Consider the following 144179-nt stretch of genomic DNA (forward strand, 5'->3'; position numbering starts at 1 on the left):
CTGCTTGCTTCCGCTTCTTATGGGCTTTTTTTACTAGTTTGTTTAGTTAAGTTCGTGACTTAGAATGGATGTGTATATTTATTTGTTGTGTTAGTGAGATGCATTTTATTTTTTGGGCAAATGAGCTGCATTGTTCTTTATAAGTGGGCTGCATTGATGTAGACAAGTGGACTCCATTGCTGTAGACAAGAGGACTGCATTGATGTAGACTAGTGGACTACATTGATGTAGACTAGTGGGCTGCATTCTATTCTTTAGTAAACTACATTTTTTATATTAATGAGATGTATTACATGTTTTTTGGTTTTGTATTTTGTGATGAGTGTTTCCATGTTTTTCCTACACATATTTAGGTTTTGATGGGGGGCTTCATGAAGGTTGTACGTCACTGTTTGAGTCCCAGGGTTCTGAGGTGGTTATGGAGGATTGTGTCATTGAAATCTCTCCAGATAATTCTGGTTCTTTGGATGGATATGGTTTGAACACAGATGTGGCATCTGGATCTGGTGGTGGAAGTGTCTCTCGACCTAGCTCTCCACATGATGTATTTGATGTTGATGATGATGATTTTGTTACGCCGTGTCCACGCATCACTAGGACTAGGAGTGCTCCAATTAGTCGTCCTCCTTTGGATGAGGTTGAAGTATTTTCGAGCAAGAGGGCAGGTGAGAGGGCTTTTAAGTTGAAATGCTCTATATAGAAATTGAAGCCTCCGAGGTTGAAATATATCGATGAGGCGAGGAAAATAAAGGATCTTGTTCTCAGCAAAGATTTTGTAACCAAATACCACGAGTAAGTTTTATGTGTGTGCCCTTCATCCTTTTTGTGTGTTTTTAATTTTAATTTTATTGATCCCATCTGTGTATGTTTACTGAAGTAACGCGTTATTTATGGTGAATAGTCCTTTTCGTGATGTTGATACTTACACTATTGACTATATCTATAATACATTTGGCAAAGGAGCTTTAATGGATTCGTATCTCATGGATTTTGCAATCAAGTACTGGAAGCAAGAACCTGAATTGGGTTTAGTTCATTATTCCGGTGAACGTGTGCTAGTTTCACCTTTATTTATCACGGTAAATGTATGCTGTCATTTTTTCCTATTGTACTGGTTTTTTCATGTCCATGCCTGGATGCATTGTTTATCCTTTTTTCATATCTTTTTTGTTCTTTTTTCTGTGCAGTACGTTCTTCAAATGGAAACCTTTGTGATGAGAGATGATGATTTAAACCCTTTGTTGCCAGTTGTGCATGGCCTGTTTGTTTTAGAAGATGCAGTTAAGCAGTTCATGGTTTTTGTGAGCGACAACCTAAACCTGTTGGATGCAAAACTGGTAAGTTCATTGTTTTCCGTCATTTATTTTTCTGGTTTGTTGCATTTCTTTTTATAGTTATTTTTGGAACAGTGGTCCTGGTGCTACGTGTCGAAAGAACTTTTCATTTTCATTTTTGTTTTTTTAATGTGAACAGATTATGATGCCGCGCTCCAAGGATTGTCATTATTCCTTATACACGATGAACCAGCATCGCCAGACGTTTGATATCCATGACACTAGGAAGTACACTGGCCATCCTGATGTCACGACAAAGTGGCGCGGGACTGACTACCACTTAGATTGCACTGAAGTGGTACGTCATTTTTTTCTTGCCAAGTGACAAGCTTTTTTGTGTTTCTCCTACTGCATTTTTTTTATAAACTGCACATGCAATGTTAGCACACATTGAACCACACTTGTTTATGTAGTGCACATCAACATATGCGTGACAGAACTGCATTTTCTCACACCCCCCATAATCTCTGTAAAAAGGGTTAAAAGGAAATGACCTCACGTGCATTTAAAAGAGGGACTGTCTAGACATTGAGAACAACTTTGGTATTTTTTGGTTTGTCTGAATAGTAACTTGATCTGTGATGTGTGTTATTTTTACCTTGGGCTTCCTTTTTTTGCCAGATGAGGAGGATGACTCAGCTGCTTAAGGTGATTTATGGTGAAAAAATGTATAAACCGAAGAACCACCCTGACTAGGTTAAATTGGTAGAGAAGCCTTCTTTCCCGGTCGTGCCAGCGCAGGGAGCAAACGAGTGCGGAATCTATGTTCTGAGGTTGACGCACTTGTATGACGGCCAATGTCTAGTTGAGAGAATTATGAAATCCGACGTAACACCTTCTCTGTTTTCTTATTTTTCTTGCTACTTTTTTTTATTTTTACTTTTCACTTTTTGTTCTTTATGACAACCTTTTTTTAAACACTATTCTGCATTTTTTTAATTTTCTTTTTTGCAGCCTGTTGTTGAAGATTGGAAGGCAGAATACATGTTCCAGCTGCTGTTCAATCCTTCGAACATGTTGTGTTATGAAGACATGTCACTTGAGCTACGAGATCTGATTGCGGACCTCGGGCTTACTTCCCTGTCGCAATCGCAGACGCAGTCGCAGACGCAGTAACAGTCATCTTGGCATTGTTTTCTACTTGGTAAAAGCCTATACATGGACAAGAACTAGGGTTCATGTTGTGAACTGTGTATGGCCTAAGGTAGATAATGTATGAAAATACTTTTGTTTTCTTCTTGTTGTGCACAAACCGGACACATTCCCTCTCGATACCCATAGACTATCTCGAAGAACGGGCCTAGACTTGGTATGTCATCTCGCGATGACATGCACTAACACGAAGAATCAGTTATTCACCGTGGACTACACCCTCTCGGTGCCAATCAATCATGTCTACTACACAACCTTCTTCTTGTAGACGTTGTTGGGCCTCCAAGTGCAGAGGTTTGTAGGACAGTAGCAAATTTCCCTCAAGTGGATGACCTAAGGTTTATCAATCCGTAGGAGGCGTAGGATGAAGATGGTCTCTCTCAAGCAACCCTGCAACCAAATAACAAAGAGTCTCTTGTGTCCCCAACACACCCAATACAATGGTAAATTGTATAGGTGCACTAGTTCGGCGAAGAGATGGTGAAACAAGTGGTATATGGATAGTAGATAAAGGTATTTGTAATCTGAAATTATAAAAACAGCAAGGTAGCAAGTGATAAAAGTGAGCGTAAACGGTATTGCAATGCTAGTAAACAAGGCCTAGGGTTCATACTTTTGCTAGTGCAAGTCCTCTCAACAATAATAATATAATTGGATCACATAACTTTCCCTCAACATGCAACAAAGAGTCACTCCAAAGCCACTAATAGCGGAGAACGAACGAAGAGATTATGGTAGGGTATGAAACCACCTCAAAGTTATTCTTTCCAATCAATCCGTTCGGCTATTCCTATAAGTGTCACAAACAGCCCTAGAGTTCGTACTAGAATAACACCTTAAGACACAAATCAACCAAAACCCTAATGTCACCTAGATACTCCAATGTCACCTTAGGTATCCGTGGGTATGATTATACGATATGCATCACACAATCTCAGATTCATGTATTCAACCAACACATAGAACCTCAAAGAGTGCCCCAAAGTTTCTACCGGAGAATCACGATGAAAACGTGTGCCAACCCCTATGCATAGGTTCATGGGCGGAACCCGCAAGTTGGTCACCAAAACATACATCAAATGAATCACGTGGTATCCCATTGTCACCACAGATATCCACGGCAAGACATACATCAAGTGTTCTCAAATCTTTAAAGACTCAATCCGATAAGATAACTTCAAAGGGGAAACTCAATCCATTACAAGAGAGTAGAGGGGGGAAGAAACATCATAGGATCCAAATATAATAGCAAAGCTCGCGATACATCAAGATCATATCACCTCAAGAACAGGAGAGAGAGAGAGAGATCAAACATATAGCTACTGGTACATAGCCTTAGCCCCGAGGGAGAACTACTCCCTCCTCATCATGGAGAGCACCGGGATGATGAAGATGGCCACCGAAGAGGGATTGCCCCCTCCGGCAGGGTGCAGGAACGGGTCTAGATTGGTTTTCGGTGGCTACGGAGGCTTCTGGTGGTGGAACTCCCGATCTATTGTGCTCTTGGATGTTTTTAGGGTATATGGAGATATATAGGCGGAAGAAATACGTCAGGGGGGCCACGAGGGTGGAGGGAACGCCCCCTGCCTCGTGACCTCCTCGCAGATCCCACGACATGCACTCCAAGTCTTCTGGGCTTCTTTCCTTCCAAAAATGAGTTCCGTGAAGTTTCAGATCAATTGGACTCCGTTTGATTTTCCTTTTCTTCGAACCCCTAAAACAGGGTAAAAACAGAAACTGGCACTGGGCTCTGGGTTAATAGGTTAGTCCCAAAAATGATATAAAAGTGTATAATAAAGCCCTTAAACATTCAAAACAGTAAATAATATAGCATGGAGCAATCAAAAATTATAGATACGTTGGAGACGTATCAGCATCCCCAAGCTTAATTCCTGCTCGTCCTCGAGTAGGTAAATGATAAAAACAGAATTTTTGATCCAGAGTGCTACTTGGCATAATTTCAATGTGATTCTTCTTAATTGTGGTATGAATATACCGATCCGAAAGATTCAAGACAAAAGTTCTTATTGACATAAAAATGATAATACTTCAAGCATACTAACTAAGCAATTATGTCCTCTCGAGATAACATGGCCAAAGAAAGTTCATCCCTACAAAATCATATAGTTTAGTCATGCTCCATTTTCGTCACACAAAAATGCTCTCATCATGCACAACCCCGATGACAAGCCAAGCAATTGTTTCATACTTTAGTAATCTCAAACCTATAAACTTTCATGCAATATATGAGCGCGAGCCATGGGTATAGCACTATAGGTGGAATAGAATAATGAGGGGGTTATGTGGAGAAGATAAAAAGGGAGAAAGTCTCACATCAACGAGGCTAATCAATGGGCTATGGAGATGCCCACCGATTGATGTTAATGCAAGGAGTAGGGATTGCCATGCAACGGATGCACTAGAGCTATAAATGTATGAAAGCTCAACAAAAGAAACTAGAGGGTGTGCATCCAACTTGCTTGCTCACGAAGATCTAGGGCACTTGAGGAGGCCCATTGTTGGAATATACAAGCCAAGTTCTATAATGAAAAATTCCCACTAGTATATGAAAGTGATAACATGAGAGACTATCTACTATGAAGATCATGGTGCTACTTTGAAGCACAAGTGTGGTAAGGAATAGTAGCATTGTCCCTTCTCTCTTTTTCTCTCATTTTTTTATTTGGCCTTCTCTTTTTTTATGGCATTTCTCTTTTTTTGGGCCTTCCCTTTTTTGGCCTTTCTCTTTTTTTATTCCTCACTTGGGACAATGCTCTAATAATGATGATCATCACACTTCTATTTATTTACAACTCAATGATTACAACTCGATACTAGAACAAAGATGACTCTATATGAATGCCTTCGGTGGTGTACCGGGATATGCAATGAACCAAGAGTGACATGTATGAAAGAATTATGAACGGTGGGTTTGCCACAAATACGATGTCAACTACATGATCATGCAAAGAAATATGACAATGATGATGCGTGTCATAATAAACGGAACGGTGGAGAGTTGCATGGCAATATATCTCGGAATGGCTATGGAAATGCCATAATAGGTAGGTATGGTGGCTGTATTGAGGAAGATATAAGGAGGTTTATGTGTGAAAGAGCGTATCATATCACGGGGTTTGGATGCACCAGCGAAGTTTGCGCCAACTCTCAATGTGAGAAAGGGCAATGCACGGTACTGAAGAGGCTAGCAAGGATGGAAGGGTGAGAGTGCGTATAATCCATGGACTCAGCATTAGTCATAAAGAACTCACATACTTATTGCAAAAATCTACAAGTTATCACAAACCTCGGCACTACGCACATGCTCCTAGGGGGATAGATTGGTAGGAAAAGACCATCGCTCGTCCCCGACCGCCACTCATAAGGAAGACAATCAAATAACACCTCATGTTTCAAATTTGTTACACAATGTTTACCATACGTGCATGCTACGGGACTTGCAAACTTCAACACAAGCATTTCTCAAATTCAAAACTACTCAACTAGCACGACTTTGATATTATTACCTCCATATCTCAAAATAATCATCAAGCATCAAACTTCTCTTAGTATTCAATATCTATATGAATGTTTTTTACTATTCTTGGATGCCTAGCATATTAGGATTTTAAGCAAATTACCATGCTATTTAAGACTCTCAAAATAACCTAAGTGAAGCATGATAGTTCATCTATTTCTTCAAAATAAAACTACCACCATGCTCTAAAAGATATAAGTGAAGCACTAGAGCAAATGACAAACTACTCCGAAAGATATAAGTGAAGATCAATGAGTAGTCGAATAATTATGCAACTATGTGAAGACTATCTAAAATTTAATAATTTCAGATCTTGGTATTTTATTCAAACAGCAAGCAAAACTAAATAAAATGAAATGATGCTCCAAGCAAAACACATATCATGTGGTGAATAAAAATATAGCTCCAAGTAAAGTTACCGATGAACGAAGACGAAAGTGGGGATGCCTTCCGGGGCATCCCCAAGCTTAGGCTCTTGGTTATCCTTTAATATTACCTTGGGGTGCCTTGTGCATCCACAAGCTTAGGCTCTTGCCCCTCCTTATTCCATAGTCTATCGAATCCTTACCCAAAACATGAAAACTTCACAACACAAAACTTAACAGAAAACTCGTAAGCTCCGTTAGTATAAGAAAGTAAATAACCACTTCAAGATACTGTAATGAACTCATTATTTATTTATATTGGTGTTAAACCTACTGTATTCCAACTTATACATGGTTTATAAACTATTTTTCTAGCCATAGATTCATCAAAATAAGTAAACAACACATGAAAAACAGAATCTGTCAAAAACAGAACAGTCTGTAGTAATCTGGATCAAACGTATACTTATGGAACTCATAAAATTCTAAAATAAATTTCTGGACCTGAATAATTTATCTATTAATCATATACAAAAAGAATTAACTAAATATCACTCTCCAAATAAAAATGGCAGCAATTCTCGTGAGCGCTAAAGTTTCTGTTTTTTACAGCATGATCAACAAGACTTTCCCCAAGTCTTCCCAAAGGTTCTACTTGGCACAAAAACTAATTAAAAGCATAAAAGCACATCTAAACAGAGGCTAGATGAATTATTTATTACTAAACAGGAGCAAAAAGCAAGGAACAAAAATAAAATTGGGTTGCCTCCCAACAAGCGCTATCGTTTAACGCCCCTAGCTAGGCATGATGATTTCAATGATGCTCACATAAAGGATAAGAATTGTAACATAAAGAGAGCGTCATGACGAATATGACTAGCACATTTAAGTCTAACCCACTTCCTATGCATAGGGATTTTGTGAGCAAACAACTTGTGGGAACAAGAATCAACTTGCATAGGAAGGCAAAACAAGCATAACTTTGAAACTTTAAGCACATAGAGAGGAAACTTGATATTATTGCGATTCCTACAAGTATATATTCCTCCCTCGTAATAATTTTCAGTAGCATCATGAATTAATTCAACAATATAAACATCACACAAAGCATTCTTTCCATGATCTACAAGCATAGAATTTTTATTACTCTCCACATAAGCAAATTTCTTCTCATGAATAATAGTGGGAGCAAACTCAAAAAAATAACTATCATGTGAGGCATAATCCAATTGAAAACTAAAATAATGATGACAAGTTTCATGGATATCATTATTATTTATATCATACAAGTCATCACAATAATCATCATAGATAGCAACTTTGTTCTCATAATCAATTGGAACCTCTTCCGGAATAGTGGAATCATTACTAAATAAAGTCATGACCTCTCCGAAACCACTTTCATCAACATAATCATCATAAATAGGAGGCATGCTTTCATCATAATAAATTTGCTCATCAAAACTTGGGGGACAAAAAATATCATCTTCATCAAACATAGCTTCCCCAAGCTTGTGGCTTTGCATATCATTAGCATCATAGATATTCAAGGAATTCATACTAACAACATCGCCATCATGCTCATCATTCAAATATTTAGTGCCAAACATTTTATAGATTTCTTCTTCTATCACTTGAGCACAATTATCCTTTCCATCATACTCACGAAAGATATTAAAAAGGTGAAGCGTATGAGACAAACTCAATTCCATTTTTTATAGTTTTCTTTTATAAACTAAACTAGTGATAAAACAAGAAACTAAAAGACTCGATTGCAAGATCTAAAGATATACTTCAAGCACTAACCTCCCCGGCAACGGCGCAAGAAAAGAGCTTGATGTCTACTACACAACCTTCTTCTTGTAGACATTGTTGGGCCTCCAAGTGCAGAGGTTTTTAGGACAGTAGCAAATTTCGCTCAAGTGGATGACCTAAGGTTTATGAATCCGTAGGAGGCGTAGGATGAAGATGGTCTCTCTCAAGCAACCATGCAACCAAATAACAAAGAGTCTCTTGTGTCCCCAACACACCCAATACAATGGTAAATTGTATAGGTGCACTAGTTCGGTGAAGAGATGGTGAAACAAGTGGTATATGGATAGTAGATAAAGGTATTTGTAATCTGAAATTATAAAAACAACAAGGTAGCAAGTGATAAAAGTGAACGTAAATGGTACTGCAATGCTAGTAAACAAGGCCTAGGGTTCATACTTTCGCTAGTGCAAGTCCTCTCAACAATAATAATATAATTGGATCACATAACTTTCCCTCAACATGCAACAAAGAGTCACTCCAAAGCCACTAATAGCGGAGAACGAACGAAGAGATTATGGTAGGGTATGAAACCACCTCAAAGTTATTCTTTCCAATCAATCCATTCGGCTATTCCTATAAGTGTCACAAACAGCCCTAGAGTTCGTACTAGAATAACACCTTAAGACACAACTCAACCAAAACCCTAATGTCACCTAGATACTCCAATGTCACCTCAGGTATCCATGGGTATGATTATACGATATGCATCACACAATCTCAGATTCATCTATTCAACCAACACATAGAACCTCAAAGAGTGCCCCAAAGTTTCTACCGGAGAATCACGATGAAAACGTGTGCCAACCCCTATGCATAGGTTCATGGGCGGAACCCGCAAGTTGGTCACCAAAACATACATCAAATGAATCACGTGATATCCCATTGTCACCACAGATATCCACGGCAAGACATACATCAAGTGTTCTCAAATCTTTAAAGACTCAATCCGATAAGATAACTTCAAAGGGGAAACTCAATCCATTACAAGAGAGTAGAGGGGGGAAGAAACATCATAGGATCCAAATATAATAGCAAAGCTCGCGATACATCAAGATCATATCACCTCAAGAACAGAAGAGAGAGAGAGATCAAACATATAGCTACTGGTACATAGCCTTAGCCTCCTCATCATGGAGAGCACCGGGATGATGAAGATGGCCACCGAAGAGGGATTGTCCCCTCCGGCAGGGTGCAGGAACGGGTCTAGATTGGTTTTTGGTGGCTACGGAGGCTTCTGGTGGCGGAACTCCCGATCTATTGTGCTCTTGGATGTTTTTAGGGTATATGGAGATATATAGGCGGAATAAATACGTCAGGGGGGCCACAAGGGTGGAGGGAACGCCCCCTGCCTCGTGACCTCCTCGCAGATCCCACGACATGCACTCCAAGTCTTCTGGCCTTCTTTCCTTCCAAAAATGAGTTCCGTGAAGTTTCAGGTCAATTGGACTCCGTTTGATTTTCCTTTTCTTCGAACCTCTAAAACAGGGTAAAAACAGAAACTGGCACTGGGCTCTGGGTTAATAGGTTAGTCCCAAAAATGATATAAAAGTGTATAATAAAGCCCTTAAACATTCAAAACAGTAAATAATATAGCATGGAGCAATCAAAAATTATAGATACGTTGGAGACGTATCAGCATCCCCAAGCTTAATTCCTGCTCGTCCTCGAGTAGGTAAATGATAAAAACAGAATTTTTGATCCGGAGTGCTACTTGGCATAATTTCAATGTGATTCTTCTTAATTGTGGTATGAATATACCGATCCAAAAGATTCAAGACAAAAGTTCTTATTGACATAAAAATGATAATACTTCAAGCATACTAACTAAGCAATTATGTCCTCTCGAGATAACATGGCCAAAGAAAGTTCATCCCTACAAAATCATATAGTTTAGTCATGCTCCATTTTCGTCACACAAAAATGCTCTCATCATGCACAACCCCGATGACAAGCCAAGCAATTGTTTCATACTTTAGTAATATCAAACCTATAAACTTTCATGCAATATATGAGCGCGAGCCATGGGTATAGCACTATAGGTGGAATAGAATAATGAGGGGGTTATGTGGAGAAGACAAAAAGGGAGAAAGTCTCACATCAACGAGGCTAATCAATGGGCTATGGAGATGCCCACCGATTGATGTTAATGCAAGGAGTAGGGATTGCCATGCAACGGATGCACTAGAGCTATAAATGTATGAAAGCTCAACAAAAGAAACTAGTGGGTGTGCATCCAACTTGCTTGCTCACGAAGACCTAGGGCACTTGAGGAGGCCCATTGTTGGAATATACAAGCCAAGTTCTATAATGAAAAATTCCCACTAGTATATGAAAGTGATAACATGAGAGACTCTCTACTATGAGCTCACGAGGGTGGAGGGCGCGCCCAGGGGAGTGGGCGCACCCCCCTGCCTCGTGACCTCCTCGCAGATCCCCTGACGTGCACTCCAAGTCTTCTGGGCTTCTTTCCTTCCAAAAATGAGTTCCGTGAAGTTTCAGATCAATTGGACTCCGTTTGATTTTCCTTTTCTCCGAACCCCTAAAACAGGGTAAAAACAAAAACTGGCACTGGGCTCTGGGTTAATAGGTTAGTCCCAAAAATGATATAAAAGTGTATAATAAAGCCCATAAACATTCAAAACAGTAAATAATATAGCTATGTTCTTCTGTGAGACAGAGTCTTCGGTGGGTGATCCCGTGATAGAACGGGCCTAGACTTGGTCTGTCATCTCGCGATGACGTGCACTAACACGAAGAAGCAGTTATTCACCGTGGCCTACACCCTCTCGGTGCCGAACAACGCCCTAGCTCGACCGCCGGGGCCACCAGATGGGTGCTCGATCTAGAGACCGCCCGAGGGGGGGAGGGCACCCCTACATGTGTGTGGCCCATGCATATGCATGCAGGAGTGGTGTGCTATTTGAATAAGCAACACACCTCTTTGACATGGCACGTGCCTCACAAACCACACGGATGGGCAGGAACGTCGAGGACCGGTTGTGTTCGTCCGCGAGATAGAGTCTTCGGTGGGTGATACCGTGACAGAACGGACCTAGACTTGGTCTGTCATCTCGCGATGACATGCACTAACATGAAGAAGCAGTAATTCCCCGTGGCCTAGCCCCTCTAGGTGCCGAACAACGCCCTAGACATCGGGGCTACCGAAGGGGTGCTGGTCTCTAGAACCGGGCGAGGCCCATCTGAAAAAGAAAACATAAGACGGTAATTATGATGTGCTAAGGTTGTTTGCCAAGCATGGAAGAAAACAAACAAAAAAAGTATAATACATATTATCAAGAATGCACAAGAAGGAAAAAGATATAGGTTAGATGCTTTACCGAGATGGTCTCTCGGAAAAAGTGGCCATTACCGAGGGCTGGTGGCCGACCCTCGGTAACCACTATCGGTGCGGCGCTCGGAAAAGCCCCTGGGATCTAGGTTAAGACTTTTATCGAGTGTCGCTAAAAGTTGGCTCTCGGAAATGTTTCCCGCGAGGACTTATGCAAAATTTCCCCCTCGCGCACGCTCACTCCTCTCTTCTCTTTGTTTCTCTCGCCCCCTCTGTCCGCCGCCGCCCCTTAGCGCCGCCGCTGCCACCGGGAGTGCCTCCCCCGACCCCTCCACCTCCACCTAGCCCCCCATCACCACCTCCACCGAGCTCGTCCACCGCCACCATCTCGGCCAAGCTTCACCGAGCACCGCCGGCGCGGCATCCCCTCCACCGAGCTCTACCACGTCCGGCATCCACCTCCCCCGCCGTCCCCCTGCCCTGTTGGTGAGCCCCTACTCAATCTCATTTTTTTTAAAAATAAAAGGGGTTTTCCCCCTCTCCATTACAACAAAAGTTGTATATATATGCATAGTGAATAATGTGTGTGAGTGTGTGCTTTGTATGTGTGTGTGTCAGTGAGTGATGTTGGTGTATGTGTGGGTGGATGTGCTATTGATGTGTGTGTGTGTGAGTGATGTTGGTGTGTGTGTGTGTGGGTGGATGTGCTATTGATGTGTGTGTGTGTGTGTGAGTGATGTTGGTGTGTGGGGTAGTGAGTGCTATTGGTGTGTGGGTGTGGGTGTTGTGGGTGAGATTTGATTGACATATGATTGACACTACTCTTTCTTTCATGCAGGACATGCATCTATTTTGACAATAGAGAGAGTGAATTCCGTTGCATGCTTCAAGGGTAATCTCTTCCCGTTCATGTGTAGGTTCTCATTATTTGTAGTCACCTAAATAGTCGCGTAACCTAGGTGTCTCCTGTTCGGAAGGGTTGTATCTATAAATATGCAAGTCTTTGCATTTATAACCTCAACTCTTTCGAATTGTCCACGTTTTCCATGGACAACCCGAGGATGTGTAGGCGGGTCGTTTTCATGATGTACTTCGATCGAGACAAAATTTCGAAAGTGTCTCCTTGTTGTTCTCTAGATACACATCCTCTTGGCTTATTGCTGAGACGTGCATTTGGAGAACAACGGGGAGGTGCTGCCAAAATTTTGTCTCGGGTCGGAGTACGGCATGGAAGCGGACCCAGCCTACACATTCTCGGGTGGGATTGGGACCTATCTTTACCTATTACATAGCTCAGTGCATGTCGTAAAACTTGATGGAACCACTTGTTACATAAAAAATTATGTGTCTGTTTCACTTTATATCAGAGGATGGAAGAACGTGAGTGGATGTACAACGGACATCCCAGCATGGAGGGTATGACCCTTGAGTGGAGGTTGAAGACCAATGATTTCCTGGAATTAGTATTTGTTGGAGAAACACCAATTCGTGGAATTTTGTGCCCATGCACGGAGTGTGATAACCAGACCGAAAGAGATAAGATTACTATGAGTAAACACTTAGGCAAATATGGGTTTACACCAGGCTATTACTGGTGGATCTTTCACAGTGAGACAAAACAGTCCAGGGCGGAGGTGGTGCGACAACGCACCAGCGAATATGATACTCGGATTGAAAACCTGTTAGATGACATCCGCCCTGCGGATCCGCGGGAGGGCCCGAACTCCGAGGAGCCGCCGGAAAGCCCTAAAGAGTATCATGCAGCTTTGTTTGCGGCACAGAAACCCCTTCACACCCATACAGAGGTTACTCAACTAGATGGCATTGCACGCCTAATGGCCCTGAAGGCAAACCATAACATGAGCATAATTTGCTTCTATGAGTTATTGTCTATTATTGCTAGCCTGTTGCCTAAAGAAAATATAATGCCAAAGAACATGTACGAGTCAAACAAAATCCTCGGTTCCCTAAAGATGCCGTATGAACAAATACATGCTTGTCCAAACAGATGCATGTTATTTAGAAATGAACATAAAGATACGAATTATTGTGTCAAGTGCAAATCCTCTAGGTATATTGAGGTAATAGATGATGATGGTAGCAAGAGGCAACTCACAAATGCTGTCAATATCCTTCGATATCTTTCATTCACAGAAAGGATCCAGAGGCTTTATATGAGCGAGGAAACTGCCCAATATATGAGATGGGCCGCCGAAGGGAAGATTTAAAATACAAAAAAGATGCAACATTCATGGGATGGTGAAGCATGGAAGAAATTTGTTGAAATTCATAAGAAAACAGATGACTGGAAGAGTGTAGCTGTTGGGATAACAACCGACGGGTTCAATCCATATGGTTTGATGATTGCCATATACAGTTGTTGGCCAGTATATGTTATTCCATTGAATCTGCCCCCTGGAGTTTGCATGCAACGACATCACATGTTCCTGACGTTGATAATTCCAGGTCCTAACTATCCCGGGAAGCATATGAGTGTGTACATGGAGCCATTGGTGGACGACTTACTTGTTGCTTGGAACAATGGGGTCCGGACATACGATGCCGTTTCAAAGAAGCACTTCAATATGCATATCTGGTACCACACATCGCTACATGACCTACCGACACGTGCGATATTTTTTGGTTGGTGTGTAAAGGGGAAGTGGCCTTGCCCGGTGTGTCGACAACGTGTGATTTTCATTTGGCTGGCTAAGGGTCACAAGTATGCATGCTTTGACCAACATCGGTAGTTCCTTCGTCTTGATCACCCATACAAACAAGACACTGTGCACATCCAAAACGGTGTTATTGTTGATGACCCGCCACCACCTATTATGACCGGTGCCCAGCTTAAGGATGAGTTAGATGCTCTTGAGGAAAATCTTGATGGGAAAGGTTTTGTGGGATATGAAGAGACACACCATTGGACTCACATCCCAAGCTTATGGAGGCTCCCTTACTTTAAAGATCTTCTACTTCCACACAACATTGATGTAATGCACACTAAAAGGAATATTACGGAGGCCTTACTCGGCACGCTCCTCGACACCGTGAAATCAAAGGATAACATTCAGGCTAGGATTAATCAAGCCCAACTATGCAACATGCCAAAATTAAATTTGGTGCCTCGTACAAAAGGTAATTCTTGGAAGAAGCCACAATCCCCTTTCACCCCTTCAATGCCCCAAAGGAAGGAAATTCTCCAATGCATTGTGAACAACTTGTATTTCCCTGATTGATATGCAGCTAATATCATGAGGGGAGTGAATATGGCTACAAAGCGAATAGGAGGCCTCAAGAGTCATGACTGCCATGTATGGCTTGAGGGATAATGCCTATGATGATTCGAGGGTATGTCAGAGAGGATATTTGGCGAGTGCTGGCGGAGTTGAGCTACTTCTTCCGTCAGCTTTGTGCCAAAGAACTAGATTATGAAATGGTTGCAAAGTTGGAGGAACAAGCGCCTGAGTTGCTATGCAAGTTAGAGAGGATATTTCTGCCAGGTTTCTTTAATCCGATGCAAGATATGATCTTACATCTGGCGTATGAGGCTAGAATGGGAGGACCTGTGTAGTTCCGATGGCAGTATGCACTTGAACGGAAGTTCAATCATCTCTGTAGCAAATGTAATAATAAAGCCCGCATTGAAGCCTCCATATCTGAGGCCTACCTGAACGAGGAGGTGGCCACGAGCACGAGAAAGTACTATCATGACAGTATTCAGACTAGGTTAAATCTAGCTCCTCGTTACAATGAAGAACCCACCAGTAATGTTTCGACCTTAGCCTTTTCGAAGGCCAAGGTGGCAAAGCAAGTGGATCGAAGCGCTAGAACTTTTCACCGACTAAGTGGTCTACTATTATGATCTATGTCTTGACCAACATGGAAGAAGTGCAACCATACATAAAGTAAGTGTAGAACACCTTTATTGACAACTACTCACTAGTCTTGAGTTCTAACTCGAATTCTTCCCACTGCTAGGGAATTCCAAAACGAATTTTGGAAGCTACCACAGCCCCCTAGCGACAAAGAATCAGCAAACCTTCTTGAAGATACCAATGCTGATGGCGGTTTCATTTCTTGGTTCTCAAGAAAAGTAAGTTTTCCAACTTTATGTTACTTCAAGTTGATATTACTTGCCGGTAATTCTTCCACTAATGAACCAGCCAATCTCATATTAATCTTGTAGGCATATCAAGAGGTTGATATGGACGCCAAAGTGAGAGAAGTAGCCAAAGGTTTTGAATACGACGCCAAGTCATTTAAGGCTTACAACATGAATGGGTATCGCTTCCACAGTGATAAACACACATGTGAGAGGCCCAACCAAAGGTCAATAAATAGTGCGGTCTATTGTCTAGGGACAGATAGACGTCACTACTATGGAACCATTGAAGAAATTTATGAGCTGCAGTATTGTGGTTTACAAGGAGTGAAGCCCATCGTATTCAGATGTAGCTGGCTCAATCCTGAGAAAGTGAGATGAACCCCTAGTATTGGCTTGGTCGAACTTCAACGAGAATTGAAATATGCAGGAAATGATGTCTATATTATGGCTCAACGGGCTACACAAGTTTTTTTTTCTCCCATACGTGTGCACATCTACAGAATATATCGATCTCTTGAAATGGGATGTCGTGTACAAGGTACCCCTCCGTATAAAGGTACCTACCCCAAACAAGGACGATTACCATATAAACCCTAACACATATGAGGGAGAGCTCTTTCAAGAAGCAGACACTCACGAAGACAAAGATGATGCAGAGGAAGATGATGACGTGCATCACGAAGATGATGCTATGGAACATGAGGCCATTGATGACATGGAAGTAGATAATGCAGAGGACGAATACGAGGATGTTTCTAACCCTCGACATTTGGCATTACTTATGTGATGGCACATGGGGCTAGATGAGGATGAGGGCCCCCCTGAAGACTTCAAGGATGAATGTATGAACGGGCGTGATAGCGATGATGAAAGCCCTGATCCAAATGTTGCACCTAATATTGACCCTTATTTCTAACAACTCCATGTAATCGTGCGAGAACTCTATGTATGTGTGTCACAACACTATGTATTCATGTGTGTAACAACTCTATGTATTCGTGTGTGCAACAACTCTATGTATTCGTGTGTGCAACAACTCTATGTATTTTTGTGTGTAACAACAATATGTATTATTGTGAAAATTCCATTTATTCTTCATATGTGATATATTTATTGTATTTACATCAAGCTGTATCATCTGTACTAACGGGTTCGTTATTCTTCATATCAGGTGATTGAAACATGACAGGTAGCAACAAGAATCCAAAGGAAAGTTTGAAAAACGTGACAGCTCTGTACAATGATCAACTTGCTCGATCGGTTAAAGCGATGGCCGCTCCTTCATTGGTTGCCACAACAGCCAAGAAGGCCAAAGGATTGGCGGATCTAGACACCCGTCCAAAAAAACATGCGAAAAAAGGCCGAGTACCACGCAGGGGAGGAGTAGGAGGCGAACGAGGTGGAGGCGGACGCGGAGGGGGAGTAGGTGAGGCAGGAGGAGGCAGACGAGGAGGGGGGCGAGGAGTGGGAGTAGGTGAGGCAGGAGGAGGATGTGGACAAGGAGGTGGATGAGGAGGGGGAGTATGTGAGGCAGGAGGAGGAGGCCGGCGAGGAGTGGGAGTAGGGGGACGATGAGTGGGGTAGGAGGGGAGTAGGGGGACGAGGAGGGGGAGTAGGTGAGGAAGGAGGAGGCGGCGGATGAGGAGTACGTAAAGGAGCCCGGAGTAGAGCACCTCTTTCTTCTCCTGGACCCTCTGATGTAGTGCTTCGCCGTTCTCAGGAGGAGGAAACAGAGGATGGGGATGAGGCGAGTGAGGAGGAGGACGAGGAGCTGGTGGAGGATGAGGAGGAGGAGGACGCCAGCAAGAGGAGTCTGGTTGTTCGTCAGGTTTTTGAGGGTGGGGAAGGACCCTCAGGGGTGACAGAGCACCACAAGGTGAGAGGCTCGCAACCGAGCGGTTCGACTATGAGCACTACTTCCAGAGGGAAAGTGTGGCTGCGTGGTCCTTCAAAGCTTCCAAGACGTCCATATGTGCATAGAGACGTGTTGATTAAACCAATGGGAGAGAAGTGGTTATCTCGACTCATCCCATATAAATTGTACCTTTTGTCATTTCCTCACATATAATATGACTTGACTCTTCGTAATGCAGAAGCTTAGTAAAAGGTGGTGAGTGGCGTCTGCCACGGTCGTCGAGTGGCATCATTGTGGGTCTTTGTAGGTTAAATTATCCTAGACTGGTCACTTTGACGAGCGGTATCATTGAGCTAGCTTGGTCATGGGATCACTATACAAACTCGCACCGGATTTCCTGGATATGCGTCAGAGGGTTTATGATAACAGAGCCTTGTGAGTGGTCAACGATTTATGGGTAAATCCTTTCAAACACCTAAATGTCAATACCAAAAGGTTTAAATTTTCCATAGTCGTGATTTTACCCTTCTCACATGTATGCATGTTTGTAGGATTAGAAGGATCGTGCGTTGAGGGTTAGAAGGATCGTGCAAATGTGGTGGTTGAGAATATTGCCAAGAAACTAGTCCACGACATGCACTATGAGGAGCACGTCCAGTTAGTGGTCAAGTATCATGCGGACTATCTCAACCAGAAGATTTCCAAACAGGAGGCTCGAGGGAAGCATCTTTCACGGGACAATTACTTCAAGGCAAGTGACGATGGAAGCTTGCTATTCCCTACATTACCGCAAAATTAGAATTCTTACTAAGATGTATTTGTTTAATTTACAGGTGATTCCTCGATGGTGCGCTGATAAACGCCCGTTCTGGGAGAAGATCGTCAAACCGTGGACAAATCCAGGGTGGCAGGATGAACACAAAGTATTATCTGAACGTCATAAGTAGATGGGTTGTCCAGGACACCGTCAAGGCAACCTCACCATCCCAGGTGTCATCTCAAAACATGTAGGCAACCACATCCTTTTCTTTTCATCATGTTCTCTTTCATTTGTGAGCATTCCCTTGATTTTTTGGATCGCTTTCTTTTGCAGAAAGAAGACAATGGCAAGGATATCACTTACTTCGAGGCATGGACCATCAAACGTACCAAAGACGACAAGGACAAGGACCCTCTCCACCCGGAGAGGGACTCGATCAGCTCTAAAGCCTGCTCAGATGGAGAGAACTACACCAAAAAATTGAAGGAGACGTACGGGCAAGACGCTGACCCTCTTGTGGCCATTGCCATGGCAGGCGGTAGACCGAATGGCCGGATGGCGGTTCACCTTGATTCTGTCATAACCTCCTCCCTTCCAAGAGTCAACACGCTCTGTGCTATGAGTACTGGCTCTACTCCTACTGTAGAGCGTCACGTACCACATTCCATGAGCATTATTGAGGATATTCAGGTCAGTGCTTCTTCATTGATCCTTCATAGTCCTGCATATTTACATTTCAACATGAATGACATTTGCATTGCCATATTGTAGAATTGATTCATTGACACCGAGAAAGAACGAGACGAAACCGGGCCAAGCTGAAGGCACAAGATGATCTAGTGAAGTCTTTACAACATATGGTGGCCAATCTTTATTCCGTGCAAGGCCAACCAGTGCCAGAGATGCCACCGACGCCAGAGTGGAACATTGTGAGTTTCGTTCAAACTATTTCCATCACCATTTTCGGCATCACCATATGCATTCATCTCACTATTGGGTCAATCCATCATAGCTCAACCTAACACAACACAAGGGTCGAACAATGTTCCGATAGTTCCACCTCAAGTTGGTGTAGTTGGGGCAGCAAACGGAATGACGCCTTCTAATGTTAATGTTATCACTCCAATCTCCAAAATCGCGTGAATTTCATGTTATCTTCTGTTTGAAACCGTTCCTTGTATGTGCTTGAGAACTCTTGCATCTTGAGACTTGTAAACTTGTGGTAGTCGAGTGTCTTGACTACTATTTCACCTTTTATGCACTGTTGCTTTTATGTGGAATGTTTTTCAGAATCATTGCTTTTTTTTGTTCAATGATGCCTATATGTGACATGTTCTATGTGGGATGAACTATATGTTGCTTCTGTATATGTTTCGCTGCAGGAAAGAAACAAAAATGAAAAAGGCTTCTGGCACACCATTACCGAGGGTGCCTCTCGGTAACGACTATGAAACTGGACCAGCATGCACCCTTTACCAAGAGGAATCTCGATAAAAGTGTACCAACCAGTAGAACCTGGCACTTTTACCGAGAGGATAATAACCTGTAGTGCTCCTAACAACTTTACCGAGAGGACTCTCGATAAAGATAAAAGGATTGCCCATGGTGGCCCTCGGCGAAGTATGGGCACAGCTTTTAGGACAAGTGATGTGGCCCTCCCCTATGGGCTCAGTTTGTCCAGAGGAGCACTCGGCACAGATGGAGTTTGCCGACGGTGGCTCTCGACAAAGTCGGCCCTCGGCTTGTTCTCGTGGACCCACATGTCAAGGGATGACACGTGTCAGCCTCCTATTCGGTCTATTTGCCGAGAGACCCTCTCGTTAAAATTGTCCCTCGGCCTGTTCTCCTGGGCCCACATGTCGGGGGATGACATGTGTCAGCCACCTACTAGTTCTCTTTGCCGAGAGCCCCTCTCGGGAAAGTTGGCCCTCAGCCTGTTCTCATGGTCCCACATGTCAAGAGATGACACATGTCAGCCTCCTATTCAGTCTGTTTGCCGAGAGCCCCTCTCGGCAAAGTTGGCCCTTGGCCTGTTCTCCTGGGCCCACATGTCGGGAGCTGACACGCGTCGACCTGCTAATGGCTCTCTTTGCCGAGAGGGGCTCTCGGCAAAGTTGGCCCTCGGCCTGTTCTCCTGGTCCCACATGTCTGCTTTCATGAGTGTAAGGGAATCATCAGCGATGGTGCATTCTTGTAACCTCTAATCACCATAATCCAATTCATGGCATCAACTTCCCCAAAACAACAGTAAACTTGATAAAGCTTCTGCACACAAATGTGACAAGGCGAGAGGAGGTCTACTTGCCTAATATCAGGTGTTGGGTGTGAATCTGTAAGTTGTTGAGAGTTAGGATGGGAGAGAGTTGCCTGATTTGTTCTTTTTTTCCTGCAGAACATTAAAAGTCCGCCCCGTCTTCCGCCACTAGGGTCCACAATTTTAACATCCATCTTCAACAGCTTGCGTAAAATAAAAATAAAAAAGTAATTATGTTTCGGAACCAGGAAAAACCAGATTGATGTGCGTGTTCATTTTCAAAATTACAGTAGCACTAAAGAGTCGTCTGGTAATCATCGTGTGTGTGTGTGTGTGTGTGTGTGTGTGTGTGTGTGTGTGTGTGTGTGTGTGTGACAAAAACAACACCTTGGAAATTGCTGGTTTATTACCCAGACCCCGGGCCGATGGTGGAAGAAGTGAAAGGTCTGCTCCGAACCAGTAAGGAGTTTAGGGTAGTTTGCGTGCATCGTTCGGCTAATAACATGGACCTGGCTAGCGAGCGGCTGGGCGCTCGTTCGCAAGATCGAGTACACCTGCTGTTTTGGGAAAGAGAGGAAAAGAATCTGGAGATACGCCAGAAAAAGGAAAGAACCGAGGGCACATGGTCCCCTCGCGTCGCGCACGCACAAACCAGCGCACGCCCACCCGAACCATGCGCCTCACCTGGTCCCCCTCTCCGCTCCAACGCCAAGTCCCCAGTCCTCCAGCCCGTCGCCCTTCCTCTCCTTCTCCCACCTAACCCTCTCATGAATCCTCTGTCCTTAAGATTTTACTACTAGTAAAAAGCTTGGCAACCATAGCGCCTTGAACAAAGCTTCTTTCCCTCCTCCCCAAAATGCGCCGATCAAATTGCAGCAAAAATCAGGTGACAAAACACACCCCTCTCCATCCCTTCCCCATCCTCCCCTTTTCACCCTTTTAATTACTGGGAATACTTGAACAACAAAAAAGAATAGGTTGATGATCAGTAAAAACTTGATTTGGCTCTTTTCACACATATAGATAAGCAATTGGACAAAAACATAATTCCCTGCAAGAACTTGAAAAGACACCTATCAAAAATCTAGGCAACTATGTACCAAAAGTAGAGAGCCTATAAAAATAGTTCATGCATGTATGCGCCATGGATCACGCTGTTTTCAAAGGCTTAAAACCACACAAGGCAACTTTACCTGTGATTTCGCACAACCCGTATTAAAAATTTGAAGCAGCTATTATCAGGCATGTAAAAAGGACCGCTGCCCCATATAAATTCCTTGTTGTAAAAATACCATGCATCCATGTGCAGAAGTAGAACAAATGCAGCAACTTTGTGATTTCAGGCAACTCATGCTAAAATTTGAAGCAACTAAAAAGGATGGCTGCTGCCCCTATAAGCTCCTTGCAATAATACCAGGCAACCCTTGTACAAAAAAAACCCACAAAACAACAAGTAGAGGACAACATATATAGGTGGCAGTAACACAAATATATAGGTGCATTATATACACAAGTATAAAAAATAAAAAACACGATCGCATATACCAAAGTGTACTAGCCATAGGTTTGCAATGGCTACTATTTTCTTCCCTGACATGGAACCTAAAACACAATATGGACTGAAAAAAGACTTCACATACCACTAGGTCTGCACTACACCTCCAAGAATTCATCGCACTATAACCTCTATGGAAAAGAGAAGAAATAAAAATTCATTGATGTTGGCGGTAAAAAATGTTGATGAAAAAAAGAACACTTGTATAGAAAATGCACAAAAAACAGGCAATCATTAAATAATCTAGAAAACAGGGAACACACAATTTCCCCCCTATTGTTCACCCCCCCCCCCCCCCTCTACCTTTGTTTTCTGCCCCCTTTCAAATTCCCCCTTGCCTTTGTTTTTGAAATAATCATGTGGGCAATGAAAGAACATGGATAAAACTCTCTTAAAAAAGGTTAGGAACCATGGTTGCAACTGTAGTAAAGCAAGTAATTGTAGTTCCTCATGGACATTAGATCATACCCCTTTTCACATAATCACATGGGTAGTAGGAACAAAATTGAAGCAACTCTAATTGTAATTGCGGGTAACTCATGCTAAAAACTGGAGAAACTAGTTGCAAACAGTTCCTGACAGTAAGAATTAATTGGGGAGTGACACAAAAATAAGAGATGATAGACTAAAGATAACTGGGAAGAATCCCCTATAAATTTAGTAAAATGAAACCAACTTTTCTTGCAATTCCAGGCAACTCATGTTAAAAATTGGAGCAACTAATTGCAGTAGTTCCATGAAAGTAGGAACCGGTTTGTAGAGTAACAAATCAAAAAGGTCGGCTCAAGATCACTGAATATAAAGCCCCCATGTATTCAACAAAAACTGAAGCAACTTTAGTTGAAATTTGCACTCATTTTATGGAGTAACAAGAAATAGAAAAGGCAGACTGAAGATCAATGAATATAAAGCCCCTATGTATTCAGTAAAAACTGAAGCAACTTTAGTTGAAATTTGCACTCATTTTGTGGAGTAACATGAAATAGAAAAGGTAGACCGAAGATCACTGAATATAAAGCCGCCATGTATTCAGTAAAAATTAAAGCAACTTTAGTTGAAATTTGCAGACAAACGCGTGCTTGTAACTAAAACAACAAATTCCGAAACAGTGAGTTTACGACAGTAAAATCAGTTGTATCTCAGGCAAAACAAACACCAAAACCCCCTGAGTTGCATGGAACACATTCATTTCATTTTATAAAGAAAAATAAAAAGGTGACAGTAGCATGTATATAGGAGCATTATATCACATAAAAAAGCAAACATATGTAGGTGGCATGGGCTGGTTTCCTTCAGGTGGACAAAGGTTACAAAGAAGATAGACTGAAGACACACTTTCAGTTTTTGCATCCTAAAAAAGGAAATAAACTATTTTGTAACGTGAATTTGTTTCCACACCTCTCGATCTCCACTGCCTATGTTTTTTGAGCAACTATTGGTATGGACCGAGAAACTTCCTCTATCGTGTGATGCAACTAATGTTGTATTTTTTAGAATTACTTCCTATGCATTTCTCTTCGCCCGTTTCGGTTGCCTTCCTTCTTCATATTCATCGTCTCATCAAAAGTATATCTGAAAAACCACGGGTACCTCCTGTTAATCGACCATTTCGCCCTGTGAAGCATCATGTTGAGCGTCCCTTTTGCTTGTAACTCAATATAGAAAAACACACAATGCAAAACTGTTCTAGCAAAAGAAAACGAAGCAACTAACCTAGCAAAAACAAGCAATTGTCCTACCAAAACCAAGAAACTCTCCTAGCATCACTACTTAGATTATCTACATTAGGTAGAGAAAAATATATGAGCAAGTTGAATATCCTTTTATGGACAACTATCCAATCTACTCTCCCCTTCTCATCTACCTTCTCGTATGTTGTAGAAAAAAATCAATGCAACTCAATTACAAAAAACACAAAAAGTGGAAAACTGTTCTAGCAGAAACAGGCAGATATCCCTAGCATTACTACTTAGATTGTCTATTTTAAGCAGAAAAAACATATGAGCAACTTGAATAAACTTTGACAACTATCTTACCCCCTCCCCCATGTAACTTCTCATCTGTTCTGGCAAAAATCCAAACAACTCAACTACAAAAGAACACAAAAATGAAACTGTTCTAGGAAAAAAATCCAAGCAACCCTCCTAGCAAAACGAAGCAACTGGATTACAAAAAGACCAAATGCAAAAAAACTGTTCAGAATGAATCCGAGCAAATTCCCCAGCAAATCTAAGCAATTGCGTTACACCCACAAAATGCAACTCTTATAACGAAATCCAAGCAACTACTCTGACCCCTATAGTGAGAAGTCACGTTGTGAATCCAACACTACCCACCCCTAGTGAAATCCAAGCAGAATGTATGATAGACTTACACTTGTACATGTTGTTTTGTTCTGCCCACCAAGTTCCCTGAAACATGATCCTTCTAAACAAACGATAATACATGCTATTTTCTGTACAATTATATTCTAGAAAATAACTTTTTGGAAACTTAGATGGTTTGTTAGAATCAAACTGCCTGATGACCCACGTAGTTGCATTCACATGATGCATGCTTTGACTGATTCTTTTGTTTAGGATCACAAATATGTGATCAGTGTCATTTCAATATACAAAGCTGACTGCATGAAGAACCTTGTGTGTATGCAACATACAGGAGGGAATCAACAAAACAAGAGATGGTGGACAACTATAAATGGTTATCAATTGGATCCGATCTGCGCATGTAGGAAACATCATCCTCAAAGTGCCATCTGATCTTGTGAGTAACTCTATCACTAGCGAAAAGCAACCACTTGGCCTGCCGCCACTCATTAACATCTCCTCTCTCGTCAGCTACAAATTTTTGAGCAACTCTCACAGCCGTATTTAGATACTACATACTACTAGTTCAGTGAATACAACTTCTGTAGAAATTTACCCATCTAGCAGCAAGCCAGCCGTGAACACCAGCCGTGCCCATCTAGTCGAAGAACGCAGAAGGCCCAGAGCTCCGGGTGCGCCCTAGTGGACACGCACATGGACTCGTTCGCCCCGACCAACAACTCGGCGTCGCAGATGTCGCTCCTTCCATTGCGCCCCGTCCAGGAGCCTTACCTTGAAGGACCACGCCAGCCGGCACCCTCCCGTGGTCTCCATGGAATCCTTGAGCACCAACATCAGCGCCCGTCTAGTGGAGGGAGGTAGGACGGGCTGGCGACCACGGCGCAGGGGACCGAGGGAGCAGGCCCTGCCGGGAGTGGCGTGCATCCCCAGGAGGAGGGGGTGGTCGGGCGCGTGCTGGGCGTGGCGCTCGTCGCCTGGAGTAGGTAAGAGGAAGCGGCGGCCGGGGGTTTGCTTGGCGCGACGCGCGTAGAAGGGAGGAGGACCAACCGGCAGCCCCGTAGCCGGGAGGAGGAGCGCGACGGAGGGGCTTGGCCCGGAGGAGCAGCGGGGGCGGTGGTCGTAACTCCATGCCTCCATGGAGGAGGCTTGGGGCAGCAGGTGGTGGGTGAGTGGATAAGGAGTGGGAGGTGGCTGACTTTGTCTATAGCGCGTGCGCTCAAGAGAACGGTAGAGCGCAGCTGCGTTTTCTAAAATTTAGGTAATAAGAGCATCTCCACTCGTTGGCCCTCGAGAGGCAGAAAAATCGCCTTCTGGGGCCGAGCCGGCGATAGAATCGGCATTGGGGGCGATTGGGCGTCCAGTCGTCGGCCCCAGGCGCCGAGATTGGTCCAGTTTTCGGCCCACTTTCGGCGAATAAAAGGCCCCATATGGGCGACAATCGGTCCATATTCAATTATGAACATAATTTTTTTTTAATTACATAGTTCATCATAGAAAATCAAATAGTTCAACAAAATAGTGCAACAACAAATAGTTCAATAAAAATTATATTATTCAACAAATAAAAACTCATATTTCATCACACGTCGAGTCCGGCGTCGCCCTTGAGCCTCCAAAGGTGCTCCACCAGATCCTGCTGCAGTTGATGATGCACCTGTGTGTCTCGGATCTCCTGATGGATACTGAGGTAGGCAGTCCAGGTTCCCGGTAGCTGGTGATCAACTTTGGTTAGAGGACCCTGCATGTAGTATGGTTTAGTGTCAAACACTGGCTCTTCCTGCTCGCTCTCGATGATCATGTTGTGCAAGATGACAAAACAAGTCAAGATCTCCCACATTTGATCTTTCGACCAGGTCTGAGCAGGATAGCGGACAACAGCAAATCGACATTGGAGCACACCAAAAGCCCTCTCGACATCCGTCCTGCAAGCCTCCTGCACCTTGGCAAAGTGAGACTTCTTGCCTCCTGGCACAGCGTTTGAGACAGTCTTCACAAATGTAGACCATTTCGGATAGATGCCATCAGCTAGGTAGTACCCCTTGTTATAGTGCCGCCCATTGACCTCGAAGTTCACCGGAGGAGAATGACCTTCAACGAGCTTGGCAAAGACAGGAGCGCATTGCAGCACGTTGATGTCATTGTGAGTTCCTAGCATACCAAAGAAGGAGTGCCAAATCCAGAGGTCCTGTGCGGCCGCCGCCTCAAGTACCACACTGCAACCGCCTTTGGCGCCTTTGTACATCCCATGCCAAGCAAATGGGCAGTTGTTCCATTTCCAATACATGCAGTCGATGCTTTCAAGAATCCCAGGAAATCTTGTTGCTGCATTCTGTGCTAGGATCTGAGCAGTGTCTTCCGTATTAGGGGTTCGCAAGTATTGCGGTCCAAACACTGCCACCACTACCCGACAGAACTTGTGAAAACACTCAATGCTGGTGGACCTGGCCATGCGCCCATAGTCGTCGAGTGAATCACCGGGAGCTCTGAATGCAAGCATCCTCATCGCCGTCGTGCACTTCTAGATCGAGGTGAATCCAAGTTTGCATGTGCAATCTTTCTTGCACTTGAAGTAGCTGTCGAACTGACGGATGGAATTCACAATCCTGAGGAAAAGCTTTCGGCTCATCCGATAACAGCGCCGAAATGTTTTGTCGCTGTGCAGTGGAGCGTCGGCGAAATAGTCGGAGTAGAGCATGCAGTAGCCTTCGAGACGATGCCGGTTCTTTGCTTTCACCCGCCCCGGCACCGAGCCACCTCGCCGCAACTTTCCATTGCTCGCCAGTAGCTGGGCGAGGGCGGCGAGCACCATGAGATTCTCTTCCTCCTGGACGTCAGCCTCGGCTACCTCCTCCAGTAGCGCGGCGAGCACTTCCTCGTCATCCGAGTCTATCTCGCCGAGGGAGGCAAAATGCCGAACACCTTGCACGCTGGTGGGCGTGTACCCGCCGCTAAACTGCCCCTCCGCGGCAGGAAACGCCCAGCTGCTGGTTGAGGGGCTGCCTCGGTGAACCTCTGCTATTTTTCCGACGGGATTGGCTATCTAGCGGTGAAGGGCGGCGATCGGCGCCGGGATACAGCTAGTGGCGGCCAAGGGAGCAGGGATAGTCGAGACGAAGAAAGACTTGACTTTTCACCTGACGGGGTGGGCCAGCCGCACTTTTCCCTTGCGCTGGAGCCCCCGATCATCCCCGAGTGTGCCGGGTTCGGCCTGCGAGCGCTGGACCCAAAAACGGGCCGAACCGGCGCTTTTTGACGTCCTGGAGGCGCGACTGGGGCTTTTTTTGTTTGCGCCGGCACCGAAAAAGTTGTCTGGGGGGCTGTTGGGGACGCGACCGGAGATGCTCTAACATAGCACATTGTCTAGCTAGAAGGTTGTGCAAATGAACTGTGTAAATCTTGGTTTTCTAGTCCACGGGATTGTATTCGTCCGTGTTTAAACTTAGATCTTGCCACCCTGCAAAAAGAAAACTCAGATCTTGCCGAGATGATTGAAGGCAACATCTTCAAGCTCAATAAAAGAAAAAAAGAGAGAGAAGAACTCGATCTAACAACCAGTACTAGCCTTAAAAAGGTCGGTTATGTAACGTTCCCGGATCCAACTACCGCTCATTATTATAATTGGCTCATCACGTCTGCTCCCGGATCACGCCGCAATGCCTGCAGGAGGTTGGTCTGATCTACCGCCGGATCTGGCCCGCGATATCTCCGGCCGCCTGCAGCACGATACCGTCGACTTAGTCCGCTTCCACGCCGTCTGTAAGCCATGGCGGGACTGCCGGACGACGATGGCGACGGACCAGTTTCTGCCCTACCTCGTCACGGCGGTGAAGGAAGACGCGATGCGCCTCGAGATGAGGTGCGTCCTCTCCGGGTGCAACTACCGCTCGCAGCCGCTGCTGTCTCAGCTGGCCCGGTGGAACTGGGTGACCAGCCGCGGCGGCACCGCCCTCCGGTGCCTGACCATCGAACGCCTCCGCCCTAGCCTCCATGACCCTCTCACAGGGGCCGCCGAACATCTGCCTCTACTCCCTCAATCCCTCGGCCTGCGGGAGGAGATCTTTTCCCACGGCGTCATCTACGGCAATGGCGCGACCCTTCTCTACAGTATCTCCAACATCACCTGCGCCTGTTATAGCATCACCTGCACCTGATATAGCATCACCTCCACGGCTAGGTTCTGGGCGGCTCTACTTCGCCCAAGTGACGCAGACTGGACAATCCTCGAGAGGACCCTCGAGTATGAGCATCGCTTCTGGGGCGGGTCACCTCATCAACCTGTTCTGTTGTGCGTCACATACCATGATGGTAAGATCCTGGTTCTCATTGAGGCTGACAAATGGTGGCACCGCATCACACCAAACAGCAATGTTGCCCGCGATGAGCTTGTCGATAGCCAGGGGACGCTGGTGGCGCAGGTGTGGTTTGGCGAATCCACCAGCGATTATAGCTACGTCCTTGAATCCCATGGCGAAATCCTATGGGTGTCAATTAACACCCGGGAATATGACAGGCATCTCATGGGGACAAACCCCTACCTCCTCAAAGTCAAGGTGTCAGTGCAGGCACTCGAGGAGCCTCTATTGTCAGAATCGTCGGCCCTGGAGAACATGAGATGGGTGAAAAGGGATGGCCGTAGTCTGGCCGACCGCGTGCTGTTCCTTGGTACGCGCCATAGCTTTGTTGTGGATGCGGGGAGGGTGCCCAACGGCCACGGCGGGTGTGCCTACTTCGTCTACCACAATAATAACACCTTTACATATGGGAAGCGTGCTGTCTTCAGGTGCAACCTCATCAATGGAAGGACCGAGCTTGTACAATGGCTGCCTCAATGTTGGGACTACAAAATGTGCATGTGGTTCAACCCCAAGTCGGTCATTACTCCTCCCCAGGTACCTCTATATACACTGCTAAAAAGGGTTCGAATTTCTTAAGTTGGATATCTCTTACAATAAAATCTCCTATAATATGCTATTATTAGTTGCATCAACTGCTCCCTCCCAGGTCATTTCGCTCCTCGTTGCCCCACTATCCGCTACGAAAAATGCAACAAATTAGGTCATATGGCTCAGCTTTGCCAGGTTCAGAGGCCTTGGGAATGCATTCCATTCATGTGTGGTTTTCAGTCGCTCGGTCAGGAATTCTTCTATATACCTGATATGTGTGCTGCTAAGCATTGTGTTGAAAAAACTAATAATGTGGTGATTACTATAGTTGAGGGGGATGCTACCGTGAAAGATATTGAGCAGGAATTCAATGCTATATTTGCCAAGAAACCTGGGAAAAAGAAATGGTGCTATACAGCCCGCTCTATTGGCCCTGCTCAATATGTGATGCGATTCCCTAATGCTAGTGAAGTAGAGAGAGCATGTTGTTATGGGAAACGCTTGCCTTTGAAAGAGGGGACTATTGTGGTCTGTATTACTCCTTGGACTGCTTCGATTGGAGCTAAAGGCATCAGGGAAAAAGCCTGGGTTAGGGTGTGTAACATTCCTATAGAGAAAAGATGCACTGAACATATAGCTTATGCTAGGGCTCTGGTGGGAATTACATTGGAAGTTGATGAGTCTACTGTCCATAAACCTGAATATGCTAGAATCCTTCTTGGTTGTAGAGATGTTGAGAAAATTCCCCCTTCGGCTGAAGGAATGTTGGGAGAACAATATTATGATTTCTTCTATGAGGTTGAAAAAGTTGTGACTATGGGTGCTGAGAAAAGCCAATCTTACACTGTTGTTGATAGCAGTGCATCTCCATCCTTCCCCAAGAAAGCGAGGATGGATTCATATCCTGCTCTTCTATGGGGCAGGGGGAAACGAGTACATCTATGATTGGTAACTTCTCCTCTCAGAATTATGATAAGGGTATGCAGAGGCTACCTGCCGTAGCTGAAAGTGAAGAAGAAGAGGAATGTGATGAAGGTAAGAATACGGAGCTACTACTTGAAACTATGGCAAGAGAACATGCAGCTGAGAAAATGTCTTATTGTGGCTCTCAATCTGGTAAAGTATTGTGTGAGAATGTTTCTGATGAACTGGATGTGGAAGAGATGACTGATTCTCCCAGTAATGAGATCAGTATACATAAAGGTGCTTGGGGGATGATCACTCCTGTTCCACCCTCACCTCTGTTTGTCTGTCATGATGTGAATGCTCATGGGAACACATTTCCTCCCTTGTCAGACTATGTGGTTTGTGTTGGAAATATGCCCTAGAGGCAATAATAAATTGGTTATTATTATATTATATTTCATTGTTCATGATAATTGTTTATTATCCATGCTAGAATTGTATTGATAGGAAACTCAGATACATGTGTGGATACATAGACAACACCATGTCCCTAGTAAGCCTCTAGTTGACTAGCTCGTTGATCAATAGATGGTTACGGTTTCCTGACCATGGACATTGGATGTCGTTGATAACGGGATCACATCATTAGGAGAATGATGTGATGGACAAGACCCAATCCTAAGCCTAGCACAAGATCGTGTAGTTCGTATGCTAAAGCTTTTCTAATGTCAAGTATCATTTTCTTAGACCATGAGATTGTGCAACTCCCGGATATCGTAGGAGTGCTTTGGGTGTAGAAAACGTCACAACGTAACTGGGTGGCTATAAAGGTGCACTACAGGTATCTCCGAAAGTGTCTGTTGGGTTGGTACGAATCGAGACTGGGATTTGTCACTCCGTATGACGGAGAGGTATCTATGGGCCCACTCGGTAATGCATCATCATAATGAGCTCAATGTGACTAAGCAGTTAGTCATGGGAGCATGCGTTACGGAACGAGTAAAGTGACTTGCCGGTAACGAGATTGAACAAGGTATTGGGATACCGACGATCGAATCTCGGGCAAGTAAAATACCGATTGACAAAGGGAATTGAATACGGGATTGATCGAATCCCCGACATTGTGGTTCATCCGATGAGATCATCGTGGAACATGTGGGAGCCAATATGGGTATCCAGATCTCGCTATTGGTTATTGGCCGGAGAGGTGTCTCGGTCATGTCTGCATGGTTCCCGAACCCGTAGGGTCTACACACTTAAGGTTCGGTGACGCTAGAGTTGTTATGGGAAATAGTATGTGGTCACCGAAGATAGTTCGGAGTCCTGGATGAGATCTTGAACATCACGCGGAGTTCCGGAATGGTCCGGCGGTGAAGATTGATATATTGGACGAAGGGTATTGGAGTCCAGAAGTGTTCTGGAGGTACCAGGCTATGGCCAGCATGACCAAAAGGTGTTTCGGGAGCCCCGGCAAGTGTTGGAGGGCCTCATGGGCCAAAGGGGAAGGGGCAAACCAGCCCACTTAGGGGTGGTGCGCCCCCACACCCTTTCCCACGTTACTTGGGGAGGTGGGGCGCCTCCACCAGGCTTGGGAGGCAAGCCTCCACCTGCTTGGCTTGGGGGGCAAGTCTCACTAGGATTTTCCCTAGGGAGATCCAATCTGCTTGGCCGTCGCCCCCTGGGGAAACCCTAGGGCGCCTCCCCCTCTCCCCTTGCCCCTATATATAGTGGAGGGGTGGGAGGGCAGCCACACCTCTTCCCTGGCGCAGCCCTCCCTCCTCCTACACCTCCTCCTCCTCTATAGTGCTTGGCGAAGCCCTGCTGGAGAACCACGAGCTCCATTGCCACCATGCCGTCGTGCTGCTGGAGTTCTCCCTCAACTTCTCCTCTCCCCTTGCTGAATCAAGAAGGAGGAGACGTCCCCGGGCTGTACGTGTGTTGAATGCGGAGGCGCCGTCCGTTCGGCGCTAGATTGGATCTTCCACGATTTGAATCGCTGCGAGTACGACTCCATCAACCGCGTTCTTGTAACGCTTCCGCTTAGCGATCTTCAAGGGTATGAAGATGCACTCCCTCTCTCTCGTTGCTAGCATCTCCTAGATTGATCTTGGTGACACGTAGGAAAATTTTGAATTATTGCTACGTTCCCCAACAGTGGCATCATGAGCTAGGTCTATGCGTAGTTTCTATGCACGAGTAGAACACAAAGCAGTTGTGGGCGTCGATATTGTCAATTTACTTGCTGTTACTAGTCTTATCTTGATTCGGAGGCATCATGGGATGAAGCGGCCCGGACCGACCTTACACGTACGCTTACGTGAGACTGGTTCCACCGACTGACATGCACTAGTTGCATAAGGTGGCTAGCGGGTGTCTGTCTCTCCCACTTTAGTCGGATCGGATTCGATGAAAAGAGTCGTTATGAAGGGTAAATAGAAATTGGCATATCACGTTGTGGTTTTCGCGTAGGTAAGAAACGTTCTTGCTAGAAACCTATAGCAGCCATGTAAAAACTTGCAATAACAATTAGAGGACGTCTAACTTGTTTTTGCAGCATATGCCTTGTGATGTGATATGGCCAAAAGGATGTGATGAATGATATATGTGATGTATGAGATTGATCATGTTCTTGTAATAGGAATCACGACTTGCATGTCGATGAGTATGACAACCGGCAGGAGCCATAGGAGTTGTCTTAATTTATTTATGACCTGCGTGTCAACATAAACGTCATGTAATTACTTTACTTTATTGCTAAAGCGTTAGCCATAGTAGTAGAAGTAATAGATGACGAGACAACTTCAAGAAGACACGATGATGGAGATCATGGTGTCATGCCGGTGACAACGATGATCATGGAGCCCTGAAGATGGAGATCAAAAAACAAAATGATATTGGCCATATCATGTCACTATTTGATTGCATGTGATGTTTATCATGTTTTACATCTTATTTGCTTAGAACGATGGTAGCTTAAATAAGATGATCCCTCACTAAAATTTCAAGAAAAGTGTTCCCCCTAACTGTGCACCATTGCGAAGGTTCGTTGTTTCGAAGCACCACGTGATGATCGGGTGTGATAGATTCTAACGTTCGAATACAACGGGTGTTGACGAGCCTAGCATGTACAGACATGGCCTCGGGACACATGCAAAACACTAAGGTTGCCTTGATGAGCCTAGCATGTACAGACATGGCCTCGGAACACGGAAGACCGAAAGGTCGAACATGAGTCGTATAGAAGATACGATCAACATGGGATGTTCACCGTTGATGACTAGTCCGTCTCACGTGATGATCGGACACGGCCTAGTCGATTTGGATCATGTTTCACTTAGATGACTAGAGGGATGTCTATCTGAGTGGGAGTTCATTAAATAGATGAACTCAATTATCATGAACATAGTATAAATTGTCTTTGCAAATATGTTGTAGATAAATAGCTCACGTTTTAGCTCCCTGTTTCAATACGTTCCTAGAGAAAGATTAAGTTGAAAGATATTGTAAGCAATGATGAGGACTAGGTCCATAGTCCGAGGAGTGTCCTCACTGCTACACAGGAGGCTTACGTCTTTGATGCACCGCTCGATGTGCAAACCCCTACAACGTCGTCTGTGGATGTTGTGAACACCTGACAGACACATCCTGATGACTACCTGATAGTTTAGTGCATCATATTTTACGGCTTAGAATCGGGATTCCAATGATGTTTTGAACGCCATAGAACATATGAGATGTTCCAAGAGCTGAAATTGGGATTTCAGGCTCATGCCCGTGTTGAGAGGTGTGAGACCTCTGACGAGTTCTTTTGCCAACAAGATGGAGGAGAATAGCTCAGCTGGTGAGCATGTGCTCAGAATGTTTGGGTGCTGCAATCACTTAAATCAAGTGGGAGTTAAACTTCCAGATAAGATAGTGATTGATAGAGTTCTCTAGCTACTATCACTAAGCTACTAGATCTTCGTGATGAACTATGACATGCAGGGGATGGAGTTGATCCCGGAGCTGTTCGCGGTGCTTAAGATTGCAAAAGGTAGAAATCAAGAAGGAGCATCAAGTGTTGATGGTTTAACAAGACCACTGGTTTCAATAAGGGCAAGGGCTAGAAGGGAAACTTCATGGATGGCAAACCAGTTGCCGTTCAAGTGAAGGAACCCAAGGTTGAACCCAAACCCGAGACTAAGTGCTTCTATTGTAAGGGGAACGGTCACTGGTAGCGAAATTACCCCAAATGCATGGTAGATAAGAAGGTTGGCAACTTCAACAAAATTTATACGTGTTATTAATGTGTCCCTCACTAGTACTCCTGGTAGCACCTGGGTATTGGATACCGGTTCAGTTACTATTATTGGTGACTTGAAGCAAAAGCTACGGACTAAAAGGAGGCTGGCTAAGGGCGAGGTGACGATGTGTGTGTTTCCAAAGTTGATGAGATCACCATCGCATGCTCCATCTGCCTTCGGGATTAGTATTGAACCTAGATAAATGTTATCAGGTGTCTACGTTGAGCATGAATATGATTAGATCATGTTCATTGCAATACGGTTATTCATTTAAGTTAGAGAATAATGGTTATTCTGTGTACATGAATAATACCTTTCATGGTCATGCACCCTATGTGAATGGTTCATTGAATCTCGGTCGTAGTAATACACATGTTCACGCCAAAAGATGTAGAGTTAATAACGATAGTACCACTTTCTTGTGGCACTGCCGCTTAGGTCATATTGGCGCAAGATGCATGAAGAAACTCCATGTTGATGGATGTTTGGAGTCACTTGATTTTGAATCGCTTGACACATGCGAGCCATGCCTCTTCGACAGGATGACTAAGACCCCGTTTTCAGGTACAATGAAACGGGCAAGTGACTTATTGGAAAACATACATGCTGATGCGTGTGATCCAATGAGAATTGAAGCGTGCGGTGGATATCGCTATTTTCTCATCTTCACTGACGATTTGAGTAGATATAGGTATATTTACTTATTGAAGCACAAGTCTGAAACGTTTGAAAGGTTCAAGTGATTTCAGAGTGAAGTTAAGAACCATCATAACAAGAAGATCAAATTCCTAGGATCTGGTCGATGAGAATTTCTAAGTTATGTGTTTGGCAATCACTTAAGAAATTGTGGAATTGTTTCACAGTTGAAGCCACCTGGAACACCACTGGGTTATGGTGTGTCCGGACGTCGTAATCGAACCTTATGAGATATGGTGCGATCTATGATGTCTCTTATCGATCTGCCGTTTCATTTTGAGGTTATGCGTTAGAGACAGCTGCATTCACTTTAGATAGTACACCATCTAAGTACGTTGAGACGACGTCGTGTGAACATTGGTTTGGCAAGAAACCAAAGTTGTCGTTTCTTAATGTTTCGGGCTGCAATGCTTAAGGCTTCAGCCGGAGAAGCTCGAACCCAAAGCGGACAAACACATCTTCATAGGATACCCAAAAGTGACAGTTGGGTATACCTTCTATCTCAGATCCGTGGGAAAATTGTTTGTCGCTAATAACGGGTCCTTTCTCGAGAAGGAGTTTCTTTGGAAAGAATTGAGTGGGAGGAAGATAGAACTTGATGAGGTTGTCGAACCTTTACTTCAACCAGAGAGTGATGCAACACAGAAAGATGTTTTCTGTGGTGCCTACATCTGTTGAATAGGAAGTTAATGATAGTGATCATGAAGCTTCAGATCAAGTTGCTATCGAACCTCGTAGGTCGACAAGGATATGTACTACTCCTGAGTGGTACGGTAATCCTGTCTTAGATATCATGTTGTTAGACAACAATGAACCTACGAGCTATGGAGAAGCGATGGTGGGCCCGTATTCCGACAAATGGTTAGAAGCCATGAAATCCGAGATAGGATCCATGTATCAGAACAAAGTATGGACTTTGGTGGACTTGCCCAATGATCGGCAAGCCATTGAGATAAATGGATCTTTAAGAAGACGAACGTGGGCGGTAATGTTACCGTCTATGAAGCTCGACTTGTGGGAAAGAGTCTTTTCACAAGTTCAAGGAGTTGACTACGATGAGAATTTCTCACCCATAGCGAAGCTTAAGTCCGTTGGAATCATGTTAGCATTAGCTGTATTTTTCGATTATGAAATCTGACAGATGGATGTCAAAACAAGTTTTCTTACCAGTTTTCGTAAGAAAAAGTTGTATGTGATACAATAAAAGGTTTTATCGATCCTAAGGATGCTAAAAGGTATGCTGGCTCCAGAAATCCTTCTATGGACAAGAGCAAACATCTTGGAGTCGGAATATATGCTTTGATGGAGTGATCAAAGCTTTTAGGTTTATACAATGTTTGCTAGAAACTTGTATTTACAAAAAAGTGAGTGGGAGCACTACAACATTTCTGATAAGTATATGTGGATGACATATCGTTGATTCGAAATAATTTAGAAATTCTGGAAAGCATAAACGGTTGTTTGAAGAGTGATTTTCAAAGGAAGACCTCGATAAAGCTGCTTACATATTGGGCATCAAGATCTATAGAGATAGATCAAAATGCCTAATGATACTTTCAAAGAACGCACACCTTGACATGTTTTTGAAGGAGTTCAAAATAGATCCGTCAAAGAAGGGGTTCTTACCTGAGTTGTAAGGTGTGAAGTTGAGTAAGACTTGAAGATTGACCACGACAGAAGAAAGAGGAAGGACGAAGGTCGTCCCCTATGCTTTTGTCATAGGCTCTATACGGTATGCCATGCTGAGTACTGCACCAGATGTGTGCCTTGCCACATGTCTGGCAAGAGGGTACAAAGGTGATCTAGGAGTAGATCACCAGATAGCGGTCAAAATTATCCTTAGAGGAATAAGGAAATGTTTCTCGGTTATGGAGGTGATGAAGAGTTCGACGTAAAGAGTTACGTCGATGCAAGCTTAACACCTATCCGGATAGCTCTAAGTAGAGATACCGGATACGTATAATGGAGCAACAATTTGGAATAGCTCCAAGTGGAACGTGGTAGCAGCGTCTACGATATGACATAAAGTTCTGCGAAATACATAGGGATCTGAATATGGCAGACCCGTTGCCTACAACCTCTCTCACAAGCATAACATGATCAAACCCAGATTAGTGACTCTAGTAAACTGTTTGGATGTTGGTCACATGGCGATGTGACCTGTGAGTGTTAATCATATGGCGATGTGAACTAGATTATTGACTCTAGTGCAAGTGGGAGACTGTTGGAAATATGCCCTAGAGGCAATAATAAATTGGTTATTATTATATTATATTTCATTGTTCATGATAATCGTTTATTATCCATGCTAGAATTGTATTGATAGGAAACTCAGATACATGTGTGGATACATAGACAACACCATGTCCCTAGTAAGCCTCTAGTTGACTAGCTCGTTGATCAATACATGGTTACGGTTTCCTGACCATGGACATTGGCTGTCGTTGATAACGGGATCACATCATTAGGAGAATGATGTGATGGACAAGACCCAATCCTAAGCCTAGCACAAGATCGTGTAGTTCATATGCTAAAGCTTTTCTAATGTCAAGTATCATTTCCTTAGACCATGAGATTGTGCAACTCCCGGATACCGTAGGAGTGCTTTGGGTGTAGAAAACGTCACAACGTAACTGGGTGGCTATAAAGGTGCACTACAGGTATCTCCGAAAGTGTCTGTTGGGTTGGTACGAATCGAGACTGGGATTTGTCACTCCGTATGACGGAGAGGTATCTCTGGGCCCACTCGGTAATGCATCATCATAATGAGCTCAATGTGACTAAGTAGTTAGTCACAGGATCATGCGTTACGGAACGGGTAAAGTGAATTGCCGGTAACGAGATTGAACAAGGTATTGGGATACCGACGATCGAATCTCGGGCAAGTAAAATACCGATTGACAAAGGGAATTGAATACGGGATTGATCGAATTGCCGACGTCGTGGTTCATCCGATAAGATCATCATGGAGCATGTGGGAGCTAATATGGGTATCCAGATCCCGCTATTGGTTATTGGCCAGAGAGGTGTCTCGGTCATGTCTGCATGGTTCCCGAACCCGTAGGGTCTACACACTTAAGGTTCGGTGACGCTAGAGTTGTTATGGGAAATAGTATGTGGTTACCGAAGGTAGTTCGGAGTCCTGGATGAGATCCCGGACGTCACGAGAAGTTCCAGAATGGTCTGGCGGTGAAGATTGATATATTGGACGAAGGGTATTGGAGTCCAGAAGTGTTCTGGAGGTACCAGGCTATGGCCAGCATGACCGAAAGGTGTTTCAGGAGCCCCGGCAAGTGTTGGAGGGCCTCATGGGCCAAAGGGGAAGGGGCAAACCAGCCCACTAAGTGCTGGTACGCCCCCACACCCTTTCCCACGTTACTTGGGGAGGTGGGGCGCCTCCACCAGGCTTGGGAGGCAAGCCTCCACCTGCTTGGCTTGGGGGGTAAGTCTCACTAGGATTTTCCCTAGGGAGATCCAATCTGCTTGGCCGCCGCCCCCTAGGGGAAACCCTAGGGCGCCTCCCCCTCTCCCCTTGCCCCTATATATAGTGGAGGGGTGGGAGGGAAGCCACACCTCTTCCCTGGCGCAGCCCTCCCTCCTCCTACACCTCCTCCTCCATAGTGCTTGGCGAAGCCCTGCTGGAGAACCACGAGCTCCATTGCCACCATGCCGTCGTGCTGCTGGATTTCTCCCTCAACTTCTCCTCTCCCCTTGCTGGATCAAGAAGGAGGAGACGTCCCCGGGCTGTACGTGTGTTGAACGCGGAGGCGCCGTCCGTTCGGCGCTAGATCGGATCTTCCGCGATTTGAATCGCCGCGAGTACGACTCCATCAACCACGTTCTTGTAATGCTTCCACTTAGCGATCTTCAAGGGTATGAAGATGCACTCCCTCCCTCTCGTTGCTAGCATCTCCTAGATTGATCTTGGTGACATGTAGGAAAATTTTGAATTATTGCTACGTTCCCCAACAGTTTGGCCTTCCCTGCCTCTTGAGGAGGGATCCATGGAAGGAGGAGAGAACTGTAGTGTCTATACAGTTGAATCTCTGTCTGGATCACCAATTCATGACAGCATGATCCACGAAGAGGATGTTCCGCGCAGACAGAAGCAGAAGCTGGAGATTGTGGGAGATGTGGCGGCAAACAGGATGAGGAAGCTTAACTTGGAAGGTATGAATATGCCCAATTCGAAAAATCAGTTCTGTGCTTTGTCTGATTCTGCCATTATATTGTGTGCATCTTTGATGGGAGTGCAAATCCCTGATGATGACTTTGCAACTGTTGATATCTTGCGTGAATTAGAACTTTCTAGAAATCTGTTGCATGACAAAAATATAGATACTAACCTATAGAATATAACCATCAACGATGGGTTGGGTAATGATGTGCCCCTCTCTTTAACATGGGATGATGATAGTAGAGATATTGAGAACCTTTTATCCTGGTTCAGTCTAAAAAAAGAAAAATCAACGCAGGAAATCAGTGGTGGTGTTATCTCCTAATAAGTCCAGTAGACCTGTGACTAGAAGTCAACAGAAAAAAGGGGTGAGTAGGGATGCTATGGACCCTGGCAGACCTACCAGAGTGAGAGATAAACCCGAACGATATAAATGAAAGGGGTTTTTTGGAATTGTAGGGGGGTGGGTAAAAAAGGCATGTCTACCTGCCTCATTGACATGATGAATGCCAATGAACTAGATTTTATTGGGCCTCAGGAGACTATGAAGAAGTTTTATAATCCTGCCTTTTTTAGGCAAATTGACCCGAATCATAAATTTCATTGGGAATGGTCTCCCTCTAGGGGGAAATCTGGTGGCATTCTCTGTGGTCTTAATAAGGAGAAATTTGATATCCTTATGACCAAGTGTGGTAAATACATCCTACAATTGAACTTTTTCGATAAGAACAAAAATTGTAGCTGGGCATTGATGATTGTGTATGGTGCTGCACATGATGAACAGAAACCCAAGTTCATTGCTTAACTGTCATCAATTTGTCATAGTACTAGCATGCCATATCTGGTCGGGGGAGACTTTAACATCATTCGACATAGTGGGGAGAAAAACAAAAAACATCTATGTCCCACTTCTCGGAGGTGTTTAATTCTGTTATACACTTGCTTGGGTTGAGGGAGATTTATATGACTGGTGGTTGTTATACTTGGTCCAATAAGCAAGACAACCCAACTTTGGAAAAATTGGATAGGGTTCTTATGTCTCCTGATTGGGAGGATTTATATCCTCTCGCTTCTGTTCCTAAGCTGGTCAAGGAACTATCAGACCACAATCCTTTGTTGTTAGATGGTGGGAGATCCTCTAGAACACCAGGTAACAGATGATTTAACTTTGATAACGCTTGGCTCAGCAATCCAGATTTCCTTCCTCTGGTTTCTGAGATTTGGTCTAGGCTAGTATACACTATAAACCCTATTGATTCCTGAAATAATAAGCTGAAGAGGATTAAGATATTTGTTAAGGGATGGGGGTCCAATTTGTTTGGGAACAATAAGATCAGAAAGAATGCCCGTGGTCTCCATGGAATCCTTGAGCACCAACATCAGCGCCCGCCTAGTGGAGGGAGGTAGAACGGGCTGGCGACCACGACGCAGGGGACCGAGGGAGCAGGCCCTGCCAGGAGTGGCGTGCATCCCCAGGAGGAGGGGGTGGTCGGGCGCGTGTGGTCGGGCGCGTGATGGGCGTGGCGCTCGTCGCCTGGAGTAGAAAAGAGGAAGCGGCGGCCGGGGGTTTGCTTGGCGCGACGCGCGTAGAAGGGAGGAGGACCAAGCGGCAGGCCCGTAGCCGGGAGGAGGAGCGCGACGGAGGGGCTTGGCCCGGAGGAGCAGCGGGGGCGGCGGTCACAACTCCATACCTCCATGGAGGAGGCTTGGGGCAGCAGGTGGTGGGTGAGTGGATAAGGAGTTGGAGGTGGCTGACTTTGTCTGTAGCGCGTGCGCTCAAGAGAACGGTAGAGCGCAGCTGTGTTTTCTAAAATTTAGGTAATAAGAGCATCTTCAACCGTTGGCCCCCAGAGGCATAAAAATCGCCTTCTGGGGCCGAGCCGGCGATAGAATCGGCACTGGGGGCGATTGGGCGTCCAGTCGTCGGCCCCAGGCGCCGAGATTGGTCCAGTTTTCGGCCCACTTTCGGCGAATAAAGGCCCCATATGGGCGACAATCGGCCCATATTCAATTATGAACATAAATATTTTCTTATTACATAGTTCATCACAGAAAATCAAATAGTTCAAAAAAATAGTGCAACAATAAATAGTTCAAAACAAATTTTATTATTCAACAAATAAAAACTCATATTTCATCACACGTCGAGCCCGGCGTCGCCCTTGAGCCTCCAAAGGTGCTCCACCAGATCCTGCTGCAGTTGATGATGCACCTGTGTGTCTCGGATCTCCTAACGCATACTGAGGTAGGTAGTCCAGGTTCCCGGTAGCTGGTGATCAACTTCGGCTAGAGGACCCTGCCTGTAGTATGGTTTAGTGTCAAACACTGGCTCTTCCTGCTCGCTCTCGATGATCGTGTTGTGCAAGATGACACAACAAGTCATGATCTCCCACATTTGATCTTTCGACCAGGTCTGAGCAGGATAGCGGACAACAGCAAATCGACATTGGAGCACACCAAAAGCCCTCTCGATATCCGTCCTGCAAGCCTCCCGCACCTTGGCAAAGTGGGACTTCTTGCCTCCTGGCACAACGTTTGAGACAGTCTTCACAAATCTAGACCATTTCGGATAGATGCCATCAGCTAGGTAGTACCCCTTGTTATAGTGCCGCCCATTGACCTTGAAGTTCACCGGAGGAGAATGACCTTCAACAAGCTTGGCAAAGACAGGAGCGCATTGCAGCATGTTGATGTCATTGTGAGTTCCTAGCATACCAAAGGAGTGCCAAATCCAGAGGTCCTGTGCGGCCACCGCCTCAAGTACCACACTGCAACCGCCTTTGGCGCCTTTGTACATCCCCTGCCAAGCAAATGGGCAGTTCTTCCATTTCCAATACATGCAGTCGATGCTTCCAAGCATCCCAGGAAATCTTGTTGCTGCATTATGTGCTAGGATCCGAGCAGTGTCTTCCGTATTAGGGGTTCGCAAGTATTGCGGTCCAATCACTGCCACCACTATCCGACAGAACTTGTAAAAACACTCAATGGTGGTGGACTCGGCCATGCGCCCATAGTCGTCGATTGATTCACCGGGAGCTCCGAATGCAAGCATCCTCATCGCCGTCGTGCACTTCTGGATCGAGGTGAATCCAAGTTTGCCTGTGCAATCTTTCTTGCACTTGAAGTAGCTGTCGAACTGCCGGATGGAATTCACAATCCTGAGGAAAAGCTTTCGGCTCATCCGATAACAGCGCCGAAATGTTTTGTCGCTATGCAGTGGAGCGTCGGCGAAGTAGTTGGAGTAGAGCATGCAGTAGCCTTCGAGACGATGCTGGTTCTTTGCTTTCACCCGCCCCGGCACCGAGCCACCTCGCCGCGGCTTTTCATTGCTCGCCAGCAGCTGGGCGAGGGCGGCGAGCACCATGAGATGCTCTTCCTCCTGGACGTCGACCTTGGCTTCCTCCTCCAGCAGCGCGGCGAGCACTTCCTCATCATCCGAGTCCATCTCGCCGAGGGAGGCAAATCACCGAACACCTTGCACGCCGGTGGGCGTGTACCCGCCGCTAAACTGCCCCTCCGCGGCAGGAAATGCCTAGCTGCTGGTGGAGGGGCTGCCTCGGTGAACCTCTGCTATTTTTCCGGGGGGTTGGCTATCTAGCGGTGAAGGGCGGCGATCGGCGCCGGGATACAGCTAGTGGCGGCCGAGGGAGCGGGGGGTGGGAGGCGAGACGGGGAAAAAAGACTTGACTTTTCACCTGACGGGGTGGGCCAGCCGCACTTTTGCCTTGCGCCGGAGCCCCCGATCATCCCCGAGTGCGCCGGGTTCGGCCTACTAGCGCCGGACCCAAAAACGGGCCGAACCGGCGCTTTTTGACGTCCTGGAGGCGCGACTGGGGCTTTTTTTGTTTGCGCCGGCACCGAAAAAGTTGTCTGGGGGCTGTTGGGGACACGACCGGAGATGCTCTAACATAGCACATTGTCTAGCTAGAAGGTTGTGCAAATGAACTGGGTAAATCTTGGTATTCTAGTCCACGGGATTGTATTCATCCGTGTTTAAACTCAGATCTTGCCACCCCGCAAAAAGAAAACTCAGATCTTGCCGAGATGATGGAAGGCAACATCTTCAAGCTCAATAAAAGAAAAAATAGAGAGAAGAACTCGATCGAACAACCAGTACTAGCCTTAAAAAGGTCGGTTATGTAACGTTCCCGGATCCAACTACCGCTCATTATTATAATTGGCTCATCACGTCTGCTCCCGGATCACGCCGCAATGCCTGCAGGATGTTGGTCTGATCTACCGCCAGATCTGGCCCGCTATATCTCCGGCCGCCTGCAGCACGACGTCGTCGACTTAGTCCGCTTCCATGGCGAATCCACCAGCGATTATAGCTACGTCCTTGAATCCCATGGCGAAATCCTATGGCTGTCAATTAACACCCGGGAATATGACAGGCATCTCATGGGGACAAACCCCTACCTCCTCAAAGTCAAGGTGTCAGTGCAGGCACTCGAGGAGCCTCTATTGTCAGAATCGTCGGCACTGGAGAACATGAGATGGGTGAAAAGGGATGGCCGTAGTATGGCCGACCGCGTGCTGTTCCTTGGTACGCGCCATAGCTTTGTTGTGGATGCGGGGCGGGTGCCCAACGGCCACGGCGGGTGTGCCTACTTTGTCTACCACAATAATAACGCCTTTACATATGGGAAGCGTGCTGTCTTCAGGTGCAACCTCATCAATGGCAGGACCGAGCTTGTACAACGGCTGCCTCAATGTTGGGACTACAAAATGTGCGTGTGGTTCGACCCCAAGTCGGTCATTACTCCTCCCCAGGTACCTCTATATACATTGCTAAAAAGGGTTCGAATTTCTTAAGTTGGATATCTCTTACAATAAAATCCCCTATAATATGCTATTATTAGTTGCATCAACTGCTCCCTCCCAGGTCATTTCGCTCCTCATTGGCCCACTATCCGCTGCGAAAAATGCAACAAATTAGGTCATATGGCTCAGCTTTGCCAGGTTCTGAGGCCTTGGGAATGCATTCCATTCATGTGTGTTTTTCAGTCGCCTGGTCAGGGATTCTTCTATATACCTGATATGTGTGCTGCTAAGCATAGTGTTGAAAAAACTAATAATGTGGTGATTACTATAGTTGAGGGGGATGCTACTGTGAAATATATTGACACTACTAGAAAAAGGGCTATAGATGGGATTGACACTAATGGCGCACCAGACAAGCGGTGCGCCATTAGTATATACTAATGGCGCACGACCTTCTGATACGCCATTAGAGTTGAAACTACTAATGGCGCACCTGGCCCAGGGTGCGCCATTAGTATCAAAAATTTTTTAACTAGTGCGCATGTCCAAACATACTAATGGCGCGTCCAGACACAGTGCGCCATTACTAGTTGTAACTAGTAATGACGCACCTGCTGGAAAGTGCGCCACTAATGTTGTTTTTTTATTATATTTTTTATTCCCTTTTTTGCAAAACTACTAATGGCGCACTGTTCCACCATGCGCCATTACTACTTTAAACTAGTAATGGCGCACTGTGGGACAGTGCGCCATTAGTATTTTTTTTTGCAAAACTACTAATGGCGCATGACCAGGAGGTGCGCCATTAGTAACCTGGATTACTAATGGCGCATTTAGAGTTGGTGCGCCATTAGTAAGTGGGCAACAACAAGATATTTTGGACAGCCTCTCCTACGCACACTCACTTTCTCCCCACTTCATTCTCTCCACCTCCTCCTTGTCTCGGGTGCCTCCTCTTTTTCACCTCATTTCCACCATAGATTCATTCAATTTAAGTGGTTAAATTACCCTGTTTTGATAGGTAAATAAGGGGGGAAGCTATATTTATGTTGTTCTCCCTACAACAATGTGCACATGCACTTTTTATGGCCTAGCTAGATCTATGTATGTTCGTGGTGTTGCATATGTTTGTGGTGTTGCATATGTGTTTGTGTTTGGAGATGTACCGGTATTTGAAATGCGATAGTTGCCAATATTTTGCCGGAATGTTGATTCATTTCCGTTTCGGGAAAGTCATGCCAAATTTTTAGGGAAAGTCATGCCAAATTTTTTCTTGGTTCTAAAATATCGTTTTGCTCTACCCCGCAGGCGACCATGGTCCGCATGATGACCGAAGGCATCGTGAATAGGTTTTTGAGGTCCGCGAAGGCCGAGATGCTTCAAAAGAACGAGATGGAGATAAGATGTCCGTGTCGAAGATGCAAGCTGAAGAGCCTTATTGCGGACCCGAAATCCGGGCAGGTGCGGGACCACCTGCTCTTGCGTGGTTTCATGGATGGCTATCGGTGGCAAGGTGATGAAGATGACTACGAAGTCATCCATGGGGGCCGGGCAAGAAATGAGGAAGGGCAGCAAGACAACCACCGCGGCTCGGGCGGGCGAGAAGACGAAGAATCCCCAGGAGATGATCACAACGGTGATGCTGTACACAGTCATCATGTAGAAGATGCAGGACATGATGATGAGGAAGATGCCGGAGCAGACGACGGGCATGATCATGAAGATGATGATGCCGGCGGAGCAGACGACGCTGGACCATCGATGGGCTGGGTGCAGGACCCTCATATTCAAGAGCTGCTTCTCAAGCAGACGGATTACGCAAGAGCTGCCGCCCGAGAGAAAGCCAAGATGGATCAACTTGAGTTAGACGCGGTTACTCCATTGTATGAAGGATGCAGGCCCGAGGATACCCGCCTGAAAGTAACGCTCATGGCTCTGGAGATGAAGGTAAAACACAAAATGACCGACGCATGCTTCGACGAGAACATGTCATTCTGGCACGAACGTCTTCCCAAGGGGAACAAGTGCCCAACCAGTTTGGAGGAGGCGAAGAAAATCGTGTGTCCTCTGGATTTACCACACGTGAAATACCATGTGTGCATGAACAATTGCATCGTTTATCAGGACGAGCACGCGAAGTCTACCATATGTCCGGTGTGCGGCGTCACTCGATACAAGAAGAGGAAGAAAGCTCCTTGAAAAGTGGTGTGGTACTTTCCGATCACTCCTCGTCTGCAGCGGTATTTCGCGGACCCTAAGGTAGCAAAGCTCCTGCGTTGGCACGCGGATAGGGAGGAGAAGAAGCGAGAAGATGACGCAAATGATCCGGAGATAGATAAAAAAGACAAGATGCTGAGTCACCCTAAGGATGCGAGCCAGTGGCAAGCGTTGAACTTCGAAGACCCAGAATTTGGGAACGATCCAAGGAACATCGTGCTGGGCGCGAGCACCGATGGAGTCAATCCGTTTGGCAGCCAGAGAAGCACACATAGCACCTGGCCTGTGTTTGTGTGGATGTACAACCTTCCCCCCTGGTTGTGCATGAAGAGGAAGTACATTCACATGAGTATGCTAATTGAAGGACCGAAACAACCAGGGAACGGCATCAATCTGTATCTGGGGCTGTTGAAAGAGGAGCTTGACACGCTGTGGAAAACGCCAGCCAATACGTGGGACGCCGCAGAGAAAGAATATTTCCCTATGAGAGCCGCGCTGCTCACGACGGTGCACGACTATCTCGGTTACGGATATGTCGCAGGGCAGGTGGTCCACGGATTTTCTGGATGCGTCAGGTGCATGCATGACACAACGTATCGCCAGCTAGATAGAGATCCCGGGTCTTCGAAAACCGTGTTCATGGGACATCGAAGGTGGCTTCGCGACGATGACCCGTGGAGAAAACGCAAGGATCTATTCGATGGTGAAACCGAACCCCGAGGATGCCCGCGTACGAGGAGCGGCGAGGAAATAGACGAGCTGTTGAAAAATTGGAAAGACTGCCCACTGTCGGGAAAGAAGCAAAAGGCGCCAGAGCCGGGAAAGAAGCGAAAGGCGCCAGAGCCGCTGCTGAAGGTATGGAAAACGAGGTCTGTTTTCTGGGACTTGCCGTACTGGAAGATCCACCGTGTGCCTCACAGCCTTGATGTCATGCATATCACGAAGAACGTGTGCGAGAGTCTGCTTGGTACACTGCTCAACATGCCAGAAAGGACCAAGGATGGGCTGAAAGCAAGGGCAGACATGAAATCAATGGGCATCAGGCAGGAGCTTCACGCTATATATGATGATGATGATGATGGTGATGATGAGGTGAAGCAGGACACGGAAAGTCGTCGCAAAGGCAAAAAGGCCAAGAAGACCGGAAATGACTACCCTCCCGCGTGCTTCACTCTAAGTCAGGAGGAGATCGAGCCGTTTTTCACCTGCCTCGTAGGAGTAAAACTTCCTTACGGTTATGCGGGGAAGATAAGAAGATACCTAGACCCAGCGAAGCAGAAGTTCAGCGGGATGAAGTCTCACGACTGTCACGTGCTGATGACGCAGATACTTCCAGTTGCAATCCGTGGGATCATGGACGCGCACGTCCGTGAAACCCTATTTGGCCTATGCAACTTTTTCGACGTCATCTCTCGGAAGTCTGTTGGCGTGAGGCAACTCAGAAGGCTACAGGAAGAGATCGTGGTGATACTATGCGAGCTTGAGATGTACATCCTGCCCGCATTCTTCGACGTTATGGTGCATCTGCTGGTCCATATCGTGGACGATATCATCCAACTCGGGCCGACGTTCCTGCACAACATGATGCCGTTCGAAAGGATGAATGGTGTCATCAAAGGATACGTTCGCAACATGTCACGTCCAGAGGGAAGCATAGCCAGGGGCTTTCTGACCGAAGAGTGCATCTCCTACTGCACGAGTTATCTAGGCATCGAGAACCCCGTTGGTCTGCCCGTCAACAGGCACCTCGGCAGGCTCGCTGGATGGGGTCACCGTGAGGGTCGTCGCGAAATGCATGTCGACTTCGAGGGTCGACTCGCCGACTTTGAAATAGCAAACCTAGTCGCGCTACAACACATATACGTGGTCGATCCTTGGGTGGTAGAGCACAAAACCTTTATTAAGAAGACGTACAATGACCGAGGCCAACAGAGGATGGACGGAGATATACTCAAAGAGCACAACTCATGTTTCACGCGTTGGTTCAAGCAGAAGCTTCTGTCGTACCCTTTACATGAGGATTCTTCCGCGGAAGAACAACTCATATTCGCCTTGTCACAGGGCACCGAGCACAAGCTGATGACCTATGAGGCGTACGATATCAACGGCTACACATTCTACACCGAGGCCAAGGACATGAAGAGCGATGGTTATCAGAACTCCGGGGTAACGATGGAATCCTACACCGGTAACGACAAGGACAGATACTACGGAAGGATCGAGGAGATCTGGGAGCTGAGCTACGCTGGAGAGAAGGTCCCGATGTTCCGTGTCAGATGGGCCAAGAGCGTCCTAAAACAAGACCGGTATTTCACCACCATGGTTATACCCGAAGCCAAATCCAAGACCGCGGGCGCAAACGTCACCGCGAAAAATGAGCCATGGGTACTGGCTTCCCAAGTGGACCAATGCTTCTTCATTACCGACCCGTCAAAGCCCAGTCGTGTTGTCGTGAGGAGAGGCAAAAGGAAGATAATCGGAATGGATGGAGTATCAATGAGCAAGACTTCGACAAGTACGGCGACCCGAGGATCGAACATGACGACGATGATGAAGTAGCAGCATACACCACAAGAAGAAGCAGGACCACCCTACCTAAAGGATGTCCGTTTCACAGAAGAACTCCATTTGCGAAAAAGAAGGGCAAGAAGATTGTGAACAGATAGCTAGCTAAGATCGATTGTATTTAAATCATAGCCTTCATTTCTCGATTGTATTTCATGGGCACTTTTTGAACTATCATGAATATTTTTAAATTTCATGGACAGTCGATCTCGATCCCCCTCCATCTTGATCGCTATCCAACCTCGCCAGATCCGGTCCCCCTGGCCGCCGAGCACCCCCCGGTCCACCGGCCGCCGCCGCCGACCCCCCGCACCCTCGATTCCCCTACTCAACCGCCGCCGCCGACCCCCCGCACCCCTCCCCTACTCAACCGCTGCCGCCGACCCCCCGCACCCCGCGCACCCTCCCCCGCTCCACCGGCATTACTGTTTGATGATATTTTTAAAAAAATTATTACTGTCTTATAAAAAAAATATTACTATTACTGTCTTATAAAAAAAATATTACTGTTATGATTTAAAAAAGTTTACAAAACTATTACTGTCTTATAAAAAAATACTAACGGCGCACCACGGTGAGGTGCGCCATTAGTATGGATGTACTTATGGCGCACCGAGGGGTGGTGCACCATTAGTATTGTGCCATTGCTATAAGAAAAAAACTACTAATGGCGCACCACGGTGTGGTGCGCCATTAGTATGGATGTACTTATGGCGCACTGAAGGGTGGTGTGCCATTAGTATTGTGCCGCCCCCATCCATATTTCCTCCCCGGCCCAAATTAACCTATCCCCTCTCTCTCCCTCGCCCTCGCCCTCGATCCCCTTCCCCTCTCCTCTCCCGACGCCGCTGCCCCGCCGCCTCGACGCTGCCCCGCCACCCCGACGCCGCTGCCCCGCCGCCTCGACGCGACCCCGCCGCCCGGACGCCGCCCCGTCCACACCACCGTCGCCGGAGCACCACCACCACCCGGACCTCGTCCCCGACATCCTCCCCGCGCCCCACTGCCCTATCCCTATGGCCCCCGTGAGCTCCCCCTCCTCCTCTCCCCCTCTCCCCCTCTCCCCCTCTCCCAGTGCGTAGTGCGTAGGTTCGGATCGTAGTGGTGCCCAGTGCGTAGGAGGGTTGTAGCATTGGCCTCCTTTCCAATTGGTGTAGTTATTGAATTTCGTACTCGCATCTGCTCTTGTTGGTGGCAACAGGAGCCCGGGGTTTTGTTGCTAATTTGCTTTCTTTGCGCAAGAAGCGCAGGGTTCCCTGTCATCGGGTTCTCCAAGTCGCGCGTCTGGCTGTCGTTCTTGGTCAAAAGTCTTTCTTTGTGCGTTCTTGGGTCTTGGCTCTAGGAAAAGCTTTTTGCTTGTCCAAGTTCTTGCTGTTCGTAGAGAGATGGGTGGGATCTTCGAATTTGACCAATATTTTGCTCTGATAGTTGTTGTTATAATAGGCTAAATTGGAGGTTCTATTTTCCCCTGCACCATGAAGCCTCATGATCCTCCACCCTCCTCCCCTTGTTTAATTGTTGATAAGTAAAAGATGATCTGAGGGTGTACTAGTATAACGCATACTGCATATAGACTGCATGCAAATGTACCTGCCATTTCCTCTGAAATTTGCCTGCAATTTGATCAACATTTCAGTGCAATAAATTTCAATATTTCCATCTAAGTATCCTTGCTCGGCTTCTGGTGTTTTTATTGCTATAGGATTACTAAATGGGATCTTCTAGGATGTTATTTGTTGTTCAAAAAACTGAAAATGTAGCAGTTGTGACTGAATATCCAATCTAGTGGATAGTAGTGGAATGCTAGTTTAGCTGGTTTGTTGCTGTGTAGGATCTTTATTGAAGCATATGTAGAGTCAGTGTACACGATGGTCTTGTTCGGGAATGAAACTGAGTTACCCTGTTATGTCTATCTTCGGAAGAGGCTCGTTTTTCTTCTGATATGCAGAGATTCATTGGTTTCTACGGTTTCAAAAAAAATTCTAGATGGTGATCCTCCTAGTTTTGTATCCTGATAGGCTTTGGTCATCCTCTTCATGTGAAGAGAACTAAATAATAATGCATTTGATTAAATCTGCGACAAATATGATATGGCTAGTTTGCTATACCTGCAGCAACCCTAGATGGATATGCATCTAGCCTTTTCCCTCATTATTTCGGTCGTGCGTTGTCATGTGGCATGTTGGTCTCCATTTTGTTTTTTTATTTGTTGTGGATAAATTTTAGCTATATATCTGTAGCGCAAACTGAGTCGACAGCTGGCCGCCGGGTTTCTATGCTGCTGCTGCAAGTTTGTAGCCATGCTCAAACTGATGTCTTTTTTGTCTAGTTTGTGAAGAGGGGGGCGTTGTTCGCCGTAAATGATTTGTTTACTAGGTTCATTTTTGTGAATGCAACTATGTTTCTAAAATGTGGTGATAATCTTATCTTAGCTGTATTTCTGAACTGGTAGCTAAGTGTATTACTTGTGATGATGCTGCTGCTGCTGTTGTACTACTTGTGATGATGTTGCTGCTTTACTACTTGTGATGCTGCTGCTAGTTGTGATTTTGTCAAGTGATGCTGCTGCTACTTGTGATCTTCTAAAATGACCCCTTTCTCCTGAAACGTTGATTAATTTCCGTTTCGGTTGAGAAATGGGGCACTCCTAGGTCAAGAAAATTAGCAAAGGTCATGCCCAATTTTCTTGACCTAGAAGGTGCCCGATTCTCAACCGAAATAAAAATTAATTTGCTTTAGTGGTACCACAGCATCATGCAACAGTGCCTTCAAGATCCAAGGCAATATCACAAACATCATAGGCAATTTGACCAAACTCACAACCTTGTATCTTTGCAGCAACCAACTTTCTAGACACACCCCTCAAGAACTAGGTTACCCTGAGAACGTGGACTTGGACCTTAGCAACAACACACTAACAGGTTCTATCCCAAAACACCTAGGCAATATCACAAACATCTCTTAATTGTTCCTTGACAATAACCAACTTTTTGGCGACATTCCTCGAGAATTAGGTTATTTGGTCAACTTAGAGATCTTGTTCCTTGACAATAACCAACTTTTGACCAAACTTTGTTCCTATTTAGAGAGAAACATGGCCAACAACGATGAGGCCGGGGGTTCGGGCGTCAAGGCATTCTGGGTGCGGATTCCGGAGATTGTCCAAGAGTAAGTGCAACAACAACTCGGAGCGACGATAACCGCCATTGTGCCTACCTTGATCCAGGGGATTAGTGCGTGGATTGCGGGCGGCCAACAGGGGCCGCCCCCGATTCCTAGCTTCATGGCCAGCAACTCGCAGAACGCGATGGCGGGGCCATTGGTGTCTCCGGCGGAGGCGGCATTGGTGTCTCCGACGCCGGCACGGGAGCTTAATGCACCCGGGTGTACGTCGGCCGGCACCTCTGCAGCAAGCGGCCCCTCCGTCAACTGCACGCCCGCCGTTGGTGGTGCCTCGACATTAGCCGAGCTCGACGCCATCATCACGGTAACTAATTAAGCCTCTCTCGGCCGAGGACTTCATCTCCTTGCCTTTGACTGGGCATCCCTGACGCCCTACATGTTTTCGCAGGGCGCCGCCGATGTTCCGTGCACCCTCCTGCACTTCGTGAACAACGAGTTGGTCGATGTCGCCAAGGGAAAAATCGTTCAACCGGGCAACCCCTTGTTCCATGGTACCCAGATGCCACCCAACTTGTTTAGGGTTCAACTTGTTCGGGTGCTGCCAGGCTGCGATGAGTTGTTACCTCCGATTCGACCCGTCGGGGCCGACGATGATGACGTGATGACCCTCAGCGCCTGCCTGAGCTGGCCCCTGCTTTGGCCGAAGAGCCAGATTCGTTTGGGGGCGGGGGACACCACCCCAAAGACAACACCGCCAGTCGTGCCGGCGCCAAGTCGGCCCCATGGCAAGACCGCCGCAACGGTGCCGGACATCCCTATGCCACTGGATCCAAACATGCATATGGCACAGGATTAGAACGACGACGACGATACATTTGCCAACGTCGATCAGTACTTTGCCGATCATGGGTACGGTGGCGACTTCATGGGGCCTCCTTCTCAAGAACCCAACCCAACAAAAGACGTGCGCGATCTAGCTGGTACCGCGGAGAAGCCAAGTTGCAACAGGCGTCGTCTGCAGTTCAGCTCTCAGGAGACGCCTCCAGCTGCCGACTTCACCGAGCCTCAGATAGGCGAGGTGCGAAATATGATCAGCCCCAACACACTCAAGAAGGCGGTCTGTGAGCAGAACTCGGTCCCATTACAGGAGAAGAAGAAGGCACGCAAAAGAAAGACTAACAAGGGTGCGGGCCAGCCGGCACCGAGTACGATCCATGCTCAGGACGGGCCACCTTCACCTGAGGGTATCTCGAGGAGGGTGCATGTGGCGGGTAGGCCGATGCTACCGAGAAATATGCTCGATGCTGCAACCGGTGCTATGCGGAGTCTGCATGACAGTGTTCTTTCTTTGGAGAAGCGGCGTCTCGGAGAGAAGGATGTGGCATACCCGGTTTTCGCGGCCAAGGTGCCAGAGGGCAAGGGCTTTGTGGATAACTCCATCGGGGGTACGATCGTCCTGCGGTTTGATGACATCCACGCTATGTTGAACCTTCATCCGCTGCACTACACCTTCGTTCGGCTATTTTCGCTGAGTATGGAGATGCGGATCATTCGCGATAAGACCCCGGACATCGTGATAGTCGACCCCTTCTACATGCGTGCCAAGATCTTGGGCAGCGCTGGGGACCGGCAAGTCGCGAGTTCTTACCTCGAAGGCGTCATTCTGGCAAACCAAGATAAGGATAACTTCCTCGTGCCTTACTTTCCCGAGTAAGTCCTCCCCTCAACCGCCCCGTAACATATGAATTCTTAGATTTCGATCGTTTTTCTTTTAACATTCCGTGTTTTCTGCAGTGACACACATTGCACGCTCATCCTCCTAAGCCCCAAATATTCCATGGCCATGCATTTCGACCCGGACCATCAGTCGAACATAGACTACACAAATGTCAAGAAGGTTCTTGATGATGTTCTCCCCGGCTACGTCAAATCTGGAGGCACCTTCACCAGGCCTATTCGTAAGTATGGCAAGCACGTGTTCTCCCACAATACGACGTTTTGCTGCGTCAAGCAGCCGCCTGGCGGTCAGAAGGGTGCCTACTACGCCATCCATCACATGCGGGCGATCGTACGGGACCATCATCAACTTCTGCTACCGAGTAGACTCAAAGATTGGGCCGTGAGCGTGTCGGCAATCCAGGACGCGGACATCAGACAAGAATTCTTTCGCATCCAGTCGGAGTTTGCAGAAATCATCCATCAAGATGTCCTTGGTACCGCGGGGCAGTTCTACCTCAGAAATCAACCGTCCAACAGTGACATCGACACAATCCTACAAATGCAAGCTGACAACGCCCGTTCTTTCATGACTCCCATGATAGACGGCGGCTTCATCCATGCTCCGGTCCCTTGAGTCGAGTCGAAAGCAGTGATGTTGTGTCTAGTTCTGAAACATCGATTGGCTCATGTTGTAATTAAACTTTAATGAACTTGTAGTATGTCTCTTTTGTTTCGAGGGTTGTTCAACTTAAGATGTAATAGATGCTATTAATGTCTTGCTTTTTCTCTTCCGATCGTTCTGTTGCATACTTATATATTGCTTATGTATTGTCTGTGAATTGTTACTAACGTTTCGTTTGGCTACTGCATAGCGATGCCGTGGTATGTCGTGTACAATGGTAAGGTTCCCGGAGTCTACGACGACTGGGAGGAGTGTTGGAGACAAGTTCACCGATTTAGCGGTAACAGTTACAAAGGGTACACCACTAGGGCCGAGGCCGAATCTAGATACGCCCGCTATCTAGCGGGAGAGGGGAGGGAGCGTTGGAGGAACCGGATGAAGACGAGTTTCATCGTGATGATGCTCATCGTGATGACCACAGCTCTCTTCTATGTGATGGTAGTTTAGATGATCGATATCGACTTGTAATGTGAAGACAAACTCGCGGTCTCGAGACTTGTAATATAATGTTCTATCTTTGTTTGGTCTTTTCAATTCGGAAACTAATATGATGACTTGTATTCGGAGACTAAAATGATGAATTGTATTCAGAGACTAATCTTCTATTGTATTCGATGAATCTGTTGTTGATGTGTGCTGTCTATATTTTGTCCAATTATACATTTTGTAACCTGTGCAAAAAACAGAAAATAAAAAAATAAAAAAACCTAATATTCATACTGATGGCGCATCACATCATAATGCGCCATTAGTATGTCAAAGGATACTAATGGCGCATCACTAAACAGTGCGCCATTAGTATGCCGAAGTTACTAATGGCGCATCTTGCTGTCGTGCGCCATTAGTATGCCAAAGCACCTGGGTATACATGGCCCCCTGGGAGGCATACTAATGGCGCACTGTTGTATATACTAATGGCGCATCTGAGGTGCGCCATTAGTATACCAGATACTAATGGCGCACCAGTGGTGCGCCATTAGTAAAATATACTAATGGCGTGCTACTAATGGCGAACCACTAATGCGCCATTAATGGCCAAATTAGGTGCGCCATTAGTAGGCCTTTTCCTAGTAGTGTGAGCAGGAATTCAATGCTATATTTGCCAAGAAACCTGGGAAAAAGAAATGGCGCTGTACGGCCCGCTCTATTGGCCTTGCTCAATATGTGATGCGCTTCTCTAATGCTAGTGAAGTAGAGAGAGCATGTTGTTATGAGAAAAGCTTGCCTCTGAAAGAGGGGACTATTGTGGTCTGTATTACTCCTTGGACTACTTCGATTGGAGCTAAAGGCATCATGGAAAAAGCCTGGGTTAGGGTGCGTAACAATCCTATAGAGAAAAGATGCACTAAACATATAGCTTATGCTGGGGCTCTAGTGGGAATTACATTGGAAGTTGATGAGTCTACTGTCCATAAACCTGAATATGCTACAATCCTTCTTGGTTGTAGAGATGTTGAGAAAATTCCCCCTTCGGCTGAAGGAATGCTGGGAGAACAATATTATGATTTCTTCTATGAGGTTGAAAAAGTTGTGACTATGGGTGCTGAGAAAAGCCAATCTTACACTGCTGTTGATAGCAGTCCATCTCCATCCTTCCCCAAGAAAGCGAGGATGGATTCATATCCTGCTTCTTCTATGGGGCAGGGGGAAACGAGTACATCTATGATTGGTAACTTCTCCTCTTAGAATTATGATAAGGGTATGCAGAGGCTACCTGCTGTAGCTGAAAGTGAAGAAGAAGAGGAAAGTGATGAAGGTAACAATATGGAGCTACTGATTGAAACTATGGCCAGAGAACATGCAGATGAGAAAATGTCTTATTGTGGCTCTCAATCTGGTACAGTATCGTGTGAGAATGTTTCTGATGAACCGGATGTGGAAGAGATGACTCATTCTCCCAGTAATGAGATCAGTATACATAAAGGTGCTTGGGGGATGATCACTCCTATTCCACCCTCACCTCTGTTTGTCTGTCATGATGTGAATGCTCATGGGAACACATTTCCTCCCTTGTCAGACTATGTGGTTTGGCCTTCCCTTCCTCATATTGTGCCTCTTGAGGAGGGATCCATGGAAGGAGGAGAGAACTGTAGTGTCTATACAGTTGAATCTCTTTCTGGATCACCAATTCATGACAGCATGATCCACGAAGAGGATGTTCCACGTAGACAGAAGCAGAAGCTGGAGATTGTGGGAGATGTGGCGGCAAACAGGATGAGGAAGCGTAACTTGGAAGGTATGAATATGCCCAATTCGAAAAATCAGTTCTGTGCTTTGTCTGATTCTGCCATTATATTGTGTGCGTCTTTGATGGGAGTGCAAATCCCTGATGATGACTTTGCAACTGTTGATATCTTGCGTGAATTAGAACTTTCTAGAAATCTGTTGCATGTCAAAAATATTGATACTAACCTATAGAATATAACCATCAACGATGGGTTGGGTAATGATGTGCCCCTCTCTTTAACATGGGATGATGATAGTAGAGATATTGAGGAACCTTTTATCCTGGTTCAGTCTAAAAAAAAGAAAAATCAACGCAGGAAATCAGTGGTGGTGTTATCTCCTAATAAGTCCAGTAGACCTGTGACTAGAAGTCAACAGAAAAAAGGGGTGAGTAGGGCTGCTATGGACCCTGGCAGACCTACCAGAGTGAGAGATAAACTCGAACGATATAGATGAAAGGGGTTTTTGGAATTGTAGGGGGGTGGGTAAAAAAGGCATGTCTACCTGCCTCATTGACATGATGAATGCCAATGAACTAGATTTTATTGGGCTTCAGGAGACTATGAAGAAGTCTTATAATCCTGCCTTTTTTAGGCAAATTGACCCGAATCATAAATTTCATTGGGAATGGTCTTAATAAGGAGAAATTTGATATCCTTATGACCAAGTGTGGTAAATACATCCTACAATTGAACTTGTTCGATAAGAACAAAAATTGTAGCTGGGCATTGATGATTGTGTATGGTGCTGCACATGATGAACAGAAACCCGAGTTCATTGATGAACTGTCATCAATTTGTCATAGTACTAGCATGCCATATCTGGTCGGGGGAGACTTTAACATCATTCGACATAGTGGGGAGAAAAACAAAAAAAACATCTATGTCCCACTTCTCGGAGGTGTTTAATTCTGTTATACACTTGGCTTGGGTTGAGGGAGATTTATATGACTGGTGGTTGTTATACTTGGTCCAATAAGCAAGACAACCCAACTTTGGAAAAATTGGATAGGGTTCTTATGTCTCCTGATTGGGAGGATTTATATCCTCTCGCTTCTGTTCATAAGCTGGTCAAGGAACTATCAGACCACAATCCTTTGTTGTTAGATGGTGGGAGATCCTCTAGAACACCAGGTAACAGATGCTTTAACTTTCATAACGCTTGGCTCAGCAATCCAGATTTCCTTCCTCTGGTTTCTGAGATTTGGTCTAGGCTAGTATACACTATAAACCCTATTGATTCCTGAAATAATAAGCTGAAGAGGATTAAGAAATTTCTTAAGGGATGGGGGTCCAATTTGTTTGGGAACAATAAGATCAGAAAGAATATCATCAAGCTCGAGCTTCAGGAACTTGAAAAGCTTGAGGAGGTTGATGGTCTATGCGGGGATGCATACACTAGGAAGTTGGAAATTTTAGTAGAGCTTAATAAGATGTATGTTGAGGAAGAGCTTCACTGGCACCAGTTTTCTAATGAGAGGTGGCTTTTGAAAGGAGATAATAACACTGATTTTTTCCATAAAGTAGCTAATGGTCGTCGTAGGAAAAACTCCATGATCTCCCTGGAGTGTGGGTCCACTATTATTGAAGGGACCAAAAACCTACTCGCTCATGCTACTGAATATTATAAAGCCTTATTTGGACCAGCTCCTGGAAATATTTGCCAGATCGATGCAACATTGTTGTCTCAGGAAGAGATGATTACCCCTGATGATAATGAGGACTTGACTCGACCTTTTTCTTTGGAAGAGATCAAAAAAGCTCTATTTGACATGAAATCTAATCCTGCCCCGGCCCAGATGATATTCCTGTTGAGTTTTATCAACATTGTTGGGATGTTGTAGCTCATGATCTCCTATGCCTGTTTGAATAGTTTCATGAAGGCAAGTTGGATGTGCAACGACTTAACTATGGCATCATAACTTTGCTGCCTAAGTCGACTGATGCTAATAGAATCCAGTAGTATAGGCCCATTTGTCTATTACGCTGCCCATACAAACTACTCACCAAAGCCATGGATATTAGAGCTAGCAAATATGCTCATAAGCTGTTTAGTATTCAACAGAATGCTTTCATTAAGGGGAGGCACATAGTTGATGGAATCCTATGACTACATGAGGTTTTGCATTATACCCATATCAAAAAGCAAGTGGGGGTGGTTCTTAAGCTTGATTTTGAGAAAGCCTATGACAAAGTCAATTGGGACTTTTTGCTTGATTGTCATAGGAAACGTGGGTTTAATTCTAAGTGGTGCGGGTGGGTCTCTCAAATCCTAAAAAATGGCACGGTTAGTGTCAAGATCAATGATGAGGTGGGACCATATATTCAAAGTGCTAAGGGAGTGAGACAGGGGGATCCTCACTCCCCTTTCTTGTTTAATCTTGCAGCTGATTGCCTGACTAAAATGGTGCTTACAGCTCAAAAGAATGGTCTCATTAAAGGGTTAGCTGCTAATCTTATTAAGGAAGGTGTTGTCATCCTGCAATACGCGGATGACACGGTGTTTTGTTTCAAACATGATGTTGACAAAGCTGTAAATATCAAACTCTTGCTATATCTCTTTGAACTTATGTCTGGGCGTAAGATCAATTTTGAGAAGAGTGAGATTTTTAGTATCGGGGGGGGGGGGGGGGTGGGGGGGAGGGGATAATGATACTGATTTGGTTTATGCTAACATGTTTGGATGCCAAGTGGGCACACTTCCTATGAAATATCTGGGAGTTCCTGTTACTTACTCTGCTCTCAAGAATGCGGATCTAGATTTCCTTGATGGTAAAATGATCAAAAAGCTTGATGCCTGGGTAGCTTATGCGGCATCTTCTGGAGCCAGGCTGACTCTGTTAGGGTCCAGTTTGGATGGGATTCCTTCTTTCCTTATGTCAATGTTCCTTTTCAATAAATCTTTTATTGAGAAGTTGGATAAACATCGCAGACGTTTCTTTTGGAGGAGAAAAAAATAAGAAACATGGGTACCACATGGTTAAGTGGACGAGAGTATGTCGATCTAAAAAAATTGGGGGACTAGGGATTAAAGATCTTCATAAACAAAATATTGCCCTACTCGCTAAATGGTGGTGGAAATTAGAAACGGGTGATGGGTTATGGCAGCGTATAGTAAGAGCTAGATATTTCAGGAATAAAACAGTGGCTAACATTCGGAGTCGCTTCTCGGACTCCCCCTGCTGGAAAGCCATTATGAAGGTCAAGGAATCATATATGATGGGTAGAAAAATTAAGATCGAAAGTGGAAACCTTACTAGGGTCTGGTATGACCCTTGGGTTGAGAATATTGCGCTGAAAGATCGTTTTCCTGATTTATTTAGTATATGCCATGAACAGGAATGCACTGTTGCATCCTGGGCTGCAAGCAATTATGATCTTGGCTTCAGACGTAGACTGGTTGTGGTGTTGGGCGAGCAGTGGGCTTGGATGGTTATGGAAGCTAAAAAACTGTCGTTGAACGACTCCCCAGATAAGATTCTATGGGCCCTTGGCAGTAAAGGGAAATTTGCTACTAAATCCTTATATGAATGGTTGGAAAGGAACCTATCAGGTCCTAACTATAAGATGGTGTGGAAAGCACCCATTTCCGCTGAAGATTAAGATTTTCCTTTGGCAGCTGTTTCAGAATGCAGTTCTTACTCGTGATAACATGCGTATTAGGAACTGGCCTGGAAATCCCATGTGCTCCTTCTGTACTAATGTTGAAACGGCAAATCATTTGTTCTTTACCTGCCCACTTGCTCGTTCGGTGTGGGGGGTGCTGGGCATGACGGCCGGGGCATCCTGCTACCCTCGTTCTCTTTGGCAAAGCTTTGCTTGGCTTTATAAGTTTTTCCCGGGTGGGAAGCATCTTTATATGATGATCATTGCTGCAATATGTTGGGGGATTTGGACTCTCCGCAATAAAGTTACATTTGATAAACATGTTGTTCGTTCTCCTCTGGAGGCTGTTTTCACTGCCTGCTCGTTTATGTTGTATTGGGCAGGTTTGCTGAAGGAAGAAGAAAAGGTGAGGCTCCAGGCCGGAGTGAAGAGGTTGGCTCACGCGGCTGCTGCGCTGGCGGACAGATCTCTCCCTCGAGGCAGACCTCTCTTAGGAGACAGAGATGGGATCCAGATTGGTTAGGTGTGATCGGCGCTTGGTCCTTTGCTCTCCGTTTCCCACTGGGGTTTGATACCCGCTGGATTTATGTCTCCTGGTAGCGGTTCGCTTAGTCACAGAAGTTTACTAGCGGTTTCTTCCTGGGACCTTTGTTTTGTTGGGCTGTGGCTTGTGAGTGTCATCAGGTTTTCGCCCCATGGCGGATGGTCCGTTCAAGGGTCATCCTGCGGTGGGTTTCCTGATGATGCGCCAACTCGCTCCCCCCTTTTCAGTCTCATTATTACTCAAGGTTTTATCTTCGTCTATTAGGTGTAGTAGCTCGATTCTAAGAACTTGGATACAGACTGATGTATTTCCGTTGATTGCGAAATTAATGGAAAGGGGTTGTGAGCCCGGTTGGAAAATATGCTATTGATGTAATGGTTGCATCAAGCTAATATACCGTGGGAGAGTTTAACCTGGAAGTGTGCATAAGCCTTCTCAAATTCGTTTTTTATAACAAAAATCCTTATGTTGACCTTATCATGAGATAAATACAATTCAACCGTACATCTGCTAATATGCCATTGATTTTTCTCTGCCAGGAAATCAGTGAGGGGTCACCGAAGCAGCAACAACAGATAGCCACAACAAATTCTAATCCTCCAAGACACACCATTCCCATTGAGAGACATCGTGTGCCCTGTTTTAGGGTGATGGTGTGCAATCTACCTCTTACAGTGAAGAGCAGTCAGCTACGACTCTTTTTCAGCGAGCACGGTAAAGTGTACAGTGCTGAGGTGATCTGCTATAAGAAGACCAGGGCCTCACAGGGTATTGGTTATGTGACCATAGAGACGATACATTCCCATCAGGAAGATGCTCTGGCTTCTCTCAGTAAACTGGTTTTGGATGGATGCCGTCTTGAAGTTAGCTTGATTAAAGAGGGGCAGCCACCACAACGTCGGCGTCAGCGCAGATAGATGTAAGAACTTGGATTTTCATTTTGATCATTATTATAAAAGTGAATATACATGGATTGTGCACGTTTGTATGTGTTGCTTCTCCTAGATCGCCTTAGCTTATTAGTATTTTTCAATGTAGTGATAGATCCAGCTAGCTAGGTTAGTAATCCTTTATGTCACAAGTCAAACTTTTAAAATTTGACTACGAAAAATTATTTATATTGGAAAATTGAAAATCATATATACAGATTTGTCGTGAATACTAGGATTATCTTGATTTTATAAATATATTAGTAAGAACAGATTTGCTAATTCTCATCTAGTGTGAATTAGTTAGAGCACATCTAACCCTGAATCATATGATCCTTTTGCTCCAAGATTCACGTTTTGAGAATCAGTGGCCATCGCCTAGTGCACGCGCTCTCGCCCATGTGCATCGTTTCATTGGCCTTTTTTAAGTTTTTGTTTGGGTCGCGTGGGCTGGTGGGTCACACAGGCGTGTCATAAATCTCCTGAGGGTTTTGACTTCCCCCCGCATTCCATTCCCCCAATCCTTCTCCACTCCTCAAGGCATCGGATTTGCGGCCAGGGTCTAGTGCTGTAACGGATCGGAGGGCCGGTGGCGGGTCACCGATGATACTGCATTGGCGAGCGCCGTCGTACCATCCTATCCCCCGCTTGTGCACTTGTGTATTGTATGTTCTCTTAGTTGTATCACATCAGTGAACGACTTATGCTAGCTTTGTGTGTTGTTTGTGTGTGGATAATATACTAGTTCTTGTGAATGTTTCTTTGTGCTATTCAATATTCAAAATTTGTAGGGTTATATCAACCCCTTCTGTTGAAACATTTCTTGTGATGAAATGGTAAAAAATGGCGACCTCTTCTATGTGCTTCCATCAGTTTTTTCCAGTGTTTTTCATTTTCAGATACCATGCATGGGTCAATACTAATAAGTTAATTTTCCGTGCTAGGTTAGAATGATATTTTTGTGGGTGAGATTTTTTTTGTTTGCACAATCATAATATACAACAATGACTATTAGTTATTTTTTCCTGTGCTATTCATCTGTTTTTTGGTCATCTTATCCTGGATTTTTTTACATGCCCAAACAGGTTGTGTGGAATAATTTCCGCAGAACTATTTTCTGAGTTAATTATTTTATTGTATTCGGCGACTAATTATGGTAATTTGGAATAAATAAACAGGGTGACTACAAAAATTATTGATATCAACTATTTTGGCTTGTTTAATGTCCACTCCCTCCAAAATTTGTTCGACCAACCTTAGTTCAAAGCTGCAACACTTATTTTGGATCGGATGGAGTACCTTATATTTTGAAATATGCTTATTCTTTATTTTACTATGAGATATTTATGTACTAGAGTTGTACTTAGGAATTTATTATAACAAAGTACTCCCTGTTTCTTAAAATAAGCGTCTCAACTTTTGGATAACTTTTTATTAGATTTGTATTAAAGTTGAGATACTTATTTTGGGAAGGAGGCCGGGATTAGAAACTAGAAGCACACCACGCGTGTTGCCGCTGGAATTATTATGAATTTGATGAAAATTTGGCTGGTACGTAAATCAAAGTGAGACGGTGAACTCTAAGGAATAGCAGAGGATTTTTTTTGTATGGTGCAAAGGTGTATTCAAACATGCCATATTCTGAATGTATGAGATGAATTGCAAACTAATCTTGAAAAATCTTGAATGTGTAAGGACCTAATAATGCATATTTATATCTATTACCTAATAATAATAAAGGGGCTATTGCTTTTGACAGTATGTCACCGAAATTGTCCCCAAAATTGCAAAATATTAGCCATCGATGCCACCTTTTTTTGAGGGTAAACTAGGGGCTTTTATTCAGAGTTCAAAACAAACGGAATACAAGCAATATCCGGACGAACCCCTAGCCACACATGGCGACCCACCGCCAGAGACACAGCTCCTTTAGCTAGCAAATGGGTCTCAAAATTATTTTCCCTATGCTCAAAACGGAACTCAACAGAAGAAAATAAGTTTTTACTAAACTGAATCTCCCTAAGAATATGAGCATACCCCGGAGACCCTCCTCTCTTTATGTTTGAAATAACTTCTAGGCAATCTGAGGCAATCACCAAGTCTTGTAAATGAAGATCTTGCACAAGGGCCAGTGCTTCACAGCATGCTTTTGCCTCCAGGCTAGATGTATCAGACAAGCCTTCAAAAACTAATGCCGATGACCCGAGATAATTCCCGTCCTTGTCCCTGCAGACCACTGCCGCTGCACCTTTCTCCCCTAGGGTAGACAGAAGCCATCGCAGTTGAATTTTGCAGCAAACTCTGGTGGTGGCAGCCATGTATTTGCCCTGGGTCGAATAGCCCGTCCAAAGTGATTAGTTGGCATGCAATTAGAAGCAATATCCAGCTCCTCCAAATACCTTTTGATGAAACACATGGTTGACAACGGGCTCTGAAACTCCTCATCATGTATCGCTTTACGTCGCGCCCACCAGATAGCCCACATGGTCACCAAAACTCGAGAAAGATTGTCTTGGGTTGTTGATTCAAAAAGCCAAAACAGCCATAACTTAGCATCTTCATTCTGGTTCGATAGCACATGCTCCAGCAAAGACTCGTCTCCCAATGCCCAAATACACCTAGCCATGCGGCAGCTCAGCAGTGAATGTCGCCACGTATCCTCAACCGCACCACATATGGAGCACGCCGGGTTATCTGCCATGTTGCGCTTGTGTCGAACTAGGCCTGTAGGGAGCGAAGCGTGGGCAAGTCTCCAAACGAAAATGCGTATTTTTGACGGGACCTTCACCTTCCACAACTGTGACCATGAATGCTTGTCCGCTGTGATGTTAGAATGGCCTGGCGGATGCTCGAGCCAATCTTCCCTCTGAGTTTTAACTGCACAGATCATCCTATACACTGATCGGACAGAAAACACACCGCATCTGTCATAGTGCCAAGCCCAGAAGTCTTCCTGCATCCTAGAGCTGATTGGTATGTTGAGGATTACCTCTACATTCGCTGCAAATTGATCCTCTAGCATTTGCTTGTCCCAAGTGCGTGTAGCTGGATTGATGAGGTCAGAGACCAGAACCGGAGGGTTAGCTGATCGAGCGCTTATAGGGCGAAGCTTATAGTCCCTCGGCATCCAAATTTCTTCCCAGATGCGGGTGCTAGACCCTGTGCCAATCCTTTTGATCAGTCCCAAAGACAACACATCTCTGCCTTCCAGTAAAGATCGCCAAACTTGGGAGGGAGATGATCCCAAAGTCGCGTCTAGTATACTGGTATTTGGGTAGTAGCGGGCTTTTAGCACACGCGCACTAAGAGTATCTGGCTCTTGTAGCAACCTCCAAACTTGGCGAGCAAGAAGTGCCAAGTTGAAAAGCTCCACATCCCTAAAACCCAAACCGCCCATAAACTTTGGTTTAGACATTGTTGCCCATGATACCCAGGCTGGTTTCCTTTGGCAATTTTTACCCCCCCCCCCCCACCACCACCAAATTTTCCGGATAATTCTGTTTATATGCTCACAAAGCCCACGGGGTAACTTAAAGCAGGCCATCAAATACGTAGGGATGGATTGGACCACTGATTTAATTAAAACTTCTTTACCTCCAGCTGACAGACACTTCTCCATCCACCCTTGAACACGCTTCCAAATTCTGTCCTTTAGATATTTGAAAGACCCCTCTTTTGCTCTCCCCACATCCGAAGGCAAACCAAGATATTTTTCTGACAAGGACTCATTTTGAACCTCGAGAGTATTTTTGATTGTGCCCCTTCTGGGTTCAGGGACACCCTTGCTAAAGAAAATGGAGGATTTGTCCACATTTATCCTCTGGCCCGAAGCATTACAGTATGTGGTAAGGATCTCCTTCACTCGAGTAGCACTAACATCAGTAGCCTCAAAAAAGAGGAGGCTATCATCGGCGAAAAGTAGGTGGTTTACTAGAGGGGCCCCCGGAGCAACAGAAATCCCCCTCACCGCTCCTCCTGCCTATAGCAGACACGATAGACCCTCCGCTGCGAGCAAGAACAGATATGGCGATATAGGGTCCCCCTGTCGCAGGCCACGGGAGGGTTTGAAAGCATCCAAAATTCCACCATTGAACAAGACCGAGAACGAAACCGATGATACACACCTCATATCGGTATCTGTGAATCTTGGGCTAAAGCCCATCTTGAGCATAACTGCTTTCAGATAAGACCACTCCAGGCGGTCATAGGCCTTCATCATATCCAATTTTAACGCGCAAAATCTGTTACCCTTCACCCTCCTGGTTTTCATATAATGCAAACACTCATAAGCTGTGATGAAATTATCTGTAATGAGACGTCCGGGGACAAAAGCTGATTGCTCTTCAGAGAGGACCTCGGGGAGAATAGTTTTCAGCCTGTTTGCTAAGACCTTTGAGGCAATCTTGTAGATTACGTTGCAAAGACTTATGGGTCGAAATTGTCCTACAACTTTTGGACTAGCTATCTTGGGAATCAAAAGAATGAACGTGTTGTTTATCTCCTCCGGTGAATCCACTCCTTCAAGCACTCGAATTATCATCCTCTTGACTTCATCACCACATAAATCCCAATGCTTCTGAAAAAAATGAGCCGGGAAACCGTCCGGTCCAGGGGCCTTCATAGGGAACATTTGAAACAGTGCGTCCTTAACTTCTTCTTTGCTATAAGTGGCGTTGAGACGTGCATTCATGTTACCATCCACACACATAGGGATATGGGACAGAACTTCCTCCATGCCAATGGTGCCCTCAGACGTGTATAGATTAGCATAAAACTCCATAGCCATACCCTCTAACTCATGTCGTTCCGTGCACACAGAACCATTGCTTCGAGACAACTGAGTGATCAAGTTTTTCGAACGGCGGGCACTTGCTTTCTTTTGAAAAAACTTCGTATTGCTGTCCCCCTCAGACAACCAAGTGATGCGACAGCGCTGTCTTGCCATGATCTCCTCTCTGTACGCTAGCTCGACCATGAGATGTTCTACTTTCTTCTCTTCTTGGCTCGGCCCCGTACGTAACGGATCTGCACGCAAAAAGGCTAGTTGCCTTCGGAGTGAACGTAGTTCTTCGCGCACAGAACCAAAGGTATGTCTGCCCCAACGCGATAACGAAACTGCAACTGTGTTGAGCTTGTTAGCCAGGTCAGACACGGACCCAGCCGGTCCCTCTCCGTTCCACGCATCTGCAACTGCGTCCTTAAAGCTGTCGTGTGTCTCCCAAGCACACTCGTATCGGAACGGCATCCTTTTCTCCCATCTAGGATTAACACTCTCGAGCTCACTCATCAACAGAATGGGACTGTGGTCACTTTTTGCCGCTGTCATGTGCTCCACACTAGCAAAAGGAAAGAGGCTCGACCAAGAAGGCGAAGCCAAAACCCTGTCCAGCCTGACCCTGCAAAACTGTCCACCCGTAACTCTTTTTTCAAAGGTCCAATCAAGGTCCTTATACCCTAAATCTGCCAGGCCACACACATCCACTGCTTCCCTAAACCCCGCGATTTGAGAGCTATCGCGAGTGTTTGGTCCCATCTGCTCCTCTTGACAGAGAATTTCATTGAAATCACCAACACAAACCCATGGCAGTGTGCTCTCTCCTCGTAGCCTTTTCATCGTTTCCCACGTTTTATATCTCAGGCTCCTGTTGGCCTCACCATAGAAACATGTAAGGCGCCACTGATCAACACCTGGTTGAGAGATCCAGGAGTCTATATGATACTGTGAAAAATTCTTTATTGTTAACTGAACATCTGCTTTCTAGAAAATACAAAGCCCACCACTTCTTCCGCTGCTAGCTAATGCAAAACTACCTTGAAAACCTAAAGAAACCGCCAAACCCTCCACTCGGTTCTTCGCTATTTGGGTCTCCACAATGCAAAGTACCGACGACGCACTAGCCTCCACTAGGTCGCGGAGCTCGCGTACTGTCGCAGGATCGCCAATCACACGATAGTTCCAGCACAAGGTTCTCATCAGGCCCGGCGGTCCTCCTCAACGGAGGCCGCCTCTTCTATGTTAACAACCACGTTTCCCTCCTCTCCTTCCTGACGCCTCCTCTTAACAATTGGGATCTTCTCCAGGGTGGAGATCACAGCACTTGCACTTGCTGATGATGTCGCTCCTTCTATCATCAGAACAGTACCAACCACTCTTCTAGCTAAGTTATTGAGCTGCTGACCCCTGATGTTAACTGAACCGTCTGCTGCAACCAATCTCTTTCGAGCTCCCTTGTCATCTCCTCCACCATACCCACCATCCACACCGTCTACCTCCATCCGCTGTGCTTCACCAGTGAAACCCCACCCTTCTGGACCTCCTCTCCCTCTTCCTCCCATCGGGCCTCTGCCCCCCTACCTCCTCTATCGCTTCTGCCTGCATCTCTCCCTCCACCTCTCCCTCCTCCATCTCCTCTACCTCGACCCCCTAACCCCTGAGCTGATGGCACCTCTGGCTCCCATAGCAACCACTCACCCCACTCAAAAGTGTTTGGGTCATGCACCCCATCGCCACACTCATCCGCTAGGTGCCCCATATTTCCACATGCAAAACAAAAGTCTGGAAGCTTCTCATAATAAACACTATATCTCTTATATCCCTTTAGTGTTATTGGGACAAAACGGACAAGTGGTGTATTGACATCAACATAAACCCTGACCCGCAGGGTCCTCGCTGGGTTGATTCTTCCCTCATTCATGATCGCCGTGAAGGGTGGATCACCAACCTTGGCTGCCACCTTCTCCGCAAGCTCTCTCCTTCTAGTGAGCCCATCAGGCAAGCCCTTTACTCTAGCCCAGACCGGAATTTTATTTAGTTTATATCCCTTCACCTCTGAAAAACCATCATACTCTTGAATCACCACCGGTGCCCTTCTAAACAACCATGGCCCTCCATCCATAATCTTCCTCCAGTCACCCAAGCAATGACATTGAACCAGAAACAGATTAGGACCTTTGATGTTGAAGGTAACCCCCTGCGTTGCCGACCAAGCATTACGCATCTGTGACAGAAGTGCCGCATGACTAAAAGGTTTCATGGTATGAAAACGAAAAAGGGCCAGCCAGCGCACGTCCTTTATCAAGTCTTCCACTTCATCCGAGAAATCCAGCTCTTCCTCCTCTCTACCATGCAGTTTCATCCCCGCAAATTGATCTTCCAGATCTGGTTCAGGGCCTAAGTAATCATACTCCTCCTCATACTCCTCAAATTGGTTTCGTACATCCTGCGAGCTTTGGTTCTGGCCCCTATTCCTCTCCGTTTCCCCCTCCTCTTCTTCCTTCGACAGACCAGATCCAATCGGCCGGGCCGCCGCTGCCATTGCCGCTTCCTCCGCCATCGCTTCCTTCGCTCCTCCTTTCGCCTGACCTATTGGTTTCGCCATGCACGCAAGCGTACGCGGCAGCAAAGGGTAGTTCTCACCGGAGGCCAGAGAGACCAGCGATCCGGGGAGATATCACGTGGACTCCGGCTGCGAACGCCAGAGGATTGGTGGAACCCTAGAAAACTAGGGGTAAACTGAAAGAAGCATCGGTGCCACCTATGTGATAAAAAAAAGACGTTTCACATAGGGGAATCCCCGCTAGCCTGGCCCATACAGTCGACACAGCGTGCTTGCTCGGGCCGGCCCATGTCCGCGCAGCCTTTTTATATTTTGTCTTCTATTTTTCATTTTCCTTTTTTGTTTTTTCTACTTTAAATAAATTGAGACTTCGAAAAAGTTCCAAAAATGTTTAAAATGAGAATTTTGAAACAAAATGTTTATTAATTCATAAATGTTTGTCCATTCAGACAATGTTCACATATTCAAAAAATGTTCGCAATTTTGAAAACAAATATTTAGGAAATTAAAAAATAATCATGATGTTTTTAAAAAGTTCATGTATTAAAAAAATTTAATGCAATTTAACAAAATTTTGCCAATTCAAAAAAAAATTCATGAACTGAAAATATCATTAAAATTCAAAAAATGCTCTGGACTTACAAAATAGTTTATTGATTCATAAAATACTCGCTGATTCGGAAAATGATCATGCATTTCAAAAAATGTTAGTTAAATAAAAAAATGTTTGCGAATTTAAAAATTGTTCCACCAATTTCCAAAAAATGTCTCGGTCTTCATGGAGGTATACACGCTAGATGGGAGGCGTCAGCAACACCGGAAAAGACATGGTGGACGAAAAAGGATAGTCGTAGCTTGGCCGCCTCCCTGCGATGGACTCCTCCATGCTCGGTGGTCATGGAGGTTGCACCTACTTTGTCTACCTACGGTAAGGCCTTTCAATGTAATGGTTATGCCATGCCAATCGAGAGTATGGCATGTTCAGATACATCAACATCAAAAACAAGGTCAAGCTCATTTAGAGGTTGCCTCGAGGATGGTGTGAAGACAAGTGCACTTGGCTCGTCCCGCAGCCTGCCATGGCTGAGATTTAGGCAAACACTTGCAAAACATCCCAGATTTATTTTGAACATAATAGTTTTGTTAGTTTCATCATGGCATCAAATAAATCTAATAAAGTCAATTCAATGTTTTTGTGACGATTGATTAACATTGATCTTACTCTATCAGGAAATTACTAAGAGGTCTCTCGAGTGTCATGATAAAAAGCAGCAAAAGCAGCAGATTACGAGTCCAACACGCATCATTAACATCGAGATATATTATGAGCCTTGTTTTAAGTTGTCCGTACGCGGTTCGTTCGTACGCAACCTACCTCTCACTGTGAATAGCTCTTAGGTGCAACTCTTCTTCAACAACCACGGTGAAGTGTCCAACGTTGAGGTGATCCGTTACAAGAAGACCAAGCGCTCCCAGGGTATCGGCCAAGTTGCCATGTGTACTTCCCATGCCCATCCCGATGATGCTCTAGATGATCTCAGTGGCTTGGTTTTGGATGGGTGCACTCTAGACGTTAGGTTTGGTAAGGAGGGGCGGCGACAATGGCAGAGGCGACAACAACCATTTTTCAGGGTAGCAGAACAGAGCTGGTTATAGTGAATTTCATTTTGTGGAATTACCGGACGCAAGGTAGGAAAGGGAAACCTGGATCTCTGTTACGTGTGTGTGGTAGCAGTAAAAACACAAGTGCATGTTGAATGTGTAGTGATGGATCAAAGTATTAGCAAGACTTATTAATTAAACCTACTCATGTAAGGATTTTTGATTTTTGGTGAGTTTTTTGGATTTTTGATCCATCACTACACATACAACATGTTTGATGAGTTTTGATGCAGGCTATTGTGATACGAAAGCATGTTTTGATCAGCCTAGCACATCCATTTAGCAAGACTTAGCGTGGCCGATGATGCGGATGTGTACACGTATTTGAATACCCATCCATATGCATACATTTATCCGAATACCCGTGAAGTGGTGATGGAATTGGAGACTAGTAACGGCTGGTATCCATATGCGGATGTGTACTTAGCAACAAACTGTTCGTGCCAGGTATTTTAAGCGCCGAACCAATGCCACGGTGCAACCTCGTTTCAATGAAGCCCCTTGTTGGAAGGCAATTATAAAAGTTAAGGAGGTGTATTTTCTTGGTAGAAAAAATATTATCAATGATGGCAGGCTGACCAGACTCTGGCATGATCCCTGGATGTTGGATCATCCTTCAAAGAATGAATTCCCGGTCATGTTTGACATTTGTCAAAACCAGGACTGTACTCTGGCTTACTTCGTGGCTAAAGGATGTGTGTCCTCCTTTTGTGGTAGACTGTTTGGGGATTTGGCGGATAGCTGGTCTAGTATCGTGTCAAGGCTAATAAAGTGTCGCCGAATGACTATCCCGCAGATAGGGGTGCTCGGGCCCTGATGATTAAAGGAGTATTTACTGTTAAATAGGTATGAATGGTTCGAAAAAGATTTATTAGGCCTGAGTAACAAATGGATAGTACTCAGCTGGGACACTTCTTCAGTGAGCATGGTAAAGTTTCCAGCACCGAGGTGATATACTACAAAGACTAGAAGAACGCCCGTGCGTTGCAACGGGGCCACATTAACTTTAAGAGTTCAATATTAATATTCTCATACATATCAAGTGACATTGGCGTTCTTTTTTACCATCAAATCCTCAGGCCCGTTGACAAGGGAGGCCAAATTAGCCGACCGCACAGGGCCCCTAAATTTTAGAGGCCCTATTCCAGAAAATATTATGTGTATATATGAGAAAAGGGTCCAGTAAACCAACACCCAGGCAGCCCATTCTAACAACCAAATACATGCACGCACGCAGCCTCGCAGCCTGCCTATTGGTTTGCCCTAACTCCCGATCGCATCGCACGCACATGTTCCAGTTTTATCCCTGGTTTAGCGATCCCTAGATCGAGGAGAGGTCTCTAGCAGCACAAGGGGCGGCTGGGCGACAGCAGCGGGCAGGCGAGGGCGGCAGGAGTAGGATACGTGCGTACGCGGCCGCCGGCCGGCTACGCTCCACGGCGCCGTATTAGGTATTACAGCCGCTACGGCTCATCGTCCCTGCCGTTGTAAATCCTTTTAGAAGAAGCCCTATTTTATTTTGCTAGTGTAGACTCGTTTTTGTTAAACAATTTTTCACAATGTTACATCAAGGTGAAGTATGTTTTATGCAAGGTGAAATATTACATAGAATTCAAAATGATTCATATTATTTTTGTCTGTTTTATAAAACAGAAAGAATCATGCATAGAATGATTCTGGTGCTGAAAAGCATAGGAAGAAAACAAAACTATAAGCAGATGCTCGATCCAAAAAGGGTACTCTTGATAAATGTCCTTAAAGAATCTGATCGCAAAAAGAAGAAGATTAATTATGAAGATATGATCGAAGATTGTACTTCTTTTAGTACAAATTATTAGGTCAGTCTATTGCTTCAGTACCATCTTTACTATTTTACAATTAGCATTTGGTATATTCTCTAAATATTATATCAAATAACACATATTTTAAGTTACATAATTAAATAAGAGTATGCTTTACTTACATTACTTCTTTAGGTATATGATTTATAAAAATCCAGGGCCCTACTTTTATTCTCGTCCCGGGCCCCCAAATTTCTGGAGACGGCCCGGCAAATCCTCACACACACACACTCTCCCTCCCTCTTCCTCACTCTCTCTCCCCTCTTCCTCTCTCTCTCTAACACACACATATCCATCTTATTGGGTACGGGACCACAATCCATCTTATGGATTATGTGTATTATATTTGCCACCACAACTGAGGGAATTAATTTCATGTAAATCTGCTAGCCACAGCTCCAAGAATACGCGGAGGAGGTGGCCCGGGTCGGCGTCGGCACCGTCGGGCGCGGGCCACGGGCCCGCTTCCAAGTGCGTCTGCGCGCCGGCCACCCACGCCGGGTCCTTCAAGTGCCGCTTCCACTGCACCAACTCCCAGGGCCAGGGCCAGGGCCAGGGAAGCCACCCTTCTTCGCCCCCTTCACCGGTCGCGGGTAACGCGGTGCCGCGACACCCGGCCTCGCCGTCCTCTTCCTCCGGCACCGCTGTTGGGGGACGTTGCAGAAAACAAAAATTTTCCTATGGTTTCACCAAGATCCATCTATGAGTTCATCTAGCAACGAGTGATCGGATTGCATGTACATACCTTTGTAGATCACGCACGGAAGCGTTCAAAGAACGGGGATGAGGAAGTCGTACTCGACGTGATCCAAATCACCGGAGATCCTAGCGCCGAACGGACGGCACCTCCGTGTTCAACACATGTACGGTCAGCGTGACGTCTCCTCCTTGTTGATCCAGCAAGGGCAAAGGAGAGGTTGATGAAGATCCAGCAGCACGACGGCGTGGTGGTGGATGGAGGGCGTCACCGCAGCAGGGCTTCGCCGTTATACTGCGAGAGGGAGAGGTGTAGCGGGGGAGAGGGAGGCGCCAAGACTCAAGGGTGTTCTGCCCCCTCCCTCCCCCCCCTTTATATAGGCCCCCTAGGGGGGGCGCCGGCCCTAGGAGATGGGATCTCCTAGGGGGGGCGCCGGCCAAGGGGTGGAGTGCCCCCCAAGCAAGGTGGGGCGCGCCCCCACCCTAGGGTTCCCAACCCTAGGCGCATGGGGTGGGCCTAGAGGGGCGCACCAGCCCACTATGGGCTGGTTCCCCTCCCACTTTGGCCCATGGGGCCCTCCGGGATGGGTGGCCCCACCCGGTGGACCCCCGGGACCCTTCCGGTGGTCCCGGTACAATACCGGTGACCCCCGAAACTCTCCCGATGGCCGAAACTGCACTTCCTATATATCTTCACCTCCGGACCATTCCGGAACTCCTCGTGACGTCCAGGATCTCATCCGGGACTCCGAACAACTTTCGGGTTACTGCATATTCATATCTCTACAACCCTAGCGTCACCGAACCTTAAGTGTGTAGACCCTACGGGTTCGGGAGACATGTAGACATGACCGAGACGGCTCTCCGGTCAATAACCAACAGCGGGATCTGGATACCCATGTTGGCTCCCACATGATCCTCGATGATCTCATCGGATGAACCACGATGTCGAGGATTCAAGCAACCCCGTATACAATTCCCTTTGTCAATCGGTACGTTACTTGCCCGAGATTCGATCGTCGGTATCCCAATACCTCGTTCAATCTCGTTACCGGCAAGTCACTTTACTCGTATCATAATGCATGATCCCGTGACCAGACACTTGGTCACTTTGAGCTCATTATGATGATGCATTACCGAGTGGGCCCAGAGATACCTCTCCGTCATATGGAGTGACAAATCCCAGTCTTGATCCGTGTCAACCCAACAGACACTTTCAGAGATACCCGTAGTATACCTTTATAGTCACCCAGTTACGTTGTGACGTTTGGTACACCCAGAGCACTCCTACGGTATCCGGGAGTTACACGATCTCATGGTCTAAGGAAAAGATACTTGACATTGGAAAAACTCTAGCAAACGAACTATACGATCTTGTGCTATGTTTAGGATTGGGTCTTGTCCATCACATCATTCTCCTAATGATGTGATCCCGTTATCAATGACATCTCCATGTCCATAGCCAGGAAACCATGACCATCTATTGATCAATGAGCTAGTCAACTAGAGACTCACTAGGGACACATTGTGGTCTATGTATTCACACATGTATTACGATTTCCGGATAATACAATTAAAGCATGAATAATAGACAATTATCATGAACAAGGAAATATAATAATAATTTTATTATTGCCTCTAGGGCATATTTCCAACAGTCTCCCACTTGCACTAGAGTCAATCATCTAGTTACATTGTGATGTATCGAACACCCATGAAATTCTGGCGTTGATCATGTTTTTCTCTAGGGAGAGGTTTAGTCAACGGATCTGCTACATTCAGGTCCGTATGTACTTTACAAATCTCTATGTCTCCATTTTGAACACTTTCACGAATGGAGTTGAAGCGACGCTTGATATGCCTGGTCTTCCTGTGAAACCTGGGCTCCTTGGCAAGGGCAATAGCTCCAGTGTTGTCACAGAAGAGAGTCATCGGGCCCGACGCATTGGGTATGACTCCTAGGTCGGTAATGAACTCCTTCACCCAGACTGCTTAGTGTGCTGCCTCCGAGGCTACCATGTACTCCGCTTCACATGTAGATCCCGCCACAACGCTTTGCTTGCAACTGCACCAGCTTACGGCCCTACAATTCAAAATATACACGTATCCGGTTTGTGACTTAGAGTCATCCAGATCTGTGTCGAAGCTAGCGTCGACGTAACCCTTTACGACGAGCTCTTCGTCACCTCCATAAATGAGAAACATTTCCTTAGTTCTTTTCAGGTACTTCAGGATATTCTTGACCGCTGTCTAGTGTTCCTTGCCAGGATTACTTTGGTACCTTCCTACCAAACTTACGGTAAGGTTTACATCAGGTCTGGTACACAGCATGGCATACATAATAGAACCTATGGCTGAGGCATAGGGGATGACACTCATCTCTTCTATATCTTCTGCCGTGGTCGGACATTGAGCTGAGCTCAATTTCACACCTTGCAACACAGGCAAGAACCCCTTCTTAGACTGATCCATATTGAACTTCTTCAATATCCTATCAAGGTATGTGCTTTGTGAAAGACCTATGAGGCGTCTTGATCTATCTCTATAGATCTTGATGCCTAATATATAAGCAGCTTCTCCAAGGTCCTTCATTGAAAAACTCTTATTCAAGTAGGCCTTAATGCTGTCCAAAAGCTCTATATCATTTCCCATCAAAAGTATGTCATCTACATATAATATGAGAAATGCTACAGAGCTCCCACTCACTTTCTTGTAAACGCAGGCTTCTCCATAAGTCTGCATAAACCCAAACGCTTTGATCATCTCATCAAAGCGAATGTTCCAACTCCGAGATGCTTGCACCAGCCCATAAATCGAGCGTTGGAGCTTGCACACCTTGTCAGCATTCTTAGGATCGACAAAACCTTCCAGCTGCATCATATACAGTTCTTCCTTAAGATAACCGTTAAGGAATGTCGTTTTGACGTCCATTTGCCATATCTCATAATCATAGTATGCGCCAATTGCTAACATGATTCGGACGGACTTCAGCTTTGCTACGGGAGAGAATGTCTCATCGTAGTCAACCCCTTGAACTTGTCGATAACCCTTAGCGACAAGCCTAGCTTTATAGATGGTCACATTACCATCCACGTCTGTCTTCTTCTTAAAGATCCATTTATTTTTTATGGCTCGCCGATCATCGGGCAAGTCAATCAAAGTCCATACTTCGTTTTCATACATGGATCCTATCTCGGATTTCATGGCTTCCAGCCATTTGTCGGAATCCGGGCCCGCCATCGCTTCTTCATAGTTCGAAGGTTCACCGTTGTCTAACAACATGATTTCCAAGACAGGGTTGCCGTACCACTCTGGTGCAGAACGTGCCCTTGTGGACCTTCGAAGTTTAGTAGGAGCTTGATCAGAAGTATCTTGATCATCATCATTAACTTCCTCTCTAATTGGTGTAGGCACTACAGGAACATTTTCCTGTGTTGCGCTACTTTCCGGTTCAAGAGGTAATACTTCATCAAGTTCCACTTTTCTCCCACTTACTTCTTTCGAGAGAAACTCCTTCTCTAGAAAGGATCCATTCTTGGCAACAAAGATCTTGCCTTCGGATCTAAGGTAGAAGGTATACCCAATAGTTTCTTTAGGGTATCCTATGAAGACGCATTTTTCCGACTTGGGTTCGAGCTTTTCAGGTTGAAGTTTCTTGACATAAGCATCGCATCCCCAAACTTTTAGAAACGACAGCTTAGGCTTCTTCCCAAACCATAATTCATACGGTGTCGTCTCAACGGATTTCAACGGAGCCCTATTTAAAGTGAATGCGGCAGTCTCTAAAGCATAGCCCCAAAATGACAGCGGTAAATCGGTAAGAGACATCATAGATCGCACCATATCCAATAGAGTGCGATTACGACGTTCGGACACACCATTACGCTGAGGTGTTCTAGGCGGCGTGAGTTGTGAAACTATTCCACATTTTCTTAAGTGTGTGCCAAATTCATGACTCAAGTATTCTCCTCCACGATCTGATTGCAAAACTTGATTTTTCTGTCACGTTGATTCTCAACCTCACTCTGAAATTCCTTGATCTTTTCAAAGGTTTCAGACTTGTGTTTCATTAAGTAGATATACCCATATCTACTCAAGTCATCAGTGAGGGTGAGAACATAACGATAGCCACCACGAGCCTCAACACTCATTGGACCGCACACATCAGTATGTATGATTTCCAATAGGTTGGTTGCTCGCTCCATTGTTCCTGAGAACGGAGTCTTGGTCATCTTACCCATGAGGCATGGTTCGCACGTGTCAAATGATTCGTAATCAAGAGACTCTAAAAGTCCATCTGCATGGAGCTTCTTCATGCGTTTGACACCTATGTGACCAAGGCGGCAGTGCCACAAGTATGTGGGACTATCATTATCAACCTTACATCTTTTGGTATTCACACTATGAATATGTGTAGCATTACGCTCGAGATTCATTATGAATAAACCATTCACCATAGGAGCATGACCATAAAACATATCTCTCATATAAATAGAACAACCATTATTCTCGGATTTAAATGAGTAGCCATCTCGTATTAAACGAGATCCTGATACAATGTTCATGCTCAAACTTGGCACTAAATAACAATTATTGAGGTTCAAAACTAATCCCGTAGGTAAATGTAGAGGTAGCGTGCCGACGGCGATCACATCGAGCTTGGAACCATTCCCGACGCGCATCGTCACCTCGTCCTTCGCCAGTCTCCGTTTATTCCGCAGCTCCTGCTTTGAGTTACAAATGTGAGCAACTGCACCGGTATCAAATACCCAGGAGCTACTACGAGTACTGGTAAGGTACACATCAATTACATGTATATCACATATACCTTTTGTTTTGCCGGCCTTCTTGTCCGCTAAGTATTTGGGGTAGTTCCGCTTCCAGTGACCACTTCCCTTACAATAAAAACACTCAGTCTCGGGCTTGGGTCCATTCTTTGGCTTCTTCCCGGCCGCTTGCTTACCGGGCGCGGCAACTCCCTTGCCGTCTTTCTTGAAGTTCTTCTTACCCCTGCCTTTCTTGAACTTAGTGGTTTTATTCACCATCAACACTTGATGGTCCTTTTTGACTTCTACCTCTGCTGATTTTAGCATTGCAAATACTTCAGGAATGGTCTTTTCCATCCCCTGCATATTGAAGTTCATCACAAAGCTCTTGTAGCTCGGTGGAAGCGACTGAAGGATTCTGTCAATGATCGCGTCATCCGGGAGATTAACTCCCAGCTGAGTTAAGCGGTTATGTAATCCAGACATAGTGAGTATGTGCTCACTGACAGAACTATTTTCCTCCATCTTACAGCTGAAGAACTTGTCGGAGACTTCATATCTCTCGACCCGGGCATGAGCTTGGAAAACCATTTTCAGCTCTTCGAACATCTCATATGCTCTGTGTCACTCAAAACGCTTTTGGAGCCCCGGTTCTAAGCTGTAAAGCATGCCGCACTGAACGAGGGATTAATCATCAGCACGTGTCTGCCAAGCGTTCATAACGTCTTGGTTCTGTGGGACGGGTGCGTCACCTAGCGTTCATAACGTCTTGGTTCTGTGGGACGGGTGCGTCTGCCAAGCGTTCATAACGTCTTGGTTCTGTGGGACGGGTGCGTCATCTAGCGGTGCTTGTAGGACATATTCTTTCTTGGCAGCTATGAGGATGATCCTCAGGTTCCGGACCCAGTCCGTATAGTTGCTGCCATCGTCTTTCAGCTTGGTTTTCTCTAGGAACGCGTTGAAGTTGAGGACAACGTTGGCCATTTGATCTACAAGACATATTGTAAAGATTTTAGACTAAGTTCATGATAATTAAGTTCATCTAATCAAATTATATAATGAACTCCCACTTAGATAGACATCCCTCCAGTCATCTAAGTATAACATGATCCGAGTTAACTAGGCCGTGTCCGATCATCACGTGAGACGGACTAGTCAACATCGGTGAACATCTTCATGTTGATCATGTCTTCTATACGACTCATGCTCGACCTTTCGGTCTTCTGTGTTCCGAGGCCATGTCTGTACATGCTAGGCTCGTCAAGTCAACCTAAGTGTTTGCATGTGTAAATCTGTCTTACACCCGTTGTATGTGAACGTTGGAATCTATCACACCCGATCATCACGTGGTGCTCCGAAACAACGAACTGTCGCAACGGTGCACAGTTACGGGGAACACTTTCTTCAAATTATTATGAGGGATCATCTTATTTACTACCGCCGTTCTAAGTAAACAAGATGCAAAAACATGATAAACATCACATGCAATCAAATAATGATAGTGACATGATATGGCCAATATCACATAGCTCATTTGATCTTCATCTTGGGGCTCCATGATCATCTTGTCACCGGCATGACACCATGATCTCCATCATCATGATCTCCATCATCGTGTCTCCATGAAGTTGCTCGCCAACTATTACTTCTACTACTATGGCTAACATGTTTAGCAATAAAGTAAAGTAATTTACATGGCGTTTCTCAATGACACGCAGGTCATACAAAAATAAAGACAACTCCTATGGCTCCTGCCGGTTGTCATACTCATCGACATGCAAGTCATGATTCCTATTACAAGAACATGATCTCATACATCACATATATATATATATATATATATCATTCATCATTCATCACAACTTTGGCCATATCACATCACAAAGCACTTGCTGCAAAAACAAGTTAGACGTCCTCTAATTGTTGTTGCAAGTTTTACGTGGCTGCAAAAGGGTTCTAGCAAGAACGTTTTCTTACCTACGTAAAAGCCACAACGTGATTTGTCAACTTCTATTTACCCTTCACAAGGACCCTTTTCATCGAATTCGCTCCAACTAAAGTGGGAGAGACAGACACCCGCTAGCCACCTTATGCAACTAGTGCATGTCAGTCGGTGGAACCAGTCTCACGTAAGCGTACGTGTAAGGTCGGTCCGGGCCGCTTCATCCCACAATACCGCTGAAGCAAGATAAGACTAGTAGCGGCAAGAAAGTTGACAACATCTACGCCCACAACAAATTGTGTTCTACTCGTGCAAGGAGAACAACGCATAGACCTAGCTCATGATTCCATTGTTGGGGGACGTTGCCGAAAACAAAAAATTTCCTACGGTTTCACCAAGATCCATCTATGAGTTTATCTAGCAACGAGTGATCGGATTGCATCTACATACCTTTGTAGATCACGCGCGGAAGCGTTCAAAGAACGGGGATGAGGAAGTCGTACTCGGCGTGATCCAAATCACCGGAGATCCTAGCGCCGAACGGATGGCACCTCCATGTTCAACACACGTACGGTCAGCGTGACGTCTCCTCCTTCTTGATCCAGCAAGGGCAAATGAGAGGTTGATGAAGATCCAGCAGCACGACGGCGTGGTGGTGGATGCAGGGCGTCACCGCAGCAGGGCTTTGCCGTTATACTTCGAGAGGGAGAGGTGTAGCAGGGGAGAGGAAGGCACCAAGACTCAAGGGTGTTCTGCCCCCTCCCTCCCCCCCCTTTATATAGGCCCCCTAGGGGGGGCGCCAGCCCTAGGAGACGGGATCTCCTAGGGGGGCGACGGCCAAGGGGTGGAGTGCCCCCCAAGCCAGGTGGGGCGCCCCCCCCACCCTAGGGTTCCCAACCCTAGGCACATGGGGTGGGCCTAGAGGGGCGCACCAGCCCACTATGGGCTGGTTCCCCTCCCACTTTAGCCCATGGGGCCCTCCAGGATGGGTGGCCCCACCCGGTGGACCCCCGGGACCCTTCCGGTGGTCCCGGTACAATACCGGTGACCCCTGAAACTCTCCCGATGGCCGAAACTGCACTTCCTATATATAATTCTTCACCTCCAGACCATTCCGGAACTCCTCGTGACGTCCAGGATCTCATCCGGGACTCCGAACAACTTTCGGGTTACTGCATATTCATATCTCTACAACCCTAGCGTCACCGAACCTTAAGTGTGTAGACCCTACGGGTTCGAGAGACATGTAGACATGACCGAGACGGCTCTCCGGTCAATAACCAACAGCGGGATCTGGATACCCATGTTGGCTCCCACATGCTCCTCGATGATCTCATCGGATGAACCACGATGTCGAGGATTCAAGCAACCCCGTATACAATTCCCTTTGTCAATCGGTACGTTACTTGCCCGAGATTCGATCGTCGGTATCCCAATACCTCGTTCAATCTCGTTACCGGCAAGTCACTTTACTCGTACCGTAATGCATGATCCCGTGACCAGACACTTGGTCACTTTGAGCTCATTATGATGATGCATTACCGAGTGGGCCCAGAGATACCTCTCCGTCATATGGAGTGACAAATCCCAGTCTTGATCCGTGTCAACCCAACAGACACTTTCGGAGATACCCGTAGTATACCTTTATAGTCACCCAGTTACGTTGTGACGTTTGGTACACCCAGAGCACTCCTACGGTATCCGGGAGTTACACGATCTCATGGTCTAAGGAAAAGATACTTGACATTGGAAAAACTCTAGCAAACGAACTATACGATCTTGTGCTATGTTTAGGATTGGGTCTTGTCCATCACATCATTCTCCTAATGATGTGATCCCGTTATCAATGACATCTCCATGTCCATAGCTAGGAAACCATGACTATCTATTGATCAACGAGCTAGTCAGCTAGAGGCTCACTAGGGACACATTGTGGTCTATGTATTCACACATGTATTACGATTTCCGGATAATACAATTAAAGCATGAATAATAGACAATTATCATGAACAAGGAAATATAATAATCATTTTATTATTGCCTCTAGGGCATATTTCCAACAACCGCCGCGACCCAGTGACGCAGCCCAAGCATCGGCCTCGAGAATCAAGAACGCTCGACAACGGAGAGGGAAGGGAAGATCATATACATGTCATAAGAAAGAGAGTTTATTTACTGCTCCCTCGATGTATTGTTTCCTTTGTTTGGAGATTGATTACCATCCGTGAGTTAAGGTAAGGTTAATGTGATTGGGCGATTTTTCTGAAGATCAATTATTTGTTTTCTAATTAATGTGATTGAGTGATTTAAGGTAAGGTTAATTAATTTAGATTTGATCTTTAGAGATTGTTCGTGATTGATTCTACATTACTAAATAACTTGCGCCAGTATGGAAGTTTTAATCTGTTCAGATTTCTTTCATTGTGTGAGAGGGTGACGCGAAAATAAACCGATGAAGTGGGGGGAGAGGATGAAAAAAATCTATGAAAAAAACGAGCGAAGGTGGGAGGAGGTACCAAAAAAAACCATGAGAGATGGGACGAAAAAAAACCTGAAAGCAAGACTACCATCTGTCCCATTAGAAGTAGAGATACCAAGAGGTCGCAATGTATGGGCCTCGTCACCATAGTGACAGGGCATTGCCATCAAGACGATGCTCTCGCTGCTCTTGATGGTCTACTTTTTGATGGGTGCCGCCTAAAGGTTAGTTTGGTGAAGGAGAAGCGATACCGGATACGACGACGGCATCAGCTCGGATATAAGAAGCTCGATCTTCCTAGCCGTAGAAGACTGATTTTTTTGTGACCAAACAGAAAGAGGTGAAACAAGGAACGAGAGCGGCTGTATTGTCACATTATATTGCCTCATATCGCTAGGATCAGAAATACGTTTTTTCTCTCCATATTTGATGTTTGAGAATATATCTATTTTACTAGTCTTTGCAAACGTACATATCTCTTATCACAAAGAATTAAAAGAAATACTTCAAACAAAAAAATAACATATAAATCCAACTACCAAAACATTGTGTTATTCAGTGTTCATGTCAGCCAGGACAAAGACTGCGTTTTATAATCCTGGGTGTACTGTACCCCTCCAAACAATAAAGTTGAAAAACAATTACCAAAAATAATACTTAATTTAGATGACAAAATGGTATTCTAGGAGCTTTACACAAGAAAAAACCGTATCAGTACTCAACATTTTTTTAGGACACCTGACGGGCAGGGCGTTCTTGCATTTTATTAAGAAGAAGAGAAATGATCCAGTTTATAAGGAAACCAGACCCAAAAACCTAACATTCCCTGGTTCCTTAAGGAAAACCGAGTGAAAACGAAAAAAAGAAAAAAAAAGACACTAGAGATTGGGGGTAGGTAAAAACATAGATGCAATCCCATGGGACATCGTATGAACCAGACACAAGAGCGCCAAGGCCAAAAACCAGTTCGTGTGGCACCAATGCAACTACCCGCAAAAAAAATGCAACCGAATGATCACCACACACTCAACAAAACTCATTCGTAACGGAACCTCGCCGCCACGCCAAGCTTATCCCTCTTAATAAGGGTAGCTAACATATCAGCCACGATATTAAACAAAATTGGGGAAGCGGGGTCACCTTGGCGAAGCCCCTTCCTAGTCTGAAAGTAAGTGCCCACATCGTCATTTACCTTGATGGCCACACCACCTCCAGACACAAAACTCTCTATCCATCGACACCATGTAATAGAAAACCCTTTCATGCGTAATGTTTGCAATAGAAAAGGCCATTTTACTTTATCATAAACTTTTTCGAAGTCGATTTTAAAAATTACTCTGTCTAGCTTTTTGTGGTGAAGCCCATGTACCGTTTCATGCAGAACAACAACACCATCCAATATATTACGTCCTTGCATAAACGCTGTTTGGGTAGGTTTGACCACATGGTAAGCCACCCCATTCAGCCGGTTAGTGGCTACCTTTGTAAAGATTTTGAAGCTTACATTAAGAAGGCAAATCGGTCTATATTGTTGAATCCGACTGGCATATTTAGTCTTAGGTAGAAGAATGATTTTCCCAAAGTTTAAGCGGAAGATGTCAAGTTGGTGCGCATGCAGTTGATTAAACAACTGAACCAAGTCCAACTTAATCTGTTCCCAAAAGCATTGATAGAACTCCGCCGGAAAACCGCCCGGCCCCGGCGATTTATTGTGTTCCATCTGAAACACTACCGCGCGAATTTCCTCCTCCGAGAATGGACAGGTTAGGAATTCGTTTTCCTTAGCAAAAACTTGATGGATATCTTGAGTAAAAGACTCATCCATCAGAAGAGTTGTATGAGCTGAAGGTCCAAAAAAATCTTTATAATAATTCGTAATAAAGTTTTTAAGTAAAATCCATATATGATGCATTGGTCCATAACGAGGTCCCGATTGATAACAGGAAATTGTGGAAGCTAAAAATCCCTCTAAAAGTGAAGATATTCCTGTGGTTTCTTAACAAAGGGGTGATCTTAACTAGGGATAACTTGGCAAGACGCAACTGGCAAGGTTGCAAAAAATGTGTTTTCTGCCATCATGATGAGTCCATTAAACACTTATTTTTTGAGTGCAAGTTTGCACGGTCGGTTTGGGCCATTGTTCAGATAGCGTCGAATCTTTACCCCCCACGTAGTGCACGGAATATGTTTGACAATTGGTTGTGGGGAATAGATAAATAATTTTCTGCTCACATCCTTGTGGGGGCAGCTGCCTTATGTTGGGCGCTGTTGCTCACCAGGAATGATATAGTTTTTAACCATAAATGCATTCCATCTCCTATGCAGGTTATTTGTATATGTTCGCGATGGCTCCGTACGTGGTCTATCCTGCAGAGGCCGGAGGACAGTGACCTTTTTATGATGGCGTCTACTCAGCTGGAGCGTTCGGCCAGAAAGGTTTTCTACCCCATGGATGGCGGTGTGACCTTTGGTTAGGATTAGCCACATCGTAGGCTGGCTTTGCTTTCTTTTTTAATGTGCTGGCTGTGTCAGCCTATTATGTTTGCTTTTAAGTAGGACTGGACGTGTTGGCTATGTGCATCTACTTATGCAGAGGCTGGGCTTTTTATGAAACGGTTGTATCACCTCGATATTTCAATTCAATGAAATGCTCTTTATCGAAAAATATGAGCTGGCTGCCATTGATTGTATTGTTGTAAATCAATACGTACGACTCCATACTAGTGTCGTCTGCACACACGCCTGGCCATGTTAGACCGTCATGCTAGAGCAGCTACAGCCGGATATAGTAGCAAATTCAGCCCATCATATGTGTACGGATGCATCGGCAGAAAGGGCCTGGTCGCCCCTTATTTTGTGTCTGGTGCAAACGAGCATCTGAAATCCATACTACACATGCAACCCAAAAGCGACGTAGTATATAGATAAACCTAGCCTACTTCCACTCATTGTCGGAGATGTAGACGATGTCCGTGCAGGCAGTGCCATGGTGGACTTTGCCTCCTGCTAGATGACCGCCTCCTGCTGCTCCTCCTCCTCCTTCTCTGGCGAGCCAAGAGGCAGACTGGCTGAAATCCGTCCTTTGCGTGCACCTCAATCAACTCTGGGAGCTCTAACCAACCCTCTGGAGTGAACATTGCATAAGTGGTGATCCAGTGTGCCACACAATTGATATTCTTCTTGACCAAACTAACTTTGAGCCGGCAATCATCAAAAAGAAACTCGTGCACGCTATTGCCACACAATTGATATTCTTCAAGATGTACCATTGACCACTAATTCGTACTAGCATATGTAGGAAATCGAGAAAATTATAGTATTCTAGACATACATTTTGCAAGACCATATACATACTGTTTTCAGTTTTCCAATCTATCTAAATAAATAATCAGAATGATATTCCTAGTCAAAGTTTTAAATATTTGACTTAATAAGTGGTGTAAAAAAACATTATTTATTTGTGATATGTATAAAAGAAGTACTACCTGGCTAACTTGATCTACCACTCCACCCAAAAAAAAAAGCTGGAACTGTAGGGCAAGGCGGTCTAGGAGCAGAAACAGATACAGCATGCACAATCCATATTGACTTTTGTAACACACAAAGTGAAAATCTAGGTTTTTAGACATGTCTGCGATGATGCCGCCGTGGCTGCCCTTCCTTTACCAATCTAACCTCGAGACGACATCCATCCAAAACCAGTCCAGTAAGAGCAGCACGAGCATCTTCCTCATGGGCATGTGTCATCTGTATGGTCACGTGGCCAATACCCTGTGACACTCCGGTCTTCTTATAGCAGATCACCTCGGCACTAGACACTTCGCCATGCTCGCTGAAGAAAATTCGTAGCTGAGTGCTCTTCACGGTGAGAGGCAGACTGCACACCACCAACCTATAACTTGGCACACGATGTCTCTCGATGCGAAGTGTGTGTGTCGGAGGACCAGAAATTGTTCGGCCTATCTGTTGCTGCTGCTCCTGTGACCTCTTGCTGATTTCCTAGCAGAGCAAAATCAACATATATTAGCACCTGTACGGTTTTATTCGCTTGATGTGTGATGATAAGGTCAACAGAATTATTTGTCTTATCAAAACACAAATTTGAGTTAGCTTACGCAGTGATCTGGGGTAAACTCTTTTCGCGGTGTATTAGCTTGATGTGGCAATAGATGAATAATAGTAGGACATTTAATTAAGAGAGATATCCAACTTAGAGAAATTTGAGTTGTTTTAAGTAGTGTATAGGTAGTAAGGTACCTGAGGAGGAGTAATGAGGGACTCAGGGTTGAACCATGTGCACATCTTGTCGTCCCAACATCGAGGCAGCCGCTGTACAAGCTCGGTCTTACCGTCGATGAGGTTGCACTTGAGCACGCCACGATTTCCATATGTAGAGTCCCTATTATTGTGGTAGACAAAGTAGGCGCACCCGCCATGGGCGTTGGGGACCCACCCCGCGTCCACCGCAAAGCTATGGCGCAAACCCAGGAACAACACGCGATCGCCCAGACTACAGCTGTCCCTTCTCACCCATCTCATCTTCTCCTCGGATACCAGCGATGATGACAATAGCGGTTCCTCCAGTGCCTGCACTGACACCATGACGTCAAGAGGACAAGCGTGGGATGTGGGCTGATACGAATTATTTTCTCGGGTCTGAATCGACACCCATAGGATCTCGCCCCTGGACTCAAGGACGTAGTTGCTGGTGGATTCGCCGAAGCAGACCTGCACCACCGGCATCCCCTGACTCCTGACAAGCACGTCATCGGTTTCTGGGGTGATGAGGCGCCATATACCAGCCTTCATGATGAGCAGGATCTTGCCGCCGTGATAAGCGACGCACATACCATGTTGGGGTGACCAAGTGATTCGCTCGAGGGCCCTTTTGATGATTGTCCACTCTGCGTCGCCGGGTCGAAGTAGAGCCGCTCTGAACCTTGCCGTGGTCCTCGGGCCAACCGAGTAGGAGACGCTGTAGAGAAGGGTTGTGCCGTCGCCGTAGATGACGCCGCGGGGTTTGATCTTCTCCCACTGGCGAAGGTCGTGAGGGAGTAGAGGCAGATGTGTGATCGCTCCGGTGAGAAGGTCATGGAGACTAGGACAGAGGTGTTGGATGGTGAGGCAGAGGAGGGCGGTGCCGTTGGGGCTGGTCAACCAATTTCCCGAGGGCTCGGACAGCAGCGGCTGCGAGCGGTAGTTGGAGTTGGAGAGTACGCATCTCATCTCGAAGCGGGTCGAGTCTTGTTTCACCGCCGCAAGGAGCCACGGCAGGAATCGAGTCGTCGTCGTCGCCGTCACCGCCGCCGCCGCCGCCGGGGACCATGAGCCGCGCCATGGCCTGCAAACGGCGTGGAAGCGAACGAGGTCGGTGGCGTCGTGCAGGCGGCCAGAGATCTCACGGGCCAGATCCGGCGGCAGATCAGACCAACGCCTCGCGGGCATGGCGGCGTGATCGGGGAGCAGATGGGTTCATCTGGTTACTCGATCGGCTCTGGATCATTAATTTGACCCAGCAATGTACACCCAGCCCACATGCACCGACCTTTTAAGGCTTACAGCGAGCGTTCTCAGGCTTTGGGGTTTCTAGCATTTGTACTCCATCTACATTAACAATCTCTTTTCTCAAAAAAAAAATACCTATATTAACAATCTCTAAAAGAATTGAAAAGCAATCCAGTCCTCTTAAGAAACAATCTTCTCCGTTTATAATCCCGCAGATGTTGATGGGGCGCTCATATTGCTCTCACTAGAGAAAAAACAAGTTGTGTCCATGCAAGCACCCAGGTGTGCCTGGAACATTGATCCACTCTGAAAAAGAAATGCAGGCGGAGGCAGAGGCGAAGGGAGGTGGGAGGATGCATGGGGAGGCGGAGGCGGAGGCAGAGTCAATCCTGTGCGAGGGGAGGTGGCCAAACAGGGACGCCAAATCCAACACTTGTTATCGTTGAAATCGGGCGGCTTTGTGTCGTCAGGCTCAAATTTGGGTCGGTCAACCGGCACGTGGTACTCGCTATATAGCAATCGAACAGGCGTATCTTGATAACCCAGCTAACGGGTAGCAATCTGTCGACACGTAGCATTAATGCGCAATTGTCCGCTTCCTTGATGAAATACACTCGAGAAATCATCCAACACACACGAACATTGTTTTCCGCATAGTAGAATCTTGTTATGTACAACGCAAATCAGGTTGAGGTTTACGAAAGTTGAGTGGTATAATACTTATCAATAAACAGTTTTGCTAAAGCACATTTAGATGTGCCATAAGTATTGCACATCTAAGTCATATGTCATTGATCTTACATTGAGATTCATGTAAATATTTTTTCTCTTTTTTTTTTATGCTTGATTCACTCATTTAGATGTGCAACAACTAGAGCACATCTATATGTGCCCTAGACACACCCATAAATAAAAGACTACATGGTTCATTTAACATGCAGTAAAAAATATATTACATAGTTCATTTGGGTATTGGACATATGTTTCACAACCAAAGCATCTGTGAGACTGTGACACATATACACGATAATTTTAACCTGAAAATCGATGACTGTAGCTAGTAAATTGATATATCACGCTTATAAGATAATTGGGTCCGGACTACCAAGTGTTTAGCTTGGGGTAAGAATATATAATAAGAGCACTTTTTTTCTTCTGAAAACTGGATCTCAACCGAATCCAAGGTTGGATTTGTGCCAATCAACATATCGCATGGTGAATCCAGCTGAAAGAAGAATACACAAAATTAGAGAATCATACCTTTGGCAATAAGGACCAATTATCTCAGATTTCCACTCTTTTTGACCGAAAGGTGGGAGAGATTTCTTCCGCAGAACAATGTTGGTGGATTTTGAGAATTTCTGAGATGCCATTGTTTAAATCGAAGAACTAGAGAGGGTCACCGGTGAATGACCATGAAGGAAGAAGAATGCGGATGGGGATAGGATATTTTCCGCAAACAGGCCATTAACTGAATGCGACCCTGGCACAGTATCTACATATCTGTCTTAAAAATGGAGTCGTATTTGCAGTGCATATGAAATAGGAAATGATTGAGAACTTATACAGCAATCGAACGCACGCGTCTTGAAAACATAGCGAACGGCTAGCGATCTGCCGGTACCTAGCGTTAATGCGCAATTTTATGCTTCCCTGATGAAATACACTCGACAAATCATCCAACACACGAGCAAACAACCATTGCCGATAGTATAATCTTATTATGTTCAACGCAAATCAGGATGAAGTTTACGCAAGATGAGTGGCATAAATAAAACTATCAAAAGGTTAGTGAACACGTAAATCCAGTGTATCTAAATGCAAAATAAAAAAATTCGATGAGCATCTTTACGTATTAGAGCATGACACGGAAGTACGTAGGTACATATGCATATGACCCGGCCCACCGGCTGATCCGCAACAAACGTACGCACGCCCGTCTCAACTGCATCTCCTCCTCGATCCATCAATCTCCAACTCTCGCTCGATCCCGCGGCCATGTTGCAGTCCAGGTGGCCGGACCATAGTTGCCGTGTTTCCGGTATGGTGGGAACGAGGAACGGGAACGGGGGACGAGAGTCAGGGGCTGGAAAAAATAGGGTACAGTGGGGGTATACATCTCTAGAACGATTTTTCTAAAGCGGAAACGCGATCAAATCAATTCCGGTACGATGAATCCGGTACGGTACCATGGAACGAGGAACGTGAATCTTTACGGGTGCGGGGAGCAACTGGCTGGGAGGGACCGAGGGAGTACTTAACTGGCTAGGCTGGGAGGAACTGACTGCATCGTCGATTCATGAAGACTTGAATATATCATCTTCTTCCAATGGAAAATTTATTAGTAGCCTTTGAATAATTGGAGAGCAGAACGAGGAGTTATTTAGGAGAGTGGAAAAGAACGGGGCAGAAAGTAAAACGAGGAGTTCGTGATCGATATGGCTGACCTTTTGCTTACTCGATCGAATCAAAAACCAAGATTGTTGAGTCGCCGAACCTGAATCGACGATCCGACTGCGGAAACGCCAAATCCGCATCGAATCTTACCGAATCGACCCTTGTTCCCAAATCTGATTCCGGATCGATAAATCCGGAACGAGGGACGGCCCACCGTTCCCCGTTTCCGGCTACTATGGGCCGGACCTCCCATCTGACGCGCTCCGCGACATCTCCGGCCGCCTCCCCGACGCTGCCGACTTCTTCCGCTTCCACGCTGTCTGCAAGCCGTGGCGCGACACATCGACTCCGATCCAATCGTCTCCGCCGTGGCTCCTTGCCGCGCCGGAGAAAGACTCGGTCCCGCTCAGGTTCAGGTGCGTGTTCGCCAAGTCCAGTTACCGCGCCCAGCCTTCTATTTCCGGAGCCGGGAGGAAGATCTGGCTGTCTACTGCCGACGTTGCTGCCATCCGGTACCTCACCGTCGAACATCTCCGCCCTAGCCTCCACGACCCTCTCACCGGAGCCGTCAACCACCTGCCTCTCTTGCCGCATGCATGCTGCGTCGACGGCCAGGAGGAGAACCTCCGCGGTGCTGTCTATGGCGATGGTACAACTCTTCTCTACGGCATCTCCACCGAATTTGTCAGTACCCAGTGCAGCGTCAGAGCCGAGTTCAAGGCGGCGCTCCTGCGTCCTGGCGACACAAAGTGGACGATAGTGGAGAGGACCCTCTGGAAAGCCGGCACGCCCGGAGAACACTGCGTCGTGTACCGCAACGGTAGGATCCTGGTAACTGTCAACGGCAGCCTCTGGCACGTCATCACGCTGGACGCTGGCGACCTGCTGTTGCAGAAGCCGGGGGAGCGCGAACGCTACTCCTCCGAGCAGTACAGCTACATCCTTGAGTCCCGTGGTGAGCTTCTATGGGTCACCGTCCAGTTCAAGATATACTATGATTATGGCGGGGTCTTCATGGAGGTATACAAGCTAGATGGGGAGGCGTCAGCAACACCGGAAAAGACACGGTGGATGAAAAAGGACGGTCGTAGCTTGGCCGATCGTGTGCTGTTCCTGGGGTCGCCCAACACCTTTGCGATCGACACCTCCCTGCTCGGTGGCCATGGAGGTTGCGCCTACTTTGTCTACCCCAATGGTAAGGCCTTTCCACGTACGGAGCTGCTAAATCTCAGTCGACTGAGACTTCGCGAAGTCTCAGTCGACGAGTCAGCCGTTGGATTTTTTGTTCGCTTCAAGATTTGCGCTGATGTGCCTGTCCTTGTTTAGGCCTGTGTAACGTGCGGACCAGCCCATTTCTTTTTTTTCCATCGGCCTTCCAACTGAATCATTGTTCGGCTGGGGGTGTCGAGTGTTTTGCTTTGTGGGCTCGGCAGGTTGTTTGGGCGGGCCATTTTTATGTTTGTTTTTTGTTGTTGTTTTCGTTTTCCAAGGCTGCAATTATTTACATTAGCATTTGTCTAAAAAAATTACATTAGCATGCCAGTTTTCTACTGAATTATTAGCTACTATGCTAAATTGAGTTTTATATTTTTGTTCTTGTATTTTTTTTTTGTATGTTGCGACTGCATAAAATGTGCTTTTTGTTGTTTATTTTATCTTTTGTTTTCTGCTATCTTCGTGCAGCATCCCGGGACTCGCATGCATAGTTTGCAAGTATCAAAAAATGGTTGTTTTGGGTTGTAGATTTATTGAACACTTATTTAGAAGCAAGTCTTCTGTATTCATGCCTGTCCGTTTCTAGCGCATACGCCATGTTTCAAAAATATATAGTGTGGGCATTTTTGACCCATGAACAGCGGACATTTTTTTGCTCGCCGACATCTAAACTACTGTTAAATTCATATTTATATTTGTAGTAGATGTAGACTGCTTTTTTTAGGTCAGTGAAATGTTAGCCTACATTTTTTTACTTTATTAAATTACGTATATGTTACCTACAGACATTCTCTTTGAAATCATTTTCTAAATATTTTCTTTTTTTAAATTCATTTTACTTGTAGTGTGTTGGTACTGAAGATGTTGGATTTTCATATTTGATCTACTTACCAACCCATTTTTTGACGCTTTTTTAATGTGCATAGGAGTTGGTTTTGTGGAGTTTGTTTGAGCCATTGTAACCACGAGAGAGCCAGGAAGCGGCTTAAGCATGTGGAGTTTGTCTGAGCCATTTTAACTCAGCAGCCTCTGTTCTATTTTTTATCCTTGTTTTCTTATTACTTTTTGTCACGACACCACCCTATGTTTATTAACCTTGTTTTCTTATTACTTTTTTCACGATACCACCATTTGCCCGACATTATGCTTGCAACTGCAAGTGTCGTCCTCGGTTGCAATTGCCTGCCTACACACCGAATCGCAACTGATTTATTGCTTTTGTCGGTGGTCTGGGGAGACGCAGGGGACAGGTAGTCGCATGTATGACAATAGGCATGCAATTGTAAGTGTCTCCTTGTACTCCCTCCGTTTTTATTTACTCTGCATATTAGAGTTGACTGAAGTCAAACTTCGTAAAGTTTGACCAAGTTTGTAGAAGGGACATTTACATCTGTGCCCCTAACTCGAACCCATTACTCAATTTTGCCCCTAGTTTTCGGGTATGCTCAATTTTGCCCCTCTGCCGTCAGTGCCACTTATAGAAATGCCCCTCCGCTCCGTTTCCGTCCAGTCAAGGCTGTTTGACCGCTAACTTGCCGTCAGTTTGACATATTTGCCCCTCTTTCTTACATGTGGGCCCTCTCTTACCTCTTCGCTTCACTCTCTCTCTCTCTGATCTTTCTCTCGCTCGACCCTAACCCTAGCTCTCTCCCCCAAATCGCCCCCTCACTCGAACCCTAGCGGCTTCGATCCCCACCATAGAAAACTCCAGATCAATGGCGGGCACGGTGGAGATTCGGTGGACCTGACTCTTTATGTGAGCTGTGCTGTGATTCGGAGCCAACCGCTGTGGATGGAGGTCGACGGTGGTTGCGGCGTCGGCAGTGGCCATGAAGGGAGCACAAATCCGAAGGGGTAAGTGCAGTACTTTCAGATCTGAAGCCTGCTATACGTATTGTAGTTCGATTTGATTCCTAGTGTTGCGTTCGTAGTGCTCATTTGGTTCAATTTTTTTTTCTGTTTTTCATTGTCATCGTAGGGTGGACTATATATGTTTGGATTGTAGAATGGAAACAACTATTCTAGTTCCTGCTGGTACAAAAGCACGGAACACAGGATTTTCATTTCCTTTGGTAGTGGAGAGCACACTGAAGTTTGTGCAGTTTAGATCTCATATCTGTGCTAAATACCCGTGGGGAATACATGATGCAGTTGAATTCAGGTACTGGGATATTGATAGTTCAGTTTGGGTCCCAGTCCAATGTGATGCTGAGTTAGAAAAAATGTTTAGAATTCATGCTAATTTCCCAGTCAAATTGGAAATCAATGTCATACAAAGAAAAAGAGGACTGACAGAGAGCAGTGGCAGAAAATCAAAATCTACTAGTTCTAGAGGTAGGAGCAGAATATCCAGGGGGAGAAAAACAAGTGTTAGCATTCAGAAGAGAGCTTCAGATGCAGGAGAGAGCTCTATGCAGGTACCAGGAACACCATCAGAGCAAGTTCCTATTTATGCAGGTCCTACTCAGAGCAGAGATTCTGTTGATCCAAATATTGAGGAGGGACTTCCTGATGACTGGCCTACAGATGATGAGGATGAAAGGCTTTTCCCTCAGTTTGTTACAAAAAAGAAGGCCAAGAAGACAGATGATGATGGGGATGAAGATTATGTGCCACCACCAGAAGGAATGTTTGATGAGCCAGGTGAAGATGAGTTGGAGGAGGACCAGGACATGGGATATAGTGAGGATTCTGATGATGGAAGGCCAGATGTGCAGTACAACAGAGATGATCCTTCTTTAAAAGAAGGAACTATATTTTCCAGTGCTTTAGACTGTAGGAATGCACTAGCTACATTTTCAAATAAAACTCAGAGTGAGTATGTAGTAGACAAGAGTGATCCTACCAGGTTGACTGTTCATTGTGCTTATAAGAGGTGTAGATGGAGGATGCATGCCTCCTTAATGAGAAATAGCTCATTGTTTCAGGTACAAACAAGGACAAACAATAGGTGTATATGTAGTTATTTGTAGTTACATTGCAAATATTTTACAGTTATTTGTTGCAGCAAGTATGTCTGACATGTAATTGAACTTTCAATATTGCAGGTCAAAGTGAACCAGTCTGCACATACTTGTCCAAGTGTAAGCAGAAGGAAAAGACTGAAGTCAGCTAAGTGCAGATGGGTTGCTGATGCAGTGAAGCATTGGGTTTTAGAGGATTCAGAGGTTGGAATTACGGAGTTGAAAAAGAACCTGAAGAAAAAATATGGCCTGCAAGTCCCATACATGAGAGTGTTCTATGGAAAGCAGATGGCACTGGACAACATTTATGGTAAGTGGACTGACTCATTTCAATTGTTGTACACTTACAAGGCAGAAGTTGAGAAAGCATCTCCTGGAAGTGTAGTTAACATTGACAAGCACACTGTAGAGTACAAAATAGTTGGAAGAACTAGACAAAAAGAGTGCTTTAGAAGAGTGTTTGTTTCTTTCAAAGCATGCTGGCAGGGTTTTTTAGATGGATGTAGGCCCTATCTTGCAGTAGATGGCACAGCACTGAATGGCAGATATAAAGGCCAACTTGTGAGTGCATGTGCAGTGGATGCTTGCAACTGGATCTTCCCAGTAGCAGTAGGAGTTGTTGAGTCTGAAAATACAGATAGTTGGACATGGTTTTTCCAGAATTTAAAAGAACTAATAGGACATCCACCAGGTCTTGTCATCCACACAGATGCATGCAAAGGACTAGAAACTGCTGTTGAAGATGTATTCACAGGAGTTGAGCACAGGGAATGCATGAGGCATTTGGTAGCTAATTTCTCCAAAAAATTTAGAGGAAATTTTTTTGATGATAATTTGTGGCCCTGTTCATTGACATATAGCATGAAAAAACACAATTATCATCTTAGACAGCTATACAGCAAACCTGGTGTGAAAGAGTACCTAGAAGAGCATCATAGCAAACTATGGGCCAGGGCCTTGTTCAATGAAATATGCAAAGTTGATTATGTCAATAACAATTTAGCTGAGTCATTCAATTCCAAAATTAAGAAGTGGAAGGGGATACACATTGTGGACTTGCTTGACAAAATTAGGCAGTTCATAATGGAAAAGTTTGACTTGAGACAGCAGATTGCAGCTGGGACATACACTCGGCACATCATAATCCCAAAAATCATGATTATGCTTCATGCAAAATCAAAAGACCTTGATATGTCCATAGTGAAAAGAAGCACATTTGAGGCAGAGATTACTGCAATTGACAAGGAAAAAAGAGAGTGGAGATATCCTGTTAATTTGCAAACACATACTTGTAGTTGTAGAAAGTGGCAACTAACAGGACAACCATGCATACATGCATTGTACTTTATCACTTCAATGAGAGGTCCAGTTAGTGAGATTGATCAGTATGTTCATGAGTATTTCTCTGTGGCAAAATTCAAGGCTACTTATGCTGATAATCTGCCACTTATGGAGGGCAAGCAACAATGGGATGTTGTAGACCCAGGATTTAAATTGAGTGCTCCATTGCAAAATAGGCCACCTGGTAGACCTAGGAAGACAAGAATTAGGGCTAAATCAGAGGGAAAAGGACTTGGAGGAAGAAAGAATAAGTGTTCAAGATGTGGGAAACATGGGCACAAAGGCAGCCACTGCAAAGAGTCCATTGACCCTGCATTTGGAGAGGAAGAACATTGGGGTGCTGATAATGCTGATGATGAACCTCTGGCTAAAAATGATGAAGCAACTGATGTTGCTACTGATGCAACAACTGCTACTAATGAAACTAGGGCTATGGCATATGCTACTACTGATGATGTAAATGCAAATGCAAGTGTTGGAGATGATGCAAATGCAGATGCAAATGCAAGTGCTGGAGATGCTGCTAATGCAAATGCAACTTCTGCATATGCAACAACAGTCAGTAGTGCAGTAAGGTACTTTTTTGGTTTATTTTTGAAGTTATTTCCTAACTTCTTCAATTTTTGCTAACTGACCTCTCCCATTTATTTGTGACTTTGCAGCCCAAGAAAGAACTACAAAAGACCAGCTGAGAGGGGGCAGTCACCACTTAAGAAGAAGTTCAAAATTGCAAAAGAGGAGATTATAGATTCTGTCACTGGAAGCAATAATCCTACCAGTTCTTCTACTCCAAACAAGGTTGTGAGCAAAACTGTGAGCACCAGGAGGAGTTCTAGGCTCTCTTCAAACCCAGCTTGCAATACCAGGAGCAAGAAGAACAAGTAGATGTGGTAGTACTTGTAATGCTGTGAAAATTTGTTGTGGGTGTGAAAACTGTAAGGTCATGTACTAGATTTGAAGTTTGTTGTGGCACAATGTTGTGAACTCTCTTATGTCTCAATGTGATCATGCTCTAATTAAGATAGATCACACAACAATACATTACATTTCATTACAGACCATAATCCAGCTAGTATGGATTCTTAAACCACTCAGGAAAAACTGATGCCAAAATGCTAATGCAAATTACTATGAGAAATCCCCATGTTTGTATAAGTTCATTTCTCTTCTTGATCTTCAGCTTGAGTTTCTTGTTCTTCTCTGTTAAGTACATCAACCTCCTCTCCAAATGATGGGACTTTAGCCAGCTTTTCTCCAATCCAGCATGAAGTTCCTCGAATGCACGAGCAACACAATCTGTGGGGGGGGGGGATCAATCCAAACTACCCAGTCGCATTCATTAGGGAGCTGCAGAATTATATCTTACATTATACAACAAAAAATTGGCAAATAATGAAAGCAAAATGAGAGGACAGACAGAGTGGGAATGAGAGTTAATCCCTTACAGCTAGGGGGCAGCCTAAGAATCTTCTTCCCGTGCTTGCACCTCCCCAGGCGACGCGACGAGCGGGGATGAGACCGTGCCCTGCGCACCGCCGCGTCGTGCTCATCTCCAGCCCAGAGAATGACGGATGGGGGAGGTAGAACTCGGATTGAAACTGAACAATCCCAACACCATCGACCTAAACGCAGGAAATCCCCAATCTGATGAACCCTAATTGGGACAGAAATCCCCCTAGATTGATCCACCGACGAGCCACACTTACCTCGCAAGCTACCGACGAGCTCGACGTGGACATGCCGCCGCCCTCCAAATCGACCCACCGTCAGCCTCTGAATCCTGTTGCGGTCGATCTATCCCCTCTCCAAATCGATTCGTCGAGAGGTTGAAGAAGAGCAGAGAGAGAGTGAAGCAAAGAGGTAAGAGAGGGCCCACATGTAAGAAAGAGGGGCAAATATGTCAAACTGACGGCAAGTTAGCGGTCAAACAGCCTTGACTGGACGAAAACGGAGCGGAGGGGCATTTCTATAAGTGGCACTGACGGCAGAGGGGCAAAACTGAGCATACCTGAAAACTAGGGGCAAAACTGAGTAGTGGGTTCGAGTTAGGGGCAGAACTGGAATTGGCCCTTTGTAGAAAACAATATGGACATTTATTGTAATAAATCTATACGATGTGAAAGTACATTCAATAATAAATCTAATATTGTTGATTTGTTATTGTATATCTTAATATTTTTGTTTATAAACTTGGTCAAAGTTTGTAAAGCTTGACTTTGACCAAAGCTAATATGCGAACTAAATAAAAACAGAGGGAGTACGCAATTGCATATGAACACGCCAGATTGCAACTGACGTTTTGTTTTGTCGGCTGGTAGTGGTAGAGGGAGGGGGTTGCATGCCTGACACTAGGCTTGCAATTGCAAGTGTCGCCCTCGACTGCAATTGGCCTTGTGTTTTTGTCCGATGCCGGCGGGAATAAGGGGGGCAGTTGCATACCCAACACTAGGCTTGCAACTACAAGTTTCGCCCTTGATTGCAACTGCATGCCTATAGACCAACCGCAACTGACCTTTTGTGTTTGCTGGTGGGCGGCAGGAGAGGGGGCTAGTTGCATGTCTGACACTAGGGTTGCAACTGTAGGTATCGCCCCTAGACTGCAACTGCATGCCTAAACACTCAACTACAACTAACATTTTTGTGGTCGGTGATCTGTGGGAAAGGGGCAGTTGCAAGCCCGACACTAGGCTTGCAACTGCAAGTGTCGCCCTCGACTGCAATCGCATGCCTACACACCCAATTGCAATTGATCTTTTGATTTGTTGATGGTCGGTGGGAGACGGGGCGGGGGGGGGGGGGGAGTTGCATGTCCGACACTAAGCATGCAATCGCAAGTGTCGCCGTGTCTGCAATTGCATGTCGACTCACCCCAATGCAACTGACGTTTTGTTTTGTCGATGGGCAGTGGGAGGGGGGCGGTTGCATGCCCGACACTAGGCTTGCAACTGCAAGTGTAGCCCACGACTACAATTTGCATGTCTCCCTGCTGGCTGCAACTGGCTTTGTATTTTTGTTGAAAGCCGGTGGGAGAGGAGGGGGGCAGTTGCATGCCCGACACTAGGCTTGCAACTGCAAGCGTTGCCCTCAAGTGCAATTCCTTGTCTCCCTCGCGACTTCAACTGGCCTTGTGTTTTTGTTGTAGGCCGGTAGGAGAGGAGGGGGCAGTTGCATGGCTGACACTAGGCTTGCAATTGCAAGTGTCGCCCCCCGACTACAACTTAGTGGTGTTTGTTGGGGTGGTGGAGGCACCTAGACACGCAACTGCAAGTGTCATTCCAGACTGCAACTGCATATCTTCAACACGACTACAATTTAGTGGTATTTTGTCGGGTTTCATCAAGAAAAAAATTAATGCACACGCCATATCTCAATTGTAACCGCACGGTGTAACATGAAATGCAACTATAAGGTGTACAAATGCCTGTGACTAGCCACTCCCTAAACTTCCAATTTTTTGCAAATATTTTTTTTATTTTTATTTTACATTTTAAAATATATGGCAAATATTTTTAAGTCTTACTAAATATTTTTTGCAATTGCACATTTTTTTCAGTGCACAATGAAGATTTTGAAATACAGGAACACCTTTTGTGAAATATCACAACAAAACAAGTTCTTACTTTTCTTTTTTAGTGAACATGGAACTGAAAAAGAAAAAAATGAACAAACAAAAGGAAAAAATAAAACAGGAACCCAGGAAAAACTAACAAAAAACTAGACATGGGAAAATCACACAAAGACCTAACGATATGCTAGTGGCCCTTCTAGCGCGCTACATATACAAAATCATATCCTCAAAAAAATTACAAAATTGTTGGCAGAAAGCACTTGTCCTGCACTTTTGTGTCTCTATCGTGGGCCTATACTTTTTCTTCAACACCTTTTCCTTTTTTATTTGAGAAACTTCAACACCTTTTCCTTGCGTGAGAAAACAAGCGAGGGAACATCCTAGCCCAAAGACATAAACAAATAAAGAAACCTAGCTGAAATAAACAAACAAATAAGCAAGAAAGCCCAGAAGTTACATACGTGGATACAGGCATACAGCCCATCAGACGCCAAGTCAAAAAACGGGCCTATTCTACTGTTGATGGCGTCAGTCGACTTAGACTTCGCGAAGTCTAAGTCGACTGAGACCTAAACGGACCCTTCCACGTAATGGTTATCCTATGCCAATCGACCAATATGGCGTGTTCAAACACAACCTCATTGAAAACAAGGTCAAGCTCATTGAGCGGCTACCCCGAGGATGGTATGAAGAGAAGTGCACTTGGCTCATCCCACAGCCTGCCATGGCTCAAATTCAGGTAAACACTTGCAAAATATCCCAGATTTATTTTGAGCATAATAATTTTGTTAGTTTCATCGTCAAATAAGTCTGATACAATTGATTCAAAGTATTGGTGATGACTGATTATCATTGATCTTGCTCTATCAGGAAATTACTAAGAGGTCTCTCGAGACTCATGATAAGATGCAGCAAAAGCAGCAGATTACGAGTCCAACATGCATCATTAACATCGAGAGACATTATGAGCCTTGTTTTAAGTTGCTGGTGCGCAACCTACCTCTCACAGTGACTAGCTCTCAGTTGCAACTCTTCTGCAACAACCACGGCAAAGTGTCCAGCGCTGAGGTGATTCGCTACAAGAAGACCAAGCGCTCCCAAGGTATCGGCCACGTTACCATGTCGACTTCCCATGCCCATCCTGATGATGCTCTAGATGATCTCAGTGGCCTGGTTTTTGGATGGTTGCTAGACGTTAGCTTTGTCAAGGAGGGGCGGCGACTGCGGAAGAGGCAACGACGATCTTTTTTCAGGGTAGCAACACAACGTTAGTTTTAGTGAATTTCATTTCGTGGAATGATCGGACGGAAGGTAGGAACGTGTACACGTATTTGAATACCCACGCATATGCATACTTTTATCCGAATACCTGTGAAGTGGTGGTGGAAATTCAAGACTAGTAATGGCTTGTGGCAACAGATTGTTCGTACCAGGAATTTTAAGCGCCGTATCGTTGCCACGGTTCATCCTTGTCTCAATGATTCCCCTTGTTGGAAGGCAATTATAAAAAATATTATCTATAGTGACGGGCTTACCAGACTCTGGCATGATCCCTGGATGTTGTATCTTCCTTTAAAGAATGAATTCCCGGTCATGTTTGACATTTGTGGCTGACTTTGTGGCTAAAGTTTGTGTGGCCTCCTTTCGTCGTAGACTATTTGGGCATTTGGCTGATAGTTGATCTAGGATTGTGTTGAGGCTAATAGAGTGTCGCTAAATGATCTCCTGAATGGGTTACTCAGGCCCTGATGAGTAAAGAGGTATTTACCATTAAATCTGTGTATGAATGGTTAGGAAAAGATTTATCAGGCCCGAGTAACATATCAATTTGGAAAGCCAACATTCCCCTGAAGATTAGGATCTTCATGTGGAGGCTATTCCAAAATGATGTCCTTACTCATGATAACATGCACAACTGCTATTCGTTAGGGAACCCTACTTGCTCTTTTTGTCGAGAGTAGAAACCACTAATCATCTTTTCTTTACTTGTCCTTTTGCTCGTTTTGTCTCGGGTTTTCTGGTTTGGCTCTAGGTGCTTCATGTGGTCCTAGATTTCTTTGGCAAAGTTTATCTTGGCTTTATTGTATCCTCCCTTGAGACAAAATTGTACTATATGATGATTGTGGCTGCAATCTGCTGGGGCATTGGTGCACTCGGAACAAAATCACATTTGAGAAACACACCATGTCATCCATGAACAGGCTCCGTAAGATCCCATAGAGTAGAAATAGAATGGTGCATTCTCTTTTGGAAGCTGTTTTCACAGCATATTTGTTTATGATGTACTGGGCAGGGTTGGATGGTAGAGTCCGGCTTCCAGGATGGGGTGAAGAATGCAGTTCATTTTGTTCATCCCTAGCCAATTGTATTGCTGCTCGGGGAAGACTCATGATCGAAGATGCTGACGGGGCTTAGAGCGGATGAAGATTTGTGGTGGTTTCCTCGTGTTGATTTCACTAGTGATGGGTATTTCATTTTCCTCTCTGAAGTTTGATGCCCGCCGAGAGTTTGGTGCTTTTTGTAACTTGTCGTCTTTCGTTGTGGCTACTTTTTCGATGGTTGATGGTGTTAAGGTTTCCGTTCCATAGCAGATGTTTCGACATCAAGCATCTGCTGTGGGTTTCCTGTTAATGTCCCAACTTACTTCTCCCCTTTCCTGCCTCCTATGTTTTTAGTTGTCGATGGTCGATGTTCGGAGACTTGTACCGAATATTTCCATTAACTGATTAATGGAAAGGGGTGAGAGCCCGGTTGGAATTTTTTTTATCCAAATACCCGCACATGTGTATTCGAGCATGCTCAAGAAAGGTCTCAAACCAAGGCAGACAACAGTCCTTCAGGGACATCACGCAGAGGCTGGGCCACCTCCTTCAGTTAAAATGAAGCCAACTCTTGTAGTTCATGTTAGAATAAATCTGAGGCATACCGTCGATCATCCGAGGACCAGGCAATCACACGAGCACGACACCGAGATTTGTTAACGAGGTTCACCAATATGGCTACATCCCCGGGGCCTGACTATGGGTGCTCCTCCCCATGACACCGCTACAATACCGCACCCGGTCGCCCTGGACACCAGCACAAGCCGCCGGCTTCCCCTGGGTTCCGGTGCTATTATGTTGGCATAGGTTACATCGTGTGTCTAGCCCCGCTATATATGAGAGACCTAGGATACAAGTGTCCTATTAGGACACGACTCCATATCATATCCAAACGAGTGAATTGCAAGAAACCACCACATTTGGGGCTTATCTTGCATAAAACAACTTGGTCGCTAATCATTTGCAAAAGCCACCGCGGATTCAGTAACAGTTTTGCAGATTGCACTGAACATGTCATTTGGCTCGGTTGAGGGCATTTCCGACATGTGGGGCCCAATATGCGTGACATGGCGTAACGGACGCACTGACGGTGCCGTTTGAGCGTACATCTTGTCGAGCCGGACCGACCGACCGACGGCGCCCGACCAGACCAGATCTGCTCCGTCCTCTCCCTCCTGCTCCAATCCATGGCGACGACGAAACCTAGTGGCGTGGACGGCGGCGGGGGAGTTGATGCCGGTGGGGATGCTCCGGGCGGCGATGCTGGAGATCCACCGGAGTTCTGCGAGAGCTCCAATCCGTCGAGCGCGCTACCTCTTCCCCAACCACCGTCGCCGCCGAAGTCGTTGGAATACGCGGCGGCTACTGCGTTCGCACAGGCGGTGAAGGCCAATCTGACAGGCAGCCACCATTTTGCCTCCTCCTTTGGCGGTGTGGAGTAAGTCATCCTCCTCCTCCTTTGTCATTTCCCTGATTGGTATTCTAGGGTTAGGGTTGTAGTGTTAGGGTTCTATGGTTGGTGTTCTTGGGTAGTTGTAGTACGGCTAAGGTTGTAGTTTTAGGGTTCTAGCATTAGGGTTAGTGTTAGCTGTTAACTGAATTTTCAGTAAACTGTTAACTGTGTACTGAATTTATTGAACACTGTATATTGTTAACTGAATTTTATGAAGACTGTTAAGTGGATTTTAACACTGTTAATTGAATTTCTATTGCCAACAATTTTAACTCTGTTAACTGAATATTGTGAACACTGTTAACTGTTAACTGAATTTATTGATAACTGTATGCTGTTAACTGAATTTTGTTTACATTGTTAACTGGATTTTAACACTCTAAACTGAATTTCTGTTGCCACCAATGAGACCTCTTAACAATAATTGTGAAGACTGTTAAATGCATTTTATCTAAATTTGTAGCTTGGATGATGAAGAATGGGAAGTGAGGTTCCATTTCCTAGACAGAGATAACTTGGAAAGAACAATCTGTTTATCAGACATAACCTTCTGGAATCTCATTGCCCTAATAGAGGTAGAAGGCTATAGTTCAAGGGATTTTATGTATTATATTAGAGATCCAGGAGCTGGGGTGTCAGGAATGGAAGAATTAACTAATGATGACAAGGTGAAAGAAATGTCGGATCACATAGCTAGTAAAGGAAAGAATGTTGTTAACATTACAGTTATGAGAAGTGATGCACCTAGACCAGTTGATTTGAACATTGGTCATGCTTATGAAGAGTAGGTTCCTTTGTCAGAAATAGGTGTACCAGTTGTCTATGAGGTAGACAATTCAGGAGTTCTTTTCCCCAGTCCAGTGAAACCCCAACCATAGCCAGTCCAAGTAATGAACACACAGGAGAGCTCTTGTTTGTTGAAGCAAAAGGGCCCAAGTGAACCTGAGTTTGCTTTGGACATGAGTATTTCATGGAGATAGACCAAGAGCAAGAGCACATTGAGCAGATGATGGAGCAGAAAAGAAATGAAGAAATTCAGAGGTACAGGAGTAATATGATACAAAGAGAGAAGTACAAGGCAGCAAAAAGAAAACTCCCACAACTGCTTACTGAGGAGTTCACTGATAGTGAAAGTGAGGATGAAGATCTTGAAGATGAGGACATATTGGCTAGGTTGGAGGCAATGAAGAGGCATAGGGATGATCCACTACATCACTTTGAAGGAGACACTGATGTAGAAGAGCTATATGGGCCAGATGAGGAGGAGGAGAATGAAGGAAGAGATGAAGAGGAAGGACAAGAGGAGCCACTAGATGAGGGCTTGAGAGGAGGAAGCAGTGTAGGAGGAAGCAGCAGCACAGGAGGAAGTAAGAGGAGGGGGGAGGGGCCAACAACAAGATCCCATGCAAGTTTGGATCAAATCATAGAGCAAGACTGGGCACCTTCATCTGATGAGGAGAGCAACCCAGGTGACTTAAGTCAGGAAGAGAATGATTGTGCTCAGCTTCCACCATTTAAGCTACCAAATGGTAGGAAGAGCAGGGCCAAAAAGAATAAAGTTAGGGTTTGGTATGATGAGGAGAGGGAAAACCCACAAGAACAATTTGTCAAGCAACTTTGTTTCCTAGATGTCCAGCAGTTCAGGAGGGCACTCCTTACATTTCACATCTCACAAAACAGGAACTACTCATTTCATAGGAATTGCTCAAATAGAGTTATTGTAGTTTGCAGTACAGATGACTGTCCTTTTTTCATTGCTGCTTCCAAAATTGCACATGAGAAGACATTTTGCATGAAGAAAATGAACTTGTACCACAACGGTCCTGCTGTTGGAGAGAGCACCAAAGTCACTGCAACATGGTTGGCACATGAGTGTGAGCAACAGTTAAGGTCTGACATAAACACACCAGTCCAGGCAATAATTGAAAATTTGAAGAAAAAACATGGAATTGAAGTGTCCATTCACATGGCCTACAGGGCAAGGAAAGCAGCTAAGGAAGTTGTCCAAGGAGATTAGAGGGCACAATACACTAGGATAAGGGATTACCTCCAAGTTGTGCTGGATACCAATCCTGGAAGTAGATGCATTGTGACAACAAAGCATTTAAAGCTTCATCCTAGCAAAAACCCTAGATTTCATGGCTTGTTCATGTGCCTTAGTGCTTGCAAAGAGGGCTTCCTAAATGGTTGCAGACCCTTCATAGGTACTTGCATAATTATTTTCCCAACATATTTGCCATTGCTTTTGTTTATGTTTGGTGCTAATGTGTTATGTTTGGTTGTAGGTGTTGATGGTTGCTTTGTTAAGTTGACAACAGGGCAACAAATATTGGCTACAACTGGAAGAGATGGTAATAACAACATCTTTCCCATTGCATTTGCTATTGTTGACAAGGAGGACACTGCCAGCTGGTCCTGGTTTCTAACCCAGCTCAAGTATGCTCTTGGTGGTGAGTCAGGAAAGTATGGCAAGTACACTCATACATCATAATTCTTATTTTTACTGAAGTTTTACCATGCTTAGTATTGTCATATAGTGTGTTGTTATACTATATTTTGAACACTAGTTATTTAAACAAGGCCTTCTTAAAGCCATAAACAATGTCTTCCCAAATTGCCCTCAAAGATACTGCCTTAGACATATTTATCAGAACTTTCAAACAGCTGGCTTTAGAGGTGAAGAGTTAAAGAAGTATATGGATCAGGCTAGTTATTCATATACTGAGCATGGTTTTGAACAAGCAATGGAAGGCATGAAAAGAGAGTGGGAGGCAGCTTGGAAATGGCTTAGAAAGATACCCAAGCATACATGGGCTAGACATGCCATGGACAAGAATTGTAAAACTGATTTGGTTGTTAACAATATTAGTGAAGTGTTCAACAAAATGATACTTGATGTGAGAGGGAAACCAATTAAAACCATGGTTGATGGCATCAGAACAAAATTGCTAGTTAAGTTCAATGCCAATAGGACCAAGACTGAGACAGCCAAGTGGCAGATATGCCCAACATATGCTGAGAAGTTAGAAGAAGCAAAACACCATGCTAGATATTGTCAGTCAATCAAAGCAGGACCTGATCTATACCAGGTTAGCAGTGGAGAAAGCACATATGCAGTAAATCTGCAAGTGCACGCATGTGGGTGTAGCAAATGGGACATGACTGGTGTTCCTTGCAAGCATGGTGTTTCTGCAATTAACAAGGCAAAACTTCATCCAGAAGATTTTGTTAGTGATTTCTTCAAGAAACCAATGTACCAAGCAGCCTACAATCCAATTGTGTATCATGTGCCTAGGCCTGATCTATGGCCAAATACTGGGACCCCTGACATAGAGCCACCAGTTTTCAGAGACAAGCCAGGAAAGAAGCAGACTAAGAGGAGAAAGAATCAGTTTGAGAAGCCAGCTCCCAAAGATACTTCAAGGATGGCAACAATAACCTGCAGCAATTGCAACTTGACAGGGCATAGGTACACTAGTTGCCACAAAAATCTGTAGCCAGCCCTAGCAATGAGAAGGAACCAATACCAGGTTAAATCTTGTTTATATTTGTTGTCACTGCAGGTTAAATCTTGTGTATGTTTAATACTATGTTCTAATCTGTCTATATGTTTTCACTGCAGGAAAACAGGAGAGTTGATGCACCAATGGCAGCTCCATCTGCTCCACCAGCAGCAAGGGCAAGAGCTCCTGCTGCAACCAGTGCAACACCAAGGACAGCTCCACTAGTAGCAAGGGCAAGAGCTCCAGCTGCATCTAGGACTGCAACTAGGGCTGTACCTAGGGCAGCTCCTTCTGCTCCTGCTCCAACAAGGCCAAGTTCATCTTCTGCTACTTCTGCTAGGTCAAGGGGAAAGAAAACATTCATACCACCAAGACTGTCAGGTACTGGAAGAGTGAGAAAGCCATCATACAAGATGTCTAATTGGTTCAATTGTTCTCAAGGCAGCAAGAAGTGATGTAATGTTGAAACATGTTTAATTCAGCCTTTTTGGCTAGTTTGTGATGAAGAGTATTAAGAATTTCATGTTGAAACCAGTTAGTTCAAGTCCCAGTGGTGGACTATGTAATGTACCTAATGGTTGTGATGCACTATGATACTCTGGTTATGATGATGTGATGATGAACTTATTAGTTATGATGTTTTGTAACAAGTTTTCATTCTGTTGTTGTGATGATGAGCATAGTTTCATTGTTGATATGATGATGATCTTAGTTTTCATGATGTTGATATGATGTGTTATGATGTGTTGCAACAAGTTGGGTGCCTCGGCATTGGCGTCGACAAAACCCAAAATGTCTCCACTTGGGCATTTAGGGTGCCTCGGCGTCGACAAAACCTAAAATGTCTCCACTTGGGCATTTAGGGTGCCTCGGAGTCGAAAAAACCTAAAATGTCTCCACTTGGGCATTTAGGGTGCCTCGGCGTCGACAAAACCCAAAATGTCTCCACTTGGGCATTTAGGGTGCCTCGGCGTCGACAAAACCCAAAATGTCGCCACTTGGGCATTTAGGGTTCCTCGGCGTCGACAAAACCTAAAATGTCTCCACTAGGGCATTTAGGGTGCCTCGGAGTCGAAAAAACCCTAAGAAGTTACTGACATATTAATTTTTTAAATCCAAAAAAATGCACAAAAATAAAAACCCTAAGAAGTTACTGACATATTAATTTTGTAAATCCAAAAAAATTGCACAAAAATAGTTTGGCCTGGGGATCGAATCCAGGACCAGTGGGTAGTAACCAAGGGTTCAATACCAATAGGATAGTGCTAGTGATGTTGTTTTAATAGCATCCACAATTTTATTTATATTTAGTTAGGCACGCACTATGTTGAGAGAGCGTTGAGGCCGCCAGCGTGGTGAACGTCCGTTTAGTATAACTAGTCGTTTCGGTTTCTGCCTTTAATACGTGTGCACCTACCGCTCTCTTCGATCACTCGCCCACTCGCCGCCCGCACCGCCCACTCCTATCCCCCCTCTCTCCCGTCGAAACCACCGCCGAGAGCCACCCCCACCGCTGTCGCCATGGACTGGCAGCTGGCCATCGAAGAGCTCGCCGGCAACAACCGCAAGCTGCGCGCGCAGTACAGGGAGATCGCGCGCTGGTTCCCCAGTGCGGCGATGCTGAGGAACCATGCCCGCGGCCTGGTGAAGGTGATGACACCTGCCGAAAGGCAGCGTGCATTCCCTGCCGGCTGCACCGTCCCGCCGGCGACCATTCTCCTGTGGGCGATGCGCGAGGTGCAGCGCTCCCCCGACCCCAGGCAGCGCGCCCGTTGGTGGATGTAGCACTCATCCACCACGCCGCCGACCGCCGCGGATGACATCACCGACGCCGTCCTCGCTCTCCCAGCCCCCATCAACAACGCCTACTGGGAAAGGCGCAATCCATGGGTGCTCGGGCCAGACGACGAATCCGACGCCGAGTCCGAGTCCTCTGACGACTACAACTCTGACGAATCTGACGGCTACTCCTCTGACGATGAGGTGGACGAGGTCGTCGTACTCTCCTTCGACTCCTCCGACGACGAGCCTGATGTGCAGCTCCTGGTGCCCGTCCTCCACGCCGCCGAGGGGCAGAAGAATAGCCCAATTGATGTGGATAAGCTGCCGGAGGTCGCCGACAACCCAGAGCTCGTCGTCGTGAAGCAAGAAGAGGAGGGCGGTGGTAAAGATGTGGTGGAGCCAGCGCCGGCCAAGAAGAAGAGGGCGGCGGTGAACAACAATGACGTGCGGCGCTCCCTACGCCTGAAGATGCTGAAGAAGGAGGAGTGACATGTTGTCTTCAGTTTCATCACAAGAAGAAAAAGTTCAGTTTCGTCAGTATGTTAGTTTGCCAGTTCTATCTATGTCAGTTGTATCTATGCAGCTACTATCTAATTAGTATGCCACTATCTATGTAAGACTATCTATGCAGCTACTATCTATGTTAGTATGCCACTATCTATGTCAGACTATCTATGCAGCTATTATCTATGTTAGTATGCCACTATCTATGTCAGACTATCTATGCACTATGAACTTGCTATCTATGTTCACTATCTACTTGCTATAATCCAAGCTGTTAATTCATCATAAACTGAACTTAATAAAAGCTGATAATTCATCACAAACATAGTACTCTCACAAACAACATACAATCCAAGGTTCATTGCTACAGACATAATAGAGTTCACCACAATAAAGCTTAACACATTACAAGCTTTCCTCCATAGCTACTACAAAAGACATCATTGACACACATGGTCAGACAGCAACACAAATTAGTCCTCATCACAAATAGCCTTAATCTGGTGAAGCTTCCTCTTGTTGCTATCACCTGCTGTCTTGAGCTCAACAATGAAGGAAGCAAGAGTACTCTTCTCCATGGTCAACTTCTCCTTCACTTTCATCAGCTCAGCAATCCAACAATCCAGCTTATCCTTCTCTTTCTTCAGGTCATCGTTCTCTTTCTTTAGGTCAGCATAGCAAATCTCCAAAGTCCTCTTATCAGAGCTCAACTTTTCCTTCTCCTTAAGATGGTTGAACTTCAAATTCCTAATGACAGTGGCTTGAGCTACATGAATTTGCTTTAACTGGTCAACAGCAGCCTTTAATTTTTTTTATGTCAGCATCCTTTGTCATGCTGCTTTCCACACTAACTGAAATGTTGTCAGCATCATTCTTCTGGTTTACCTCAGGCTGGCTTTCCTTATAATCCAAGAGGTTGTTCACATCTTCAACAAGCTTCTCATATGTCTCCTGCAACTCTTTTTTCTGCTGTGTGAGATTGTGTACAGTGCTTGCATGCTCCAGGCATGCCATCCTGTTTTCATGCTGGCTATGCTCATACATAAGCCAGAGCTTATGGATAGCATTCTGTAGATGCTCTGGCCAATGCTCATCTACCCACTGCACTAATCCACAATTTGCAACACCCTACAATAGAAAAAATCAGTTCAAAAATACAGACATTACTTACAGATTCAGTTAAATAGCTGATTCTGTTAATGTACCAGAATCACATTCATTTAATGATCAATAATTATGAAAACTACAACTAAGAACACTACCTATGAATCCTAGAACTAAATTCAGTAACTATAAACCCTAGAACATGAGCAGTAACTATGAACCCTAGAACATGAACAGTAACTATGAACCCTAGAACAGGAACAGTTACTATAAACCCTAGAACAAGAATTGGAATGCTGCAAACACAACTTAAAACTGACTTCAGTGGCACAAGCAATGAACCTCCTACCAATGCTTATCCCCTCAAATGCAACATACTTCCTCCCTGGATTCCCATGCTCACAAATCACATTCAAGTCGTCAGCAAGACCCTCGAACGACGGCTCATCAATTGTAGCTGGGATATGAGAAATCCAACAAAAATGTGTTCAAATCGAGCAAATGTTCAACCCTACAAACCCTAGAACAGAAATGAGGAATAGAATGTTCTGACCTTGACAGGCGAGTCGTCGGAGGAGATGTACTACGCGGCGGAGCCGTCTGTGCTCTCACTGTCGGTCCAGGACACCATGGCGGACGGCGGACGGCGGTGACCGGAGAGGAGAGGAGCAAATGGGAGGGGAGTGAGCGAGTGTGGGAGCAGAGAGAGCGAGCGTGAGAGCAGAGAAATCGAGCGAGATGTGGTCGGGCGCGGGTGGTCTGTCTCTGGCGACCCGACCGCGTCTGTCTTAAGCAAACGGCGCCGTCAGCGCGTCCGTTACGCCATGTCACGCATATTGGGCCCCACATGTCGGAAACACCCTCAACCGAGCCAAATGACATGTTCAGTGCAATCTGCAAAACTGTTACTGAATCCGCGGTGGCTTTTGCAAATGATTAGCGACCACGTTGTTTTCTGCAAGATAAGCCCCAAATGTGGTGGTTTCTTGCAATTCACTCTATCCAAACATGATACAACTACAAGTCCAACCGTAACCTACCTCGTACACTATATTTTCGACACAACTCCAACAAACTCCACCTTGGCGAATATTCTCCACCATTATGGATTCGTCAATGCGTCAAACTTTCATGTACATTGGACTTAAGCTTATCCCCTGAGTACCGCTACTACGCCAAAGACTCCATGTGACTCCACCTGCAACTTGTAGTCCCTCCTTTTCCTGACCACAGTCAACACTCGAGCAAAATTAAGTTCCTCTTTACTCTAGTCTATGCTCCCAACTTCCAGAGTATCCGTCAACATCATCACACACCGATCACTGACCTGCGTGAAAGTGAACAACTCACATATTGGGTGTCACACATAAGAGTTACCTGAACTCAACATCACCGCTCCTTTCTTGACCGCCTGTCTGAAACTTGAAGGAATTTCACCGTTGCTTGTAGTCATCCCGAGTCAAATTCACAGTTGTCTCACCACATGTATGACCACCAGAGCCCTGGCCCGTCTCCATGCCCCGTGCGCGCTGCTCGCCTCGGCGCTATTACCGCGTCGAGCCTCCGTTGTCCCGGTCGAGTCTCAAGGGTCGCAAACCCACACCACTCAACCCCCACTGCAGAGTACCACCGATCATCACCGACCGATGACGAGTTTCACGCTTCCATCAAACCACTGGGCTCCAGTCCGAACTGCATGCCACTCGCTTTTTCCCGCTGAATAGGCCTCGACTCTCTGTCGACTTACGCCGTAGCCCCTCAATCCAGCTCCAGCTTCAACATGACTCCATGGTGGTTGTACGTGCCACCCCGCGCCCCGTCGACTCCAAGCTCTCATGTGCACCGTCTTGAATCAACCCCGCGCCATAGTCTTGTCGAAGCCACACAAGCCTCGGGCCTGCGCCATGTGTTTCCACGCCCAGAAGTTGGTCACCATCAGCATCATTCTCCTATGTCGTCGTTGCCGATTTCACCACCGTCTTCTGTACCAACCGACATCCAAGTCGATCCGTCAGACTGGCCAGTCCGACCCAGCCAAACTTGTCCGGCTACAACCATGCTTCACCTTGCACCATGACTGCTCGCACATCTGTGGATATCTTGAACGCCCTGTGTATGCATGATTCTGCCCAGCACGCTCTAGACTCCTCGAATCCTCAAGTGCGACTGCCATCCATACACAAACTGTGTACCAAACAAAAGGAGACCAAAAAATAAATCCCATGTAGCCTTCCTGTGTGCACGTACCAAAGGAGATCAATGACGCTAGTCAAACTCCAATCCATCACACATTCACACGTAGCTTCTGGACGTATCTTTCTTTTCCTTTTAGATAGCAATCACGGTCTGGTTCTGGTCCTTGTGCTAATTTTTCTCCTCAAACAAATATCACGTAGTGCAACCGACGGAAACCTCCTGTAGCCTAGCCTACCACGGGCCTTGATCCACCCTGCACGGCCTGGCCTGCCACGCGTGCCAGCCTCTCGTTGCCTCCACGCGCTTGCCTCGCACTGCGTGTACACCATGCCCTAGCGCTCTACCTGCTGCCCTGCTCGTACACGTCACGCCGCCGCCTTATGACATCTCGATCTGCTGCTCCACACGCGTTGCATGCGCATGCCACCGCTGCTCCTGATTCGATCTGCTGCCCGACGCTTGTTCGTGGCCTCGCCTGCTACTACACGTTCCGCATATGCTTTCTTCGATCTTGCCGAGAACCACACCACAACCGGCTGCATCTCGACTCGATTCTTCCTCCAGATCAACAATCCGCAGCCTCCTCATAACCTTGCTCATGATACCACTTGTTAGAATGAATCTGAGGCATACCGTCGATCATCCGAGGACCAAGCAATCACACGAGCACGACACCGAGATTTGTTAACGAGGTTCACCAATATGGCTACATCCCCGGGGCCTGACTATGGGCGCTCCTCCCCATGACACCGCTACAATACCGCACCCGGTCGCCCTGGACACCAGCACAAGCCGCCGGCTTCCCCTGCGTTCCGGTGCTATTATGTTGGCATAGGTTACATCGTGTGTCTATGTTGGGTTTCGTAGTAATTTCAAAAAATTTCCTATGCACACGCAAGATCATGTGATGCATAGCAACGAGAGGGAAGAGTGTTGTCTACGTACCCACGCAGACCGACTGCGGAAGCGTTGACACAACGTAGAGGTAGTAGTCGTACGTCTTCACGATCCAACCGATCAAGCACCGAAACTATGGCACCTCCGAGTTCGAGCACACGTTCAGATCGATGACGATCCCCGGACTTCGATCCAGCAAAGTGTCGGGGAAGAGTTCCATCAGCACGACGGCGTGGTGACGATCTTGATGTACCATAGCAGCAGGGCTACGCCTAAACTCCACTACAGTATTATCGAGGACTATGGTGGCTGGGGGCACCGCACACGGCTAAGGAATAGATCACGTGGATCAACTTGTATGTTCTAGGGAGCCTCTGCCTCAGTATATAAAGGACTAGAGGGGGGGAGGCTGGCCGGCCAAGGTGTGGCGCGCCAGGAGAGTCCTACTCCCTCTGGGAGTAGGATTCCCCCCCAATCCTAGTTGGAATAGGATTCGCGGAGGGGGAAAAGAGAGAGAGGGGGCCGGCCACCTCTCCTAGTCCTAATAGGACTAGGGGAAGGAGGAGGCGCGCAGCCCATGTAGGGCTGCCTCTTCTCTTTTCCACTAAGGCCCATCATGGCCCATTTAGCTCCCGGGGGGTTCCGGTAACCTTCCCGGTACTCCGGTAAAATCCCGATTTCACCCGGAACACTTCCGATATCCAAACATAGGCTTCCAATATATCAATCTTTATGTCTCGACCATTTCGAGACTCCTCGTCATGTCCGTGATCACATCCGGGACTCCGAACAACCTTCTGTACATCAAAATGCATAAACTCATAATATAACTATCATCGTAACCTTAAGCGTGCGGACCCTACGGGTTCGAGAACAATGTAGACATGACCGAGACACGTCTCCGGTCAATAACCAATAGCGGGACCTGGATGCCCATATTGGCTCCTACATATTCTACGAAGATCTTTATCGGTCAGACCGCATAACAACATACGTCGTTCCCTTTGTCATCGGTATGTTACTTGCCCGAGATTCGATCGTCGGTATTCCAAATACCTAGTTCAATCTTGTTACTGGCAAGTCTCTTTACTCGTTCTGTAATACATCATCCCACAACTAACTCATTTAGTTGCAATGCTTGCATGGCTTAAGTGATGTGCATTACCGAGAGGGCCCAGAGATACCTCTCCGACAATCGGAGTGATAAAACCTAATCTCGAAATACGCCAACCCAACATGTACCTTTGGAGACACCTCTAGTACTCCTTTATAATCACCCAGTTACGTTGTGACGTTTGGTAGTACCCAAAGTGTTCCTCCGGTAAACGGGAGTTGCATAATCTCATAGTTATAGGAACATGTATAAGCCATGAAGAAAGCAATAGCAACATACTAAACGATCGGGTGCTAAGCTAATGGAATGGGTCATGTCAATCAGATCATTCAACTAATGATGTGACCTCGTTAATAAAATAACAACTCTTTGTTCATGGTTAGGAAACATAACCATCTTTGATTAACGAGCTAGTCAAGTAGAGGCATACTAGTGACACTCTATTTGTCTATGTATTCACACATGTATTATGTTTCTGGTTAATAAAATTCTAGCATGAATAATAAACATTTATCATGATATAAGGAAATAAATAATAACTTTATTATTGCCTCTAGGGCATATTTCCTTCAGTCTCCCACTTGCACTAGAGTCAATAATCTAGATTACACTGTAATGATTCTAACACCCATGGAGATTTGGTGCTGATCATGTTTTGCTCGTGGAAGAGGCTTAGTCAACGGGTCTGCAACATTCAGATCCGTATGTATCTTGCAAATCTCTATGTCTCCCACCTGGACTAGATCCCGGATGGAATTGAAGCGTCTCTTGATGTGTTTGGTCCTTTTGTGAAATCTGGATTCCTTTGCCAAGGCAATTGCACCAGTATTGTCACGAAAGATTTTCATTGGACCCGATGCACTAGGTATGACACCTAGATCGGATATGAACTCCTTCATCCAGACTCCTTCATTTGCTGCTTCCGAAGCAGCTATGTACTCCGCTTCACATGTAGATCCCGCTACGACGCTTTGTTTAGAACCGCACCAACTGACAGCTCCACCGTTTAATGTAAACACGTATCCGGTTTGCGATTTAGAATCGTCCGGATCAATGTCAAAGCTTGCATCAACGTAACCTTTTACGACGAGCTCTTTGTCACCTCCATATACGAGAAGCATATCCTTAGTCCTTTTCAAGTATTTCAGGATGTTCTCGACCGCTATCCAGTGATCCACTTCTGGATTACTTTGGTACCTCCCTGCTAGACTTATAGCAAGACACACATCAGGTCTGGTACACAGCATTGCATACATGATAGATCCTATCGCTGATGCATAGGGAACATCTTTCATATTCTCTCTATCTTCTGTAGTGGTCGGGCATTGAGTCTTACTCAATTTCACACCTTGTAACACAGGCAAGAATCCTTTCTTTGCTTGATCCATTTTGAACTTCTTCAAAATTATGTCAAGGTATGTTGTTTGTGAAAGTCCAATTAAGCGTCTTGATCTATCTCTATAGATTTTAATGCCTAGTATGTAAGCAGCTTCACCGAGGTCTTTCATTGAAAAACTCTTATTCAAGTATCCCTTTATGCTATCCAGAAATTCTATATCATTTCCAATCAGCAATATGTCATCCACATATAATATCAGAAATGCTACAGAGCTCCCACTCACTTTCTTGTAAATACAGGCTTCTCCGAAAGTCTGTATAAAACCAAATGCTTTGATCACACTATCAAAACGTTTATTCCAACTCCGAGAGGCTTGCACCAGTCCGTAAATGGATCGCTGGAGCTTGCACACTTTGTTAGCTCCCTTTGGATCGACAAAACCTTCCGGTTGCATCATATACAACTCTTCTTCCAGAAATCCATTCAGGAATGCAGTTTTGACATCCATCTGCCAAATTTCATAATCATAAAATGCGGCAATTGCTAACATGATTCGGACAGACTTAAGCATCGCTACGGGTGAGAAGGTCTCATCATAGTCAACCCCTTGAACTTGTCGAAAACCTTTTGCGACAAGTCGAGCTTTGTAGACAGTAACATTACCATCAGCGTTAGTCTTCTTCTCGAAGATCCATTTATTCTCAATTGCTTGCCGATCATCGCGCAAGACAACCAAAGTCCATACTTTGTTCTCATCCATGGATCCCATCTCAGATTTCATGGCTTCAAGCCACTTTGCGGAATCTGGGCTCACCATCGCTTCTTCATATTTCGTAGGTTCATCATGATCTAGTAGCATGATTTCCAGAACAGGATTACCGTACCACTCTGGCGCGGATCTTATTCTGGTTGATCTACGAGGTTCAGTAGTATCTTGATCTGAAGTTTCATGACCATCATCATTAGCTTCCTCACTTATTGGTGTAGGTGTCACAGAAACAGTTTTCTGTGATGTACTACTTTCCAATAAAGGAGCAGGTACAGTTACCTCGTCAATTTCTACTTTCCTCCCACTCACTTCTTTCGAGAGAAACTCCTTCTCTAGAAAGGATCCATTCTTAGCAACGAATGTCTTGCCTTCGGATCTATGATAGAAGGTGTACCCAACAGTCTCCTTTGGGTATCCTATGAAGATACATTTCTCCGATTTGGGTTCGAGGTTATCAGGTTGAAGCTTTTTCACATAAGCATCACAGCCCCAAACTTTAAGAAACGACAACTTTGGTTTCTTGCCAAACCACAGTTCATAAGGCGTCGTCTCAACGGATTTTGATGGTGCCCTATTTAACGTGAATGCGGCTGTCTTTAGAGCGTATCCCCAAAACGATAGCGGTAAATCAGTAAGAGACATCATAGATCGCACCATATCTAGTAAAGTACGATTACGACGTTCGGACACACCATTGCGCTGTGGTGTTCCGGGTGGCGTGGGTTGCGAAACTATTCCGCATTGTTTCAAATGTACACCAAACTCATAACTCAAATATTCTCCTCCACGATCAGATCATAGAAATTTTATTTTCTTGTTACGATGATTTTCAACTTCACTCTGAAATTCTTTGAACTTTTCAAACGTTTTAGACTTATGTTTCATTAAGTAGATATACCCATATCTGCTTAAGTCATCTGTGAAGGTGAGAAAATAACGATATCCGCCACGAGCCTCAATATTCATCGGGCCACATACATCTGTATGTATGATTTCCAACAAATCTGTTGCTCTCTCCATAGTACCGGAGAATGGTGTTTTAGTCATCTTGCCCATGAGGCACGGTTCGCAAGTACCAAGTGATTCATAATCAAGTGGTTCCAAAAGTCCATCAGTATGGAGTTTCTTCATGCGCTTTACACCGATATGACCTAAACGACAGTGCCACAAATAAGTTGCACTTTCATTATCAACTCTGCATCTTTTGGCTTCAACATTATGAATATGTGTATCACTACTATCGATATTCATCAAAAATAGACCACTCTTCAAAGGTGCATGACCATCAAAGATATTACTCATATAAATAGAACAACCATTATTCTCTGATTTAAATGAATAACCATCTCGCATTAAACAAGATCCAGATATAATGTTCATGCTCAATGCTGGCACCAAATAACAATTATTTAGGTCTAATATTAATCCCGAAGGTAAATGTAGAGGTAGCATGCCGACCGCGATCACATCGACTTTGGAACCGTTTCCCACGCGCATCGTCACCTCGTCCTTTGCCAGTGCCCGCTTATTCCGTAGTCCCTGTTTCGAGTTGCAAATGTTAGCAACAGAACCAGTATCAAATACCCAGGTGCTACTGCGAGCTCTAGTAAGGTACACATCAATAACATGTATATCACATATACCTTTGTTCACCTTGCCATCCTTCTTATCCGCCAAATACTTGGGGCAGTTCCGCTTCCAGTGACCAGTCTGCTTGCAGTAGAAGCACTCAGTTTCAGGCTTAGGTCCAGACTTGGGTTTCTTCTCCTGAGCAGCAACTTGCTTGCTGTTCTTCTTGAAGTTCCCCTTCTTCTTCCCTTTGCCCTTTTTCTTGAAACTAGTGGTCTTGTTTACCATCAACACTTGATGCTCCTTCTTGATTGCTACCTCCGCAGCTTTCAGCATTGTGAAGAGCTCGGGAATATTCTTGTTCATCCCTTGCATATTATAGTTCATCACGAAGCTCTTGTAGCTTGGTGGCACTGATTGGAGAATTCTGTCAATGACGCAATCATCCGGAAGATTAACTCCCAATTGAATCAAGTGATTATTATACCCAGACATTTTGAGTATATGCTCACTGACAGAACTGTTCTCCTCCATCTTGCAGCTATAGAACTTATTGGAGACTTCATATTTCTCAATCCGGGCATTTTCTTGAAATATTAACTTCAACTCCTGGAACATCTCATATGCTCCATGACGTTCAAAACGTCGTTGAAGTCCCGATTCTAAGTCGTAAAGCATGGCACACTGAACTATCGAGTAGTCATCAGCTTTGCTCTGCCAGACGTTCATAACATCTGGTGTTGCTCCAGCAGCAGGCCTGGCACCCAGCGGTGCTTCCAGGACGTAATTCTTCTGAGCAGCAATGAGGATAATCCTCAAGTTACGGACCCAGTCCGTATAATTGCTACCATCATCTTTCAACTTTGCTTTCTCAAGGAACGCATTAAAATTCAACGGAACAACAGCACGAGCCATCTATCTACAATCAACATAAACAAGCAAGATACTATCAGGTACTAAGTTCATGATAAGTTTAAGTTCAATTAATCAAATTACTTAAGAACTCCCACTTAGATAGACATCCCTCTAATCTTCTAAGTGATTACGTGATCCAAATCAACTAAACCATAACCGATCATCACGTGAGATGGAGTAGTTTTCAATGGTGAACATCGTTATGTTGATCATATCTACTATATGATTCACGCTCGACCTTTCGGTCTCCGTGTTCCGAGGCCATATCTGCATATGCTAGGCTCGTCAAGTTTAACCTGAGTATTCTGCGTGTGCAAAACTGGCTTGCACCCGTTGTAGATGGACGTAGAGCTTATCACACCCGATCATCACGTGGTGTCTGGGCACGACGAACTTTGGCAACGGTGCATACTCAGGGAGAACACTTCTTGATAATTTAGTGAGAGATCATCTTATAATGCTACCGTCAATCAAAGCAAGATAAGATGCATAAAAGGATAAACATCTCATGCAATCAATATAAGTGATATGATATGGCCATCATCATCTTGTGCTTGTGATCTCCATCTCCGAAGCACCGTTATGATCACCATCGTCACCGGCGCGACACCTTGATCTCCATCGTAGCATCGTTGTCGTCTCGCGAATCTTATGCTTCCACGACTATCACTACCGTTTAGTAATAAAGTAAAGCATTACATCGCAATTGCATTGCATACAATAAAGCGACAACCATATGGCTCCTGCCAGTTGCCGATAACTCGGTTACAAAACATGATCATCTCATACAATAAAATTCAGCATCATGCCTTGACCATATCACATCACAACATGCCCTGCAAAAACAAGTTAGACGTCCTCTACTCTGTTGTTGCAAGTTTTACGTGGCTGCTACGGGCTTAAGCAAGAACCAATCTCACCTACGCATCAAAACCACAACGATAGTTTGTCAAATAGACTTCGTTTTAACCTTCGCAAGGACTGGGCGTAGCCATACTCGATTCAACTAAAGTTGGAGAGACAGTCGCCCGCAAGCCACCTATGTGCAAAGCACGTCGGGGGAACCGGTCTCGCGTAAGCGTACGCGTAAGGTTGGTCCGGGTCGTCTCGTCCAACAACGCCGCCGAACCAAAGTATGACATGCTGGTAGGCAGTATGACTTATATCGCCCACAACTCACTTGTGTTCTACTCGTGCATATAACATCAACATAAATAACCTAGGCTCTGATACCACTGTTGGGTTTCGTAGTAATTTCAAAAAAATTCCTACGCACACGCAAGATCATGTGATGCATAGCAACGAGAGGGGAGAGTGTTGTCTACGTACCCACGCAGACCGACTGCGGAAGCGTTGACGCAACATAGAGGTAGTAGTCGTACGTCTTCACGATCCAACCGATCAAGCACCGAAACTATGGCACCTCCGAGTTCGAGCACACGTTCAGCTCGATGACGATCCCCGGACTTCGATCCAGCAAAGTGTCGGGGAAGAGTTCCATCAGCACGACGGCGTGGTGACGATCTTGATGTACCACAGCAGCAGGGCTACGCTAAACTCCGCTACAGTATTATCGAGGACTATGGTGGCTGGGGGCACCGCACACGGCTAAGGAATAGATCATGTGGATCAACTTGTATGTTCTAGGGTGCCCCTGCCTCAGTATATAAAGGACTAGAGGGGGGCAGGCTGGACGGCCAAGGTGTGGCGCGCCAGGAGAGTCCTACTCCCTCTGGGAGTAGGATTCCCCCCCAATCCTAGTTGGAATAGGACTCGCGGAGGGGGAAAAGAGAGAGAGGGGGCCGACCACCTCTCCTAGTCCTAATAGGACTAGGGGAAGGAGGAGGCGCGCAGCCCATGTAGGGCTGCCTCTTCTCTTTTCCACTAATGCCCATCATGGCCCATTTAGCTCCCGGGGGGTTCCGGTAACCTTCCCGGTATTCCGGTAAAATCCCGATTTCACCCGGAACACTTCCGATATCCAAACATAGGCTTCCAATATATCAATCTTTATGTCTCGACCATTTCGAGACTCCTCGTCATGTCCGTGATCACATCCGGGACTCCGAACAACCTTCGGTACATCAAAATGCATAAACTCATAATATAACTATCATCGTAACCTTAAGCGTGCGGACCCTACGGGTTCGAGAACAATGTAGACATGACCGAGACACGTCTCCGGTCAATAACCAATAGCGGGACCTGGATGCCCATATTGGCTCCTACATATTCTACGAAGATCTTTATCGGTCAAACCGCATAACAACATACGTCGTTCCCTTTGTCATCGGTATGTTACTTGCCCGAGATTCGATCGTCGGTATTCCAAATACCTAGTTCAATCTCGTTACTGGCAAGTCTCTTTACTCGTTCTGTAATACATCATCCCGCAACTAACTCATTTAGTTGCAATGCTTGCAAGGCTTAAGTGATATGCATTACCGAGAGGGCCCAGAGATACCTCTCCGACAATCGGAGTGATAAAACCTAATCTCGAAATACACCAACCCAACATGTACCTTTGGAGACACCTGTAGTACTCCTTTATAATCACCCAGTTACGTTATGACGTTTGGTAGTACCCAAAGTGTTCCTCCGGTAAACGGGAGTTGCATAATCTCATAGTTATAGGAACATGTATAAGTCATGAAGAAAGCAATAGCAACATACTAAACGATCGGGTGCTAAGCTAATGGCATGGGTCATGTCAATCAGATCATTCAACTAATGATGTGACCTCGTTAATCAAATAACAACTCTTTGTTCATGGTTAGGAAACATGACCATCTTTGATTAACGAGCTAGTCAAGTAGAGGCATACTAGTGACACTCTGTTTGTCTATGTATTCACACATGTATTATGTTTCCGGTTAATACAATTCTAGCATGAATAATAAACATTTATCATGATATAAGGAAATAAATAATAACTTTAGTATTGCCTCTAGGGCATATTTCCTTCAGTCTAGCCCCGCTATATATGAGAGGCCTAGGATACAAGTGTCCTATTAAGACACGACTCCATATCCTATCTAAACACAATACAACTACAAGTCCAACTGTAACCTACCTCGTACACTATATTCGACACAACTCCAATAGTTCAGAGTGCATCAGCTTGACTTGTGCACAAAGACCATACTGCATGGCCAAATTACTTGAGGTTGGTGAGCCTGTGGGAGCAGCAACTATAGACCCCCACGAATCACACCGAATCACCTCGGAATGGGCCTGATGTGGAGCTGAAGCTTGATGATGGATAGGCAGCATCAGCATGACAGATTTTGACAGTAAGCTGAGCGGATGCCAAGCATTACGACACCCACGTGACCGATGACCATTCTCGAGGCAGTGGGAGCATCGAAACAGATCTCTGTAATCAGCGGCGCGATAGCCAGGAACGAGACATCTGCAGCATCTACCTTTGAGCAAAACGGGGATGGCACGGGAGCCACGGCAGCACCTCCTGCCAACCCCCTCCTGAATCCGCCTCGTGTTGCAAGCACAATCTGCTGGAGTCAAACTGTCTTGATGGCAGCTTGCGGCACCTTGGGGGGTGGGTGGGTGGGGGGGTGGGGGGAGGCAGCTCCTCTTCACTGTCCTCTTATGGGGGTCTCAACTTATCATATGTTCAGATAACGACGGATTGCATGGGAGGTGATGCCAAACATACAGGAAGTAAATCTGTGTCGCTATGGCACCATTGTCTTCTTTTTTTTGCGGGTAGCTATTGCACCATTGTCAAGGAGGCGTCTGGGAGTCTCAACTTATCACATGTTCAGCAGGTTACGACGGACTACATGGGAGGTGATGCGAAACATAAAAGTAAATCTGTGCAGCTATGGCACCATTGTTAAGGAGTTTTTCATCAAGCAGAGGATATTCGCTAGTGCCTTATTATCATATGAGAGTAGAAATGCAAATGTAGAGGCTCACAATTTAGTAAAAGTTGCGTCGTCTTTGGGGCGGCCGTCATTTTTGCCTTTCGTCCCAGCTGGCAATTACTTGTTTATATACCAAAATATTATGAAATAAAGAGTAGGTGTGGTGATTCCCCCCAAAAAAACCTTTAGCTTCCAGTAAGCGAGATAAATAGTCATGGCATTTTTCCCGTGAGATAAACTTTCAAACCATGTCGTGCCATGAGATGTTCAAGTCCAAACCGGGCAACACTATCACCGGAAGCCTGAAGCGATAGAAACACGGGGAAGAACAAAAATAGTTGCTGCCAGGGTTGTAGCATCTTTGCTTACCGCTCCCAGCATCGCCTCTACTCGGTTGCACGTCACTGATGGCAGCTCGCACTTTTCAATGCCGGGGATTGCAGCATCTCGGCCTGCCACCCCCAGCATCCCAGCCTGCCGTGGAGGGTCCCATTGGATTCGTGGCGCTCGATTCAGCAGGGACCGCATATCGCGTCACAACGCCCCGTAGGGGCAACGCAGCGGCGATGTGCGAGTCGATGCAGTCGCGCGGAGAACCATGGGGCGGCGGCACTGCGGCCCGACGGGGCGACGCAACGGCAGCCCGATGCTCGATCGGTGGAGAGGCGCGCTGCACTCGGGACGGTCTTCCGGGACTTGCGGAGGCGCGCGAACCCGACTGGCCAGGTCGGTCGCGCGGCATAGATGGGGCGAATCGCGGCTACGAGCGGGTGATCAAGCCGATCGTGCGTGAGGTCGGGGACGCCGCTCGGTGGAGGTGGGTTGGCGGCGGAGTCTGAGATGGAGCTGACGTCGACGGACGACGTGCAGACGAGCGCGTCAGCACCGGCACCCGGTCTGCCAAATCAGCGCCAGCGCCCGGGCAGCGAGGCCCGAGCGACAATAGAGCAGCGGCGCCCGAGCTCAAGGCAGCCGGCCCGACGTAGTCGGGGACGAGGCCAGCGAGGCACACCGTAGGTCCGCCGGAGGAGGCGGGTGACGATGGACATCGTGGATCGACGGGCGTGCCGGTGCGCGAACGGCGGCTGTGCTGGTCTGCCGTATCGTGCAAGGCTGCCGGATCGGGATGATGCAAGAGTCCGATACGAGCAAGGCGGCGACGGGCCGACGCACGGACGGCTACTGGCCCTGACGGGCCGCCTCAGCGCGCGTGCCCGCAGGGTCGGAGGAGAGGCCAACTGGTCGCAGCGGTATTGGAGTAGAGGCGCGCGAAGGGGTTCGACGGCGCCGGCGGGCGACGCAAACCGATTAAGCTTAGATCAGAAAACCAAAAAGAAACCCATGGCAAGAGCTCGGGAAAAAGGCTCTCTAGGGCAGCGGGCCAACACAACCGGTGGACGGACCCTAAGTACTGGCTGCATGGCCCCCGCAGGCGATCATGGAGGCTGAGCGCCCCGGGATGGCGCGTAGGGCAGAAGCGGCGGGTGTAAGCCTGACACCATATTAGAAGGGAGAGAGAGGAATTATTGCGGAATATGATGAATGTATTATTGAGCCTCGAGGACGAGTATATATTAAGTACAAGACTTGAAGAACAAGACGCCACGTCTGAAGATTAGGTAGGAGACAGATTACAAGTTCTAGATTATCAAATATGAGTGCTGCTATGCGAGCCATTCGATGAGGTGGATTGAGCGATCGAGCGAACTTTCTATCAATGCAACATAGGTCGTGTTGCAGGAAATTTCCACAACACGGGTCCTATTGCACAAATTTTTGCAACATATATCAACTTGTAGATCTTATTTTTGCAACACAGTTTCTATTATAGTTTATTTTTGCAACACGGGTCTTGTTGCAATTTATATTTTTTACAACAAATGTCTCATTGTAATTTAATTTTTCTGTAACAAAGGTCTTGTCACATTTTTTGCAACACAGACCTTGCTGCAGAAACTATTGTAACAGACAGTGAGTAGCGAGCAGCGGCCACGTTGGCAGAATGAAAAGGAAAAGTAGGAACCGCTCGGATAGGTGATGGTGTTAAGGTTTCCGTTCCATAGCAGATGTTTCGACATCAAGCATCTGCTGTGGGTTTCCTGTTAATGTCCCAACTCACTTCTCCCCTTTCCTGCCTCCTATGTTTTTAGTTGTCGATGGTCGATGTTCGGAGACTTGTACCGAATATTTCCATTAACTGATTAATGGAAAGGGGTGAGAGCCCGGTTGGAATTTTTTTATCCAAATACCCGCACATGTGTATTCGAGCATGCTCAAGAAAGGTCTCAAAACAAGGCAGACAACAGTCCTTCAGCGACATCACGCAGAGGCTGGACCACCTCCTTCAGTTAAAATGAAGCCAACTCTTATAGTTCATGTTAGAATAAATCTGAGGCATACCGTCGATCATCCGAGGACCAAGCAATCACACGAGCACGACACCGAGACTTGTTAACGAGGTTCACCAATATGGCTACATCCCCGGGGCCTGACTATGGGCGCTCCTCCCCATGACACCGCTACAATACCGCACCCGATCGCCCTGGACACCAGCACAATCCGCCGGCTTCCCCTGCGTTCCGGTGCTATTATGTTGGCATAGGTTACATCGTGTGTCTAGCCCCGCTATATATGAGAGGCCTAGGATACAAGTGTCCTATTAGGACACGACTCCATATCCTATCCAAACACGATACAACTACAATTCCAACTGTAACCTACCTCGTACACTATATTCGACACAACTCCAACAACCTCCACCTTGGCGAATATTCTCCACCATTCTGGATTCATCAATGCGTCAAACTTTCATGTACATTGGACTTAAGCTTATCCCCTGAGTACCGCTACTACTCCAAAGACTCCATGTGACTCCACCTGCAACTTGTAGTCCCTCCTTTTCCTGACCACAGTCAACACTCGAGCAAAATTAAGTTCCTCTTTACTCTAGTCTGTGCTCCTAACTTCCAGAGTATCCGTCAACATCATCACACACCGATCACTGACCTGCGTGAAAGTGAACAACTCACATATTGGGTGTCACACATAAGAGTTACCTGAACTCAACATCACCGCTCCTTTCTTGACCGCCTGTCTGAAACTTGAAGGAATTTCACTGTTGCTTGTAGTCATCCCGAGTCAAATTCGCAGTTGTCTCACCACATGTATGACCACCAGAGCCCTGGCCCGTCTCCATGCCCCGTGCGCGCTACATGCCTCGGCGCTATTACCGCGTCGAGCCTTCGCTGTCCCGGTCGAGTCTCAAGGGTCGCAAACCCACACCACTCAACCCCCACTGGAGAGTACCACCGATCATCACCGACCGATGACGAGTTTCACGCTTCCATCAAATCACCGGGCTCCAGTCCGAACTGCATGCCACTCGCTTTTTCCCGCTGAATAGGCCTCGACTCTCTGTCGACTTACGCCGTAGCCCCTCAATCCAGCTCCACCTTCAACATGACTCCATGGTGGTTGTATGTGCCACCCCGCGCCCCGTCGACTCCAAGCTCTCATGTGCACCGTCTTGAATTAACCCCGCGCCATAGTCTTGTCGAAGCCACACAAGCCTCGGGACTGCGCCATGTGTTTCCACGCCCAGAAGTCGGTCACCACCAGCATACACCATCACCGTCTTGCATCAACCCCGCGCCATAGTCTTGTACGTGCCACCCCGCGCCCCGTCGACTCCAAGCTCTCATGTGCACCGTCTTGAATCAACCCCGCGCCATAGTCTTGTCGAAGCCACACAAGCCTCGGGCCTGCGCCATGTGTTTCCACGCCTAGAAGTCGACTTATGCCGTAGCCCCTCAATCCAGCTCCACCTTCAACATGACTCCATGGTGGTTGTACGTGCCACCCCGCGCCCCGTCGACTCCAAGATCTCATGTGCACCGTCTTGAATCAACCCCGCGCCATAGTCTTGTCGAAGCCACACAAGCCTCGGGCCTGCGCCATGTGTTTCCACGCCCAGAAGTCGGTCACGATCAGCATCATGCTCCTATGTCGTCGTCGCCGATTTCACCACCGTCTTCTGTACCAACCGACATCCAAGTCGATCCGTCAGACTGGCCAGTCCGACCCAGCCAAACTTGTCCGGCTACAACCATGCTTCACCTTGCACCATGACTGCTCGCACATCTGTGCATATCTTGAACGCCCTGTGTATGCATGATTCTGCCCAGCACGCTCCAGACTCCTCGAATCCTCAAGTGCGACTGCCATCCATACACAAACTGTGTACCAAACAAAAGGAGACCAAAAAATAAATCCCATGTAGCCTTCCTGTGGGCACGTACCAAAGGAGATCAATGACGCTAGTCAAACTCCAATCCATCACACATTCACACGTAGCTTCTGGACATATCTTTCTCTTCCTTTTAGATAGCAATCACGGTCTGATTCTGGTCCTTGTGCTAATTTTTCTCCTCAAACAAATCTCACGTAGTGCAACCGACGGAAACGTCCTATAGCCTAGCCTGCCACGGGCCTTGATCCACTCTGCACGGCCTGGCCTGCCACGCGCGCCAGCCTCTCGTTGCCTCCACGCGCTTGCCTCGCACCGCGTGTACACTGTGCCCTAGCGCTCTACCTGCTGCCCTCCTCATACACGTCGCGCCGCCGCCTTATGACATCTCGATCTGCTGCTCCACACGCGTTGCATGCGCATGCCACCGCTGCTCCTGATTTGATCTGCTGCCCGACGCTTGTTCGTGGCCTCGCCTGCTGCTGCACGTTCTGCATATGCTTCCTTCAATCTTGCCGAGAACCACACCACAACCGGCTGCATCTCGACTCGATTCTTCCTCCAGATCAACAATCCGCAGCCTCCTCATAACCTTGCTCATGATACCACTTGTTAGAATGAATCTGAGGCATACCGTCGATCATCCGAGGACCAAGCAATCACACGAGCACGACACCGAGATTTGTTAACGAGGTTCACCAATATGGCTACATCCCCGGGGCCTGACTATGGGCGCTCCTCCCCATGACACCGCTACAATACCGCACCCGGTCGCCCTGGACACCAGCACAAGCCGCCGGCTTCCCCTGCGTTCCGGTGCTATTATGTTGGCATAGGTTACATCGTGTGTCTAGCCCCGCTATATATGAGAGGCCTAGGATACAAGTGTGCTATTAGGACACGACTCCATATCCTATCTAAACACAATACAACTACAAGTCCAACTGTAACCTACCTCGTACACTATATTCGACACAACTCCAATAGTTCAGAGTGCATCAGCTTGACTTGCGCACAAAGACCATACTGCATGGCCAAATTACTTGAGGTTGGTGAGCCTGTGGGAGCAGCAACTATAGACCCCCCACGAATCACACCGAATCACCTCGGAATGGGCCTGATGTGGAGCTGAAGCTTGATGATGGATAGCCAGCATCAGCATGACAGATTTTGACAGTAAGCTGAGCGGATGCCAAGCATTACGACAACCACGTGACCGATGACCATTCTCGAGGCAGTGGGAGCATCGAAACAGATCTCTATAATCAGCGGCGCGATGGCCAGGAACGAGACATCTGCAGCATCTACCTTTGAGCCAAACGGGGATGGCACGGGAGCCGCGGCAGCACCTCCTGCCAACCCCCTCCTGAATCCGCCTCGTGTTGCAGGCACAATCTGCTGGAGTCAACTGTCTTGATGGCAGCTTGCGGCACCTTGGGGGGTGGGTGGGTGGGGGGTGGGGGGAGGCAGCTCCTCTTCACTGTCCTCTTATGGGGGTCTCAACTTATCATATGTTCAGATAACGACGGATTGCATGGGAGGTGATGCGAAACATACAGGAAGTAAATCTGTGTCGCTATGGCACCATTGTCTTCTTTTTTTGCGGGTAGCTATTGCACCATTGTCAAGGAGGTGTCTGGGAGTCTCAACTTATCACATGTTCAGCAGGTTACGACGGACTGCATGGGAGGTGATGCGAAACATAAAAGTAAATCTGTGCAGCTATGGCACCATTGTCAAGGAGTTTTTCATCAAGCAGAGGATGTTCGCTAGTGCCTTATTATCATATGAGAGTAGAAATGCAAATGTAGAGGCTCACAATTTAGTAAAAGTTGCGTCGTCTTTGGTGCGGCCGTCATTTTTGCCTTTCGTCCCAGCTGGCAATTACTTGTTTATATACCAACACATTATGCAATAAAGAGTAGGTGTGGTGATTCCCCCCAAAAAAACCTTTAGCTTCCAGTAAGCGTGATAAATAGTCATGGCATTTTTCCCGTGAGATAAACTTTCAAACCATGTCGTGCCATGAGATGTTCAAGTCCAAACCGGGCAACACTATCACCGGAAGCCTGAAGCGATAGAAACACGGGGAAGAACAAAAATAGTTGCCGCCAGGGTTGTAGCATCTTTGCTTACCGCTCCCAGCATCGCCTCTGCTCGGTTGCACGTCGCTGATGGCAGCTCGCACTTTTCAATGCCGGGGATTGCAGCATCTCGGCCTGCCACCCCCAGCATCCCAGCCTGCCGTGGAGGGTCCCACTGGATTCGTGGCGCTCGATTCAGCAGGGACCGCATATCGCGGCACAACGCCCCGTAGGGGAAACACAGCGGCGATGCGCGAGTCGATGCAGTCGCGCGGAGAACCATGGGGCGGCGGCACTGCGGCCCGCGGGACGACGCAGCGGCAGCCCGATGCTCGATCGGTGGAGAGGCGCGCTGTACTCGGGACGGTCTTCCGGAACCTGCGGAGGCGCGCGAACCCGACTGGCCAGGTCGGTCACGCGGCATAGATGGGGCGAATCGCGGCTACGAGCGGGTGATCAAGCCGATCGCGCGTGAGGTCGCGGACGCCGCTCGGTGGAGGTGGGTTGGCGGCGGAGTCTGGGATGGAGCTGACGACGAAGGACGACATGGGACGACGTGCATACGAGCGCGTCAGCACTGGCACCCGGTCTGCCAAATCAGCGCCAGCGCCCGGGTAGCGAGGCCCGAGCGACAACAGAGCAGCGGCGCCCGAGCTCAAGGCAGCCGGCCCGACGTAGTCGGGGACGAGGTCAGCGAGGCACACCGTAGGTCCGCCGTGCAGACACGGCCGAGGCGGGTGACAATGGACAGCGTGGATCGACGGGCGTGCCGGTGCGCGAACGGCGGTTGTGCTGGTCCGCCGTATCGTGCAAGGCTGCCGGATCGGGATGATGCAGGAGTCCGGTACGAGCAAGGCGGCGACGGGCCGACGCGCGGACGGCTACTGGCCCTGACGGGCCGCCTCAGCGCGCGTGCCCGCAGGGTCGGAGGAGAGGCCAACTGGTCGCAGCGGTATTGGAGTAGAGGCGCGCGAAGGGGTTCGACGGCGCCGGCGGGCGACGCAAACCAATTAAGCTTAGATCAGAAAACCAAAAAGAAACCCATGGAAAGAGCTCGGGAAAAAGGCTCTCTAGGGCAGCGGGCCAACACAACTGGCGGACGGACCCTAAGTACTGGCGGCATGGCCCCCGCAGGCGATCATGGAGGCTGACCGCCCCGGGATGGCGCGCAGGGCAGAAGCGGCGGAGGTAAGCCTGACACCATATTAGAAGGGAGAGAGAGGAATTTTTGCGGAATATGATGAATGTATTATTGAGCCTCGAGGACGAGTATATATTAAATACAAGACTTGAAGAACAAGACGCCACGTCTGAAGATAAGGTAGGAGACAGATTACAAGTTTTACATTATCAAATATGAGTGCTGCTACGCGAGCCATTCGATGAGGTGGATTGAGCGATCGAGCGAACTTTCTATCAATGCAACACAGGTCGTGTTGCAGGAAATTTCCACAACACGAGTCCTGTTGCACAAATTTTTGCAACATATATCAAGTTGTAGATCTTATTTTTGCAACACAATTTTTATTATAGTTTATTTTTGCAACACGGGTCTTGTTGCAATTTATATTTTTTTACAACAAATGTCTCATTGTAATTTAATTTTTCTGTAACAAAGGTCTTGTCACATTTTTTGCAACACAGACCTTGCTGCAGAAACTATTGTAACAGACAGTGAGTAGCGAGCAGCGGCCACGTTGTCAGAATGAAAAGGAAAAGTAGGAACCGCTCGGATAGGTGATGGTGTTAAGGTTTCCGTTCCATAGCAGATGTTTCGACATCAAGCATCTGCTGTGAGTTTCCTGTTAATGTCCCAACTCACTTATCCCCTTTCCTGCCTCCTATGTTTTTAGTTGTCGATGGTCGATGTTTGGAGACTTGTACCGAATATTTCCATTAACTGATTAATGGAAAGGGGTGAGAGCCCGGTTGGAATTTTTTTTATCCAAATACCCGCACATGTGTATTCGAGCATGCTCAAGAAAGGTCTCAAACCAAGGCAGACAACAGTCCTTCAGCGACATCACGCATAGGCTGGACCACCTCCTTCAGTTAAAATGAAGCCAACTCTTATAGTTCATGTTAGAATAAATCTGAGGCATACCGTCGATCATCCGAGGACCAAGCAATCACACCAGCACGACACCGAGATTTGTTAACGAGGTTCACCAATATGGCTACATCCCGGGGCCTGACTATGGGCGCTCCTCCCCATGACACCGCTACAATACCGCACCCGATCGCCCTGGACACCAGCACAAGCCGCCGGCTTCCCCTGCGTTCCGTTGCTATTATGTTGGCATAGGTTACATCGTGTGTCTAGCCCCGCTATATATGAGAGGCCTAGGATACAAGTGTCCTATTAGGGCACGACTCCATATCCTATCCAAACACGATACAACTACAAGTCCAACTGTAACCTACCTCGTACACTATATTCGACACAACTCCAACAAACTCCACCTTGGCGAATATTCTCCACCATTCTGGATTCGTCAATGCGTCAAACTTTCATGTACATTGGACTTAAGCTTATCCCCTAAGTACCGCTACTACTCCAAAGACTCCATGTGACTCCACCTGCAACTTGTAGTCCCTCCTTTTCCTGACCACAGTCAAGACTCGAGCAAAATTAAGTTCCTCTTTACTCTAGTCTGTGCTCCCAACTTCCAGAGTATCCGTCAACATCATCACACACCGATCACTGACCTGCGTGAAAGTGAACAACTCACATATTGGGTGTCACACATAAGAGTTACATGAACTCAACATCACCGCTCCTTTCTTGACCGCCTGTCTGAAACTTGAAGGAATTTCACTGTTGCTTGTAGTCATCCCGAGTCAAATTCGCAGTTGTCTCACCACATGTATGACCACCAGAGCCCTGGCCCATCTCCATGCCCCGTGTGCGCTGCACGCCTCGGCGCTATTACCGCGTCGAGCCTCCGCTGTCCCGGTCGAGTCTCAATGGTCGCAAACCCACACCACTCAACCCCCACTGAAGAGTACCACCGATCATCATCGACCGATGACGAGTTTCACGCTTCCATCAAACCACTGGGCTCCAGTCCGAACTGCATGCCACTCGCTTTTTCCCGCTGAATAGGCCTCGACTCTCTGTCGACTTACACCGTAGCCCTTCAATCCAGCTCCACCTTCAACATGACTCCATGGTGGTTGTACGTGCCACCCCGCGCCCCGTCGACTCCAAGCTCTCATGTGCACCGTCTTGAATTAACCCCGCGCCATAGTCTTGTCGAAGCCACACAAGCCTCGGGACTGCGCCATGTGTTTCCACGCCCAGAAGTCGGTCACCACCAGCATACACCATCACCGTCTTGAATCAACCCCGCGCCATAGTCTTGTCGAAGCCACACAAGCCTCGGGCCTGCGCCATGTGTTTCCACGCCCAGAAGTCGGTCACCATCAGCATCATGCTCCTATGTCGTCGTCGCCGATTTCACCACCGTCTTCTGTACCAACCGACATCCAAGTCGATCCGTCAGACTGGCCAGTCCGACCTAGCCAAACTTGTCCGGCTACAACAATGCTTCACCTTGCACCATGACTGCTCGCACATCTGTGCATATCTTGAACGCCCTGTGTATGCATGATTCTGCCCAGCACGCTCCAGACTCCTCGAATCCTCAAGTGCGACTGCCATCCATACACAAACTGTGTACCAAACAAAAGGAGACCAAAAAATAAATCCCATGTAGCCTTCCTGTGGGCACGTACCAAAGGAGATCAATGACGCTAGTCAAACTCCAATCCATCACACATTCACACGTAGCTTCTGGACATATCTTTCTCTTCCTTTTAGATAGCAATCACGGTCTGATTCTGGTCCTTGTGCTAATTTTTCTCCTCAAACAAATCTCACGTAGTGCAACCGACGGAAACGTCCTATAGCCTAGCCTGCCACGGGCCTTGATCCACTCTGCACGGCCTGGCCTGCCACGCGCGCCAGCCTCTCGTTGCCTCCACGCGCTTGCCTCGCACCGCGTGTACACTGTGCCCTAGCGCTCTACCTGCTGCCCTCCTCGTACACGTCACGCCGCCGCCTTATGACATCTCGATCTGCTGCTCCACACGCGTTGCATGCGCATGCCACCGCTGCTCCTGATTCGATCTGCTGCCCGACGCTTGTTCGTGGCCTCGCCTGCTGCTGCACGTTCCGCATATGCTTCCTTCAATCTTGCCGAGAACCACACCACAACCGGCTGCATCTCGACTCGATTCTTCCTCCAGATCAACAATCCGCAGCCTCCTCATAACCTTGCTCATGATACCACTTGTTAGAATGAATCTGAGGCATACCGTCGATCATCCGAGGACCAAGCAATCACACGAGCACGACACCGAGATTTGTTAACGAGGTTCACCAATATGGCTACATCCCCGGGGCCTGACTATGGGCGCTCCTCCCCATGACACCGCTACAATACCGCACCCGGTCGCCCTGGACACCAGCACAAGCCGCCGGCTTCCCCTGCGTTCCGGTGCTATTATGTTGGCATAGGTTACATCGTGTGTCTAGCCCCGCTATATATGAGAGGCCTAGGATACAAGTGTCCTATTAGGACACGACTCCATATCCTATCTAAACACAATACAACTACAAGTCCAACTGTAACCTACCTCGTACACTATATTCGACACAACTCCAATAGTTCAGAGTGCATCAGCTTGACTTGTGCACAAAGACCATACTGCATGGCCAAGTTACTTGAGGTTGGTGAGCCTGTGGGAGCAGCAACTATAGACCCCCACGAATCACACCGAATCACCTCGGAATGGGCTTGATGTGGAGCTGAAGCTTGATGATGGACAGCCAGCATCAGCATGACAGATTTTGACAGTAAGCTGAGCGGATGCCAAGCATTACGACAACCACGTGACCGATGACCATTCTCGAGGCAGTGGGAGCATCAAAACAGATCTCTGTAATCAGCGGCGCGATGGCCAGGAACGAGACATCTGCAGCATCTACCTTTGAGCCAAACGGGGATGGCACGGGAGCCGCGGCAGCACCTCCTGCCAACCCCCTCCTGAATCCGCCTCGTGTTGCAGGCACAATCTGCTGGAGTCAACTGTCTTGATGGCAGCTTGCGGCACCTTGGGGGGTGGGTGGGTGGGGGGGTGGGGGGAGGCAGCTCCTCTTCACTGTCCTCTTATGGGGGTCTCAACTTATCATATGTTCAGATAACGACGGATTGCATGGGAGGTGATGCGAAACATACAGGAAGTAAATCTGTGTCGCTATGGCACCATTGTCTTCTTTTTTTGCGGGTAGCTATTGCACCATTGTCAAGGAGGCGTCTGGGAGTCTCAACTTATCACATGTTCAGCAGGTTACGACGGACTGCATGGGAGGTGATGCGAAACATAAAAGTAAATCTGTGCAGCTATGGCACCATTGTCAAGGAGTTTTTCATCAAGCAGAGGATGTTCGCTAGTGCCTTATTATCATATGAGAGTAGAAATGCAAATGTAGAGGCTCACAATTTAGTAAAAGTTGCGTCGTCTTTGGTGCGGCCGTCATTTTTGCCTTTCGTCCCAGCTGGCAATTACTTGTTTATATACCAACACATTATGCAATAAAGAGTAGGTGTGGTGATTCCCCCCAAAAAAACCTTTAGCTTCCAGTAAGCGAGATAAATAGTCATGGCATTTTTCCCGTGAGATAAACTTTCAAACCATGTCGTGCCATGAGATGTTCAAGTCCAAACCGGGCAACACTATCACCGGAAGCCTGAAGCGATAGAAACACGGGGAAGAACAAAAATAGTTGCCGCCAGGGTTGTAGCATCTTTGCTTACCGCTCCCAGCATCGCCTCTGCTCGGTTGCACGTCGCTGATGGCAGCTCGCACTTTTCAATGCCGGGGATTGCAGCATCTCGGCCTGCCACCCCCAGCATCCCAGCCTGCCGTGGAGGGTCCCACTGGATTCGTGGCGCTCGATTCAGCAGGGACCGCATATCGCGGCACAACGCCCCGTAGGGGAAACACAGCGGCGATGCGCGAGTCGATGCAGTCGCGCGGAGAACCATGGGGCGGCGGCACTGCGGCCCGTGGGACGACGCAGCGGCAGCCCGATGCTCGATCGGTGGAGAGGCGCGCTGTACTCGGGACGGTCTTCCGGAACCTGCGGAGGCGCGCGAACCCGACTGGCCAGGTCGGTCACGCGGCATAGATGGGGCGAATCGCGGCTACGAGCGGGTGATCAAGCCGTTCGCGCGTGAGGTCGGGGACGCCGCTCGATGGAGGTGGGTTGGCGGCGGAGTCTGGGATGGAGCTGACGACGAAGGACCACATGGGACGACGTGCAGACGAGCGCGTCAGCACTGGCACCCGGTCTGCCAAATCAGCGCCAGCGCCCGGGTAGCGAGGCCCGAGCGACAACAGAGCAGCGGCGCCCGAGCTCAAGGCAGCCGGCCCGACGTACTCGGGGACGAGGTCAGCGAGGCACACCGTAGGTCCGCCGTGCAGACACGGCGGAGGCGGGTGACGATGGACAGCGTGGATCGACGGGCGTGCCGGTACGCGAACGGCGGCTGTGCTGGTCCGCCGTATCGTGCAAGGCTGCCGGATCGGGATGATGCAGGAGTCCTGTACGAGCAAGGCGGCGACGGGCCGACGCGCGGACGGCTACTGGCCCTGACGGGCCGCCTCAGCGCGCGTGCCCGCAGGGTCGGAGGAGAGGCCAACTGGTCGCAGCGGTATTGGAGTAGAGGCGCGCGAAGGGGTTCGACGGCGCCGGCGGGCGACGCAAACCAATTAAGCTTAGATCAGAAAACCAAAAAGAAACCCATGGAAAGAGCTCGGGAAAAAGGCTCTCTAGGGCAGCGGGCCAACACAACTGGCGGACGGACCCTAAGTACTGGCGGCATGGCCCCCGCAGGCGATCATGGAGGCTGACCGCCCCGGGATGGCGCGCAGGGCAGAAGCGGCGGAGGTAAGCCTGACACCATATTAGAAGGGAGAGAGAGGAATTGTTGCGGAATATGATGAATGTATTATTGAGCCTCGAGGACGAGTATATATTAAATACAAGACTTGAAGAACAAGACGCCACGTCTGAAGATAAGGTAGGAGACAGATTACAAGTTTTACATTATCAAATATGAGTGCTGCTACGCGAGCCATTCGATGAGGTGGATTGAGCGATCGAGCGAACTTTCTATCAATGCAACACAGGTCGTGTTGCAGGAAATTTCCACAACACGAGTCCTGTTGCACAAATTTTTGCAACATATATCAAGTTGTAGATCTTATTTTTGCAACACAGTTTTTATTATAGTTTATTTTTGCAACACGGGTCTTGTTGCAATTTATATTTTTTTACAACAAATGTCTCATTGTAATTTAATTTTTCTGTAACAAAGGTCTTGTCACATTTTTTGCAACACAGACCTTGCTGCAGAAACTATTGTAACAGACAGTGAGTAGCGAGCAGCGGCCACGTTGTCAGAATGAAAAGGAAAAGTAGGAACCGCTCGGATAGGTGATGGTGTTAAGGTTTCCGTTCCATAGCAGATGTTTCGACATCAAGCATCTGCTGTGAGTTTCCTGTTAATGTCCCAACTCACTTCTCCCCTTTCCTGCCTCCTATGTTTTTAGTTGTCGATGGTCGATGTTTGGAGACTTGTACCGAATATTTCCATTAACTGATTAATGGAAAGGGGTGAGAGCCCGGTTGGAATTTTTTTTATCCAAATACCCGCACATGTGTATTCGAGCATGCTCAAGAAAGGTCTCAAACCAAGGCAGACAACAGTCCTTCAGCGACATCACGCATAGGCTGGACCACCTCCTTCAGTTAAAATGAAGCCAACTCTTATAGTTCATGTTAGAATAAATCTGAGGCATACCGTCGATCATCCGAGGATCAAGCAATCACACCAGCACGACACCGAGATTTGTTAACGAGGTTCACCAATATGGCTACATCCCGGGGCCTGACTATGGGCGCTCCTCCCCATGACACCGCTACAATACCGCACCCGATCGCCCTGGACACCAGCACAAGCCGCCGGCTTCCCCTGCGTTCCGGTGCTATTATGTTGGCATAGGTTACATCGTGTGTCTAGCCCCGCTATATATGAGAGGCCTAGGATAAAAGTGTCCTATTAGGGCACGACTCCATATCCTATCCAAACACGATACAACTACAAGTCCAACTGTAACCTACCTCGTACACTATATTCGACACAACTCCAACAAACTCCACCTTGGCGAATATTCTCCACCATTCTGGATTCGTCAATGCGTCAAACTTTCATGTACATTGGACTTAAGCTTATCCCCTGAGTACCGCTACTACTCCAAAGACTCCATTTGACTCCACCTGCAACTTGTAGTCCCTCCTTTTCCTGACCACAGTCAAGACTCGAGCAAAATTAAGTTCCTCTTTACTCTAGTCTGTGCTCCCAACTTCCAGAGTATCCGTCAACATCATCACACACCGGTCACTGACCTGCGTGAAAGTGAACAACTCACATATTGGGTGTCACACATAAGAGTTACCTGAACTCAACATCACCGCTCCTTTCTTGACCGCCTGTCTGAAACTTGAAGGAATTTCACTGTTGCTTGTAGTCATCCCGAGTCAAATTCGCAGTTGTCTCACCACATGTATGACCACCAGAGCCCTGGCCCATCTCCATGCCCCGTGTGCACTGCACGCCTCGGCGCTATTACCGCGTCGAGCCTCCGCTGTCCCGGTCGAGTCTCAATGGTCGCAAACCCACACCACTCAACCCCCACTGAAGAGTACCACCGATCATCATCGACCGATGACGAGTTTCACGCTTCCATCAAACCACTGGGCTCCAGTCCGAACTGCATGCCACTCGCTTTTTCCCGCTGAATAGGCCTCGACTCTCTGTCGACTTACGCCGTAGCCCCTCAATCCAGCTCCACCTTCCACATGACTCCATGGTGGTTGTACGTGCCACCCCGCGCCCCGTCGACTCCAAGCTCTCATGTGCACCGTCTTGAATTAACCCCGCGCCATAGTCTTGTCGAAGCCACACAAGCCTCGGGACTGCGCCATGTGTTTCCACGCCCAGAAGTCGGTCACCACCAGCATACACCATCACCGTCTTGAATCAACCCCGCGCCATAGTCTTGTCGAAGCCACACAAGCCTCGGGCCTGCGCCATGTGTTTCCACGCCCAGAAGTCGGTCACCATCAGCATCATGATCCTATGTCGTCGTCGCCGATTTCACCACCGTCTTCTGTACCAACCGACATCCAAGTCGATCCGTCAGACTGGCCAGTCCGACCTAGCCAAACTTGTCCGGCTACAACAATGCTTCACCTTGCACCATGACTGCTCGCACATCTGTGCATATCTTGAACGCCCTGTGTATGCATGATTCTGCCCAGCACGCTCCAGACTCCTCGAATCCTCAAGTGCGACTGCCATCCATACACAAACTGTGTACCAAACAAAAGGAGACCAAAAAATAAATCCCATGTAGCCTTCCTGTGGGCACGTACCAAAGGAGATCAATGACGCTAGTCAAACTCCAATCCATCACACATTCACACGTAGCTTCTGGACATATCTTTCTCTTCCTTTTAGATAGCAATCACGGTCTGATTCTGGTCCTTGTGCTAATTTTTCTCCTCAAACAAATCTCACGTAGTGCAACCGACGGAAACGTCCTGTAGCCTAGCCTGCCACGGGCCTTGATCCACTCTGCACGGCCTGGCCTGCCACGCGCGCCAGGCTCTCGTTGCCTCCACGCGCTTGCCTCGCACCGCGTGTACACTGTGCCCTAGCGCTATACCTGCTGCCCTCCTCGTACACGTCACGCCGCCGCCTTATGACATCTCGATCTGCTGCTCCACACGCGTTGCATGCGCATGCCACCGCTGCTCCTGATTCGATCTGCTGCCCGACGCTTGTTCGTGGCCTCGCCTGCTGCTGCACGTTCCGCATATGCTTCCTTCAATCTTGCCGAGAACCACACCACAACCGGCTGCATCTCGACTCGATTCTTCCTCCAGATCAATAATCCGCAGCCTCCTCATAACCTTGCTCATGATACCACTTGTTAGAATGAATCTGAGGCATACCGTCGATCATCCGAGGACCAAGCAATCACACGAGCACGACACCGAGATTTGTTAACGAGGTTCACCAATATGGCTACATCCCCGGGGCCTGACTATGGGCGCTCCTCCCCATGACACCGCTACAATACCGCACCCGGTCGCCCTGGACACCAGCACAAGCCGCCGGCTTCCCCTGCGTTCCGGTGCTATTATGTTGGCATAGGTTACATCGTGTGTCTAGCCCCGCTATATATGAGAGGCCTAGGATACAAGTGTCCTATTAGGACACGACTCCATATCCAATCTAAACACAATACAACTACAAGTCCAACTGTAACCTACCTCGTACACTATATTCGACATAACTCCAATAGTTCAGAGTGCATCAGCTTGACTTGTGCACAAAGACCATACTGCATGGCCAAATTACTTGAGGTTGGTGAGCCTGTGGGAGCAGCAACTATAGACCCCCACGAATCACACCGAATCACCTCGGAATGGGCCTGATGTGGAGCTGAAGCTTGATGATGGACAGCCAGCATCAGCATGACAGATTTTGACAGTAAGCTGAGCGGATGCCAAGCATTACGACAACCACGTGACCGATGACCATTCTCGAGGCAGTGGGAGCATCGAAACAGATCTCTGTAATCAGTGGCGCGATGGCCAGGAACGAGACATCTGCAGCATCTACCTTTGAGCCAAACGGGGATGGCACGGGAGCCGCGGCAGCACCTCCTGCCAACCCCCTCCTGAATCCGCCTCGTGTTGCAAGCACAATCTGCTGGAGTCAAACTGTCTTGATGGCAGCTTGCGGCACCTTGGGGGGTGGGTGGGTGGGGGGGTGGGGGGAGGCAGCTCCTCTTCACTGTCCTCTTATGGGGGTCTCAACTTATCATATGTTCAGATAACGACGGATTGCATGGGAGGTGATGCCAAACATACAGGAAGTAAATCTGTGTCGCTATGGCACCATTGTCTTCTTTTTTTGCGGGTAGCTATTGCACCATTGTCAAGGAGGCGTCTGGGAGTCTCAACTTATCACATGTTCAGCAGGTTACGACGGACTGCATGGGAGGTGATGCGAAACATAAAAGTAAATCTGTGCAGCTATGGCACCATTGTCAAGGAGTTTTTCATCAAGCAGAGGATGTTCGCTAGTGCCTTATTATCATATGAGAGTAGAAATGCAAATGTAGAGGCTCACAATTTAGTAAAAGTTGCGTCGTCTTTGGTGCGGCCGTCATTTTTGCCTTTCGTCCCAGCTGGCAATTACTTGTTTATATACCAAAACATTATGCAATAAAGAGTAGGTGTGGTGATTCCCCCCAAAAAAACCTTTAGCTTCCAGTAAGCGAGATAAATAGTCATGGCATTTTTCCCGTGAGATAAACTTTCAAACCATGTCGTGCCATGAGATGTTCAAGTCCAAACCGGGCAACACTATCACCGGAAGCCTGAAGCGATAGAAACACGGGGAAGAACAAAAATAGTTGCCTCCATGGTTGTAGCATCTTTGCTTACCGCTACCAGCATCGCCTCTGCTCGGTTGCACGTCGCTGATGGCAGCTTGCACTTTTCAATGCCGGGGATTGCAGCATCTCGGCCTGCCACCCCCAGCATCCCAGCCTGCCGTGGAGGGTCCCACTGGATTCTGGCGCTCGATTCAGCAGGGACCGCATATCGCGGCACAACGCCCCGTAGGGGAAACGCAGCGGCGATGCGCGAGTCGATGCAGTCGCGCGGAGAACCATGGGGCGGCGGCACTGCGGCCCGACGGGACGACGCAGCGGCAGCCCGATGCTCGATCGGTGGAGAGGCGCGCTGTACTCGGGACGGTCTTCCGGAACCTGCGGAGGCGCGCGAACCCGACTGGCCAGGTCGGTCACGCGGCATAGATGGGGCGAATCGCGGCTACGAGCGGGTGATCAAGCCGATCGCGCGTGAGGTCGGGGACGCCGCTCGGTGGAGGTGGGTTGGCGGCGGAGTCTGGGATGGAGCTGACGACGATGGACGACGTGGGACGACGTGCAGACGAGCGCGTCAGCACCGGCACCCGGTCTGCCAAATCAGTGCCAGCGCCCGGGCAGCGAGGCCCGAGCGACAACAGAGCAGCGGCGCCCGAGTTCAAGGCAGCCGGCCCGACGTAGTCGGGGACGAGGACAGCGAGGCACAACGTAGGTCCGCTGTGCAGACACGGTGGAGGCGGGTGACAATGGACAGCATGGATCGACAGTCGTGCCGGTGCGCGAACGGCGGCTGTGCTGGTCTGCCGTATCATGCAAGGCCGCCGGGTCGGGACGATGCAGGAGTCCGGTACGAGCAAGGCGGCGACGGGCCAACGCGCGGACGGCTACTGGCCCTGACGGGCCGCCTCAGCGCGCGTGCCCGCAGGGTCGGATGAGAGGCCAACTGGTCGCGGTAGTATTGGAGTAGAGGCGCGCGAAGGGGTTCAACGGCGCCGGTGGGCGACGCAAACCGTTAAGCTTAGATCAGAAAACCAAAAAGAAACCCATGGCAAGAGCTCGGGAAAAAGGCTCTCTAGGGCAGCGGGCCAACACAACCGGCAGACGGACCCTAAGTACTGGCGGCATGGCCCCCGCAGGCGATCATGGAGGCTGACCGCCCCGGGATGGCGCGCAGGGCAGAAGCGGCGGAGGTAAGCCTGATACCATATTAGAAGGGAGATAGAGGAATTGTTGCGGAATATGATGAATGTATTATTGAGCCTCGAGGACGAGTATATATTAAGTACAAGAATTGAAGAACAAGACTCCATGTCTGGAGATAAGGTAGGAGACAGATTACAAGTTCTAGATTATCAAATATGAGTGCTGCTACGCGAGCCATTCGATGAGTTGGATTGAGCGATCGAGCGAAGTTTCTATTAATGCAACACAGGTCGTGTTGCAGGAAATTTCCACAACACGGGTCCTGTTGCACAAAATTTTGCAACATATATCAAGTTGTAGATTTTATTTTTGCAACACGGTTTTTATTACAGTTTATTTTTGCAACACGGGTCTTCTTGCAATTTATATTTTTTATAACAAATGTCTCATTGTAATTTAATTTTTCTGTAACAAAGGTCTTGTCATATTTTTTGCAACACAGACCTTGCTGCAGAAACTATTATAACAGACAGTGAGTAGCGAGCAGCGGCCACGTTGGCAGAATGAAAAGGAAAAGAAGGAACCGCTCGGATAGGACACACGTCGAACGAACAAGCCGGCGGACGCTCGGGTGCGATCCGCCGCTTGAAGCCAAGCGTTTTCCATTAAATATATGTATCCTAAATATATTTCTAACACAGTCGACCGACACCAGTTCGGCTGGCCGACTTATATGCTTCCCTAGAATTAAGCACGTCTTGTGCTCGGTTCCATCACGTATTGTGTCCTATCCGAGTAGTAGACAAATTCAGCACCGTCTAGGTTTTGTATTTGCCCGCCTTCGTAATAAATCCAGCGAGATCAATCAATGGATTAAATCAAGCGTGTCGCCGTGGTGTCTACGTACGTATCCCAGTCCCACCATCTCTTGCTTCGTCGTGCACGTACGGAAAGTACTCCACCTTCATCGTGCACTTCGCGTGGTTAATCTCTCTCAACGAGACGAACCTGCCGTCATGCACGGGACGTCGTCGCCAATGGGCCTCCCGCCAGAATTGCTCCGCGAGATCTCTTGCCGCCTGCACGACCCGGCCGACTTCGTCCGCTTCCACGCGGTCTGCAAGCCATGGCGCGGCTCACACGATCCGACAACGGCGACAACGACAGATTATCAGTTCCTGCCATGGCTCCTCGCGCGCAGCAAGCCTGGTGATGACCCTCTCAAGCTTAGATCCGTCTTCTTCGGCCGAAGCTACCGCGTGCCGCCGCCAATATCTGCCACCATGATGAACGGGGTGACAAGCGCCGACAGCACCAACATCCGCTATTTCACGGTTTCTCCCCTGAGCCCGACTCTTCACGAACCTGTCGCCGGAGGGGCCTTCGCTAACCCGCCTCTCTCCCCACACATCGACCGGTTGGGGAAGAACCCTAGTGGCATCATCCACAATGACGGTACCCTACTTCTATACAGCAAATACAGCAAATGCAGCAGTAGCGACCTCTACACGACCGAGTTCAGCGCGTCGCTCCTGCATCCCGGCAACGATGAGTGGACGTTTGTCCAGAGGACTTTGGAAACGCCCTGCCATGGCGAGTTCTATGCCATGTATCATGCCGGCAAGATCATTGTGACAATGTACAACAACCTCTGGCTCGTGGTGATGACACCATCCACAGCAGCAACGAACAAGGATGATGTGCTGGTCCCCACGCCACTCTGGACACCGCGCAAGTGTGACGGCTATTTCTGCGAGTACACCTATGTGCTCGAGTCTCGCGGCGAGCTTCTCTGGGCATCGGTGCACATCAAGATGGACTATCCGTACCAGGACGGCGATGGAAAGGGTGTCTGCCGCCTGGTTCGCGCACTGTGGATGTCCATGCATGTGCTTGAGGAGGTTACCGAGGGGTCGAAGAAGCTACAGTGGGCGAGGAAGGATGGCAAGAGCTTGAACGATCGCTTGTTTTTCCTGGGGTGGCCCAACAGTTTCACCATGGACGCGTCGCGGTTTGGCGTGAGCGGCGGGTTCGCCTACTTCTTGTACTGCGATGACCTGGGCCACCGCCAGCCCCATGAGCGGTGTGGTGTGTTTAAGTACAACCTCATCGACAACATGACAGACTTCATCGAGTGGCTACCCCAAGGATGGGACTACGAAATGTGCACGTGGCTCATACCCCAGCCCACCATTGCTCCAATTCATCAGGTTCTAGTTACTACTCCAAGAAGTAATAACATGATTCACATTAAAACACTTTGCCCTTGATTTAGGGTGTTGGTGGGTGACTTTGTCAATCTCAAGATTTGCTGGCTCAGTATTTTGTAAGTGCTCACATGTGTAGGATCTGTGTGTATGTTTATAAGGGTGAGTTTTGTAATATGAGCATCTGTGTTTGTAATATGTTTATAAGAAGGGTGTGGCTAGATC

The 144179-nt window shown here is 46.6% G+C and overlaps 5 protein-coding genes and 3 pseudogenes across 5 annotated transcripts; 6 read left to right on the plus strand and 2 right to left on the minus strand.

Annotated features, from left to right (window-relative positions):
• Window positions 1-28005: 28005 nt before the first annotated feature.
• LOC147982450 (uncharacterized) lies at window positions 28006-61659 on the plus strand (annotated as a pseudogene).
• On the plus strand, window positions 45991-56053 carry LOC147982451 (uncharacterized; annotated as a pseudogene).
• LOC147982452 (uncharacterized) lies at window positions 56153-60721 on the plus strand. Its single transcript, XM_087545771.1, has 3 exons — window positions 56153-56291; window positions 56385-56603; window positions 60582-60721. Exons 1-3 carry the CDS (start codon window positions 56153-56155, stop codon window positions 60719-60721), a joined length of 498 nt encoding a protein of 165 aa, XP_087401897.1.
• An 8221-nt stretch (window positions 61660-69880) lies between the features above and the next one.
• LOC147982453 (uncharacterized) lies at window positions 69881-73217 on the plus strand. Its single transcript, XM_087516304.1, has 2 exons — window positions 69881-69936; window positions 72902-73217. The coding sequence occupies exons 1-2, from the start codon at window positions 69881-69883 to the stop codon at window positions 73215-73217; spliced, it is 372 nt and encodes a 123-aa protein (XP_087372430.1).
• Window positions 73218-85972: 12755 nt separating this feature from the next.
• Window positions 85973-87851, minus strand: LOC147982454 (uncharacterized). The gene is made up of 2 exons (XM_087545691.1): window positions 86652-87851; window positions 85973-86393 (listed from the first exon to the last, which is right to left on the minus strand). The coding sequence occupies exons 1-2, from the start codon at window positions 87837-87839 to the stop codon at window positions 86016-86018; spliced, it is 1566 nt and encodes a 521-aa protein (XP_087401817.1). The 5' UTR covers window positions 87840-87851; the 3' UTR covers window positions 85973-86015.
• Window positions 87852-89657: 1806 nt separating this feature from the next.
• Window positions 89658-100655, plus strand: LOC147982455 (uncharacterized). The gene is made up of 4 exons (XM_087516305.1): window positions 89658-89686; window positions 90500-91491; window positions 99974-100122; window positions 100254-100655. Exons 1-4 carry the CDS (start codon window positions 89658-89660, stop codon window positions 100653-100655), a joined length of 1572 nt encoding a protein of 523 aa, XP_087372431.1.
• An 8764-nt stretch (window positions 100656-109419) lies between these two features.
• On the minus strand, window positions 109420-110681 carry LOC125549537 (uncharacterized; annotated as a pseudogene).
• A 32082-nt stretch (window positions 110682-142763) lies between these two features.
• LOC125547379 (uncharacterized) lies at window positions 142764-144017 on the plus strand. The gene has a single exon (XM_048711268.2). It carries the CDS (start codon window positions 142764-142766, stop codon window positions 144015-144017), a length of 1254 nt encoding a protein of 417 aa, XP_048567225.2.
• The last annotated feature ends 162 nt before the right edge of the window (window positions 144018-144179 follow it).

Source organism: Triticum urartu, chromosome 3A (assembly GCF_056163025.1).
Source record: "Triticum urartu cultivar PI428250 chromosome 3A, HENAU_Tu73, whole genome shotgun sequence".
Lineage (NCBI taxonomy): Eukaryota > Viridiplantae > Streptophyta > Magnoliopsida > Poales > Poaceae > Triticum > Triticum urartu.

Bases quoted from the DNA above. Each gene is read 5' to 3' on its own strand.
- LOC147982455 (XM_087516305.1), top strand. From the start codon at position 89,658: ATGAGTGGCATAAATAAAACTATCAAAAG. The intron at 89,687-90,499 runs GTTAGTGAACAC...ATCCGGAACGAG, and splicing joins ATAAATAAAACTATCAAAAG to GGACGGCCCACCGTTCCCCG. The intron at 100,123-100,253 runs GTAAACACTTGC...TTGCTCTATCAG, and splicing joins CTGCCATGGCTCAAATTCAG to GAAATTACTAAGAGGTCTCT.
- LOC147982453 (XM_087516304.1), top strand. From the start codon at position 69,881: ATGGACTCCTCCATGCTCGGTGGTCATGGAGGTTGCACCTACTTTGTC. The intron at 69,937-72,901 runs GTAAGGCCTTTC...TAAATCTGCTAG, and splicing joins ACCTACTTTGTCTACCTACG to CCACAGCTCCAAGAATACGC.
- LOC147982454 (XM_087545691.1), bottom strand. From the start codon at position 87,839: ATGCCCGCGAGGCGTTGGTCTGATCTGCCGCCGGATCTGGCCCGTGAG. The intron at 86,394-86,651 runs GTACCTTACTAC...TTGCTCTGCTAG, and splicing joins CCCTCATTACTCCTCCTCAG to GAAATCAGCAAGAGGTCACA.
- LOC125547379 (XM_048711268.2), top strand. From the start codon at position 142,764: ATGCACGGGACGTCGTCGCCAATGGGCCTCCCGCCAGAATTGCTCCGC.
- LOC147982452 (XM_087545771.1), top strand. From the start codon at position 56,153: ATGGCCAGAGAACATGCAGATGAGAAAATGTCTTATTGTGGCTCTCAA. The intron at 56,292-56,384 runs GTGCTTGGGGGA...CTCCCTTGTCAG, and splicing joins TGAGATCAGTATACATAAAG to ACTATGTGGTTTGGCCTTCC. The intron at 56,604-60,581 runs GTATGAATATGC...TGTATTGGGCAG, and splicing joins GAGGAAGCGTAACTTGGAAG to GTTTGCTGAAGGAAGAAGAA.